Here is a 144,179-nt window from a genome sequence, read left to right on the forward strand (position 1 = left end):
CATAAAGGTATAGTTTTTGTTTGGTTTTGTTTTCTGTTTAAGTTCACAGATCCCTAAATAATATCCATAAAACCAGCCTGGGTGTTAAACTCCAGCCGTAGGTGACTGGAAATAGGACTCGTGTTGCTGGAATCGCTCATGGAGGGTGAAAGGGCTCCCAGGTATGTTCGCGACTCAGGGTTTCTCTAACAAGGCTACCTTCCTTTCAAGCTTCTTTAAATGCCCCTTAGTGAGTGTAGGAGTTCTCCAGGAGGGTCTGATGTTCACTGAACAAATTCCTCTGGATGACCAGGACACCATCACCATTTTCCTTCTTCTGCTCTGACCAACTGTAAGACACGTTCTCCTGTTGCTAAGTGACCCAGTATCCACCAAGGTCCCCGCCTTGTGACAGCCTTGCCCACATGGGACCACTGTGGCTGCTGCCTGAGAGGGTCCCCAGCATGGAAGGCTCTGCTGCTGGTGTCTGGTGGCTGGCCCTGCATTGCCAAAGCTGGGCCTTTGGAGGCAAGCCAGACATGGTACCTGGCTGGTGGTTGGCCTACTTTGATCTTTTCTGAACCGGACTGAGGTCTTGTGCTCTCACCAGACAGCAGAGATGTTGGTAAAATTCTTCTATTTTGTACATTGCTTTGATTGTAGTGTCTTGGCTAGGAAGGACTCTGATGAGATCATGGGAGAGATGGGCCGGGGGCTCTGGGGCAGTGTTATGTTCTGAATCATGCCTCCCTTGGCATCTTGGCAAACGGAGCCTGAATCAAACTGGGGAGCCCAGTCTCCTTCTGGTTCTCCAGAGATCCCTTTCCAAGGAACTCCTCAGCTCCTCATAGACACAAGCATTGGGCAGGCCAGTGTCTGGGTCCCTCTGTTTCCCCATCTTCCCATGTTGCCAGCAGATGGTACCGTCTGCTGTCTATCATGCAGAGGGCCCCTCCTCTCGCGAGCTGGTTCCCCTCACCTCTCCCCCTGTCATGGTCACTCATGAGCAAGACCAACAAAAGACCTTCAGTTGGGGAAAAATAATGCACCTAGGATGTAAGCCTGTCTTGGAAGGAGTTCAGGCACTGGCCTAGATCCCACCCCATGTGTGAGCGACAAAGTACAATCTCAGAATTGAGCCTCTAACTGTCCCAACAAAAGTGTTGATTGAGACTTTGGGGGAGATATTCATAACAGGCATGGTGGTTTCTTTAAAATAAAGAAAGGCTTGTCAATATTCTTTCCCTGGGCATGTTGTGCTAATAATAGATTATTTGGAAATGGTGTCAATGGTAAGTAATCGGCAAAGATTATTAAGACAAACCCTGTGGGGGCTGCTCATTTTCTCTTATGCCTTATAATTGCAGTTTTTCATGCCTGCCCTAAAACGAGAAGTCAAAGGAAGCAAAAACTTTCATTCTCAGCTATGGTTTTTAAGAAATTAAATAATTACTTTGAATACTGTAGGTTTTGCCGTATATGCAAATATAGAGTCAAGACTAATATAATGTTACCTGTCAGTTATGTCCCAATAAAAGTAAATAAATAGAAACTGTATCTTTCCCTGGTCACTACGTCTGCTTTACGTAAACACAACAGCAGCAACAGCGATAGAAGCTAACTGTCTTACTGTAGATGGTATTGTTTTATGTGCGTTATTAGTCCATCTAGCCATCACAATGACCCTGCAAGACGGGCCCTCTTACTTCCCTCATTTACAGATAAGAACACTGAGGCACAGACTGTTAGAAAGCCGCACGCATCCCGAGGCAAGATTTAAAGAAGGGTAGCCATGCAGATGCAAGAATAGTGCTCACTTCATTAATTCCTTCAAGACCTTAACTTAATGCCCATATTACCCTCAGCTCCCCTGGGGAGTCCTACAACTCCTCTATCAGTGATTTTCAAATTGTAGGCTTTGACCCACAGGAAGTTGGAGGAAATTGTGAAATAATGAAATGAGTTAGATTTTTTTTTTTAAGCATACAATAATGGTAATTATTGTTTCATGAAACTTTCGATTCGGTTGTACGGTGTGGGAGTGCCGTGGGGGCATGCTAGGTGATGGCATAGTGTGGAACTGGGCTACCATCAAAAGACCTTGACAGCGTCTCTAGGGCTGGCGCTCTTGCTGAGTTAACTGGAGCCTGTCTGGAAATGCCCAGCTGCTTCCCGATCCCGGTCTGGGCTAAGGCATCACGTCCCCCTGCCTCTGGAGCACAGCAACAGCCCTCTGTCTGCTTCTTTCATGGTGAGAGCAAAAGGAGCATATTATCTTCATGGCATGAGTTAGACACCGCCCCCAAGAGATGAAGCTGCACACACCCTGTGAGTCGCTTCCGATGGCAATCGCAAGGCAGCCGTGGCAACAGGGCATCCTCTCACCCTCCTCCCTCAGATGGCTGGCTCCTCCTGATCGCACTGTGTCCACCATCACCTTCGCTAACCCGGTGGGGGGGTGATGGCAGCAGCGTGGGAGCCTCTGTAGGGGTAACTTCCGGGGGGGTGTCACAGGAACAGCAGCCCTCATGGAGGCCCGACTGCACCCTCCCTTGTGCACCCAAGGACACCAACCCAGAGGTCTGAAGTCGTGGGATGGGCTGAGCCATCTTCATCCTGTATCCCTCAGGCTTCTGGCTTAGATGTCCGCAGACTTGCAGGTTATTGTGCAATTTGTGGAGCTTGCTTTTGGTGTGCGCAGACATCTTCAGACAGAACTTGAGCAGAACATTTTAAAGATAAAATTAGGAACATCTGGGTGCCTCAAGTCATGATCGTGGAGACCCAGGATCGAGCCCCATGTGGGACTCCCTGCTCAGCGGAGAGCTGCTTCTCCCTCTGCCTCAGCTCCTCCCCCCTGCCGGCGCTCTCTCTCTCTCACTCACTCTTTCAAATAAATGAATACAGTCTTTAAAAAATAAAAAATAAAAAAAAAAACAAAATTAATAATCGCTGCAAAGACGGGCATACAAAGTACCTAAGACCTAACTAGCGTGCTTTCAGACTGGGTGCATTCAAAATCAGCAGAGATCTGAGCTAAGAAATCCAAAGCAACCCTGAAGAAGACAAAACTTCTGACTTCGTAAGCCCTATCGTTTCAGGCCGCTGTTGCAATCTGACCCTCACATGCCTTCTGGACTCAGCAGTTCCTCCTGGTGTGCCGGGTGCAGCAGAAGCATGGCCTGTCCCCATCCCCAGCCCTTGGTGGGAACGGCTTTGTGACTGTGTGTTTTTGTTTCCAAGTTATCATAAAAATTGCAAGTATGAATCGTTGGCAGAAAATTTGCAAGGAAATTCCCGGCTCTTATCAGGTTGGGAGATATGAAAATGTGAGGCTTTTGGCCAGGACACCACTTTCCTGCTCACTGTCCTCTCCAGGGATGAGATGCTGCCACCCAGACGAATTCAGAGTAGGGCAAAGCTTTTTCTGGCTTTGTCGCATACCCCCTCAAACTCTCTGTGTCTTCATTCTTGTCTTTATAATAATACCAGCTTGCATTTACTTAGCCAGCATGTGGTTTCTCCTGCTCTTAGAAAGTGCTGCATCTGTATCGAATCTTTCATGTGAATGGCTCATTTGATTCCTGGAACACTTCCCGAGGTAGGAACTACCATCACACCCACCTTACGGTGAGAAAACTCAGGACAGCAGAGATTGCGGGAGCAGCCAAGGTCACCAAGAATGAAGGTTTCAGGGGCACCTGGGTGGCTCAGTGGGTTAAGCCTCTGCCTTCAGCTCAGGTCATGATCTCAGGATCCTGGGATCGAGCCCCACATCCGCATCAGGCTCTCTGCTCAGCAGGGAGCCTGCTTCCTCCTCTCTCTCTGCCTGCCTCTCTGCCTACTTGTGATCTCTCTCTGTCAAATAAATAAATAAAATCTTTAAAAAAAAAAAAAAAAAAAAAAGAATGAAGGTTTCATCTGCAATGCAGGCCAAGATCATCGAGTTCCAGTCTCTTGTCACTTTGTTTGACTGCCCATGCCCCCCTGGCACCCATCAACCCAGGACAAAGAAACAGCCCGCTACATCAAAACTTGATTATTGGGGCACCTGGGTGGCTCTGTCACTTAAGCTTCTGACTCTTGATTTCAGCTCAGGTGGTGATCTCAGGTTCCTGAGATCCTGAGCCCAGTCGGGCTCTGTGCTGAGCATAGAGCCTGCTTAAGATTCTCTCTCTCCCTCTCCCTCTGCCTCTCCTTCCTCCCTCTCTCCCCTCTTCTCTAAAACAAACACAAAACAAACAATAGGAAAAAAAAAAAACTTTCTTACTCACCGCTTCATACACTTGGACTTCCCTGCATTTTTGTAAGACTATAGAGCCAAAGTTTTCATCTGCCTGGATGACATAATCCCTTCACCAGGGTTAAAGCATCGTTGTCTAAAAATAGGTCGAATCCTCACTCTGAAACCAATATGAAAATGGGCACACGTTAAAGATTACACTTAACGCGTTAATAAGGGAACTGCTAAGAGGCAACAAACGGCTTACAAGAGAAAACAAAGGACACAATCTTACATCAGGAATATGGAATGAATGAACGTGCCAGGAAGGCAAAACCAGCCTCTTCCACAGCTGAGGAGGAAAGTCCACTGATCTCCTGCCAGAGAGAACTGATGGTCTTGTCTTTAGAGGACACTGCATTGCCATCAGTTGTCTAAGGCTTATAGAGTCGGAAACCAGTCAAAGACACAGAAAGGCGTGAATGGGTTAAGCTGAATGGTGTGCTCTACTCCAGGAGGCTGCAAATGCAGGCTCCCACCTGCTTCTGGAAAGTTTATTGGGACCCGGCCTCTCCCTCTTTGTTCCCTGACTGGTCCACAGCTACCTTCCCACGACGACAGCAGGATCGCGTGGCACAGCGGAAAGCTCACGGCCAGCAAGCCGGAAGGTTTACTATCTGGCCCTTTACAGAAAACATGTGCCAGCCCCTGCCCGAGACCTTGTCTGGTTTTCTACTGAAGCATCTTTCTTCCTCATACCGGCGAAAGTTCACAGCTTTGTATGTTGTAGAAAGCAAGTGACGAGGCGTCCAGGAATTTCTTTCAGACCAATAACTAATTACGGCAGATTTTTGGTGTACTCGCTGGCTGGAGCTGACATAACGAAACACCAGACACAGGGTGGCTAAGCAAGAGATCCATATTTTCTCACAGCTCTGGAGGCTCAAGTCTGAGGTCAAGGTGTTGGCAGGGTTGGTTCGTTTTCGAGCGCTAGGAGGGAAGGTTCTGTTCCTGGCCTCTGTCCCTGACCTGCAGATGCCCGTCTTCTCCCTGCGTCTTCACATCGTCTTCCCTTTGTGCATGTCTGTGTCCAAATTCCCTCTTGTTAGGAGGACCAGTCCTATCAGCTCAGGCACCCCCCACCCAGTGGCTTCCCTTTAACTCGATCGCCTCTGTAAGGACCCTGTTTCCAAGTACGGTGCACCTGGAGGTGCTGGGGATTAGGACTCAAAATAGGAATTTGGAACAGGACACAGGCCAGCTGACAGCATTTAGTTCCAGCAGAATTTGCACCCTCACTACATACACTGTGAAGATGGCCGGAGCCTCTGGAACCTGGGAGGATTCCACTCCTATGGTTGTGTCCGGAAGCAAACCTACCACAAAGCCGCTGATGCCGGAACTCAGTGGCTGTGGTCAACACTTCCCTCCCCCTTGTGTGCAGAAACGTTCTGTGCTCCGGCCGCAGCCCCCAGTGTGGAATGCTGGTGGAGGAGCTGGAACGTTAGCACTGAGACGCTCGATGCTCGATGTGCACCTTTTTATTGTGATAGTTCGACTCAGGGTACAAACCAAGGAAGACAAGGTCTCAGTTCGGGTCTGAATCAGTAGCACTTTAATATAAAGCATATGTTGGCTTAAATAATAGAGGCATAACCATGAGGGGCAAACAGAATTTGTTCTTTTATTATACTGGAAAAAAATGCTAATGGTTTTCTCTTTCGTTGAGACACACCTAAAGATGTTGTATGTGTGCATCGCTGTATAATGTCCATTAAGAGGTATGGGCTGAAAAAAAAAATCAGCAACAAGGATCACGTGTGGTCAAAGCAAAATCTATCACAAAGCCAAGACTTCAGATCAGCCACGTGAAATACGGAAGCACTGTGCACAGATCATTACCGAGTGCCTATTATCTTCCAGGACTATTTACGCGTGCTATTTCCACTAATCTTCACAATAGCTCTTCAAGGTGGGTGTTAATAGACCTCTTTTCATTGATGAAGAAACCGAGGTCTCAGGAGGTTAAGTGGTCTTCTCAAAAACCTTCAGGAAGAAGCGGCAGGAGCAGATTCCCACTGCCGTCCCTTTCCAATGCAAACTCGTGGGGTTCAGCTCTTTCAAAAAAGCCGTGGTGTACAATGAATTTTGGAGCACTGAAAAAAAAAGATAAATAAAGTTATATTTAAAAAGAAAGAAAGAAAAGAAAAAAAGCCAGCCATGGTGTGATGGCATGGCATTTTTTTGCAAGACCTTCTTCACATTTCAAACCCTGCGTGGTTTGGATTGAGCAGGAGGGCCTCGGCTGGCGGACTTTGCCCAGGAAGTAGCAAAGATGAGATGAGCGACGTTGCTTGGAGCTGCATTCCACCGGATTCTCAGCTCAGGGGGGGACGGCCCCGACTGGGCCAAGCCTGCTCTTCCTTGCAATTTGATCTTTTTCTAATGTGTTTTGATAATGCTCCGTGTAAGCCTCCCGTGGCTCACGTCCTCAGAACACGAACCCTGGGAGCTATTTCCCTGCCTGTGGAAATTGGCAAAAGAGAAAGGGGAGGAGCCTGAGAGAGAAGAGACAGACTCCATTTTCTCTCTTCTTGGTTCTCACCGTTGGCTACGGAGGGTGTGTGTGCTGAACTAATTAACAGCCTCACCCAGTTCTTCAATGCGTGTAAGAAAAAAATGGAAGTGTGCAGGGTATGAAAAAGAGGAACGAAGAATAGAAAAACAGATCCTGCTTGTCTTGTGCTCACTGGTCTGGGGAGCTGAGGCCCAAGCCAGCCTCATCTGGACAGGGAAGGCACAGGTTGAATGTTACAGAGAAGCTGTTATTGCCAAAAAAATAGTTCTCTATTGACTTGCTCCAAGCTGACATTTTATTGGGAAAAACAAGAAAAATGAGTATAGTCTTCAGAAGGCACGAGTTTAAATAAACCATGTGTTTCCAGAGCAAAGTCTTCCAGCCTCTAGAATCTGTTCATCAGAGCGGACAGTTGAAATGTGGCAGAGGGAAGCTGAGATACTAACCAGGTAGACCCCGGTGGGTGTGGTTCAGGCCAAAGCCGATCTGCAGTGTGGTGCTTGGAGAAAGGGGTTCAGCCAGCAGGAATGCAAGCCCAGTTCCTGGGGGAGACCCCAGGGCTCGAGGTCTGGATGGTGGGGAGGGAGGACGAAGCCAAGGGGCATGAAATCCAACCAAAACAACCAAACCCTTCTCCTAAGGGCTCATCCGTTTGCTAGCCCCTCTGCATAAAGTCCCTGGTGTGTTGGCTGCGTCTCTGTTTCTGAACCATCCTTCATATGCACAGACAAGTGAGGCCTGGACGGGCATTGAGGAAGCTGAGAAGCAGGTGTCTAACCGGGGATGCAGACCTTTGAGCCTCACGCAAGAACAGTGGACAACCACACACACAGCCTGATCTAGGGTTCCAGCTCTAAATTTGAGTTCTAGCTCTAAAGAGTTTTTAATTATTGTCCAAGAAAAAAATATACTGCGTGCAAATCTCCTCATATCCATTGCTCCTCCGTATCTGGCAGCTGGAATTACGGTAGAGCATTTACGCCTTCTCACCGAACACATGGAGCCCACGACAGAGCAAACATCAAGCTGTTATCAGCCGTGTATTCGTCAGCAATCTTGCATGCTTGTTGGGAAAAAAAGGATTCTTGGGCTCACTCAACAGTCGTCATGGAATCTGGACCTCTGGCTTGGGGTACAGGAAGTGCTGTTTTAAAATGGAAAATCATTGTTTCTGGAACTGCTTTAGTTGAGAGTCGTAATGCTTAGAACAATTCTTTGTTTTCCCCAAATTTTGTTTCTCTTAATAAACAAAATTTTTCTAAAAAAGAAGATGCTCCTCTTGAAAACCAAAGTTAAAGTTCTAGGCTGCGAATGCTCCTTCAACAGAAGGTTTATCTTTGGTGCTTTCCATTTCTCCTTCAAAGCTTCCAGCATATTTTAGGCAAATGAGGAGTCATTTGAGGGAGTCACTCAGTATATAACGCCCATATCTTGCAATGTTTCCGTAGAACCATTAACACAACCTGTTAATGACAACCTGACTGGTTCTGGATCCCTGTCCCCATGCACATAGCAAAAACAAAGAAGTAACGAAGCAATTCATGAGGGAATGACTTGCCTAAATCTTACTAGTTGAAAGTTACATTATGTCCTGGATACTTAGTAATACAAGTTTGCTTTAGAGCAAGGCATCTGCTCTACAGGAAGCGAAATAGAAGCCTGCATCATGATCTCAGCTCAAGACCACAGGTCTGGATGCACTCGCACACACTGGGTCCCACACACACTGGCCCCGTGTTAATTTCAAATACACTAACGAACATTGATGTGTAGACAACACACCCTTCTGTTCTCCATCTTCCTCATCCCATTTCCGTCGTGCAGGTTTTAAAGGACATCACAGAGTAAAAACGCAAACAAACTGGAGAAAAGAGGCAGTGGAGTGGAGCGGAAGTTATAATTTAAACTAGAAAAAAAAAGTTAAGAGAAAATCAAAGGTAATCCAGCAGTATCTATCAGAACTCCAGATGTGCATTCCCTTTTATACAGCGACGCCACTGCTAGAAGTTCAGCTTATGGAAGGATACACTTGGGAAAATACCATAAGATGTTAAGCACGTATAAATCACGGTGGGTAGGCACATGCTGTGATAGCAGATCATCCTCCCCAACTTCTGTCTCAACATGGAAATTCGAGCTCTCCCGCAAAGAGCATGGAAAGCAGCGCAGATCAGCAGGGGGCTCTGCTCCACTTCCACTTGGGACCCGGGCGACCGAGCTCCCACCGTCTTTGGGCTGCACCCTCTGGACCTAATTGCAAGTGAGGCTGAGATAAATAGGAGAGTATGCAAATTATCTGATGAGTTCTGCTCTCTCTGCCTCGAGATGTATTGTGTGTAGGAGCTTAAAAACCAAATTTTGCTAGTGGGCGACGATTTAAAAGAACCGTGGCATATTATATAGTTGTTAAAAAAAAGGGGGGGGTCTGAATGTACCAATGAAGGAAGATCTCCAAGACGCATTATTTATTTAAAAAGCATCATGTAGAATAATGTGTACCTTGTAATCTCTATAGAGATTTTTTAAATGTATATTTATTTTTGTATAAATGTGTAAATTTTATAAATGTATACATTTTTTAAAATTTATATGCAAGAATTATTTTTCTGAACGGATAAACTAGAACCTGTTTATGATGGTTATTTTGAGGGATAGAGGAGGGGCTGGGAAAGGAAACATATATATATGTTAAAATATGGAATTATATTTATATATTGATATATTTATGGAAACATATAGAAATATATATGGAAATATATATGCATATATGCACACACACACATATATATATTTTTAAATTTTTACTTTGTTATTTTAAGGAAACATCATTTTTATCAGATGTAGGTACAGTACTATTTTTGTCCAAAATAAGAAAGCTAAAGAGATAAATTTAACAGACTGATTATATCATGAAATTCTTGTTATTTTTTCATCAAGCTTGATCATGGTGTTATGGTTATATGAAGGGGATTCTTTTTTCTTAGGTGCTAAGATGTGGGTCAGGAAGTCTGTGACTACTTTCCAATGCTTAGCTAAAGAATTGTGTGTGCGAGGGAGTGTGTATGTGTGTGCCATGTGTACACAGAGCACGGGCATCGGTACAAAAGGCTAACCGTCGCATTTACATGGTAGATGGATGCCAGCTTGTTGTTTTGGTCTTTCAGCTTGCACTCTATCTCTAAATTCCCTGAGTCAAAAGCTAAGGAAAATAAAGCAAAACAAAGTGACAAAATGCATACCACTTAAGAGCAGAGAGGCTCACAGATCTCCAGTCTTTCCACCTTAGGGTTGCTGTAGATGGAGTCCAGAAGTGGCCGTATTAAAATGTCAGAAATCAGACATCAAAATCTGAAATCAAGACACATCACAGAAAACAGTGGTGACGATGGTCTGCTGTGGAACGAGTTCTCCAAAAGGATTTCTATGCAGGCCCATAAAAAGCCGGGCGACCTTATTAAGCAGAACCAGACTCTTTAAACTGCTTAATGACCGTCATAATCACAGTACCTGCTTGGCTGGTGATGTTGCTTAAAAAATTCTGTTGCCTTATTTGAAGCACTTTTCCGAAATCTGCTGTTAAAGTTGGCAACAACGAGACTCTTAAAAAACAATGCACAGGGGGATGAAAGCCCTCGGACTCAAAGCCCTTCTCTCTTGAGTCCTGGAGGTAGCGGTGACTCAGGGAGGAGGTTTGTCCCTGCACGTCGTTCTTCGCGAGGTGAGGTCCGCTGCCGTTCTGGCGAGTGCCCACCACACACAAAGATTTATGAGCCCCGCTCGCTGCTTTTTGTACAGTCTATGATTGGTTTCCCACACTCAGAATTCCCTGCAACCAAAACCCAGAGCCCTCGGTGCGGCGAGGGAGCGGTAGAGAAGGAAACACCAAGGTGTGCTTGCCACTGTCACCGCCACAGGGAGTCATCTCTTCCTCTTTGGCAATGGGGACCAGTGTTTCGACCTCGTCTGGGAGACATTCCGAATAGACCTACCCGTGACTGCAACATACAGTATGAGCCACGGACTCATACGCTCCTGGAAAATGGTGTGTTCTAGTCTTCTCTTGACCCTTGGCCAGAAGGAGGGGAGGAATAAATTCGGTGACGTTGGAGTGAGATTAACACAGTCATTATTTTTATCTAAAATATTTAAGGGGGTGGGTAGGAGGAGCTTCTTATCTTTCCTCTCCCCTTCATGAGCAGGATACTTGAAAGGCAGACACCCGGGTTTCTGCAGGAGCAACCCCGCGTCTGGTCGTCTGAAGCTCTTACGTTGCACCTAACTTGTGGGTCACTCTGGCAACCAGCCCAGATGGTCAGACTGCATTTTTTTTTTTTTCTGGCTGTTTTTGAGCTCAGTGCTAACTGCTGTTAGCAGACATAAAGCTTTCTCTCTGCAATTCTCTCCTCAGAGCTGGCTACAAGAAACCTACCAATTATAGCCAAGAAACGGCCTTTCAAATACACATACGCATTGTAATGTGGGCTAGAAACCAATGGGAAATGTTTTGATTTGCCCTTTAAGGCCAGAGACAGGCACTTAAGGCAAACTCCTAAGATGTTTGGAAGAGCAGTTACACTAAATTTAGCTTCCTAAGCAGCCCGTTGGCATATATGCAAGGAGAGATTTAAAAGGAAAGAAATTTAACCCGCAGGAACAGAAGAGGCAGGTGGATGGAAAGAAGTCTACTAACAGACTCCACTTTTTTAGACAGAATAAAACTTACAGTTTTATTTATATGGAATAAAACATACAGTCGCTAAAATCATTCTTCCTTCCTCTCCTACGCACATGGAAGATATGTCACTGTTCTCCGTGCAGGAGCAGCACTGCTGACCCGACTCGGAGCCTCCCCATAAGGAGGGATTTTGTCTTCCATGTCGCCAAGCCCCATTCTCCGCGCACAGCCCGTCACACACGCGGTGCTAACTAGATGAACGTGGGATACAAGCGTGTGTGTACTCCCTGGGCAGAAGCTTCGAGGCTTGGAGATAAGCCCGAGTCTGCCCACGTGGGCTCCTGGTTGGAATCATTGGCCCAGTGTGAACGAAGGTCCCCCGCTGAGGCTGCTGGACGCCATGGTCTTCCGGCCCCTCTGCCGTCCTCATCCTCTGCTAACCCATGCGTGCTCCCCGATGAAGAGCCAGATAGTACTTTCCGACTTGTGTTTTTATAAGCTGCACTTCAAAACCAGGCACGTGTCATTGAGTCAAAGCCTAGGAAGTCCCCACATTCCGACGGTTGGCCTTGGTGGAGGGGCAGCGGTGTGGTTGGCCTGGGGACCTGCCAGGAGCCAGGAGTCCAGACAGAGGTGTCCCTGCTGCCTTGGGCTGTAGGCTTTCTCCACATCCTCACAAGGATACAGAGGAATCCGAACTGCACTACATTACACATGTACAACATAGACCCTGGGAGTAATGGTTAGGGAGACTCTCACGTCGCACTCAGCATCTCAAGTGACACGCAGAGTCGCCAGGTGATAAAGAACCGAGAGACCAGGTACTTAGGGACCCAAGTGACGGATGTAAGAAGCCAGGACCTCCTCTTGTAGCATTTTGTTTTGTTTCACTTCGTTTTAAGTTCTCCGCTTGTTGGAGCTTAGAAGTAGACATGAACGCCTACCACTTTTTTGGGTCTTGTTGTAGGTTGTGTTGACGAAGCCACCAAGCGCAACGCTACCCCTGAAGGACGATCTTGCTGGGTCTGGCTTGAGATCTCAGTTGATTTTAAGCAATTTTCTTTGATGACATTTATCTCCCCTACTGTTCTTGGACTTTTTAAGATGGAGTCACCATGGCTTTAAAAACAAAACCCACACACACACACACACACACACACACACACACACACACATTTCTAGTCACTTTCTTAGGTATGAATGGCACTTGGGGAATAATAGCTCTATTATCAACTAAAGGACATTTCTCCAGTCATACAATTCCTTGCCCCCGACAACAGAAGCAGAAGTATAAACAATAAAGGAGGTACACATAACAAGGATGTGTTCCAGGTACCAGCGTGAAAAGAATCAAATACCAAGCAAGTGAGTCTCAAGCCTGGGAGGAAGATGAAGGGAAGGTGGGCTTCCCTAGCTGGTGCAAGAGACCACCACCCACGCCTTACCCACTGCCTGGCCTGTGGTGGCTTCCCCTGAAGTATTTCAACAGAAGCTGGGCGCCGGCTTGCAGTGACCCGAAACTATCTGTAAAGGAAGAAAAAGATCTGCTCGGCGATTAAGAAGAAAAGGCTGAAACCACAAGAGCACGGCTCCCTGTTCCGCCAGTATGTCTACACTGCTAGTTATTGGAGACTTTTTTGAATTTTCTTTCCATGCCAGGAAGGGGTGGGGGGCAGCAGGGCCCGGAGCCCCACGTGGGATCTTGTTGCAGGCCGTGAGGAGATGGTCAATTGCAGCCCAAAGGCGGCGGGGTGGGAGTGTGCACCCCCGTAACCCTTCAGAGCTCGGCCCCCAGGGGAACCCGGGATAAAGAGCTTACATCGAGGCACTTCCGTACAGCCTGTCAGCTGGCATCTTCGCTTCGAATCCAGCTGAAGTTAAAAGTGACCTTCAGTGTGTCAGAGTCCCGCCCTCTCCCTCTACAGGTGAGGCTGCACAGAACGTGACGGGACGTGCAGAAAGACCACAGAGCCATGGGCAGCAGAAAGAGCTGCAAGTGAGGTCTCACCTTCCCTGCAATGAACACATTCAGCGGCATCCGCGACTGGTCATAAGCTGGGTTGGCATGATTTCTCTTGTGCTGTGTCCTTATATATGGGGGAATTTTTTTTTTTTTTTTAATGAGGGTGTTGGTTGTTTTTAAAAACATAGTTAACTTCATGTGGAGAACTGGTTGGAAGAGAGTTCGTTAATCATCGTATCACAGCATAAACATCTTGAGATGAATGCCTCTCCAGCTTCTGGGGCAGAGTTTAATAACTAAAAAATTGATTCAACCTGGTATGCTACGTTTTATTACAGATAAATACATTATTTTAACCTCTCCCCTGTCACTGATAAATGAAACCAAGAACAGGCAAGACTCTACCTAGAAAACCGAGAATAGGCAAGACTCTTCCATAACAACATGGAAAAGTTGCCTTCAAGCACAATTAGAGGGTAAAGACTGCAGATGTCATCCCAGATCGACTGGAAACACAAAAGCAGCAGAACACGCAGTTTGGAGTCTTTTGGACAGTACCCACTGCGTGTCCTTTGAGTCTCCTAAGACCCACTTACTACCCAAGCCAATCACCCTTTTGTACACCCATTAGGGAAGTGACTTTTCCTCCTCTGGGTGGTTTTTGCCTTTGATCCATCCTTCTCTGGGTCGGGTCCCGAGACCGACAGCAAGGTGCATGACAGCCAGTACTGATACGTGTATGTATTTTTTTCTCCTTTCTACTGGGACTCTTTCTCCCAGTGTTTGAAAGGGCAACTCTTTTACCAACAAGGAAAGTGACATTACAGGGGAGTGGACAGCACATGGTGGGGAGAGCACATGACCCAGGCAGTGACTCTCCCTGCAGGAGCAGGCTGACCCTTCAGACAGAGAAAAAAGAAGCATCTGAGTGTGACCTCCTCTGTGAGAAGTTTCCGTGTTTCCTTCTCACCCATTAGAAAAGGGTAATGACTGGGGTGTGTTTTATTTCTTCATGGAGTTTAGCCGGCCCAGTTTGGAGAACTTAGTTTCAAACACTAGGTGGGAACAATGACATGGTGTCTTTGGTCATCATTTTGCAATAAAGGCCACAGTGTCAGCTGAAAATGCAACACTTGGCTGTTCTTTTGTTTCAGTCCAGACCGCCCATTAGCGACCTGGGTCTGGAGGGTGGAGCGTCCTGCTTAGTCACCCGGCTGTAAACTGGGCGCAGGAGCTTGGGTTTGCAGTGACAGGGCAGTTAGGTGCCGTGGAATGAAAAGATGGAGTAGATAGCATCACCTGAAACTGTGGGCTTTTGGAGACTTTCTTCTTTCTTTCTTTCTTTTTTTTTTTGAAGAAAAGCATTTATTCCACAAACCTTTCTTTAGGACAAGTCTGCCAGGAAGGTGCTACCCAGATCGTTGCTTCTAAAACCAGCCTTTCATGGGAACCTTCTGGGACTTGGGGGGGCTTTTGAAACCTACACATTCTTCACTTGGCTGGGGCTGTGATCTGCAGCAAGTCAGTCTGGCCTGGAGTATCTGGCTCCAGGGAGGGGGCCTTTCTCATCCCCTCCCCCCAAATACCTTTAGTACCCCCCTCCTAAGATAAGGACTAGCCCAAGGTAATGCAGCCAGAGACCTGAGCACCTTTTAGTAACCAACAGCTGTTTCCACCTGGACTGTGGTTCTACCCTGCAGGCACCTGCGGGTGAGGAAGATCTCCCTTGGGGGTGGGGGTGGGGGGGAGTCTGAAGATGGTCTCAGCCAGAGCAGGAGGAAGTCCTCACCTGCCCAGGGCACCTTCCCCGAGCAGACAGACCAGCATTGAAAATGTGGTTCCAGTCACCACTCTCTCGCTTGAGTTATCACAAAACATGATTTCACTGGTGTTAAAGTTTGACCGAGAACATCTGACTTTCTTTCTTCCTCCTGGGACTTTTCCAGGAAGAACGAGGCTGTCTATGGCAAACTGCTCTGCTTGAATTGGGAACTAGATCAATCTGGAATTAGGCACTGAGATAACAAAGTGCATCTCCTTCCCTTTCCTCTCGCCTGAATGAGATCACGGCTCAGCTGCTGTGATACAGGTGAAACTAGGGACAGTTTCTCGTGGGGATGCTTTGGACTTGATGAAAACTTACGATAAAATATTATTTGTGGGGGCGCCTGGGTGGCTCAGTTGGTTAGGCGGCTGCTTTCAGCTCAGGTCATGATCCCGGGGCCTGGGATCGAGCCCCACATGGGGCTCCTTGCTCAGCGGGGACCCTGCTTCTCTCTCTGCCTGCCACTCCCTCTGCTTGTGATTTCTCTCTCTCTCTCTGAAAAAAAAAAAATTATTTGTGAAATGCGAGTATGAGTTTTATGGGGAAACCAATGGGCTCGCGGCCCTTTGTGAGATTAATAATCGCACTACGTGCATGTCCTGATTTGAAAAATGGGCACACAAATGCCCATGGGCAGGCCAGGGGTAACTGTAATTATAAAGAAAACGGAGTAGAAAAGCAAATTAAAATAACAAGTGAAAAAGAAAGAAAAAGAAGAAAAAAGAGGGAAAGGAAAAGACTTTGAAGGCACTTTTTCCATAGGAAAAAAATATTTTATTTTTTTAAGAACAAATTCAGTTTGAAACAGACGTGGAATGTGACCTCACGGGTTTCATTTCTGGGGGCTGACTGCAATGTGGAAGTAAAGCAGACTGAAAACCTAGGACAGGCTAGTAAAATAAAACGAAGAAAGAAAAAAATATTTATAACTCAAGCATAATACTGTGTTACTTACAAATTGGACAACGAAATTTTAAATAAATATCCATGGTACATAATTACGGCACAAATATGCAGCAATTTGGCAACCTTTTATACCATTTTTTCCTCATTACAGTGCAAAGGGGAGAATGACACTGCCGTTTAACAAGCTGTAGCTAAATACATTGCAAAATTCAGATTTTATACAAAACATCTTGCTTAGACTTTATAAAAAACCAACATTGCTCTATGTACACAATCTGGGTAAGAAAAGCCATTTCTGTTTTGTTTTCATGTGTATTTTTATTAAAAAGGTGAATAAGGCTACTGTAACACCCCAAATCCATATACAGCAAAATCTGAACCTATTTACAGCATCTTCACTTAAACATTATGGTGCAAATTCCAAAGTCAGGTGACTAGGGATGATAATACAAGCAAGGCATTTACAGTAACTTTTCCAAAGCTGAACCAACTTCAAATAAAGGGACAGTTGGTAGATTGTCATATTCTGCACCAGACACAAAACAGACGCACAGAACACTTTTCAACTGGTTGCAGGTAACTCTTCATCAATTCTCTGATTTCACAGTTTAGCATATAACCAAAATGTAGCCAACTGATGAGACACACATTTGATTTCATTAAAATCAGACTATTTCCCATTTTTCCCCTTCTTGCCCCTCTCCCCCATCCTCAAGGTTAATTTTTGATGGCTTACAAGAAACTCTTGTATGGATGCACGTAAAGGAGAGGGTAGGGTGATGGAAAGAATCACATATGGACTGTGGCTGGTCGCCATGGCAACCCTGCACAGAACTCTGATAGAGATATATATAATATATATTGTAGATATATATTATACATATATGTACACACGTAAACCACTCACCCACTCAAACACACACACACGCACTTTGGACCAACATCATTTTCAGGTTCAGGAAATAGAGAAGGAATAATTTCTGTGACAACTCGTTTTTGCGGTATTCACTGGAGGTTTGAGAACCTTAAAATGCTGTTGCTACATTTTTTTTTCTCCCAATTCAGAAAGCAAAGTGTTACCATGGTAACGGGACTATGTTAAAGATGTCTATTTTGCATAGCACATAAAAAGTAGGTTTCCTGTTTACTCGTTTTGTTTCCCAGAAGGGAGGGGACCAGGGGACTGGGGAGGAGGGAGGGAGCGGGGGCTGGAGCTGAACTTGCCGCCATAGCCCCTCCACTTGACCCAGTGGGTTTCAGAGAACACTCGAGCTTGAGCCCCAAGGCAAGGGGAAACACGACACAGGGAAGAAATGCCCGGACATCTTGCCACTGTTCAAAATATGGTTCGGTCACGTCCATTTCCTGGTGTTTGGGGCCTGCATTTCCTAGTCTAGGTTCCGTGAGATGCCTTCAGAGGACTGGGTTATTTTTGTATTTACTCTTGTTATTGTTGTTTGGGGAGTGATGCTGTTTCTTCCCAGAAGTAGCTGTCCGATTTTTCTTTTTTAAGCACTGGGCGTTGGGACCACGCAATTGCCACGAGTGAATTTCACATCCTCTGGCGTGATTTGTGTGCAATCTTAAATATATATTAGTAAAAATCTTTCATTTTCTACCCCTTGTGTTCTATATACCTATTATAAATACGTGCTATCTTCCTTCTCCCCCTCCACGTCATCACCGATTTCCCGCTTAAGGACCCCAAGGGGTTCCCCGTGTGCTTCGCCCAGACACAGAGCAGCCTGGCTGTGGCCTCGCTCGGTACCCTCCCTTGGCCCACGCTGCAGACAGGACAGCACCGCCAAAAACCAACGTGTGGGGAGGCTCCGTGGCGGAGGGGGTGGGGGAGGAGCACTTGGGGGGGAGGGGCGGGGAATCTGACCTACCTTTTACATAACAGAACTCCTCAATAACATCAATGATGATGGAATTACAGCCTGTTTGACCTTTGGCTTTTCAACGTCTAGGTCAGATTTGGCTCTCTGCTATTCTCCTAAATGCTTTCCCTGTGTTTAATAAAATGTGATCAGGATAGCAGCTGAGTCCGCTCTAGACCTCATCCAAAGCAGACCGACTCTCCTACAGCTTCCAAGCTGTACATCTTACTGCCGGCACCACAACAGTCCTGCCCGAATCCGTCATCAGCGCCCACGGCTCCCTTCCCTCCCGGCCTGTTCCTCCCCCAACAATGCCCCTTTGTTCTCCCCAGCGCAGAGGACTCTGGTTTTCCTGCACGTTGCCATGCGATCAGGGCGGATTCCTTCAAAGGCACCCTCCTCCACTGTGAGTGGTGTTGTGTCTCCTACTTGCCTCTTAAAATCTCAGCCAAACCGAAGTGCTGTGCTACTCACGGGGCTCTCCCCCACCGGACTCCGCTTCGGAGGCGGCAGCCTGGAACTGCATCTGCAGACAGCCCTTGTCCCCGGCCCGCTCCCTTCCGCGAACTCCGCGGCCCACAGCCCCGCCTGGGGCGCCTTATTAGCAAACACAATTTCTAGAAGTGTATTACCCATTCCGTGGTAGCCGTGGCTGCAGGTGCGCAGAGCAGGAGACCCCCCAGACGTGAGTGTTCCAGCAGTGATGCAGAGTGCAGAGGGAGAGGGGCTCTCCCGGGAAGCACGGGCAGAGCCCCGGAGATCGGGCAGGGGCGCTGGGGGGAAGGGGTGCCATGGTGAGGACTGGAAGCTGGACCTCTCGGAAGCCTCCCCCAGCCCGAGGTCTGTGTGTCAAGTCCGGACGCTCCGCAGCAGGAGCGCCCGAGGCAGAGGACTGCATGTCCTGGTGCGGCGGCCCGGGACTCCTGCCCTGCCCGGGAGGCTCGGTCTCCCCCGGCTCCCCGCAGGCCTGAGTGCCGGCAGCGCATGGTTTGGAGGTGGAGGGGTGGGAGGCGAGCGCCGCAGTCCCAGCGGGGCCCCCTCTGCGCCCCAGGCTCCCCGTGGCCGGCGAGCATCTGTCTCCACCGCGGCCGGGGCGCTCACACTAGAGAAGCTGTCCAACTCAACAGGGCTCTTCCGAGAAGCGGCGTTCCCTCTCCCCCGCTGCGCTCCAGTCCAGGCGACGCGCAGGGGGTCATCAAACCCTCCCCGGGCGGCCGCGGGCCAGGACGTTTCCTCCGGGAAAGCCAAGGCACCGCCGAGTCTCAGACCTTGTAGTAAATGTTCGCAGGGCTCTGGGGGGGCATCTCCTGGACTATGTACACGGGGTGCCCGTAGTCCCCGCTGACCTTCTCGTAGTGGGGGCAGAACACACTGTCCGCAGTCCGCAGCGGGATGATAATGTCACTGGGCTCCGAGCCGTTGTTGCCACCGCCGCGCTTCGGGGTGGCCAGCGTGCTGAGCGACAGCGTGGCCGTGTGCTGCGGCGAGTGTTTCCGGTGTCTCCGCCGGTACTTGAGCAGGAGGACCACCAGCGTGATGATGATGACGATGAAGATGATGCATCCTGAAGCAATCCCCGCGAATAAGGCCACTTCGGAACCGAGGATATTGTTCCCGGAATGTCCGGCGCTGCTGCCGTCTGTGCTAGAACCTGACCGGCGGGGAGAGAGGGACACGGAGCAGAAGGTTACTGCCGGGTGGAGCGCGGCCGGCGGGTTGCGAAGCCACACCAGCCGTGCGGAGGACCGCCACCCCCCCCCACCTCGACCCCCCAGACCGCGCCCCTCGCGCCCCCCGCTGTCGCAGAGCCCCGCCCCAGCGGCCACAGCCACGCGGCTCTGGCATCAGCACGGGCGGCCCAGGTCTGGCCTTGCCGGCTGCTCCCAGCCACCGGCGCCAGGGGCGAGCCACGGCGGGGACACGCGCAGGAGGCAGCCCCTTGTCCCCGCAAGCGATTCCTGCCCCCGCGCGCCCTGCTCTTCGCCTTGCTCCCGGGCACCGGCTTCGTGGGAACCTCACGCTGCCCGCATTCTGGAGAGGAGCCCTGCCCCCTGGCACCGCGGCCCGGGAGCGCCCGGGGACTGCTGGGGCCCGGGAAGAGGTTCAACTCCTAACTCGTTTGTATTATTTGATTTACACCTAAAATATATTTGGAAGGCGGCAGAAACTCTCACAGGGAACAGGCTGCCAACCCAAATGTTGAGCACGAGAAGAATCGCCTGGCATCATTGTGTGATCCATTTATCAGTTTGCCACAAGGATTTGACACGTCTTGTCACTGAAGTTAGAAATAACAACGTCCCTCCTCGAGGCTTAGAAGGGGGGCATGGCCGCAGATGCCGGTTCACACAGCTACCAACCAGGCACACGCACCCGGATGCGGGACGGCTGACGCCTGTCCAGCCACCGCCGCGCACGGCTGTCATCAGCGTGCAGACAAGCACGTAGCCAGCTGCCCAAGGACTGCGGAGAAATGAAGTTCAATGACAGCCGACTTTCCCTGGTACTCTAAACTGTGGCCAGGGATCCGTTTGGTATTTTATTTTACACCGAAAACACGAAAAAAAATTCCAGCCATATAACCACCTGAAAAACACGGCATTATTCAATATTTTAATATGCTGCCACCTAAAATGTAGAAGCAGATCAATCGGGCTCTTTGTGGATTGGATGTAATTAGATGAGGGAATAGTACATTAATTACATATACATTAACATCGGCTCTAAGCTAGTGTTGCAACCGGCACAATTAAGTGTGACCAATAAAAATAACTTTGGTCGAATGAGTGGCGCTCATAATTGGTCCCCACATCTGATGAATTCTGCTCTTCTGAATGTGAACCTTTCGTGGGAATGAGTTCTTTTGTTCTGACTGTGTAATTAATAACGACTAACCGAGAGCAAAGATTACCGACTCTGGGAACTCCAAGTTCACCCCACTGGTGTCCAAGTGCTCAGACTCTATTCTACCCCTTGGGCCTGGAGGCACCTGGGACATACAGACCTATCCACACCCCCTCATGCTGCTATACCTGGATTTGGTTTGACAAAGGGACTTGTCGTTGAACTTCTTCCATTTGTACCGGCTTCTAGTTCTGGGCGTCGTGTTGGATCATTATGCCTGGTGGACCCAGCGGAATTTGCATCTATATGAGAAAGAACAGATTATTTACAGCCCGGGCGTCTAATGCGATCTAGCTCTAGGAGCTTCTGGATATATATCTCAAGAGGCATAAATAGCAACGAACGTAAGATTCTTTATGCAAAGTGCTGTGACATACAAGAATATAATTTTCCTTTTCAAACAAAACGGTTATACTAGTTATTTCAGAGGTTTCGATTCCGAGGCCATCTGTGCAAACTATAGGGATTCTTGCATTTGGCACGCAGAGCATTGCAGATGACATTTCAATTTAAACGAGCAAGTTGATTGACTACTATACCAATTTCTAATTAGAAGAATAATTCTGCACCATAGGTTATCTGTATGTGAAAAGGCTCAGGAGCTAAAGTCTTCTGTAGTCAAGAGGCAGAAATGGGCAAAATGGCAGAAACTTAGTTTTCACTCTGGGTATCTTAATTTTTGGATCAAAGAGGTGTTTCGCTTTTAAGAAGAAAAAAGAGTGTATATATAAGTATATACATTAGATGGCAATGGACATCATAGCTGGCCGACCTTAACTTTTAGAGGAATCTCCAATAAAAGAAGTGTGTGACATTGACTTGAGGCAATCTGTCAGTGGCTCAAGGTACAGAGAAAGGTTTGCTTTCAAAACTAAGCTACGAGGGAGTGAAGGCGGGCAGTAACGGCACTGGCGCCACACTCGCTGGGGGCCCAAGCAGATTACAGTGGCTTCATGAAGCAGCAGATGGTCTTTACCTTGTCCAACTTTCATGAGGATCTTCATGGCTCTTGTCTGGCACACCCCTCCCTCCTGGTTATCCAGGCCCTCCAAAGACCCATTTGATGTAGCTGATTAAAAATAAAATGGACAAAACAAAAAAATAAAGAAAAAATCAGGAAATCAATAAGCCAAGTTTACATGAACATGAAATGTCTGAAAACAATTTGAAAAATAAGAATTCACTCTTAGTCACAAGTTTTCTGAAAGTATGGAATGCTGAAAGCCAAACATAAAAAAAAAAGAAAAGAAAAGAAAGAAAAATGGAGACTGTCAACACTGGGGCACACATGCTATCTGATTTCAAGTTTACTTAAGCGCTTCCTCCTTCCTTCAGAACCAACTGATTTAGTAGTAGTCCATACATAAAAGGGATAGCATCATCCAAAAAGCTACTATTTCAGGGTCAAAGTCAAAAGAGCACGAGAGTTAATACAGTCACTTTAAAATGTGGTAATCAGCCCACAACACCTGCTTCCTCGACTACAGATTTCCTGCTTCAAGAACAATTAGCTTGATGCTCCCTGTTTGCCAAGCATCCAAGTTCGGTAAACACTAAAAGAGGAGACTCCCACCCCCGCTTTCCTTCTTTCCCAGCCTTATTCGAGATGAAGAAGGAGGCTAAGATTCAGGCCTTTCAAATTCTGAAGTTTCTCTCTATCATTCTGTACTGGATCAGTAATAGCAAGTGTGTTCTTATTACCGAAACGGACCTTGGGGAAACCTTCAACCCAGCTACTTGCTAGAGGACAACTTGACTAACAGAGGGGACCACACATGTCCTCTGCTCAGTCAGGGCCCTGGGGCAACAACCCTGGGGTGTGTGGGAAGGACGTCCTGCAGCCACTGGCCTCCTGCTGACCAGCTTGATTTGCTTCCTACTTCAAGAGGGAGGAGGAGGAGAAAGGATGGAGCATTTGACCATTTTCAGTACTTTTAAAAAAACAGCCTATGGTCTACTGAAAAACACTGCTGTTCTGTCTTCTTAGGATGGTGGGTCCTCTGATGAGCATTGTAACTAAAGCTGCGAAAAGACAGCCTGCCAGGGACTTTGCTGAGGAAGAGGATTTAAGTCACAGGTCAAGTTCCAGAAGAGAAAAGAAGGTGGAGAGTGCTAGACATTTTCATTCCTCCAAAGTTCAAGGGACAAGGAACAGAAGTGTTTCATATACATTTCTGCACTGTAAGTCATTCTCTACTTGGATTATCAAAGGCTTGTCTACTAACACTGTACTTTTCAAGGCATGGAAACAGGGACGGCATTTCTGGCAAAAATAAATCCAAAGACATTCTTTTAATGGGTTGTTTTCCAAATGGCAAACAAGGGCTACATGCACGCACAGAAATATGCACGCTACAGATAATTGTATTAGCTGCAAAATGAGACCTACTTATTTGTCCTTGTGTTCTTGAGTTACCGACTTTTACTTTCACTGTTTCCCTTAAAAACAATGGCTGCTTCTTGTGTGTATAAATATCTCTTTGCTTATCTGAGTGTTTCCTTAAAGTTTACAGTCTTACAATCATACCTCCCTCGTCTGCTGATGCTGGCACTGAGTTTCTCCTGGGCAAAATGGGCAACACTGCCATCATAATTTGGGGGGTAAAAAATAGACAATATCTTCTTGTAGATTGTGAGAAAATATCTGGCAGAAGAGTTAAAACAAGTACCTATAAAGAAACTTTATATGCCTCTGTGAATCTAATAAAATCTTTTTTTCTCCCCATTTCTCCATGGGCTTTCCCTTTCCCCTCCTCTAGGCAGGTTCCTACATTTTGAAGTGTCTTTGCCTCCTAAAGGCATGAAACAGTGTGGCTATCCATGACCAAGTACCCTTTTGAGGAGTGCTAGAATCTTCACTTAGTTCAAGTTCTCAGTTGATCTTTCTCAAAAATGAGGAAATGTTCTCCTGTAGAAAAACGCAGAAAGCTGAGGTCTTTATTTGGCCGATGGCTTCAAAAGTTTAGTTTACTTAATTCAAATGGAATCTCCATGTTTTCTAAGTCATATGCGCATAAATGTGCCCACATGCAAAAGTGCACCCAAATGCAGTGAAATGACTAACTTTTTCCAGCTAACGGCTTAACAAATATGTTAAAAATAAGATCTGAAGGGTCATGCACAGAAAAGGGAGAGACTACGGAGGTTTGTCTATTTTAATCTTGAAGTAATAAGGTCAGAGATTCAGATATAAAAGGAAAAAATAAATAAATAAAGGAATGAATACCAGAACCAGAAAGGATAAGACAAGGTAAGGAAGCTTCACCTGGGAACAGAATTCAAAAGTGCTGACTGCTTCTCCTTTGTTAGTTTGGAAGCAAGCACAGAGGAGCGCATCATTGGGTGATTTTTTTTTCTTTTGATTTTAATTTGTAGTCAACGCCCTTTCTGAATATCAGTTCTTTCATGCGGAGCTCCTTTTGGTTTACCCTAAATGTTGTCCCAATAACCCCCCACATAAAGAACTCAAGTATTCAAATTAAATTGCAATCTATAATTTAGCATCTACAGACTCTAAGACGGGAGGAGAGAAATTGTGCAGCAGGAGAATGAACCTGCTTTGCATCTTTTGCATTTGAAACTTTTTTTATTCTTTGGCGGCAGGGGTGGGGAGGGGGCTGGGAAGAAAGCCTTCTGGCCTGAGTTGCATAGAGGGAAATGGAAGTTTGTGCCTTTGCATGGTTGTTGGGGTTTCAGGACACCAGAGGCTGCTGCTATTTTGGAGGGGTGGGGGTGAAGGGGGAGGGTGGACCAGGAGGCAAAACGCTGTGATGTGCATTCCAGACTCTGCTTCATTCCCCTTTGAGTCAACTTGGGAGCAGGAAAGTTTACTGGAAGATATTGAAAAATTCATTACTAATGTTAACATACCATCCCCAATACCTGGTTGTTTAAGAAGGGGATAAACTCTATAATAGAGTGAGATGTTCTGCCATGGAAAGATTTTTGCCCTGCCCTCTGTTAGGAATGACCCGAGTGGTCACAGAAAGCCCGGTTTTCAGATGTCAGCACCCAACTGAAACTTCAGAAAGTAAACTTCTGAGCATATTTAAAATAACTTAAGAGAGACTTGAACTTATTTTATTTTTGATACCATAATGAAAATTAACCTCACTCTTCCTACCATACCACTTCATCAGGGAGTGTAAGGAGTGTGGTTCTCAGTGTTGAGGTCCCCCTGTCGCTGCCTTGACCAAGGACCCTGACAGGTGTCCCATCCTGACTGTACCTCCTTTGGGCAATGAGCTCTGAAATAAAGCCACAATTGATTTCTGATTTCTGCCATAACATCCAGTCACCAGAAGCTTTACAAGCAGGCGTAGCGGCAGCCTGCTTGAAAAACAAGAAATTGCTCATGCTTGGGGAGAAAAATCTACTTGCATTTCAGGAGACAATGTTGCAATATTTTTACTGTCGATTTTAATGTATTAGGAATTTTTAACTTAGAGAAAGAGTAAAAATAAATTGTTACCTCATTATACTTAGTTTTTCTTTGGGTCTCTCTGCCAGTATTAGCTAATGCCACCTCAATTACAGTATTACTAAATGGATGAAATTGCATTTAATCATTTAGAGACAGAAAAAAAAAAAAAAAAACCACACTGATATACCTAAGCTTTTAGTGCCCAGACAGTTTTTTCCCATGGCCTAGAGAAAAAAAAAAAAAAAGAGACTTTATAAAATTAAAAATTACTAGAAATTTTCTCCATCCAGTTAGAAAATAGGTTTAATAAAGATACATGGGCATTTTATGGCCTGCTTTTAAAAGCCTCAGCTTTGGGGATCTAATTGCATGCTGTAAGTATACTGAAATCACTAGATTGCTCCCCTGAGGCCTGATTTTCAGTGGGTGGAGATCATTGCTCAGCAAAAAAGTACCCTGAGTTCACACTGCCTGAGACGTTCTTCACATCTGAAAACTGCACTGGCCACCATCTGTGGTTTCCTGTGAATGTGCACACGGACTTCCACTTTGCTGCAGTTCTGACTCATGGGCAATCCTATGCTGGTTATCAGAGTACGGAAAAGAGAACCGGTGAATAAAACGGACTAAAGGGGCAAGAATCTTCCTGGCTGTGTTTTCTAGACTGTGCCCACGGAGAGGAAGTAATAGTGCATTTGAACATGGCTTAGTCTGATTGTTACTGCCCTGCACCCTGGGGTGCTGTTTTCGGTCTATCACATCGGGAACGCTGTGCTAATCAGATGGAGAATTCGCTGCTGGGTTTGTGCGGGTACATGGGCCTCATTCGCAAAGAGGTCAGGAATGAGGGCAGCACAAAAAAATTCTCCAGGATAATATACAGCTTCACTCCGAAGCTATGAAGGAAAATTCTTGGTTATGCTGGAGAGGATGAAAAACACACTCCTACACTCCTACTCTGGAAGGTATTTCAAACTATTTTAAAATGTAGCTTGTTGGGATGGAGCACAGCGGGGGGTGGGGGGGCGGGGGGGTGGCACAGGTGATGGACAGACACTCAAAGGCGAGTATTTTTATCCACTTCATCAAAGCCCTCAACCCAAGAAAAACAGGTAATAAGCATATCGGGTCAGTAAAGCCAGAGTTCAGTTGACTGTTAAGAATAAAAACCAAAATTATCTAAAGCTACATGGGACATTTTACTCTTTTTTGATTATGAAATAAACAGCATTTTCTGACAACTCTCTATCAGTGTCATTTTCCCTACACTACTCTCTTCTACCACGTCATGATACGCCGGCCCTCCTAATTTTGATTTCTTCGGGCCGGTCTTCCCATGCACATCAGTCTCTCCGTCAGCTCAACCCCGACTCAGAAGAACCAGAAGCCTATCACCTGACAAACTGAGAACTGAAAGAAGCAGAATCAAGAGACATGCAAAGGGAAGTCATGAGATTCAAATAAACACAGCACACAAACTAGGTTCCTGCCTTGCACCAGGGCTAGGAACCCAGAGTGTCTAAAGGAAGAAAAAAAAGAAAAAAGATGGAATGAGACCTGCAAGTTGGAAAACAGGGAGCCTGATAAAAATGCAATCAGTTATCGTGAACGTATAACCCAGGAAACTTAAGACCTAGGTCCTTAACCCCTGGACACCAACTCATATTCCCAGGGGGACTATGAAAACAGGGACTCGATCTCTAGATCTCAGGGCAGATTTTCATGCCTCGAGTATGAGTATCCTTTCAGATACTGACTGAGGAGAAAGATTCCAAACATGGAGATCATAATGTTCACTGAATGCCAAAAATAAACACCTTTTTCTGTAATTAATAAAAACTTCTGAGACAGAAACTGCTGTATCATGTGCCAAAAGGAGGAAAAATCCACTTCTTCTAACTCCTTTTTTGTGTTTTTCTTTGTGGATTTATAGTGTAAGAGATGAGGAATGTGTCATCATGAGTTTCCAAGGGCTCCGTTATTTTTGTTTGGGAGGATGTTTAAAAAAAAAAAAAATCAGCATTATTTCAAAGCACATGGCATTTCATTCCATAATATCAAATTTGCCTTATCTTTGCTGTAGAAATGCTTTTTAAAATGGCCTCAATTTGGAAAAGAAAAATACAAAGGAAGGTATTTTCAAAGTGAAATATAGATCCACAAAAAGGTTTTTTGTTTTGTTTTAATCTCTCCTCGACGAGATAGCCCTTGCTGGCATTGGATTAACTGATTTTAGTGTGTGGGGAACAGGTCACAGTTTAAACACTGTATAAGGGACTAGTGAGGTAGGATGTGTGGGTTTCTCAGCCAAGGAAACATTGTTCCAGTATGATAAGAAGAATCACTTGAATTAAAACCACATCACTATGGTTGTGTTTTGAAATTTTAAAGCAGTAAATCATGCATTAAGAATTAATAACTGGCTTAGCCCCAGTGACTTCTACACAACACAATTAATTAGTTTCTCTGCTAGACAGAATGATTTGGAAAAATGAATTTAAAAATGGAGTTCAGCCCTTCCCTGTTGCATTCTAGCATTAAAATGTGAGTAAAGATACCAGGTATCAAATATAAATGGATGCTCTTGAGGGAGATAGTGTAATTTCATTTCCTCATTTTCAAAGTTTCATCGTGAACAATGATAGGATATTCTGCTGACAGCTTGGAAATAAGAGGAGGAGTAACAACCTAGAAACAGTTTAGTCAACTGTCTTTGTGCGTTTACTAAAAGATTTAATGACATATATTACTTTGCCACTTCGTATTAATTTTGGGGGAAGGAGGAGAAGACAATGGGCTGCTCTATGGAACACCCAGTATATTCACTGTATCTCCTATTTCGTAGATCATGTAAGACTTGGGACATTGAGGGAGGCCAACCTATTGAGAGAATAGTAGCAATATAAAGTGACAGTCACCACATCTAGAGCATAAAAAATTCTATCACTGTTTACTCATAAAATCTTTGAACCATCAAGAACTGTATACAAAGATGCAGGTCGTGACCATCATTAAAGATGCTCAGAGCCACAGTTACCTTTGATAACATAGTCCTGAAGAGTCACTGATTACGTACAACCAGACTGCAAAGGATGGGGTGAGAAGCAGTGAGTGTGCGCGTGGGTGTGTGTGCGTGAGCACGCGCATGGACACACAGGGGATATCGGTCAACAAAAGACCAAGCTCCAGCAGTGCAGTGACATTTTTCGGAGAAAGATCAAACCGTCCTAGCAATAAATGACCAGTCCCTCTTTTCTTTCACTAGAGGCGTGTGAACCACATGACACTGATTACGGAGTGGTTCACTCTATTTCCCCTGAAAATATTGCTTGCAATGCCTTAGAGTCTCAATTTTTAAGGAATTCTGCTGAGGGAAAACATCTCTTTCTAGGATTTTATGGTTAAAAGTGAGGATGATTTATGCAGGTGGAATCTTTCATTAGGTAAAAAAAAAATTCAATAAGATCTCATTTAAAAAAAAGTTTTCATCTAGTATGCTTTAAGGGAATTCATCTTACTGTCACAGCAATTCAGACAAAATTAACATCCTATGTGATGGTCAACAGTGCATGAGAGTCGACCTTAATATGGGCCAAAATCTACTGAAAAGAATTACATTAAAAAAAAAAACAGGTGGCCAGATGACCACTTCGATGGAATGACCAAACTTCATGCCAAAAAGAAAGAAAAGAAATTTGGCAAGAACTATGTAAGAGTCCTAAAGATAAAACGTCATCCCCTTTTGTCTACATTAGCCTTACTTAAGCATTCAGATTTGTAAAACAGAGACTTCCCGGTCAACAGGCTGTGACAATATGTCATGGAGACATCCTGAATCATGAAGAAGCAAGTGTTTGCATGAATGGTTTCTAGCCCACAATCCACTGCCCACTCCCAGCTTTTTAACCATCTTAATCATGAAAATATCTGTGTGGAGATATGGAAATGTCTAGATAGCAAAGGGGGTCAGAGTAAAAAGTGCCTGGCGGGGAGGGCACCTGTCCCGCAACTTCTTGCTCATTCTACTGTCACTAATCGCCTGCAATGATATTAATGGCCCAGTAATTGGGCGTCTGCAGCACTGATGTGGAAAATACCCATCTGAGGCAGGGTTCATCTCTGGGTGGTAAGACTTCACTAGTGACTGAATTAATGTTTGCTGACAGTTTCGAATGTAACACTGCAGAGGAGAAAATGCGCCACTCTCCATGGCATGAGAGTTTAGATGGACGTGACGTTATTGGCTTTGACCATCCAGAGACCAGGGGTAACCCCAATAAATGCCTGGTCTGAATGTGCCCTACACATGAACCCGATCCCATTCAGGGGACACATTCTATACTCTAGGAATCCAGAGCAATTTTCCACATGTTCGCTTCAATAAAAGAATACCTTCATCTCCTGGTTGAACATCAGGAACAATGAAACTGGGCTACTTCACTTGTGCAAAAAGCCCTTTTTGAAGCAGAACTCTTGTTACTAACACACAGCCTGGTTCCCCTGTAACATCATCAAATACGCTCGTGCCTGAAGTGCTGCCTGTCCATGCATCTGTCTGTCCGTCCACCCATCCATCCCAAATGTAGCACTTGTATTTGACTAAGAAAATCGGAAGTCTCATCACCTCAGTTTGTATATTTGAGAAATTTACAATTCTTACAATTTTGCTATTTAGCAACGTTCCACTGAGGCGCCTGAAGGACTTGATAACTTTTTAAGAACACACAGTAACAGAGTCTTATGAAGACGTGGCCTCGGCGAAAAGATCTAAAAGCAAAGAGGAAATGTGGAAGACCTGACACGCTGCTGTTACAACCCCCTTGCCCCGCGGACCCCCTCTCCCTTCCTCCTGCTCCCGCAGGATCTCCTGCGTTCAGCTCCAGGGACTACGCCCTAAGTCAGCTCCAGGCCACACGCTATAAAACAGCGTGCAGGCCCGACGCGTTCGCACAAGCACAGCGATCACGAGGTGTCTGAACCATGTGAGCGTCTTCGTGCTGCTCCGTATGTGCTGCGTGTACCCGTGAGAGTCTTTACGTCACTACGCATGTGCGTGAGCGTTACACACACTCCCTCTACTGAACCACGCACGGGACGGGACATGTATGTACGTGACCTTTCATGTCACGAGGTATGCATGTGCACACTTGGTGACCCAGGGGCACCGTCACAGGCTGAAGATGCTGGTATAAGGGTTCCCACGGTCCTGGCTGGAGCCTTGACCTTTGCATTTCATGGCAGGGTGAACCGTACGCGCCATTTAGGAACTACTCAGACTTTCTACGTTCTTGTTTTCTCACAGTGATAAAAATTTCTCTACCACCTGTTTCTGAGACTGCCAGGGGACACAGAGTATGTGAGGCCATAACACTTCCCTTTTGAAGTCATCAAACACCTAGCCCGGGATCTCAGAATTTTAGGAACAAATGTGTGACTCTTAAGAACTACACAAATAAGTTTTCTCAAAGTGATCTTTTTATGTCTGTCTGTGCCTCTTGGCTATTTTTTTTTTAAGTGCTTTATTTTGCTTTTAGTTTTCATCTTCAAGGTGAATATTAAAGGCTATTAAGAAAAACTATCTCTCGCTCATTCTCTAGTATTATTCCATTATTTATAAGGCTAAGTAAACTTTAAAAAAGCTATAAATACAGGCACCAGAGATATCAGCATGAATCTTATGAAACTGTAGATGCAGTTTTACTCTGGGCAATTCATAAAGAATTCCTTTTTCCCAAGTAATCCTCATTTCTCATCTGGTCTCGCTTTGCTCTTGTTTTGCACATAGGGTTTTCAGTCTCTCCCCTCCCGTCTTCTCAGGGCTTTACGAAATCAGTCTTCTTTCCTTAGTGACTTTTGGGAATAAGGAAGAGCATCCGCAGGCCTCTCACTACTGTCCAGGTGACAACGTTAGGTGTGAACAGAGTCAGAAGCTTCTCAGTCCAATGTCCAGTTAGGCAGAAACTGAGACTGTGACTTCCGTGGAAAGAGTGTAAGTTTTATTAATAGGAAAATCAACCAGGAGACTTACTGTTACACTCGGAAAGAGCCCACAGTACCGTCAGAGGAGGATTTCACATTATGTTAAAAAAATAATAGAAACAACACTTCTAATTATCAGACTAATGAAATGTTCTTTCCCAGCTAGCCTCAGTGACAAGGCGACCCTGACATAATTTTTTTTTTCTCTGGGAAAATACACTACATTAGGAGGCTGCCGAAATTATCAATAAAAATACAGTGTTTCCTTTGTGTGCTGGGAAACTATGAAAAAGCTCTGGCAAGGTTGGTGAAAGGACAAGCGGGGAAATGATTATATGTACAGAACACTCCTCCCGGTCTGTCTCTTTCGGGTCTTACAGAGGATCTGCTAACAAGCTCGGGCAATTCCACCAACAAAAAGATATATAAATGCATGTTTCTTGGTCGAGGAAGCCCAGGGACAAAAGAACTTTTATAACACTCTAAGACAAAGAGCAGAGATCTTATAATTAAGTTATGCAGCCTTACTGAAACTTGTAAACTCTCTGGAGTTTCATTTTATGGATGGTTTGCAAATAAATTACGCTTTGTGGGTACATCTTCCCCGCCCGCTAGCTTGCAGAAAGGCATGGCTTTGCCCTTGGTCTTCTGACCTCACAAGCTCTGCTCCAAGGGGACCCCGTGGTTGTACTCATTAGGAGCCAACCCTGGAAATGAGCACTTGACATGTAACACCCACTTAATCTCATGTCGATCTGCTGAGGCAGGTCCCCACAGCTTGTCCAGTTTACAGATGAAGAGCTCGAGGCTGAGGCTGGGGAAGTTACTTGTTGAAGGACACTCAAGAACCGGTCTGTCGGACTCCGGACTCCCACCCACCATGCTTGTCTGTCACCCAAAGTGGTGTGTGTAGACAATGGTCCAGACAGCCAAGAGTCTGATGGACATTCCACTACAAAGAGGACAGTTGTAGGTTAGAAATAGAAAGGTGTTTAAATGCTGGAATTTGGCAATTCTATACAAGGTCTAAAACATAAATCCTCACCCCAAAGTCAGGGACGTAGGTAACAGGCTGATACTGTCCTTTCATTGAACTTAATGGAAATGAAGCTTTTGCTACATTTATCATATAAATTAACTCATGACAGAAAACCCATAACCATTACACAGGCCACACATTCTGATATATCTGAAGAGAAATCTACATGTGAAAGGTTATTTGAAAGCTCCTACAACTGTCTTGCTGGGGAGGTTACAGTACATCCCACATGTTTTCTGTCAGTTGTCAGACCTACCTCCTGGAATAAGCAAATCGGAAGCATGAAAGGAAAACAAACCCAAGGAAGTGAATATAAATTTAAAAAAATATACATATACACATATATAGTTAACGAAAATGCAGGAAATGAAATCTGCCGTTCCTCTGTTTTGATTCTTGAAGAATAGCGTTTTGTATGCAAGCGTTTTTATTTATTTTGCAATTTTGCTCAGAAGTGAACTTTATGCCTAAGAAACAGCAAAGCGAAGCTGACTGTGGAGGCTTCCAATTTCATATGCTCTGATTTTTAGAAAATTGCTTTGGGGAACTAAACCAATGACCTAGGAAATCATAACTCAGTCAAGCTCGTTCAGCCTTCCCACGGCAAAGAAAGGGGGGGCAGCTTGGGAAGGCCCACTGTCGGTACGGCAGGGCATACATTAAAGAACAATCTTTAATCCAACAACTGTTAGAAATAGCGTTCAGACTTATTCCACAAGTCCAAGTCTCAGCTATGGGTTTGAGGTAAAATACCATAGAACTTACAGATGGCTAAATTGGGAGGGGCCTGGTGCCCGTGGCTGCCTCTGTCACAGAGCTCAGCTGTGGCCACTGTTCACTTAAAAAGTACTGACACAACGGCACTCATTTTTCATCCATCTCTGACTCACACAATCTCGGTAGAGTGAAGACAACGTCTTTGTTAGTATTTTGCAAGGTTCCATGCTGAGGTTGCACGAGCGACCTACAGAACCTTCATAAGGTTGGAGGTCACAAAGGGCGGACAGATCAAAACTGCTGACTCAGTCGGCCCAGTGCTGTCATCTCTAAAAGAAACTGTAAGCCACGCACAGGAAGTGTCTACAGAAAAGTCACTGACACAAACAGGGACGAAGGCTGAGAACACAGGAGTACTCCCCTCCATGAACTGGAGTGTTTACCGAGCTTCCCTTGAAAATGGGCACTTAAGAACAGATAGTTATTTCATAAACTTTTTGAAATTTTAAAGACAAACATAACTGTAGGTTATATAAATGCTTACTATGCTTTTAAGGCGATTAAGAATGTGAATGTCATAAAGAACGGGGGAGGGGTGCTTTTTCAGACCAAATGGCACTAACATCCCTATTTCTGGATCATTTAAGATTAGGAGTTTGATGATGCAAATCAGGCCTAAGGCTAATTACTGAAATAGGTCACTTGAAAAAGTCAATTCTAAATATTAAGAAAACCCACATACATCATTTTGCCACATGTCAAAGCAAATAATCATCTATGAGAAGAGCTAATGAGGAAGCGCATCATTTTGTCATGTCATTGCCTAAGGGAATTTAGTGGATACTTGGTAGGTTTAAAAATATACTTGCAATTAAAAATTAATATTTACTTCCAAAACTCCAAAGCCTGATGACTATATTCTAAAAATCTGGTAACACTGTAAATCAAATTAAAGGTCTTTGAATTCACAGCAGATTCCATCCATTTTGACTGGAGAAGAGACACACTAACAAGAGATCCTACACGGGATATATATATATATATATCCAACCATAGAATGGTTTGGAACTACAGGCCTCCATCACTGGCCATAAGAAAAACGACAAAAGAACTTTCTAGAAAAGAAATAAAAATTCAAGAGATAAGGTGACTTTCTCCTTAAGTGCAGGCAAGGGACTCGACCCCAGGTCCCTAGGCTGCTGGCCCATTGCTCCTGGGATCAGTTTCCCTGGGGTGTTATCCAGCACTCGGGCTGACTATTGGCAAACTGGACTGTTCCCCTTGGGGGCTAGCGTGACCCCACACCGTCACTTCTCTGGTTCCTGCCCGCGACAAAGAGCCAGCTCACAGGGCTGATGATGTTAATACGCATACTTTTAGTGATGAAGGTGCTTAGACAACGAAGATTTGGAGTTGGGATACCAGGTGTATAGCCGCATCTCCCAACCCCACATTATTAACGGTCTCCAAGTGAACTGAGGGCCTGAGGTGTTCGAGATACATTTGTGAGTCTGAGTGCTCTCCATTATGCCATCTTGAATAGTCCTCTTTTAAGTCGAGTGTGACTCCGGGGTGTATGGTGAGTGATTGTGCGATGTGGAAATCAGAGACTTCTAAAAATCTTGGAATTCTCGCAGAAGCAATGCAAAGTCAGCATTAAGTTTTTAAGCAATTGTAAAACGTGTTCTGCTCGTCTGTCATCTCCTTTCCAGGGAAAGTTGTCTATCAGTGAGTGAGCTCTGCTGGCCGGGGCCGGGCATGAGAAGTGAGCTTCCGGCTTCTCCCCGGTACCTGCAGTGTCTTCCTATGTCTGTGGCGTGGTGGGATCGCTCAAGGGTCTGGGAAGTGTCTCCCCTGGTTGTTGGCCAGTCTTCAGCCCCGGACACTCACCTGGCTGGCAGCCTTCCAACAGCCTCTCACTGTTTCACACTCTATTTTAAGAAAGATTCTCTTATCCCAGGCTACCATGAGGTTTTACCTGGTAAATCGTCCCTCTGAGGCAAGTTCTGGTGGCCAGGGGAGCTCGGCTACGTGCCACTTAAACTCATGATGAGTTTTTACAGAAAGATAAGGAAGAGATGCCGCTACTGTATAGATTAATATTGGAACTGTAAATTAAGTCGTACCTCTAAAAACACACCTGTCACATAACGATGCCTCGTAGTTACGCAGTGCTCGCTCTGTCGCACACAAAGGTGATGCACCCCACCTCAGAAGCGTCCCAACACCCCGCCTGCACTCGGGGGGATGCACATTGTAGGAAGCCATCTTCACGAAGCCATAAATGAAAATAAGAGGACGGAATCTGCGTCTGGGGCTTATCTGCAGGGAAGAGCTGGCTCGCGCACCTGGGCGGGACACACGGTTCTTGGGATAGATGCTGGGAACTGCAGGCCTCGGGGGGGTTCTAGAGCACCACCTGCCCCAAGGCACTATGTGAGCTCTCTCCCCCCTGCCCAGGGGGCACAGCCCTCCTTGGGGATTCATCAGGTCCCTGCACTACACATCAGTGTCCTTGGCAGACAAAAGGTCTTAAAAGGTCTTTAAAATAAATAAATAAGCAAGCCACTAGGCTTCCGGTATCTTCATGGGTTTTACCCAATAACTATCTTCAATTTTCAAAGATTTCTCTACAATTTTGTACACTTTACCATCCCGCCTCCTTGTTTCATCCCTCAGAATGCTTTTATTTTCATTTTATGATAATTATTCCTTTAAATCTATAATTTCCCACTTTCCCTTTCTCTGTGGCACTGACTCTCGCTAAGCCACTCTCTCAGTGTCAAGTTGGCTCCCATCAGGTTTTCAGGTCCTGGTATTTCAGGTTTGCCACAAGGATGAGATAATTAGACAGCTATGACCATCTTTGTCTTAATAACTCATGTAGTAAAAAACAGGGTATTATTGAGTACTAAGTAAGTATCCAGTGAATTCCTGACTTTGCATTCTCAAGAGCGGCCAGAAGGCTGAGAAAGCCATTTCCACCGGATCACCAAGAGATGGGATGGGATCCCAGAACAGAGCTCTGCACCCCTGATGAACCGAAGCCGGGATTCATCACATGCGCACTCCCGCCCGGTTATGGGCATAGTTTTACACCAAAGAAAAAGAAAACCTATTTCATGGCTTGAGTGATAATAATCACGCAGATGGCACTCTGACAAAACCCTGGGCCTGGAACAACCCTCTCTCTGTGCCCACACATCGCGTGCTCCTAGCAGGCATGTGCTTGGATGCCTGTACCCTTTGCCCTCAGTGTCATGAAGGGAGCAACAGCTCAGATATGACCCGAAGGATATCTAGTACCTGTTTCCTGCAACAATGTGTCATATTATTACGCAGATGGAAGGAAAAGGTAATTCACTGAACAAACCCAAGTCTTATACTTCTAAATCTGGTTTTAACATGTCAGTGTGTAATTCTGTTTTGCCTCTAACCCCCTATCCTTTGAATCTATGGGCTCCACAAGGAAAGGGCACCATTACACCACCTTGCTCACTGTTCAGTCCCTAGCACTTACACACAGCTTCTGTCATACAGTAAATACTAAATTACTAAATGCGTGAGTGAACAGATGGACAGATGGACGGATGGATGGGTGAAGAGAAAAGTCATCGCATAAGATTTACCTATGAGATCTCACCAGTGGTCCTTAAAAATGTTTTGTCAGTAGAGATGCTGAGTATATTCATAAATATCCATTTATTTCAATACTATAAAACCTCTAGGAGGTTTTCTCCTCTTTGGGTATTTATATTATCGAATAATATTGGTACAGGGTCCTCATTCAATTAAGGTTTCTTAAAAAAAAAGGGACAATTTTCAGCAAAGATTCTCACCAGATTATTTGCCACAGAAATAATTTAAAAAATTGATACAGATTTATTCAGCTTATTTTAATTTCTATAAGACAAATGAATAAAATTATACTTACATATAATGTAATAATCTCTGTTCTTCTGAAATTCTAGGCCCCAGAGGTTAGGGCTGAACTCTTGAAACTTGATAGTGAATTTTACGTCTTGGTCTGGTCTAGCACAGTTGAGAAGAGGCGTGTTTTCCTTCTTGATAGTGCAGCGGTCCGCCTGGTCTTTATCAACCATATAAACTTTATAATACTCATACTGGCCCACAGTTTTAGAGTCCACTTTGGGGCAAATAATATCCAATTTGTCTCCTATCTGTGGATATAGTACCAGTCCTTGTCCAGGTAGAAATCTAAAAAAGCATAAACAAAAAAGCCATTGAGTTGATAAAATTAACAATTTTAATGATAATTATAATTTAGCCAATGTCAATAATTCCAAAGTACAATTTTATAAATCCACATTTGTATTTGCCAAAAGTATCTTAGTTCAGATCAGCAGGGGATGAATGTATTTAGGAATTAGGCTCTAAGAAAGAAAGAAAGAAAAAGAAAGAAGGAAAGAAAGAAAGAGAAAAGGAAAGAAAGGGAAGGGAAGGGAAGGGAAGAGAAGAGAAGAGAAGAGAAGAGAAGAGAAGAGAAGAGAAGAGAAAAAAGGAAAGAAAGGAAAGGAAAGGAAAAGAAGAGAAGAGAAAAGAAAAAAGAAAAAAACCCACTCTCTCCTTACTCTATGCAACAGGATCAGTCAACCTCCTGACACTCCTTTCTACCACCCCCTCGCTTGTAATATTTCAGTACTCCTTTGTATAACTTCACAATAACTTTTCCTAGGTGGTGAGTCACACCTTCACACCTGTTTGTTATTTTTCTAGCCCTTGGCAGCTTTGGTTTATTGGACGCGCCATAGAAAGATGGCGTCAATTCCAAAGAAGAGTGGGTGCGCTAACACTTTGTTGTCCTGTTAGTTTCCATTTGCTGTTGATGTTAATTAACAGACAAGTTTCATCAAGAATGTTCAAATTACTTATTGTAATTAGTCAGTCACTGATCAGACAATGGGTTTTTTATTACACCGAACAAAAGAAATGTCTTACAAACCCATAAAAGATAACCAGAAATAACTCCCTGTCCTATTGATTCAGCTGCAAGATGAGAAGTCCTCCCAGGGCAAGGACAGCAACCACTGTCCCTGCTCCACAAACCTTTTTTTCTGCCTTGAGATGTATTTGCTCCAATTAATTCTTAGAAGCAAATCTTTAGAACTAAGATGACGGATACAATATCCCCTTAATGCTTTCAGCTAAAAGCTTCCCTCCTCTCCTTTCTCCTTCTTGCTTGCCATGCTGCTGAAAGATCTTTCCTAATGGGGAGTTTCTCTGAGTAACTGGAACGAGAGCTTTCTAATGAACATCCATCCACAAGTGCGAACACTAACAACACACTCAGAAACCCCATCTAGTCCCTCCCTCGGTAAGCAGCCAGGCCTGCAGGCTCATTAAAATATTAAAGCCCAAGAACAAAGCATCACATCTGAATCCTTCCAATCCAGTCCTTTATTTTACCGGGGAAGCCCACCAGCCATGACAATTAATGGGTCATCGTTCAGGGAGAAAGAGAGAGCAAGGGAGCTCCTGGATGATAGGGCACCTCCAATTTCAAGCCCAGACGGAGGAAACGGGTTATGATTTATGCTAATGAATGGTATTAATTTTCTGAAAAGTACAGGAGGTTGTTATGAACCATCACAGAACATAACAAATTATAGCATAGATTTATATTAAAAACCAATACTCTTTATGGCAGGAAAAATTCATGCCGCATGGTGGTTTGTCACTTTCTTTGGGAATGTGTCATTTATAATCCCAAAGAAAGTGTGGTTCATCCCCCCTTTTCCCCCAAGCTCCTTTAGCAAGGACATAAGACATTTCATTGACAGACAGAAAGAAGGGAAGGAAAGAAAAGTGAACAAGACATATTTAACAAAGTCTTTCTCAAAATGAACATTTTAAAAATAAGAATGACACATTCCAAACAACCAAGTGTGTACCCTTGAAGTCTATTTCTAAAACTTTCGACAAATGAGGACCACCACTAATGAAAGCCTCTCTGTGACTTTCTTGGCCATCCATTCAGTTTTCTGGGGAGATGCTTTGAAAAGTCAACTCCCACCCCCCACCTCCTGAGTGCCCATGTCATCTCCATAGGCCATTCTGTCTTTCTTGCAGGTAAAACACAGCTCTGGGTTCTGGGAGAGGGACTGAAGGGCTGAACCAGCATGTTCGTGGATGAAGTTCTGTTGTCTTTACTTCTGCCCCTCACAGTGATTCTACGTGTCCTTTGGGTTAAGAAGTGGGGGCAGGTTGCCCGGAGGAGGGTATGAAGGAAGCGTGGTGACCATTACACGGCTCCCCTTCCGAACACAACTTTTTCCTCGTGTCTTATTCCTTGACATTGTCAAGAAATCTTCACTGCATCCAAGAACCAGAGGCCGATCCCTGCCGGGGACCCTCCCCACACTGCACATTTTTGATTCTCAATCTGCTCCTTTGGGAGCCGGCACAGAGCGAGCAACACGCAGTAGACTGTGTTAGAAGTGTCCCCAAACCCCAGCCGAGGTCTGCGGGCCTGTGTCTGCGTCCTCTCAAAGCTCTAGCCTTCACACCCATCCACTTTTACCCTGGGGCCACTTCTCCAGGGGCTTGCCCAGGCTTTAGAGATCAGGATCCTTGGCAGCCAGAAGGACCCATTTTCATGTGCATCCAGTTTCCTTAAGGAAGTGCATCAGACCTCCCAGCCGCTTGCGATGACCACGCATCTCAGAACTCTCCCACATCGCACCCCGTGGGCCTGACGTCTGGCTCCCCAAGCTCTTTCTTCATTCAGAATGCTCCCTCGAACCTGTTCCCTTCATGAGAGGGTTTTTTTTTTCTTTTCTTTTTTTTTTTTTTTTTTTTTTTTTCCATGCTTAACCAAAGGATCACGGGAGATTTCCAGCCAGCCATGTAAGTAACTGCTTATGGCTGTGTCTTCACTCACCAAATCTGAGTTACAGCTTTGGCTGACGGGGCTGAGGTCCAGAACCTCCGACCCCTGGGCCAGTCTGGGTAGGAGGACCACCATGTTTTAGACTGTATTTTCAGAAGGCACAAATCATGTAAAGAGTGGTAGCTGTCAGTGATGGGGGAATGATGGATGGGGAGGGTAAGTCATCCGAAAGCTTGGCAAAATGAAAGGGGAGAGGAGAAATCTCGAATTTCAATAAGCATATTTGATATGCTCATAAGAAGTAAATCTCGATGAAACCCACTATTCCAAATGCTCCACAAAGTGTCTGTTTACTTTTCAGGATACATTTTGGCAAAAGAGCAAGGCAAGGGTTTGATCCTTTTCCCTGAAAAAATAATTGTTTCAAGAATTCCTTAAAAAAAGACCCAGCACTTGAGTGCTTTAAAGTTTACTTAAGCATATGTATACACAGATACACAAGATACATATATAGAAATGTAGATATGTATATCTACATATAACCTGGTTTACATATGATTTACATAGAACATAATGTATATAAAAATATGCAAACACATATTTAAACTGGTGAGCACACCAGTCATTCGATTGATGAAATTACAGTTTTCAGCGAAGAGTGTGGCTGAGTTGAGAATCTGAATCAAGAATTTCTTGCCTACATTACTACTGTGCACAGTCAAGCCCCCCCAAAACCCCTTTGCTCCCCAGGAACCCTGTTTCTAAGGCAACATGAGAGCAAAAAGAAAGTCAAGCAAGCGTAATGATGAAAGTGATCTGTTTTGTGCTCGACGCTCCGAGTGACAGAAGCGTAAGGTGCTCGTGGTCAGGAACGTGTAGTCCAGCTCCCTGAGGGCAGGCAGAGCCCATGTGTCCGGTTCAATGTTGAATGTCTAAGGGCTGACATATAGTAAATGCTCATAAATAATGCATTCATTGAAAAAATATGAAAGAACAAATGGAAGAGAAGATATACACAAACTTAAATCAAATTATACGCCATAGACTTTGCAGATTTAGGCATGGAAGAATTCTGCAGATAGGCCCAGCTAATGTTGGGAGGACAGGGGTGTGCTGAGGGCAGAGATGGAATTTCTAGGACGTCATTCCAGGCATGATGGTTATTTCTGAAGAGCAAGGAGCAGTGCAGACAGAGCCTCTGACCCATTCTCTCTGGAAGGATCTGGGAGTGTGACAGTCTTCTACAGTCCCTTCCCATCTAAAATGCAGTGTACTTAGCCCCTCCAGAACCACTAATAATGAATACACAGCTGCTTTTGAGAACTTATTCTCAGCTAAGCACCGACAGAGGCCCCTTCCACCACATTATCTTGATTTAACCACTGCACACGTACGTAACATGCAAAACAGATGAAGCCCTGCTGTGCCAAACAGGAGACACGACAGGAAAAGCCCCCTTTCTTTGCACACTTTTCAGTTCTCACTGCATCACATTAGAGCATAAATCTGGTTTTGTGAAATGCAATTTTTTTTTCTAAATTGAGCTTTGCATAGATAAGCCATGAAGTTAAGGAAAACGAAGAGAAAGTGAATGGCCATGCAGGCTTGCAATCATTCCATGGAGTCTAACTCCATGCCAAGCATGTGCCTGCTGTGGAGGCTGCTCCAGAAGTAGTCACTTGAGAACACGGCTCACAAAGGCAGCCATCTGGTAACCCAACCTTGCCCCAGGAGGCTGAGAACCCATAGGTGGGGAAGAAACCAGCCAACTATGTAAGATCTGTGTTTTAATTACAGTGCTATGGATGGTCTTCTGACAACTTAGGAGAATCCAAAATGTAAGTGAAAATGAAACGGGGTGAATTTCTTAATAACACCACTTTCGAGTGGAAAATGATTGTGTCCCATATGTTAAAAGCAAGTCAGTAACCATAGGCTTAAAACATAGACAAAACCCTGTTTCTGAAGCGAGGTCCTTTCTATTGGGATTTTATTACCCCAAGATTGCCGAGAGATCTTAGTAAGTCAGACTACACAGTGTAACTATGCCCTGAATATTTTGTAATCGTTAGTAATTCACTTAATCCTGTTTCGACCTAGGAAGTATTCAAAACAAGATGACACAAAACAACACAGAGGGAGAATTACGGTGGTGAACACTGGCTAATTTCAGATTTCTAACCTGGCTCTCCACGGTGGAGGTCAAATACAGATTTCTTTCTGTGTGATGAAATAACATTTGTCTTCTAACCAAAAGGAGCATCGAATTACAAGCCATGCCACACAGGTGCGGTTGTTTTTGTGAAACTCTACACAAACAAAGAGTAGTGACGGGCATCAGTTCATAAAGTCTGCCGGGGTGGAATCCCAAACAAAGCCCGAAGAAGGCCTGCAGTGCTTCATGTCCTATAGAGGACAGAAAACAGAGCCAGGCCACTTTCCTTTCTGAGCCGGGCTACCAGAGGGCAGAGCAGTCACCCTGCTGCCGTCCTGGGAGAGAAGCCATACCCTCCTCTCCATCAGGAGACGTTGGCTGAGGGCTGCTTCCTGGAAGCCGGTGCTGGGCTGCAGGGCCTCCCAGAATGGCAGTAGAGGGGGCCTGCTGAGTACAAACAGGCAACTCCTATGTTTTCCCCAATGAGTCACTTTCAAGCAGGACAATGGGTGTGAGCACTCTGAATCAGATATAGAGACAATATGGAATAAAACAGTTAACCTGCCTGAAATGAAATGATCTGATACCAGAATGTTTTTATCTTCTGATTACCTATCAAATGTAATCCGAGTTTTTATTTTTGTTTTTTTTTAAGTTATTCACCACACCAGACTCTAACCCTTCCCACGGGGAATGCTCTGAATCAATCTAATAACCTAAATTAGACATTAATATTTAGTAATCTAAATTAGATCTCTAAGAATCTAAATTAGACATTTCAACTTCATATTCATTATTGTAGAAACTATTTATAATACAGTCCTTATGCGACATGATACTCTGTAATGTTTTAATCCACACTAGGAATCCACGCTTTAAAAAACAAAAAAATAAAAATAAAAATAAAAACCCTTACATGACGCATTTAAAGTATAAACCAGCTACTTGGGAGCTCAGGTCACAGCACGCAATTTTCTACGACAGACCAGAGCGTCACGCGGGCGGGCGGAGGTCTGGATTCCTTTGTTGACCAGCACTGTGTTACCGGGTCTTGCGGGTGCTTGTGAAATCAGATGGGGGCAGTGGGTGTCCCGTCTACTTCTCACCTGGGCCAGATGGAGGACAAGGGTCCACGGGAAGCCAGTGGCTGAGATTAGCCTAGGGATCACTGTGCAGGGGGAACTCACAGCTGCACTCCCAACCCGTCCACAAATGGCCCATCTTCTCCCCTACCCACTCTTGCCTTTGTCCCTGATTGGGACACCTACCCCTCAGGACAAACATTCAATGACTTCTTATGCTTTTCTTCAAAGTTGTCCAAAATGAACCTAGAAGAAAGGTCAACTCACTGAGGGGCTCCCTTGATGCTGACAGAGTCTGTAAAAATACATACGAGAAACAGGAAGCCTGGTTCCCCTGAGGGAAGGACTATATGGAGGTAAATGATGGAAAGATATGCCAGACCACCAGCTGTACCAGAGCAACTCGGTAAGCAGCACCGAGCACAAAGTACCAAGCTGACAGAGAATAAAAGAGATGAGAAGAAGACACAGACAGGAATGACCCACGTCTTTGTCTAAACAAACAACCGGGGCAGGTAAACCGCCTTTAACCAGACACGATGACAGTGTTCCCATGTTAAAAAGTGTCAGTTGAGATCCAGAGCCATTTCCATTTACTAGTTCCATAAAATCTCTTTCAGTATCTGGTATTTCTGCCTGCTGATGGCAGGCATCATCTGCCTGAGAACAGGGCCCTGGGGCTCAGTAACAGGACCACCGAAAATCCAGCCGCTATGTAACCTTGGGGGACAGGGGACCCACAGGGGATATCGCACTTCTGGAGAACCCTGCCGAGCAAAATAAGATTTGTAAACAACACAGATGCTACTTTTTTCATGGGGATTTTAATTTTTCCTTTCTTCTCAAAGTTCCATTGGAGTAAATAATTATTGTAAGTACGTGGCTAATTTCAATTGAAAACAAGCACAGAGACACAACGTGTGGTATGATTCTACTTGTTTGGCTGACAACACAGAAAACATACACAGATGATCAAACTTGGGGCCATTACCTGGGACTTTCAGATACTGGAGGTGATAGACCCAGGGCGATTTCTAGCTTTCTGTGTTTTTCAGAATTTTGTACCATAAACATTAAATGCTTTTATGATCACATGGAACATTATTTTCAGTGTACAGTTTCAAACAACGAACGATATCATGTTCTTGAGCCATCTTTCCTAATTCTGATTTTAAAAATCAGCATTTAAAACTTGTAGACATTTTAACTTTTTTGATGCATTTCCTTAGAAAGTAGCTAAATAAAGTTATTATGGTTGGAACTGTGGCCTATGTAACAAATCAGCTCTGGAGTCCACCAAACCCTAGTAATTAACGTACGACCAGTTGATCCAAATAAATGAAAACTACGAGATGGATACAGTTTAGGCTTAATCACTGCACTGGAAAATTCTGGAAGTTGGCTAACATTTCAGGGGATCTGAATGCCAACTTTAGGAGGAGGTTCACCCTAGCAGTTGGTACCAAAAATCATTGTCCTTTCACAGAATAGGTTTCTTTGCAAGCCAGAGCTCTATACTAAGTACACTTGGAGTTTACTATATTTTGAAAAACATGGACTCTTCCCACAAAACGTTTCTATTTCATTTTAATTAGATCTCAAGGGCTGCAGAGAAAAGGAGCAGTCCGTTTGTAAATTAGTCCAAAATCCTGGAGGAGCAGCACGTGGCAGCTGATTGGGCTTTCTGGTCACCTCCTGACAAAAGACGCAGGTTGCTCTGGGTAAGCCCAGACCCATGAACCAGAACCACACCGCGCACTGGGGGCCTTCCAGGTCTCTACGGGGCAAAAAGAGCATTAACACAGAAGCCCCAAGATTCCTTTCAGAAACATCCTGTGCCCCAAGGAATAGAAATAAGTCCAGAAGCTGGACTTAAGCAGGACTTACGTGAATTTCATAACTAGGCAGGAATCTCCGCTCGTACCGCGTCCGTGGAATGCTACAATGCTGCCATAGCTTAGTAAGACCGCCCCTCTCTCAGCAGCCCAAGCAGAAGTCTGTTCCAAAGGGAATAAATAAAAAGCAGGGCCCACAATAGACATAGGCAATATCAACCCTGAGAAATATTTGGAGAAAGTTTCCTTCTTGTGGATAGCACTTTACTGCCCCCTTTTGCACTTTCCCATCAGAACAAGATTCTGCACAAACCTTCTCTGAAACCAGAGAGAGACAATGGGGCAAAGCTACAGGGTGTCAGCTTCATACAGAATTAGGTCACCGATACCATTGCTTGGAGTAGCAAGGAATTACCTTAGAACTTGAAGCCAGTGTACCACTACCTTCTCAGTGGCTTTAAACCTCCAAGAAATAAGGTAGTAATTGGAGGCTTTAATTGACATTTTCTGCCTTAATTCAAAAGTGTATGGGTGCTGGAACAATCGCTGATTTTCACAGGTGCCCCTTTTTTCCACACTTTCCTCAAATAAATATCATCAGCAACATGAACCTGATTTATTCAAGGAAAAGAAAAGGGGCATAAAAGCAGGCTATACAATCTGGGACCATTAAAGTGTTATAAATCTGAGAGCTAGGGGGTGGGTGGGGGCGGTGCGTTTCAAGCTTCACGCCAATGACAAGCAAAATCTTTTCCAGAAAGATGAGAAGCACAGAAATGCGAAATGCACTGTAAGCCCATGGGTGCGCAAACCAGTCCAGCAACTTTTCAAGGTGAGGCGCGACCATATGTGTGACTCTTCGTCTGTGCACACACTTGGAAGACGTCGTAAACTTCAGTCTAGAGGATAGTTTTATTAGTAGAATCCTAATCTGCAGAGCCAGAAGCCTCACTCCGGCCGATGACCTCGCCTTGCATCCGACAGTCTGTGTGTAGCTGGGGAGCACACTCGTGTTTAAACTTAATCCATTTCCGTGTTATTCTGCAATTACTGTACGAGTCAAAATAATATTAAGTTTCACAGCCTATGGTGCTGCACAACTGAATGAAGACGGACTCCTTTTGATGTTAATCTTGTGTTTTATTTGTGACATAATCCTCAAACAGTGGTGGCTAAAGAAAGTTTCATTTTAAAACACTCCAAGGTAATACCCTGTAGTTTAAATTTTCATTGAGGAAAATAACACAAGTTATTTAAGTCTTATCTGTTCCACTGAAATAAAAACTTCCAGTCCACAGGAGAGCCTAGAACCAAGCTGAGGTTGCAAGTGTCTCCATACCCGGGTCCCGATGAGCACCGAGCCTGGCACAGAACCGCTGAACTGCTAATGTCGTACACCCGAAACCAATGACGACACTAAGTTAACTACACTAGAATTAAAATAAAAAAACTTAATTAAAAAAGAGAAGAGATCTGCACATTCCTAAGTCAGAGACTTACGGTGTGTGACATAGACACAGCACCGTTTTCTTTGCGTGGGTTCCAAAAGTCTAGTCCATCTCGGCTGTGGAATTAAAAACGAGAAGCAGCCACCCACCTCAAAACAAAACACAGAAGTTTTATTTATGAAACTGATCTAAGCACCCCCTTTCCCCCTCAAAACTTTCCCAAAAAGTGAAATTTGTAGCCAGATAAGGCCGAACTGGGGAGCTGAAAGCGTAAGGCAGGGGTGCCGGGAGGCCCAGTGGGAAACAAGAGGGAAGTGAGTCACTCCGGCCAGCTCTGTCTGTCGCGCTGGCTCATCCACGCCAGCCCCATTATCGAAACAGGGATTTCATAACCCGCGGAGGCAAGAGACGCTGCAAGCTTCTTTCCCAACTGTGATTTGTTTGCACCTGTACGGTCTTGTCCAAACCGTGCTTTTAGCAAGAGTCTGTAAAGGAAGGTGGAACTCTTGTTATTTACAGGTGAGGCACTGAGAGAAAAGTGGCTTTCATATAGGAAGAAACTGAAGGGGCACTTCCAGCGGGCTGTCCCCTTGCTGTTTCAGGTAGACGCCTGCAGATCCATTTGCTCACATGCCTGAGCGGGACATCACAGAGCTGAAAGGTGCATGTAACTCACCAAGGGAGGGGGCTGGCTGGGAAGGAATGGAGCGGGGATCTCCATGCATAGCAATGTCACAATCTAGTTTGGGCGTCTCTTCTTCTAGTGACTTCCCATTCCTTTTGTTCCTATCATCACCCTTTTTTTTTTTTTAATGCTAAAGAATCTCGCCCATTTAGAAAAACAATCCACCCGCGTTTTATGGGTGAACAAAACCTCTCCCCTTTGGTGAGGAAAGCAACACCGAGAGAAAGAGGCACACTAAAGGAGTCCAGTTCCTGCTCCTCAAGTGGGACTGGGACCCTGGGGCCGAGCCTGCTGTATTCCCTGCTGGACTCCAAGCCCTCCATCCCGTGCCTTGCACAGAACGGGTGCTCCATGGGTGTCGGTGTCATTACAGAACGAACACTTTGATAAGGACGGTTGAAGAAGAGACAGAACTTTTAGTTCTCCTCTTGATGTAAGAACAGACTCTCCCTGCCAACTGAGCACAAGCCTGCCAACCTAAGTTACAAGGCTGTGCAATCATTTTACAACAACCACCTAAATGCCTTCCTCCCGCACACTTCCTTCTTCCCAGGCTTGGGAGCAGGGTCAGGGACAAGTCTGCTCTGGGCCTATAACAAGAAACATTTTCCTGCACCTCTCGTGACTTTGGGACACAGCCCAGGGAGTAGGAGAGAGGAGAGGGAAAGAAATAAAGTGGGCATGACAACAGTCAGGTCTGCCCTGCTGACATCACAAAGACTCAAGCCTGACTTGCTGGAGACTTCCACACAGATCCCCCAAAGTGTCTAAGAAAAGTGCGTGGGGCGCCCTGTACCTGAGGACAGTTACATATAGTTCCCACTCGGTCACCACAAGCAGTCTGGATAGAGCCCCACCAGGACACAAACATGCGCAGAAATGAAATACTCCTTAGTTATTCAAACAGGCAGCTACTAAATTAAATGGAAGGAAGACCTGGCTGAGACCTCCAGCTCGCTGCTTGGTCAACAGGGAAGCGGACACTCGGTCCCAGGAAGAGGCAAGCGGAGAGGCGCATTCTGGAGGCCAGAGGACCTCAGGCTTCCCGGCTTCCTCAAACAAACTGCTCCAAACTTGCAGAACATCAAAAGCCAGATGGGATATACTGAATGAATCCACAGGCAAGAAGCCAGAAGCCCAGTTTGCTGTAGAAATAGGCCTGGACTTGATTTGAGTCTTCTCAGCTCTGACAAGCTGGAAGCTGGCACAGATCCCAAAATCCAAAATAAAATGGCATTTAATTGTGACTAGACTCTAAAAAAGATGTCATACTATTTCCTTAGCTTGACACACGCTCAGCACCTAACCAAATGCAACTGTCTTCTAAAATCTGACCTCTCTCCCAGAGAAACCATCAAATATTTAAATACTTAAAAGGAAAATGTGAATGGTCAAAGGAATAATACTCACTAAATGCATGAATATTGTATACTTTTATAACTAGTTCCCATTGGGTAGAACCTTGTTATCAAAGATTCAAAGAACCCATCGAGAATTGCATATCCATCATTGGAAAGGTTATAAATAATGACTGACAAGGGACAAATTATACCTCAAACTTTTTTCTTTTTAACCCACCTTGTATGCACGGTTTTCCGTGAATGTATGTATGCTTAATTTAGTTATTCGACTTCCAGTTACTCCGTGCCATAGCATAAGAGAGAGAGGCAGAGCATTAAGAGGATGGGTTCCAGAACCAGAGTAATCAGGTTCAAATGCAGACCGTACCACTTATTAACTATAGGACTTTGGGCAAGTTAATTAATGTGCCTTGGTTTCCCCATTGATATTATAGGAATCATAAAAGTACCTCTCTTAGATGGTTACTATGAAGACTGAATGAGTCAGTATTTCTTGAACTGTTAGAGTAGCATCTGGCATTCAGTAAATGCTCCCTAAGTGTTGTTAAATAAACTGTGTCCAGCAGGTGAGTTAGTTTCTAAATAAGAAGTAACATGTAACATTAACACAAGTGATTCTACTCTGCCCATCCCCCACACACTGCAGTCATGTTTCTGTTCAATAACACAATCTCCTCCTGTATCCAGTACTAGGCCACAGGAAGTGAATTCAGCCCAGGCTCTCCTCAGTCCATGGGGGATAAGCTGTTTTCTCTGATGTTATAAATGTTACATCACGGGTAGCATCAGGGTAGGGAGCAGAGGGGAGAGCATGGAATTTGCAGTAGAGGGGAAAATAAAAGCAGAGGAGTCTTAAAGAGGAGTAGAAGCATGAGGTGGACAAAGTATAATGCGACAAACTCTAAAAGGTGAACTTGCTACGTTGTAATCTTGATTAACATGCCATTTTTATTTATTCTGCCTTTGTACATGGTAGACAAAATGAACCATAGCCAGGCACACAAATACTCAATTTTATTAACAATAGGTGACATTTATTGCTTCATTGTGTCAAGCACAGAGCCAAGCTCTTTCAATCCTCACCACAATTTTATTACTCTTATTCAGCGCTATTAGACTATTGCCTCCATTTTAAAGATGGGATAACTGAGACATAGAGGGTACTCCCCCTGGTTACACAGTGAAAAAAAAACCAGCTACACTGGGATCAGGCTCGAACAGCCAGATTCCAAAGCAGTACTCTTTGCTAAACTGATTTCTCTGACCTTTCCATTATCATCGTGTGCATCTTAAAAACCCCTTGGTACCGCTAATTCTCATAATCAGAAAAGTAGCTGAGATCACTGGGTTAGCTATCCCACAGGGTCTATCTGCCTCCCCTGCGGGTCCTTGCGCTATGCTCAGATGTATGAAACAATGCGGATGCCTACAGACGTACACTCCGTACACACATATTGCTCTTAGCTGAAATGTTACTACTGGCTTATTACTGTGTTTTTCAGGTGACCACACTTCCACCAGGCCTGGGACTTCCCTGTCCCCCCACCCTAGGACTTAAGTCACTTGAGGGTGGAGGCTCGTCTTTCTATTATCTGAGCCTAGTAACGGGCCTCACAGTTAACCAATGCTGGATGAACAAATCAATGCTTATTCAGCTCTCAGTGACCCAGACGATCTCTTGTGGCCTCCAATAAGGCAAGTACGGAGCAGGCGGCAAGCCAAGGACCACAGATTCCTTCAGAGATTCCACAACAGCCTTAGTGGGTGACGAGCTAATGATGAGCTGTTTCCGAGGGGGGGAAAAAAGTTAATTTAGAGCAATGGTTGTCAAGGTGTGGTCTCTGTGTGGCAGAGCATCAGCTGAGAGGTCCTTGGCAATGTCAATTTCAAGTCCCACCCAGACCTCAGGAATCTGGAACTCGGGGGTGGAGCCCAGCAAAACCCTGTTTTAACAAGCCCTCCAGGTGATTCTGTGCCCTCAAATTCTAGAGCCACTGCTCTGGAAAGGGGTGGGGGATCTCTAGTAAGAGGTGACATGCTAATACACCATAGGCAGCCATAAATCCACATCTAGACTGTGTTCACTGCACTGATTCTTACTGTAGGTCATCACTAGCTAGTAGGCAGAGGTTGCCAAAATGCAACAGCTCTTGTCCCTGACTCTTTGGGACAGGGAGGGCAATGACGCGGATTAAGCCTTGCATATGAATCACGATGGTGCAGCGTATAATGTTCTTTCTATACCCTAGGTATTTAACTAAAGTGCTGTGGGATTACAGAGAAAAGATTTAAAGAAATTATGCTTGATCTATGTCATCAAGAAGGCACTCATCTAAGGTAATTTGTAAACTTTATTAGACAGCCCATTATAATGAAGATCCATTTTCCCATAGACAACTGGGGACTCAGGGCTTCCAGGAGCTTATTTGCATCTAAAATGTACCCCGAATTGAGTTCTAGTAGTTACACGAAAATTGGCCTTTTCTAACTTCTTTGGCAGGCCCATTCTGAGCCTGGCCCTGAACATGACTGGCCTGGCCCCGCTCACACGACAGTTCTGGTGCAGGGCAAATGTTTTCAGGCCACAGTGAGCCAGGAAGAGCAAGGACCAAGACTCGTGAACATTTTGTCATGCTGGGCCTCCGGTCCTCGGTGGGAACCTGGGAGGCTGAAAAGATGCTGCAAAGGGAAAGGTGCATTTGAGACCTTCTGATAGGGCAGAGGTTAGGGACCCTTAGAGCGGACAGTAGGTGTTAGACCCAAGACACACGCACACGCACCCTCTTCACATGCCCCAAACTAGCCAAAGCCTTAGGAACAACCACAATCCCGTTCCTCCAATGCAAACACATTGACTCTATTGGTTCCAAAGCTGAGAGCAGCACTCATCATTGTCCTGGTGTGATTTGGGAGGAATCAGTACATGAAAAGTACAGGGAATGCCTTGGGGGCCAGAGGGACTTGCCCAGCAAGTACTGGGAGACCCATATACAAGGACTGTAATTAAAGGAGACAGCTGAACTTAAACTGAGAAAACACACTGGATCATGTAATTGTTTTATACAGGAAACATGAAGAATCTATAGGACTGAGGGAAAAAAAGTTTTCAAAGCAAAGTTGATCACTAGTCCTTCATTCTGAACATGTCGCATGTCTGCCCGGCACTGCGTGGTTAGAACCTTCACCTATCCATGCTTTTAGAGGAACAAACAGCAGACTATAAATACTTCACTACAGCCCTTTTTTTCTTCTTCATATTCTGCGTAGGGAATCACTAAAGGCAGAAACAACTTATTTTTCTTTAATGGAGCGTTCTCCTACTATGTTTTGTTTTCAGGTTTTTTGTTTGTTTGTTTTGTTTTGTTTTGTTTTTAATCAGCAAATATGCTCCCACCAGTCACAAAATGCTTTCAACTAGAATTACACGTTTGAATTTATACAGGAAAAGGGACATTAAGAGCCGCTGCTGATTCTCTGCGGGAGCATGAGAAATAGGTTCACCTGGCATCCAGGGTGCGTGGAAAACACTTCATCTCCGATCCCCTCCTGTTTCCCCTGGTGCACCCGATCCAACCATCCTTATCTCCCGCACCTCCGCACTCTTTCTCTGCAGGTAGACCGGGAAGCTGAAGGCTCCGGGATGGTCAGTAAACTGGAGGCTGGGCTCCCCTGCGTCTTTCTCTAATCACTTTAACCCTGTTCCTAGGAGAAAGCTGGAGGCCAGGGCAATTCAGCTTCTTCTTTTGTCATTTGCCTGCCATAAATATGCACCAGTCTGCATTTGAAAAGCTGAAGGAGGCCGCAAGCTTGCTGGACATTTATCATGCTCTGTTCCCTGTTAACAAGCAAATACTTTAGCTGAATGGGCCATTAGCAATCATTGTCAAATGGAGAATGCAAGGTGCTTGGATGTGACCAGTTTGTCAATTAAGGGGGTGTCCCTTCTCCTTGGCGAATCTAGACAAGTACAACGGGTCTTTCCATAGAGATTACTGAATTAGGGGTACAGTCGCAGGCACGGGGTATGGCAAGTGTATGGGCAATCATTTTTAAATATTTTGGATCTATGAAAGCTACATAGTAATGACCAGAAAAGTAGGCGACGAAGGTGATAAATGCCCACCCCAAACAGAGGGTCAAATGATCTGCAAATGAGGAACCAAACCAAAGCCAGGGGTCTGAAAGCGAATACTGGGGATTTGATGAAGATCTCAGACACAGAACTAGTCAGTCAAGAGAGGCCCCATGTTGCTGTTCAGAGAGCAGCCCGGGGAACTCCCCGATCCACTCCATCAAGAAAGACACTGGGGGTGTTTGTAGCTTTCAGTATTGTCTGCGTCTTAAGAGTTTTCAGACTCTCCCAAAGAAATGCTGAGACTTTTCTAAAACGCCAAATAGGAGGCAGTAAAGCAAATATTTCCTTTCTGCCTTGACCCAATTGCGGATGTCACTCTGCATGGAACCCAATCATGGTTTCAATGGCTCGTTTTGTGTCATGACTAAAAGGGAGAGTGCGGAAGGCAAAAACAAAAGTCCAGTTGATTCACAAGCTTGTTCAAGACAGAAGGCAGTAAGATTCCATGGCATAGCGATGCTTTTTTTTTGTTTTTTACTTGGAAGCGAGCAGTGCTAACATTTTCTAATCCTGTCTTTACATGAAGGGCGCCCATCCCATTCAACTCCAAGGTTAAGACTCACATTAACGAGTAAAATATCATTTCGATAGAGCCCATTGGTTTGGTCATATTGGATTACTGTTGATTGGAATGAAAACAAAATACCCCTCCCTTTTATTTATTTTATTATATATTCTTTTCCAGGGCAGGAAGGACAAAACTCGGAGAAGGGCTCTCTGGCAGAGGGGGACGGACAATGGATACTGTTTACCTTTGCTTCTCTCCCACACGGTGTGAGATGGCGCTGGGTCTGAAACAGGGCTGACGTCCAAAGTTCTCTCTCTCTTTGCGGGGAGCTCCAGCCCTACCTTCCCCTCTGGTCTCTGTTCCTGCCCAGCATGGCCCTGCCTGAAGCCCAAACAGATTAAGGCGAGGACCGCCAAGTGCAGCTAATCCTACAGAATGGTTACCCCCGTCAGGCCAGGAGTTAAAAAGGAAAATCTTGCGGGCCTTAACAACTGCAGTGATCTAAAGTTTTAATCAGCCCCATATCTCAACCTCTAAAAAGGACAGCCAATGAAATCTACCTTCGCCGCATTATCCGCCACCAATGAGCAAGAACTGAGCAGCTTTTCTTTCCTGCTTTCGCAGTCCTGGGCCACAAGCAGGGCTTTCATACTTTCTAATCCGAGTTTCCAAGTCTGTGTGGTTCTCACGTAATAGCCAACAGCCTAGAGCAAGGGCCTTCGCTTCTACACCCTTTTCAGAGACGTGTCATTTCCAACATCAAGCTAATCTATATGTTGCCATGGCTTCCCCTTTATCTGCCTTTCCATCTTATGAACTGCATGGATTTACCACATTATTTTTATCTGAAAGACAGAAAATGGTGGTTTTATTGCCATACAATCAGATTACTGCTGCTAGTTTCTCTATGCCTTTTTACCGTACTTCAATCAAAAGGGATCAGTTTCTTTATACTCTGCCCTTGATTTACATTACATCTGTAAAGACCTAGTCTGGGTTGTAATCCCCTTATTAACTATGACCAGAGTTGATTTGCCTAAAAATAAAAGCAAATTGTGTCAGACCCTTTCACTTTGTTTTTGATTCGGAACTACAAAATGGATTACTAAAGAAATCTTCAGAGTTCACACGGCTAGCGTAGCACTGAATTTAAAACAAGAATTAAACAAGTTAAACAGGGGGCCATGTCAACGGTTTACATTTTCCATCATGGGAGAAGGGCTGAGTTGCTTATGTCTTTGTATTCTTTGGCTTTACAGAGACAATGAAGCCACAGGAGTTTTTCCAAGCTGTTCGAACACTGTCCCATTTGCCATCCTTCCTTCTTTGCTTTTCTTACATCCCTCTCCCAGCCCCACTCTAATCCCACCCCTTAAAAAAAAAAAAAAAAAAAAAAAAAGGTTGGGGGGGAGAGCTCTTCCCTGAAAGAGCTAATTCCTGACTAGAAGCTTATAGTTCTATGGGTTCTGCATATTTTAATCAAAATATTTTAAACAGTTGAACACTCCTATTTAAAGCTCTACTCCGCTACACAAAGGCTGAGCTCATAAGCAAATCTATGTAGATGAATGATAAGTGACCTGAAAAACAGGCTCTTTATGTCAGCAGCTAAGGAAAGCAGAGGCTAGGCAGACTGGAGTACCATTTTCATCATTATTTTCCTTACAAGAGTGCTGCTTTTTGTCTACTTTCTACTTTGGGATGGAACAGTTTAAGAATAAAGTTTTCGTAAAATCACCTTTCTAAAAAAAAAAAAAAAAAGAAAGAAAGAAATGTCCTTTTTGCTGAGGGTCTAGTCCATATTTTCTTTCCCTGCCACTCCCAATCCTATGACGCATCACTGCAGTCATGCTGGGATCTCAGACCGTCTCCCATTAGGCAAGAGCTCTGGGAAACATCACACTAAGGTAGATGTCACACTAAACCTCTTGGGAGCTACCCAGAGCACTTCAGAGGAAGGCAAGGTACCACGGGTTTAGTTGCTCCAACTGCAAAGTCCCTCCGAGGATAATTACCGCACTGATCCACCAACCAAAGGATTTCCCTCAGGAAATTTACAGACAAGAGGTTTTACAATAAGTAATCCAAATATACTGACTGTGCCGCGGCTCACTCCATCTGGAGAGGCCATTCCAGTCTGCAGTTTTTAGCTGGTCCGGGGTTGATGGTTAATTCACCTGTCCTTCTACTTTGGCCTGGGAGAGTCAGAAACTGTTCAGGAAATTTGCAGTCATTTGCATTTCTTTACATCTGTAGGACAAGTGTCAACAGCTACGCTTTGTGAAAGATTTAGAACCAAGTGCTTAACAAATCATCTTAACCTCCAGCTCCCGTTTCTGAGGCTTGAAGCTATAATTGCCGAGGTTAAAAAGTGCAGTCCCTAGACACACGATTCCCAAATAAATTCTCTTCTCGCCTGAAAAGAAGGTGACCAAGCATGTTGTGAGCTATCACTTCGGCTCCGTCTTTGTGTTCTCCCTGGCTCGGTTGTCCTGTGGAACGACAGTCCATTACCTCTAGTTTATCATCCTGACAAAATGTGAGGAATGTGGATGGGAAAGGACTAACAATTCCACCCCCGGTGCTTTGTGCTTTTTTCTCTCTATATTAAAACCGACAAGATTAACCCAAACGCAAACTGTGGAGCATAGTTCAAGGGGCTATTCAATCAGTGTTGAATGTGCATTTGTTTACCTACAAAAATAAGAATTTCAGACACAATGGAAGGCAGGCTGGCTTATATATGGTATTGAATGGACTGTTCAAACAGCACTATCCATTGTAGTTTATTTTATCAATCTCTGACAGGTCCGTATTTATTCAGAGCCTGACTGTGGTGGGGCCCACGTATTATAGGTTATCTGGATTTTATCCAGCCATTCTTTTGTATCAAGTCAATCAATATCAGGAATTCAGTATTAGGCAGGGAAAAAATGACCTGGGAAAAGCAAAATGCTTTGTTAACTAACTAGTATATGGTGCAAAGGGAACAGTACCCCAGACAGAAGGAATTACTGCTCGGCTGAAATTTCCAACAAAGTCAGTGTAATTCATTACAGAGCACCATACCAACACAGCCTTGCTCACTCGAAAGTGGGTATTTTTTAGAAAAGGCAACTATTCATTGTGCCTGGAAAAATCGTTCTACGTCAGTTAATTGGAAATGAAAGCCAGGCTTTGCTATTCTCTGCCGAGTTGAAAGGGGAGAGGGGAAAAAAGGTGGGGGGTTCAACAACCTAACAGACCACAACTGAGGCCACACTGCCGGAGCCCGTGGCTGCAGCGGGAGTAATCCACCTGGCAGGGTAGTTGATAACGTTTCAGACACAGAACTTCTTTTGATGGCTGCATAGACTCTCAGGGATGAGAGCATCAGACAGTGTGATTAAAGTAGTTATGGAGACGGAGAATTTACAAAGGATTTTCTGGACCCTGCGTCCAAACAGCTGCTCCTGCTCCCTACCGTCGACCACCTGCTAAAAAAGCTGACCTCGGAATGAAACAAACCTAATTACTCATGGCGGCTTCATTACAGATGAATTGTTCCACAGTTCGGATGAACTGGTGTGAAACCTCAGTTGCTCTGATCACCTTCCTGCCACATCATATTCGTGGACTGAAACTTTTCCCTGGAAATCAATATGCAACTTCCCCCAAGAAAACAAGCCCTTGGCACTAGGGGTTTTTATTCATTCTCCAACTTAGAAAAGGCTCTTTCATATCACTCCTCCAGGAAGAAATCTTTCTGATGTCTCAAGCTAGCCTAGCGTTCAGCTGCATACTTTTTTAAGTAGACCTTTTCCAGGGGCAAATTATCCAGTCCTCCAGGCACGCCATTATCATGAGAATTTTAAAAGAAATTCTACTCTTGAGGACGGGAGCAATCATGGCAACCGAAACCTCATCTGTGCAGGCAGGCTTCTCCAAAATGTAGGCCTCCAGCAGGTCTCCAAGTCTGCAGCGGCAGCAGAGAAAAACTGAGGAACCCTCCTCATCAGGACCGTGAGTAAAAACAGCAGTCACCTCCCCCCACCGCAAATACATTAGTTAAAGAGGATAGTAATGTCTGTGGCGGGAACAGTTACTGCTGTACCTCTTCTTCCGAGTAGGTGTTTCTAACCTTCCTCCTGATCACACACCAAGTCATAAGCGGTTAGCACAGAGTTGCACATGCTGAGTTGGCCAATGGATGGATTAATGGGAATGTCTTCAAACAAAATGCAAACGTAAATATTAAACCGGGGCGGGGGGCGAGGGGGAGGCGGGAAATCAGCCTCCCCAAACAATCCGTCGGCGAAAGTGTGAAGTGGAGCGGAGCCGACAGCCCAGGGGAGAGGTGAGGGCTGGCGCCGCGAGCATTGCGCGTGGAAGAGTGACCTCTGTAGGCGCAAAGCGAGCACTGGCTGGCCTTTTCCCGGCCCGCCCAGCCTGGGCTCCCCGCCCGCCTAGCCCGTCCGCCCGCGGCCGCACGCCGGTCCAAGCCCGGCGTTTTCCCGCACCGCCTGGTGCCCCACCATTCCCGACCCACCGTGTAAGGCCGTCACTGCAACTACTTTCTCGGCAAACACAAATCTTACATCGAGGAAAAAGAGTGGTCCATACAAGACCGGGCTGCACGGAAGAAGGCTGCATTAAGTAACTTTTAAAAATGCGAGCCGGGTTGGAAAGTGCCATCCGGCATCATGCAAGAATGTGTTTAATCCGATTTACGGCTGTGGCGTTTCTCGCCCTTATCATGAGAAATTCTTGGTAAAACATGTTGGTGAATTTGAAATTTGCCACTTTTAGAAGACTGGATATAATTCTTTAATTAAAATGTGATCTGTAAATCAATTCCCCGTCTCTGTATTCCTAAATCCATGGCCAACTTGCTTGCCTTCACTTAGGCCACTGGTTTTCCTTCTGATCTCAAACGCTTACTCCAGGAGCCAGCCAAGGTCTCCACACTTTTTCCAAGTTTCTCAAGGCTAAAATTCCATGATTCTGTAAAATATTTTTGGATCTGACTAGAAATGTGTTACAAGAAGGAGGTAAGATGCAAAACTGAATGCATAGGTAAGTAATGAGGCGTCATGGCCATACATGCTCAGGGATGAGTCGCCTTTTCTAAATTCTCAGTGCATTCTATTTTGGTAGCTCACGCTGAAAGTTAATCTCCACAAGGCCTGGCTTTCTCCTGGCTACACTGTTTGGTAAAAACAAGTCAGATTCAAGGATCCCATTCCTGCCCAGGCTCCAGGAGCTGTATTGACTGGGCAGGGACTTAAGCTTTTGAAGAAAGCGTCCTTAAAATCAAGTCAGCTATCAGGACCGCAGAGTTCGGGGCCACAGGTTTAGAAACGAAAGGGGGAGACGACGTGCAAAGGTCTCTCCAGGAGAAACCTAAGGCCGGTCACCCCGGCTGGGAGGAGAGGGCTCGCCGCCCGAGTTCTCTGGCGAAGCTGGCGAGCTCCCCGCGCACACTCGGGCAGGCGGCGCGGAGGCGCGTGGGCTCCGGGGCGCTGCGGGCGGCCGGAGACCGCAGGCTCCCTTCCCCGGGGTGCGCTCCTCTGCCCCGGGCTCACAGCCCCGGCCGGCCCGCAGGGATCGGCCCGCAGGGATCGGACCGCGCTCCGGCGCTCCTCGAGAGCGCAGCATCCCTGCCTCCCTCCGCGGCCCGCCAGCGCCTGCGCGCCGGCCAGCCCTGTTTGTGGCCATGTTCTCCGTCCTCGAAAAGAAGTAGGGGTCAGGTATCGCCATCGGACACTTTCCCGAACGTGACACCCGAGCTGCCAGGGTTTGTTTTTTGTTTTTTTGTTTTTAGCGCCCGGGAGCTCATGGGGAGAGGAAAGCGGGGAGAGCGCCCCTTAGAACCGGCGCTCCGGCTAGAAAGCCGAGGGAAGAGTTCCATCAAGTAAAATGTGGCGAGGGTTGGGGACAGGGAACTTGGGGTGAGGGGAACGGGGGTTCCAGAAACAGAATCCGAGGCCGCCGCGGCCCAGCCTTTCCTCCCGCCCGGACGGCGCGACGCGGCGGACCCCAGGCGGGGACCGAGAGGGATCGCGGACGCCACTTACTTGGAGTTCGAGGAATTCCAATAGATGGGCTCTAAAACTATCGACCTGGAAATCGCAGTTCTGCATAAAACCATCAAAACTCCCCAGCAGTACTTCCACACGGAGTCCCTCCTGGCGGCCATGGCCAAGCCGCTCCCAGCTCCGCACGCTCCGGACGACGGAGGGACTGGGCGCGGGCCGGAGCCCCAGTCCTCCGGGCAGACAAGGGGGAGACCGCAGGCAGCTCCGGGGCGCGCCGAGCGGCTCCAGCCGGCGCCGAAGTCGGGGGCGCTCCACTCGGAGCCCTCAGGGCGCGGGGCGGGAGCGCACGCGCAGGGCGCGGCGGCGCAGCGGGCTCAGGGCTCCGGGGCGCCGCGCCGGACGCAGCTCTGACGGCAGGCTCCCGTGCGGCTCCAGGGTGCCGGGCGCGGGCTGCAGGGAGGGCGCGCGGCCGGGACACAAAGGCAGAAAGACGACTCGCGCGGGCGGCGGACGCTGCGCTCCGAGCGGACCGCCTCGCACTATAGATCCAGGGGGGCGGGCAGCGGCCCGAGCGCGCGGGCGCAGCGTCGGCGCGGTTCCATGTCCCGGGGCTCGGGGCGCGGAGCGGCGAGGGGCGCCTCCAGGCGCGCGGGACCCTCCTCTATCTTCGCAGCTCCCGGCCCGCGGAGCAGGCAGGAGGGGCTCGGTCCCCGCCACGGGCGCGGACGCGCACGGGCCTTTGTGTGCGGGGAGGGCGCCGGGACCCTCTCTGCGCGCAGCTCCTAGCTCCGGCCGGCGTCGCCGTCCCCGCCGAGGAGAGTCAGCGCGACCGGCCCGCTGTCAGAGCACTATAAACGCGGGGCCCCGCCCCGCATCGCGCAGCCTATTGGCCCGCCGCCCAGCAGCCGCGCTCCGGTTGGGCGACCAGCCCGTCCGTCATCCGCCCCCGCCCGACATTGGGCGCCGCGAGGCGGGGCGCCGGCTGACAGGTGAGCCCCGCCCCCGGCCCCGGGCGGTGGCGCAAAGGGAGCTCAGCCTGGGCAGCCAAAGAGGGGAGGGGTGGCCAGCGCGTGCACCGGCGCCCCTCCAGCGGTGGGGCGGGGACACAGTTAGGGACGTCCGGGAGGGGAGCGGGAGCAGCGGGGGCCACCTGTCCCCGCGCCCAGCACGCGCCGGCATTGCCCGGCAAGTGTTCTAACTTCAGCAGAGGGACGTCGAGGGCGAAACTTTCCCTGCGGAGCGGAAGGCCGTGGGTTTCCCGCGGGTCTTCCTCCTCTCGGCGGAGCGTCTCCGTTGCAAGCCGGACTCACACCCCCGCACGCGCATCCCTTCCCTGCCCCTCGTAGGTCTCGGGGCGATGAGTTCCACACCTGATTTCGGTTCCTAACCTCAGCTGGGGCCCGACCAAAGTCAACGGGGCCTTAAGATGCGAGACGACTCCCGGCGACGTGGCTGCCGACAATGGGGCGCAGCCGTCCCGGCCCCGCACCCTCCACTCCTCGCTCCCCGGGAAGGCGGCACCTCCAGGCGTTCCCCGCGAGTGTCGCTGGCACACCCGCGCCCGCCGCGGGACCTTCTCTGGGACACACTCACGCCATCCCAAGGTGACCGGGAGTTTAGGGGTGACGGTGACAAATAGCGCCCAAGTGGAGAGGTGGCAGGAATTCCTCACTCTGGTTCTCGGCAAGTGCTTGCCCAAAAGAACGCCTTGGACGAGCGCCACCGCTTCGACGGCTTCCACGGACCCACAGCGCCCACTAGCGGCCGGCCTGACCTCCCTGCGCGCGAGCGCACCAAGGCCCGCCCACCCGCAACCAGAAACCCAGGAACACAACCGCACAGAAAGTCCAGAGCAGAAGCTCCCAAACTCACCAGCAGCACGGAGAATTCGGCGGCAGTAAGGCAGAGTACTAATGTACAATTCACAGTTTTGCGGGGGGGAAAAAAATAGCGTATACCCACAACATGCTTAAAAAATCCAGTCTACTCCAGGATTTAATGTTTCGAAAGCAACGAAGCAGACGGTATTCCTACAAACTATATTTCTTTAGCTAAATTATCTACTAAGCTAAATTAAAGAATATACATTGTAAAACATCTCATTTAGATACCAGTGTTTCTCTCACTCTTCTTTATAACGTTTCCAGATTTTTACATCTTATTAAGTATTCCTTTTTGGAAATATTAAACATAAGCTAATGTACATTTCAACTGGAGTGTTGACATTTTGTTAGGACTAGTTTGCTAGCACGCTGGAAAATACTAAGGCACGGGAGTACTGAATACATTATTCATATTATTCCAGGTAAACCTTTGAGAAGAAAACAACTTGATTTTCCCGAATTGCTATTTTAAAAAGCCTCCAACGTGAGAAAATTTTTAAGAAAGGTTCAAAGATTGCAAACCGATTTGAAGTCATGGCCAGATTCCCACGAGGACTAAAACACCAGGAAGGGGCAGGTACTATCATTTATAACTTTCTCACAAGGGTAAAAAAAAGGAGTGGTTTTTAGTAAGCCTAAACATTTAAGGAATTCGTTTGAAATGTAAGGGTAGCTTAATAATGTCCTACAAGAACTAAAACGGAGTATCTCAGTACTAGGTTTCATAGTTGGTAAACTTATTTTGTGAAGTTTAAGTTGTGACCTCTTAGCTCCTACATCCTCTCTCCAAGTAAACTAGAGGAAATAAAGGAAATTTGCATTGTCTGAAAATAACCCCGACTTCCATTTTTAGTAAATCAGATATTCACACACCCAAAAAGCATTTTGCCTTGGGGAAAATGTAAATGTACATGTAAAAACGGCCTCTCTTTTAAACAAACTGTGCATCTGACCAAAAAATAAAACCCCACACCAAGATTCCTACTTTATAACTTGAGCGTGAATATTCATGAATTTACTTTCAGCAAATAAAGATTCATTTATCTGTAAAGACTAGGTAAAAAATCAACAGTAACAACTTCAAGATGATAAATGTTCCACTACTGTTGAGATGGTCAAGTTCAGTTCTGTTAACCCATGAATGAGCTAGGGAAAGAGTTAAGAACTCCCACCCACCCCAGTCAAAAATCCCTGTTTAGGGGCACCTGGGTGGCTCAGTGGTTTAAGCCTCTGCCTTCGGCTCAGGTCATGGTCTCAGGGTCCTGGGATCGAGCCCCGCATCGGGCTCTCTGCTTAGCGGGGAGCCTGCTTCCCTTCCTCTCTCTCTCTCTGCCTGCCTCTCTGCCTACTTGTGATCTCTGTCTGTCAAATAACTAAATAAAATCTTTAAAAAAAAAAAAAAAAAATCCCTGTTTAACTTTGGACTCCCCCCAAAACTTAACTAGCCTGTTACAGAACTCTTACCAATAATGCAAAATCAACACATATTTTGCTGTTATATGTATATTCTGTATTCTTAAAGCTCAAGAAAATGTTAAGAAAATCTAAAGCAAATACACTTGCAGTACTGTATTATATTTATTGAAAAAGTAATCTGTGTGTAAATGGAACCACACAGTTCAAACCCAAGTTGTTCAAGGAGCAACTGTAATTAAAAGCATCTCAAGCCATTTGTGTCTACTACTGTACAGAGGCCAGGCAAAAACTGTTACATCAGCATGTACAAAACAAAATTGAAATTTTAATGCATGCCAAACCAGAAAGAACCTATTACATCAGTTTAATACATATTTGTATTTGGACTTCATTTTATGACTGAATAGTCAGGAGAAACGTGCTAATTTCTGAAAATCCATAATTTTACCAGCACAGCTTCACGCACACATTAAAAAAAAAAATGAAGTTTTATCTCAGCTACTTAGTTACTTCAACTGTTTCTAAAGTTAAGGAAATTTCTGAAAGTTAGTAAAAATTGGGGGAATTTCATATAGTCAATAAAAGTTGATAAAAATGTTTGAATATATAGTGAAGTAGCAAATGTAAAGCTAGGTAATTTCAGTTGAAAAAATTAAGATGGCAACCAATTTTGCCCTACTAAGTGCACCTTACTAAAGTCATTTCTGTCACCCTTTGAATTCCTACGCATGCTTTGGTCTTCATGGTTGTTTCTTGTACAGTAATCCATTAATTCTTAGATGTACTTCAAAAGACATCTTTAACATAACTTCTGTAAAAACAAAGAACCAAAAGCCTTATCTAAATGTAACATTACAGAAAAATTACTGGAATTAGATTTCATGTTGAGCAAATGTTGTCCAAGCCATGAACTTTTTATGTAGCTAATGTTTCCTGGCATCGCATGCACTTTATTTCATAAGTCACTGAAATTTTTAGAACTCTTCTGCAAATGTACTGCTCAAATTCCTCAAAGGAAAGACCTTTTAACACAAAAGTAAAGTAAATCTTTTCTCAGTAAACTTTGCCGTACACTCTGGCACCACCTACTTCTACAATTTAGCTTACACACTAACACATCTTAAATTAGCATCTACTTATATTTGTAAGTTTGGTAGGGACAGTATTAATTACGACATTGAACTCTCAGTCAAAAGAACATTTTTCCCTTTGGGAAGTTCGGTGACAACTGACCTTATCGACTGTAACAATATATTCCTTATGGAACTAAAATACCACCATTTTCCACTACAGTAGTCATTTAAATCTCTACGTCATAATCAATCATTGCTTTTATATTACTAATGCAAAAACGGCATATGTGTAAAGAGTACAGTTATGGCTCCAACTAACTTGAGCACTTGGCATGAAATCTCATTTCCTTATTTGCAAACTAACAGGTTTTAGAGAACGGGCCAAACTCCTCTCACCCTTCCAAATTGGTCTAGGTAGTTTAGAGATAAACAGGTTAACAGCTGTGCAGTTTTGGTTTTACCATTCATTACTACTAGTACTCTATAACCTCATTCTGTATAAGATTCCCACTTTCTGGAATGACAATATAGACACAGTATTATAAGTTAAATTCTGCTTCAAACATATAAGGGATACCGCTGACATAAAAGGGATATCATATAAGGGTATCACTGACAACAATCATAAGATACATACAGTAAGATATTCAACAGCACTTAGAAGAGGCTGCAATTATGTATTCCTCTGTTTAAATTCCTTGCTACTTGTTGTTTTTCACCCCATACGTTTCCATAAGCCTGGAATATGAGGAAGAAAACAATCACCCAAACATATACAAAATAATAAGCCTTTTTTATTCTAATGCCCGTAAGCCAGGTTTAGAAATCACCAGCTGTACTGACACTCTTCAAAACACAACACACACCGTGCACCCCCCCATTAGAAATTTCCTGAGTGAGAGTGAAACTGCTGGACCATTGAAAATTTTACTCTTTAACTTACTGGCTTCATAGTAATAGGTCCAAAGATATATGTAAAACACAACTATTCAAACATCCTCTGATCCAACCACTGCATGCTTTGGAAAAGAACAATCTTCTGCTTATCAGTTACTCTAATAACTACAGATATACAATGTATCATAGATCAGACAATGTGATCCCACCATCTGAAAACCATGGACAAATCTGCTTCAAAACATACTGTGCAGTGCATTAGCACATGCAAATCTCCCAGATTACTGAACCAGTAGCAACTCTGTAATTACAGACAACTGAATGTTTCAGAACAAAACAAAACAAAACAAACAGAACCAGGAGTAAACAAAAAAGCAGGAATAACAATGATGATAAAGGCATCTAGGCTAAGTGGCCAATTCAACCAATGAGAAAGCAGACCTCCTGCTTGGGCTTCAACACCCATCCTAGACTCTTAGATTGAGGCCCTTCTCCCTTTAGTGCTCCTTTCACTAATTAATAACATTTGAGTGTTCCTAAGACTCCTGGAGAGAATGGTTAAGTCTCAAACATTAAGATATCCTGTCTTCAGAAATTCTCATGGATAGTAATCCGAAACAGATGGGATGGTTCTGGGTGTAAAAGAGCAGAAAATTAAGATACCTGAAATCAGAAGCTCTAGTTAACAGTGCCAGCTTTGGAGAAATTTTAGTTAAGTGACAAATGGAGGGTGCTTGATATAAGATGAGGTATTTGAAATGATACATGGAGTTCAACAAGCCAGCACTCTATGCTTATTTTACTCTGGAAAATTATAAAGTGGTACAACATCACTGAAAAATTTTGAAATACTGGTGGCCACACAAAATAGCTGTAGACATATCCTACGCACAACTACAAGACTGGGTAGTTAACTGAAGACAGAGCCTACTTTGCTACATCTTCATAAGGGAAACTGGAGAGTAAATCTTTACCCCTTCCCCTCTTTGCAAGCATTAAAGAGTCCTCACACCAAGCTAATTTAAAGGTTTTGTTTATACAATTGATAATTCTGCAAACTCCACAATAAAAATCCAGTAACTACATATTTTAAATACTGTAATAAAAATAAACAAAAGCCATTAGTTAATTCTATAATGCATTAAGAATAACCTAAAAACCAATTTGTGAATAAAGCATATTTAATAAATTAGGGAACATCTGAACTGCTAATAAACTGGGAGAGAATTTGAACTTTTATAATATGTACACAAAGGCAGTGGAAACAAATGAAGAAAACAAATTACTACACATTGTTGCAGCACAGAAAAGATTGGGTGTATTTTATTAACAATTACATCCTCTTTCCTGTAGCCTGGCACAGGAACAATTTCATTATCTGATGCGAGTCTCCAACAGCAAAAGCAGATACTGCGATGTCACTAGGCAACTTACTGCGATTTCACACCATATGTGGCAGTAAAGAGATTCTTTAAAAATTAAAAGGCACGCATAAGCTGATTTCAGATATTAAGTCCAGGCTACTCTCTTAGATACAATGTTTATAACACTTGTAGAGCAAAACAATTTTTAAATAAACATTTCCCAAAACTTGAATACACAGCCTAAGAACAATGGATCTGCACCAAAGAAAAAGTTACATTAGGAAAAAAAAAAAATCATGAAATAGAGTTAACCTATATTTAAAGGTTAAAAAAAAGATTCATTAGCAAACTATATTCTTTAGGTAAATAAAGTGATTGTTTTAGAGTAATAGGTATTGTGTTTATAAGGCAGTTCTCACTACAGTTCATGCCTACTTAAAATTCTACCTTTAAAGATATTTAAACTGATAGTATTGTTCCTTACCACAATTAGACTTGCTGAAGAGCTCAAACTAAAGCAATAGCATTTTTCTTAGCATGCACACACAAAATAATCTACCATTAGTCATCTCATTAACTTTTGTTTCACTTGGAAAGAGTGATCAAATGGTCTTAAAAATACTGGAGAACATTCTCTCTACTTTGATGACATGTTTATGCATCTCAGGTATATCTCTCTCTTCAATAAAAGTTTTAATACCAGTAGACTTAAAACAAACATATGTAAAGATAAATGAGGCAGAGTCTAGTGTATAAGAGTCATCCATAAGGTATCACATGCAGAAACAAAACAAAAACTTGTAAGAAGTTTAAATGTGTTTGTCCTGAAAATAAACGTCCAGGCACCCTACAAAGAAGAGGATTTGACTACCTTAGCCTTTTGTGAGAGTACAAAGCTAAGTTCTTTCTGATGGCCCACTTGGAAAATAATCTAAGATTCTAAAAATTTTTAGAAGCATTTTTCTAGTCTTTTATTAAGTATAATTTGTGGTAGTAATACTTATATCCTAAAACAGAGGCACAGGATTGAGAATTTAAATCTTCTGGGTGCTTAGTCTTTCTTACAGGTAATACTGATGTCTTAATTGCCATAGCAGCATAAATTAGGTATTTGTAAAAATAGCCATTAAATACTAGTCCAGGAGTATATTTAATGTACATATAAATCCTACGTTAAAAGTATAAATGAGGAAATTGAGCATAGTTCTAGGATTTCTAAACTGTTGACCATCAAAAAGTAAACCACCCTCTTTAAGACTTAACAGAACTTTAAAAAAAATTGCTTCAACATATGAATTTAAGACTTTACTTTATTCAGCAAAATCATTTATTTACACAATGGGGAATGCTGGTTTGATTTTGTCAATGAAATAAAAACAAACTGAACAGAGACAATACTGAACTGTATATATATTTTGTACCAGAACTGACCAACTGTTTCCTTACCTGTATCAGGAACATCAAGAGCAACAGTATCACAAGGACACTGGTTTAACAATACACCACAGAGGTCCAGTAACACCCTGGGAGCGTCCAATGCAATTTCCAACTTTTTCTTTTTTTATAAATATATAAAAAAAACAAAAAGTCAGCAAAACCAGCATTATGATGTAATAGACAGAGTATAACTCTGAAGTCAATGGGTCAGTAAAAACCTTATCAGATCATCCAGTTTACCAAGTGATCTGCTCTTCTTCAGACCACTAATACAGAATCCAAACAGATGAAAAATAGATCACCTTCTAGAAGATAACAATGATCTGATAAGGATCTGACTTAATGGAAGTTAAGGGGGGATAAAAAGGAATGCAGAGCATAGCCCCTATTAGAACAAGCTAACTTTTCCAGATTTTCCAAATTAAAAAAAAAAAACCAAAAAAAAAAAAAAAACAAAAAAAAACAAAAAACCAAAAAAACAAAAACAAAAAACCAAAAAAAACAAAAACAAAACAAAAAAACCACTTCAACATGAAGCTACCATACAAAGTTTTTCCATTTTTCTTTGTAAAAAGTTCAGTTTGCAATTTAATCCTGGGTTTTTAGTGAGAAGGACAGTTTGGGCCTGGACTTCCCCTTGCCCAGGATAATTTTTTGTTCTTCTTTTTGTTGACGTTGTCGTTCTTGTTCTAGTTTCATCCTTTCCTCATGAATCTTTCTTTGTTCTTCAACAATTCTCAACTGCTCTTCAGCCTGAAAGTAAAAAGTAAACATTAGAACCTTCTGTGAATTTGTCTTCTAATAGTAATACTGGGAGACCATGTGACCACTTACAAACAACAGTATATTGAATAAAACCCTCCTAAGGTCACACAAAAAGTGATCAAGGAAAAAACAACGAGGAATTAGAAAAGAACTTCTTATTAATTCTGCCTACATTTTCCGATTTTGTTATGAAAAATGGTTTTAAAAATCGGAAAAAAAAAAAGCACTTACCTATTTTGAAAATGGCAATTTCAAAATCATGTTTTAAGATCAGCATAGATTTTCAATTATGAACAAAGGCATTGATTTACCCAAAGAGCAGGTAGGTTATCTATCAATTACTACAGACTTATCATTAGAAAGACATAAAAAAGTTTTAAGAGAAAAATCTCTACTGGGGCTACATTACATTATCAATATACAACCAAGAAATACTAAAGACCCCTTTCTCTGGAGAGAAAAAACTTCAAGACCCTTTACACCTAGGTGACTACAAAATGCTTTTTCCCTTTCAAGTGGACACTGGCATAATTAATTTCTGCAGTCTTCCACAACCAACTCTCTTCCTGTGCTGTATTGTATACACATTTCCCGTCTTCACCAAAAAAAAAAAAAAAAAAAGAAAAAAAAGTTGAGGCAATTCTCCTCCTCCCTCCTCATCAAGTCTCTTCCTGTTGCCCCCACCAAACCCCACACCCACAGCCTTATTTCTCACCCCTTCCATATCTCAAGGAACATTAGGCAACATGTGCTGGTGATTCTGGCTATCACAAACAGTGTGGGGGTGTGTGTGAGGGGGGTGGCGGGGTGGCTCCTGGCATCTAGTGGGCAGAGGACAGGCATGCTATTAAATATGTGACAATCCACAAGTCAGCCTCCCCCCCAACAAGGAATTATCTAACCCTAAATGTTAATAGGCCTAAGGTTGAGAAAAACTGCTCTAATGTGGGGTTTAAAACCTCAGGAAAATCACTATCTGACCTTCAATTTAAAAACATTCACTGCATCCTCTGAATGCTTTCCTATTCCCAAAGTCAGATTTTAAAGTCATTGCTTCCATCTCCACTATTCTACTAAAATTATTTTCTAGATGGTCAGAACTGCAATGTTTAATGACCTCTTTATTCATTCTTCTGTTCATTTGAACTTAGGTCTTTCAAAAATTTTCTCCCCTCCCACGTAAATACGAAACATTGGTGATTTAAAACATTAAGGCTCTCCACCTGTTCACTCGTGTTTGTCTCCACTGATAGGCTTTTTGTTCAGAAAAAGTAACATTCAATGTGACTGCATTACAGGCTTTATGGCAGACGACAGGAAAGGTGACGGACTCTGGTATGCAACATAAAATGTTTAAAAAAAAAATCAAAAACCTGACTTTTATATACCAACGTAACACAAAGAGGTTTGTTTTACTTTAAGATGGTGGGGATGTAGACAAAAAGGTAGACAGACAGTAAGGCAAATCCACTGTAATCAAGTAAAGGTCAAAGATAAAGATCCAAGTTTTAAAAAACTAGGAATGTGGTCAGCAGGCAAGATGGAAAACCCAACAGACAGATGAAATAGATCTTCCATCTCTCAGATCTTGTCCCTAAGCTACAGCTGGCTAAGAGGTGTAGCTACTGGACACACACCACAGAGACCTCTGGGAACCTTCAAAGTTCAACATGTCCAAGATTCAGATTCCCCAAACCTAACCATAGAATAAATTAGCCCTTTCTATGACCTTCCCTACCGCCACCCATATTCTGTAGCTTTCTTCTGTCTCCTCCCTCCTCCCTGACACGAGCAAACAGCCAACCAGTCGATTTTTACTTCCTTCATGCTCTCTTTTCTGCTGCGACGTCTCACCTGGAGCTCCATATGCACGGCCACCGCACCAGCGCGGGGCCCCACCTCCTTCAGAGACTTCATGGGATTTCTTTGTTCCAGTCTCCTCATCCACCCTACAGAATATGCTACCAGTCTCACTGTTTTGGAACATCATTTTGTTCCTACGTGCCCTCAAGCTTCCAGCGACTTCCACCATGCGCAGAATATGGCCTAACTTCCCAAACGAGCCAACTATTTAAGACTTTCTATAATCTGGCTCTCACTGTATATACACTGTTCTTTCTCAAATTATGCTCGGTTTCTATCTTGCCTCCCCTTCTCCTCTGCTCATGCCGTTCCTCCCACCTACTGAAGCCTTCCCTGTACACCCACTTCAAACCACCCCTCTGGTGCTTAGACTTCCACTGATAATTACAAGAGAAAAGAATTAACTGCCTTTGATCATCTTTAGGAATTCATACGCCAATTCCTTTATCCACTTGTAACAAATCATCAAACATTTGGGTAAGAGTTTGGCAAGTGCAATTAAATCAAGGTAAAGAATCTTAACTGTGTGTCCATGTGCCTGAGAAACTCTTATGAATATTAACACTGAGACTCACTCTTCCCTACTCTTCTAACTCAGCCCTTAGAAAAGCAGGTTAGAACCTTGAGAAGGATTTGAACATCACAACCTAACCCTTAAGAGAAATCTAAAATCACACAGTGTATTTCACCCCATCACACTGACAAATTCCAAAGATACACAATGCTCGCTCATGAAGAATACTTCGGCACTACTTACCAAAGCTCTATCTTCATAATGCTTTTACCCAGCAAATGAATTTCCCGGAATAGATCCTATAAATAACACTTGCATACATGCAAAATTGAACAACGTTTTTTTAAGGCAACGTAGCTTGCAAAAGACTGGAAACACCCAAATATTCCCCAACATGGGACTTTTAAACTATGGAAAAATCTATACAGTAGAATACTGTGTAGTTAAAACAAACACAACAAAAAATAGGAATCACTACATACTGAAATGGAAAAATCCCCAAGTTACACTGTTAAGAAAAACAAAGTCCCAAACAGTCTATATGTAGTATACTATTTCTCTGCAAAAAGGGGAGAATAAAAATACATGTATTTATATCTGCTAAAATATGCATTTTAAACTCTAAAAAAAGACAAAAAACACAATTGAATATACCCTTTAGGCATGGTAATGAAAAGTAGGTGAATGGGGGAAAAAGACATAACCACTTATTTTTCTGAAAAATAAATTTGAATGATGTGATCCCATTACCTAAATTAAAAACAAGCAAGATTTTTAAAGCAAAGTCATTTCCTTCATAGGCAGGAAATGCTAATTCTACACTGAAATTAACTTTAGGTTGGGTAAAGAAAAAGCAAGTTTCACTTTCATTGAGGTCTACAAATATAGGAGATAAAAGTGTGTGTGCGTGTGTGTGTGTGTGTAAGGGGTGCCACAATTTCTCTGGTTCTCCCTTAGTGTTACGCATATAGTGACTATTCTAAGTACCTGATAATGAAATGATTTTTAAAAATGAAGAGAGGAGGTGAATATCCTGTCTTTATGTATAAAGATTTGTAGTTTGTGCCATTATAGCTTTAAACGAAGCATAAATGCTATTCAGTTACACCACAGCAAAGACAGACTAGCTAAGCAAAACCCAAAGCCTATTTTAATATAGTGCTTCTCAAATGACGAAAATCCATCTGTGAGGTCTGAACCTACACCTTCTCTGCTAAGTATTCTTCTAAACCCTAGCCTCCCTCTGCAATTGGACATGCCATTTCTTTCCTGATGACCCCACTTGTCGAAATATCCACTACTCCTCCTCTAGCCTTCTGTTGTTGCATAAGAAAGCATATTCCAATGGGGGGGGGGTAATGTATATGTGTATTCATACAGACGAACAATACTAAGCTCTGCTACACGGATTCCATGATGGACATCTTGGACGGAGGCCCAAGAAAAAGCTAACATCCACCGTACTAGAGCCACGAAATTAGGGTAGGCCTTCCTACGCCGTTAAGTCCAGAACCCTCACAAAGGTGGCTTTCAACCTTGCACCTCATTCCGAAGGGTGACTGGTGAGATGAAATACATGAGAGCAAAATATACCATTCTAGTAGAAGGACCTATTTACTCTCCCAGTACCTTTTGCCCCACTCCCCCTTTACCCAGAGGGCCCAGTGCCTTTATTAAAATTACTCATTTCTGGGGCACCTGGGTGTCTCAGCTGGTTAAGTGTCTGTTTGCCTTTGACTCAGGGGTCATGATTCCAGGGTCCTGGCATTAAGCCCTGCATTAGGGTCCCCACTCAGAGAGGAGCCTGATTCTCCCTTTCCCCCCACTTGTGCTCTCTCTCTCACCATCTGTCTCTCTCAAAAAAATAAATTAAATCTTTAAAAAAATTACTCTTTCCCTAAGCCTTCTCCTTCTCACACGTTCTAGAATACTGTGCATCAAGGTGATCCTTAGCAGCAGTTTCTCTCAGTAAATAAGGATGCGGAAATCTACCCTCTATTCAAAATACATATGAAATTTTATAAAGTTTTAAAAATACAAAGAGAGAAGTATTTGTTATCAGAAGTGATTACAAAAACGATAGGAAAGAATGAAAAGTATTACAATTAGGAAGTCCTGCCACTACACAGAAATGGTAGTGGATTTCTACATTTTAACCTTCCCAGACACATATCCTATTCCACTCTGCCATTTATAATTCTTTGATTCACCCTCTCCTCTATAACAAATGTAATGTATATCCCACTTCAGGTAAGCAATCAAAAAATATTAAAAAGAAATTTGATATAATTAATTCTGACCCTTAGCAAACTACGGATCAGTAAAATGTTCTAAAAAGTTATTAATATACAAGGTTAAAAAAGTAACACACAAAAGAATTAAAAAAAGCAATCCCTACCCATGGCAACTTGGGTTATTCTGACAGTTAACTCTTACAGTATATACCGTCATTATAAGATATTAGCTACCATCTAAAGAGAATTCCTACCACCAGCCACTCTTCCTAGCCCCTTTCCTTCTCAATTTAATTGCCCAGTTATTAAATATATTTACAATCTTAAATATATTTTTGGAACTTCAACCGAGTATAACATCTCCTGAGATTCAGTATTACCTGAAGTGGAGACAACGGCTTCAAGAAGGAATGGACAAGGAAAGGACAACTGAGATTGACATGGGATCCTCGGTACAAGAATCCCTGTCCTCCAGAGGTCTGGAGAGACTGCTCTAGAAAACTGCCAAAAGAGCAATCTCAAACCTTCAGGATTTTATCACTTATGTCCTAAGATTTCACAAAAAATGATCTCATCCAGATGTGGCTCTTTTATTCTTCTATACCCCCAATTTTCTTTCAAGTCAGTTCTTCCGTTTATCTTGGTCGTTCTTTCCCTTTTTGTGGAAGTTTCTAAAGTGCTTGCTGACACTTGGCTATCAGCAAGATGACATCTTCTCTGGTTCCTATACCAGATTTTCTCCCCTTCCTTTTTCCTCCACTTCCTCCTTCCTCCTCCTCTCACTGTATCACTCACCAAGTTCATTCTCTCTTTAGTTCCCACAGCCACCTTACCAATCCAAGCCCCATCTTCTGATGGGTTTTTCAGTGGGTTTCTGGTTGACACTGTCCTTCAAGCCACCCTATACGATGCCAATACACTAACGTCCAGAAGTTTTAAAAAAATTGCTGCCCAAAATACATTAAGGTAACCTTAAATGAGCTTTTTATCAACTGGAAACATGCCTCTCACTGACTACACATCCTTCCATAACTTCATTTCAAATTAAAATATTTTTTAAGAGATTTTATTTATTTGAGGAGAGAAAGAGAGAGCACAGGCACACAAGCAGGGGGAGAAGCAGTGGTAGAGGGAGAAGCAGACTCCCCACTGAGCAGGAAGCCTGACACAGGGTTCGGTTCCATGAACCCAGAATCATGATCTGAGTTAGAGGCAGAAGCTTAACCGACTGAGCCACCACCCTCAAATTATTTATCTTTTTTAAAAAAGATTTCATTTATTTATTCGACAGTCAGAGATCACAAGTAGGCAGAGAGGCAGGCAGAGAGAAAGGGGGAAGCAGGCTCCCTGCTGAGTAGAGAGTCCGACGTGGGGCTCGATCCCAAGACCCTGAGATCATGACATGAGCGGAAGGCAGAGGCTTAACCCACTGAGCCACCCAGGTGCCCAAATTATAATATTTGATTGACATTTACATTTGATGCCATGCCATATTTGCCTGTTTCTTACAATGTGTAAATACATCAATATTAACTATCCTAAATACTGTGCTTTTAACTTCTATATGCTCACTGTAGTAAAGAAGGCCCATTTTCTTTCCGATTATATTAGTTTCCTGTAGCCGCAGTAACAAAGCTGCACAAACTGGATACCTTAAGAGAACAGAAATTTATTCCAGAGGCAAATAAGTCCCAACTATTACTGGAACAAATAAGTCCCATTATTACTGGAACAAAATCAGGGTGTTGACAGGGCCACCTTCCTTCTGCAGGTTCTCGGAGGGAATGTGCTCCTTGCCTCTTTGAACTTCTGATGGCTGCCAGGACTTCCTGGCTTTACATGTATTGCTCCAATCTTCAAGACCAGCATCTTCACATCTCTCTCTGTTCTGTGCTCATGTCACTTTTCCTATATGGAAGTCGACTGGGAGTCTTAAGAGTCTTTTCATCATTGTGTCCTCCTCTGTCCTTTGCAGTCCATGTTGGCAGGGTTTCTGCTGATACAGCAACCTTGAAAACACTGTGGGTCTCCCACATCTGGCAGGACATTAGACAAGAGGCTCCTCAACGGATCTTTCCTGGATAATCTCATTTACTCCTGGCATTTGCTCAAGTGGCTGAGGGAACCTATGAGTCACATGCATAATCTCTTCAGCCCTTGCAAATGGTTGTCCAGTCATAATCTTGGTCTTCTTTCCAGTTTTTCTAACAGTAATAACCAACTTTAGCAGCTTTTGTAATCTAGATAGGCTGAAATTTCCTCCAAACATCAAGTGCTCATTCCTTTTTAGTTATCAGTTTATTTATCTATTTATATTTACCGATTTATCTATTTATCTCCTTGAATTTTACTATAAACTACCAGAGGAAAGCAGGCTGTATGCAACACTTCAGAGTATACTTAGAGTATATATGTAAGTATATATATATTTACTTAGAAATACCTTCAGTTCAATATCCAAGTTCAACCCTTACAAGCTTCACCTTCCACACAGCCGTAGGGCACAGTTCACCTGGGTTTTCTACCACTAGACAATGAGGACCTCCTTTTCCTTCTAGCTTCCAGTAACATCTTCATTTGTTGTCTAAGCCTTACCAGAGGCACCTTGGGAGTCTGCATTTCTAACAACAGTCTTTTTTTAAAGCAGTCCAGGCATTTTCTGTCATATGCCTCAGAACTCTGCCAACCTCTGTCCAACTTCGAAACCACTTCCAGATTTTTAGGCAACGGATTTCCACAAACTATGTAGCTCAAAACATAAAATTATTCTGGAGGCCAGAAATTCCAAACACTGAAGTGTCAACAGGGCTATGCCCCCTCAGGGGCTGAGGGGAAAGTCTAGTGCTTGCCTCTTCCAGCTCCTGGTTGCAGCCTGGATTCCTTGGCTTCTGACCGCATCATTCCAATCCTCACGGCCAGAATCTCTACATCTCTCTCTGCTCTGTCTTTAGCCTTCTCCTTTGTATGCACGGTGTGGTATAAAAATCTCCTTCTGCCTTCTTCCCGTAACGATACATACAATGGCATTGAGAGCGTGGTGGATAATGTGGGATTAACTCAAGATCTTTAACTTAATCATAACTGCAAAGACCCTTTTTGGGGGCCACATTAGGTAACATTCACAGATTTCAGGGATCAGGACATATAACACATAGGGGTTTTTTTGTTGGTGGGGGGGTATTTTCCAGAGAAATTTCTAAATTGCAAAGTGAGATCTACCTTAAGTTTGTGGAACACACTTCACATATAATCAACTTCCACACATGGTCCTATTTTTTTCATTTCTCAAAGGAATGATGAACATGGTAAATCCCCTATTTGGCAAGTGGGTAAGGAGAAAACTACTTTCATTATTAAGGAGCAAAAATACACTATAGACTTATGATTTGCATATATTTTAAAACTTCGAGGGCATGTGGATGGCTCAGTCAGTTAAGTGTCCAACTCTTGGTTTCAGATCAAGTCATGCTCTCAGGGTCACCAAATCGAGCCCCCATTAGGCTCTGTGCTCAGCACGGAGTCTGCTTGGGATTCTCTCTCCCTCTGTCCCTCCAGCCTGTGCACTCATGCTCTCTCTCTCTCTCCCTCAAATAAATAAATCTTAAAAAAAAAATCAAAAGTTTCCCAGTTAAAATTAATTTTACCATAACATCATAATGTAATAATTTTGTAATTGTATTAGAAATTGTCAGTCTCTTATTATAGTTCAAGTATTTACATGCAAATTAACCAGGTTCCATTTTACTACCATCTTCCTTCACCAGTGAATAATCTGAAGGCCATTTTCCTACTGATATAGCCTCCTGAAATGACGTTTAATTCCAAGCAACTCCTATCACTTTTCTTAGTCTGTTTCCCTCTCTGGATAAGAAAGATTCTTACACATTTCAGAATACCTGGGCTTTTCCCAGACACATCACAAAAAATCTGTACAGAAAAGAGAAGCAAAAAAAATTTTTAGGTATCATTTTTAACATTTCCTTAAAAAGTTAAAATTCTCCATTGTATTAACAAGAGCCTTTCAAATATGCGAGGACAGTTGTGTACCGCCAATACTAAGCCAGAACTAGAAACCAATCTGCCAAAGGCCAAATCCGGTCCAGCCAAACCACACGTGAATTAATTCTTGTTTGATGTTATGAATAAAACGTGTCTGTTGAGTAATATTCTTTTGCCTCCTACTGAACCAATAAAATCAAGCATCCTGACAAACAATTTGGAATGTGCACAAAAACTACCCTTGGTCAGCAGCACCTCATAAAAATTTTACATATGGGGGGCACCTGGGTGGCTCAGTAGGTTAAACGTCAGCCTTCGGCTCAGGTCATGATCCCAGGGTCCTGGGATTCAGTCCTACACTGGGCTCCCTGCTCACAAGGATCCTGCTTCTCTATCTCCTCCCCATCATGCTCTTTCTCAAATAAGTAAAATTAAAAAAAAAAAAAAAAAAAAAAAAGAAAGAAAAAGAAGAAGAATTTCACATACAAGAGAGCCCACGTGGCTAAGCTAATGCAGTCCTCATTAGAGTCATTACTGCAATCAATGTGAACATTTGTCACAAGGACCTACTTATAAGTCCATCAAAGAGTGGTTTATATTTTCTTTCTTTCGTAATTATTTTTATGTGGTCATGAAAGTGATGTATGTTAGTTGTATAAAATATAGGAACTGGAGAAAAGTATACAGTTACATATAAGTCTCCCAATTAGAGATAACTATACTTAGCATTTTGGCGTATTTTTCCATCTACTAAACTGTGCAAGTATACTTTTCAAATTAGCAAGATAATGTATACATAAGTTTTGTTTTTAGCTATTTGCCCTGTATTACCAAATACTTTTAGACTACAGAAAAACCACTGTAAGCACAGGTTATACTTCATCTAAAAACCTGCAAAATTTTCACTATTCTAAATAACATGGTGAGAATTTTTTTCTGTATTACCTTATTTGTATCTGATGCAGTTTTCACAAGCTAAATTCTCAGAAACAGATTTAAGGTTACTGATATTTACTGATTCAGTGCTATTTTCTAAAATGGTTATGGGCCATTACACACTCCCTCCATCACCATAGAAAAGATCTCTTTATACCTTATTCTTGCCAACACTTGGTGCTAATGAGGAAAAAAAAAAAGTCTTTTCTATTGGTATTTATTACTACAGAAAAAGAAAAGGGTGTGTGTGTGGTGGGGGGAGTCATGTCTTAGTTTTCCTACAGAAGCTGGGATACTGGTATATATTTTCAAGAATTGATTACAGCACTCTTCATTCTACTTGTATAAATTCTCATGTATATCTTTCACTTTTTCTATTAGGGAGTCAGTCTTCTTTACTGACTTGTAAGAAATTGTTGCATTATTCTTCCATGGTTACGATGTTTAGGAAATCTCCCGCAGGGTACTCTCTTTTCCAACCTGTCCCTAATCTGCTTTCAGACTACGTCTACCAGTACTTACCCCACCAACTTCTCACCACACAGAAAGCTGGTTTACCGCCATAGCTATCACTGCGCCTCGCCCACCATCCTCAGAGAGCCCACACACTCTTGCCTTTCATTAAATCCCGAAAAGGCCTCTGCCAGGCTTAACTTCCTCACACTCCTGCTCCCACTGTAAATTCAATTCCTCACTGGCCACTGAGGTTGGGCTCGTGGGTGTTTTTTCCAGGAAGGTTCCCAGGCCACCCTGGGGCAATTATGCCAATTACCACACATCCCACTACCAAATACTTTCCTATTACTTTTAACTTTTCTTGGGATTGTCCCTGTCTCCACCATTAATACATTAAATACTTCAAGAGAACTTAAGTTCTTGTCCATTTTTATTTCCAAATTGCTTTTTAGACATAATAACTTCTCATTATAAGATTATGTGAACAGTTAAGCTTGGCTACTGCCTCTTCCTCCCTTGCCCTCTAGAAGTAAGAACGCATCACTTTCTTCTCATCATACAATGAAGCGGTCCCCATTTCTAGCATATTTATGATGTCAGAAAGCAAACAGAACTGCTGGTGCAACAAGATAAACGACCACTACTGACATAACCAGGGCAAGTCCCATACTATCTACAACACTAGCATACTCTCCTTCCTTTCTTAAATATCTATTCTTCTAATGGGACATTCAATATAGTCCATGTAATATTTCCTAATAAATAGGTAAAAAGATAAAAACGAACTCGCTTGAAATCGAGAGGATAAGGAATGAACAGAAATTAAAGAAATCTCCATATGTGCCCGGCATCTTTATGCAGCAACATTTCCTTGTCTTTTCTAACACAAAGGATGCTCCACTTTCCCTGCAAGCCTATGACTCACTGCCAACAGAACCAAGTAAAAATTAATTTTCTCCAACGTGGACAATAATTTCTTAAACTTCAACTTTATTATATATAGGAAATAAATGAGTTCTGTCCAAATCCTTACCAAATATTCTCAAATTCAAACTTCGTTTCTCCAAGATATCTTTTCACTAAAGTCTATTGATAACACGCAGTCAAAACAATGTCACTATGTAACCTATTCTATCAAGCTCAAATGTTCCAGAACACCGCTAGTCTCAGTATGGCTCATGAATCAGCAACAGTCTGCAAACTGTAATGGATCTATAACAAGATATGTAGAAACCAGAAGTGTTTTAGAAGCTTTTATAGCCACTTGACCTCATTTTTCTAGTAACTCATCTTAATTATATTTTGCAAAGTAGAGGTCTGAGACAAATTAGGATTAAAAGACAAGAACAAAAATTGGCCAATTACTAGCACTTGCGAAGAAGCACTGCTCTAGAGTAAGCTTGCTAATCTTTTCCCAGTAATGACACAAAGAAGTCAGATTTCTAATTTTAAGGTCCATGTTGGTAAACAAAGAAAGCTGTCAAAACGAATATAAAGAGCCCAACCAAGCTCCCCTAGGCACCAGACAGTTAGCCCAGGATCAGAAGGGATCTTGGCAGGACCTAACAAGCTGAGGAGCTCTGCTCTGTAGGTCACTGGCATTCCAGGAGACCCAAAAACTGAACTCACCATGCTAACGAAGTTTTTATCACGTTCTAAGAGGAATTCTATTCCACCTGCTTCGCAATTCTGATTCACCATGTTAAGTACCAACTATACTGTTCCTCCTTTCTGGAAATATCCGTGCCTTAAAAACCGCTCTGTATTTACCTTTCAAAGTTCAACCTTCCAAACTCAAATTAAGGTTCCTACTTTCCATCTTCCTTCCTTCCTACCTACACTGAGATTTTCTTCTCATACAGCATTACTAAAAAAGGTATTATCACATACTAACGGATGATCATGTAGTGATATGTCTTAGAATTACTCCTCATCCATTCACAGTGCATCATCATTCACAGGGCTTTTTCTACCCTAAGAGGTTTTAAGGTATTTTCACGCCAGCCTTTGCAACAGCCGGGACAGCAGTATTAGCAAAGAACCCGTAGTGTCACCATGAAGTTGCTCTGGGCGTTTCTAGTACTGGCCTGTCTCTGGGGTATGCTACCTTTAAAACCTCATGCTTTAGAATTAACTGCCCTGTAGTTTTAAGTTTATGTAAAAAGTTACCGTATCAACTATAGGACACATTACTTATGGTCCTCCTCCTTCACCCCTACTCTCCTTGGGATTAGTGTCAATTAATTACGTAGCCCAACTCAGATCTTTTTCTGTGCCTTTATGAACAGTCAATAGAATTTCTTTTTTCTAAATCATTCACCTGGTGCTTACAACTTGCCCCCCCTCCCCAAGTCAACAGTATGACTTGGCAGCAAATGTCTTCTTACAACTGTATTAGTCTCAACACATTTCTAACTAGACAAAACTTCTGAAGATGTCTAGAACCAAGACTACCTCCTGGGCCATGTCTTTAGTCCTGGGCACTCAATAGCACTCATCCCCTATTCACCCTAAGTAAATTCCTTCCATCTCTGACTTATATTCTTACTGTGAAATAGAATTCCTATATGCTACCGTCAAGGGAAAAAGAAAGTTTTTCCTTCCAAAGCCTATTCTCCTTTTGTTTTTTGGCTTCCTTATATCCACAGTCCTTTAATTCTAGCTTACTTTATCATACAGAGACTGCTTCAAAATATATACTCTTAAATGGAAAAACCTATGACATCAAAATTCTTGTTCTACTTTTTCACTCCACTTTAAATGCTAGTCTATGCTAAACAAATTAACAAACCAAAAACTCAGAAAGCACTAAAAAACAGAACTGAGAGGAAAAAACAGATTAGTTCTTTTTCTATTTTTTAAAAAACTACCACAATATTCTCGTACTGGCTTCTTTATTAAAATGTTTAAATTGCTCTGAATCACCTTTTATATTCCCAGGTTATAATTATTTCAGTCTCCATATTCCTTGCTAGATTATAACTTGGAATAGGAAAAAAGAGCTTATTAGTCTGATATGCTTACTACCAAACATATGCTACCTACTTTACCTAGTAAACAGGGTAACTAATGTGAAGTGAAATGCTGCATTTTAGTTTAAATACTTCCAAAACCTTTGTTGTTATTGTTTAGGCGTAAATATAAAAGAAAAACTTTGGAGTGGGGTTAGTCCAAATCTCCCAGAAAACCGGTCTTAAACCACTGCAAATTTTAGAATTTTCTCCATATATATAAGATTTCTTGATAGCCCCAGTAAGATTCCTCTGGAAGACACTTACTAAAATCTAGTCAACCATTCCTGCTCTTGCCTCAAATCCCTGAAAAGGGCCCTGAAAACTCCAAGAAATATGTCGGTCATAGAGCACAAAATCATCCCATAAAATCTGAAAAAACAAAGCAAATATAAAATACTTTTCACGTATGCTTCATACATACCAGTTTGGCTTGTGCTTCTGCAATTTTTCGATTATTCTCTTCCAGTATTCGCTCTAGCTCCTCACGTTTTGCACGTTCTTCCTCCTAAAGGGGAGGACATGTTAAGATGTTAGAAAAACAAAATGTTTATTTTTACTGATAAATATTTACTAATCTTCCTCTGAACTTTTTTGATCTGACTTAGAGGGTAGCTACATAGCCACCTTCTGTCTGACAAATGATAAACTGTGCAGCCACTAAAATTTGTTGCCAGCACGAAATTTAAATCACCCTCCCAGTCCAAACAGCAACCGGCTAAACCCTCCCTAATGACAGTTTCCTGGCAATTATTACTAATACTTTAATATCACACAAATCAACAAGGACAACTACAAAACTGGATAGTATTTACCAAATTAAAAAAATAATATATAAAATATAAATAAAGTGAATATTTGTCTCACCAATTATGTATACCTACGTATTCTTTACCTATACTCCTTTAATCAGCATTAAAAGTTGAATATTTACTGTCTTGTCCAGTGTCCTGCAGAGTGTGCTCCTCGGCTGCCATACGCGCCAGCTTCCTCTTTAAAATGATTTGTACTGTTAGCTTGGCAATACCTGCATCAGCAGCTCAACCATTTATAAAGAAACAACATACAAGGAAGGCTGAGCTGAGGAATGCAGATGTTTATGGTAAGAAGGAACAAAAAATGTAATTCATCATTCCTAAGGCAAACAATTAATAAGAAAAATACATTTACTGTTAGTGAAAAATACAAATGGTAATCCATACTTCATGGAACTAAGGGCTCTTCCATGGGGAAAATGGACTTAACATTCAGATGTTGACAATTTCTAAAGGCAGCTTATCTTGTCATCTACAGTCTGAACTGAAATTCAGGAATCCAGGGGGTGCATGGTCCGGAAATAAAATTCTGTAATTTATTTTTTATTGGAGAATTTAATGAGATTTTATAATGCAAACTATATGAAGACTGCTTGATGGTTTGGGCAGTGTTCAGATCACAGCATACATATTCAAATGATTTTAATATTTGGAAAGACTGTCAGAGGGTTGTGTCCGTGTAAAAAAATATTGTTAATATGAAACAAAAAGCAAACGAAGAGAAAAAAATCTTCCTATGATTAATAACTCGCTACAAGACAGCACCATTACTCCAAAATTATCATTATCAAAAGCACTGATATAAATAAGATTTCATACATTCAATTGCACAGTCTGTGATAGCTACCAAGTACAGACACATGTATCTACTTAAAGACAGCACAAGGGAAAATGCATTTGAAAAGCTAAGTTTACTGGAAAATGAGAGAGATTTAATACGATGCCAACTTGTCCACAATAAGGCCAAGATTAACAATGATATGAGACACATATTTTGAGTCAAACATTTAAGTTCAAGAAAATATAACTACAGGATTTTCTATGGCATACACCAATGGAATTCATATTCATTATGCAAACTACGTCAAGGGACACTCAGGGCCATGAAGTAATTTGCCTTTAAGTGTTTCAGTGACTTTCAACAAGTTTTAGGAACCTGGAGTAATCAGTGCAAATAAGCCATAAAGCTTCAGTAGCAAATTACTGTCTCACAGAAAGACATTTTCAACTTCTGCTCCAGCTGCTGATAAAACAAATCATGTGTTTAGCTTGACTCCAGACAAGGACAACCTGTTCCTTCATAACTCTCTAGAGAAAAAAAGGAGTTGTTAGTAGATACTAAAAAAGTGGATGAATAATCTGGACATTTTTCCTAAAAAGATTCTTTGAAACACATTAGGAAAATGGAGGGCCTTATGATCAGAGTGCTAGAATTAGTCCATTGTGTTGAAGCAGCATTTGGGGTAAGGGGTGAGGGATAAAAGGACAAAAGGAGAGCAAGGAAACCTATGTTTCACAAGCAGGTGCTGTCACTCAACGTCAGACCCTGCTCTCCGTAATCTGACTGAAGGCAAACGGCCTCTCACAGTCTAGGCAGTAAGAATGATACACAGAGAAGAAGAGTACATATCCACAGGCGGATTTTAACCTTTTCCCTTTCCCACTCCCTGTCTCCCTCCACCCTCCCAAAAAAGAATGTAAGTCCTGCAGCCATGGCAAAAGTTTCAAACACTTCTCAAATATGTAAGCCAGTTTCATTAAATCAAAAAGTATCCTTGAATACGTTTTATGAAAATAACTTTTAAATATCAGTCAGCACTTCTGAATAAGGCTAAAAAATTAACTTTCGCAGCAATGTTAAGTTGAGATGAGAAAGGAATTAGTCTGTATTCCATCTCTTTCTGAACTGAGCAGGAGGCACACCCAACACTGAAAGTTTTGCCATGGACTGTCTCTACTTTCCAAACGACCGAGCGTTACCTCTCTGGCTTTTTGGGCTGCAAGCTCAGCTTGTCTCTGTCGCTCGAGTTCTTCGAGCAACTGCTTTTCCATGATGCGCTTGGCTTCCTCCACCCTTCGGAGAACTTCTCGCTCAATTTCATCCTTCCTTTTCTCCAATTCTTCCTCTACCCTTTTTGCCACTAATTCTTCCACTCTTCGTGCTGTTTCTTCCTCGATGAGTTTTTCTTCTATTTCCTGCTGCCGACTAGCAAACAAAGGAAAAAACAATGACTTAGATAATAGAAGTAAAACTAACAAAACAAAACAAGATATAAATCTGTCAAACACATAGCCTAACTTTAAAATTTCATAATTCATTTTCATGCAACATTCAAGGAAATAGGAGATACCAAAATTAAGGGATACAGAAATTCAAATAAGTATCAAGTATTTCTGTTTTCTACCACTAAGTACAAAATGACTTGTATGTATATAAAAGGAGCTTAATTCATTAGTTTTAATTTAGGAACTTACAGTAAATCTGAAACAAGAAATCTACTTTTTTGGTATTAACTTCATAATGAAAAGACAAGCTGTTCTTTAGTGTACAGACTTGCTCATTTTGCCAATGCACTCAGTCTAAGGGTTAAACTAAAGAAATCAAAAGAAAGTATTATGTAGCAAGCAATTCAGACAAAGTTCACCCCTCTCCCCCACTCCCACTAGGAAAATAAAAATAAATACAGACTGAAAAAGATTCAGACTGCTAAGGCAATGTAGTGTAACTTTTACTGAAAATACAGACCAACTTAATTCAGGTTCTGAACCTAACACCTTTTACTGTACCTTTTCTTTCTTTGGTTAATTGATTTTCAATTAAAAGCTCTTCACGAGATAGGAAAGTGGATGAAAATATATTGTCAGTTCTAATAAAAAGTTCAATGAAGCATGATACTGTTTTAATTATTTTAATCACATTTAGAGATTATAAAAACAACTTAATTACTCAAAACGAAATTCTGCACTGAAAATACTGACATTTACCAAGGCACTATATAGTGTAAACCATGCACATTTTATACCACTGATACCCAATATGATAGCTTCTTGGTCACATGTGCCTAGTCTGAACTGAAGATCAGTATGAAGAAAATGTATAAGAAATCTAATAGCTATTTTTATTTGGCTACATATTAAAATAACAACATCTTAAAAACTGAGACTATATTAAAATTAATTTCACTGGTTTCTTTTTAATGTGGCTACTGGAAATTTTTAAATTACAGAGGTAGCTCACATTGTATTTTCTATTAAACTGCACTAGTTGAGACAATAATTTGTGTTAAATTAATAAATTCAGAGGCTCTGGAAGTATATCTAAATCCCAAGAAGACAATTTGTTATTAGTAATACTTTCAACTTTCTCACAACCCACAAAATTAAATACAACTGTAACCTTTGTATCTTTTGATGACTCATAAATATGTAAGAGCCAGTCATTCAATTTACGTGTTTAGTAAAGACTTTATAGCGTCTAAGTGACCTTTAAACACCCAAATCCACTTCAACTAAACTCTATTTTGGGGGGTTGATGCCAATTTGACTCAAGTGCTTTCATTCTTCTGTTAACTTATTCTCAGTGATACCGTACTAATACCAGTGTATCTCTAATATTCTGATTCATTTCAGTTCCTGCATTTATAATCTGTTTTTCTGTCAAGGAGATAGTAGCTACTTGAAAGAACACAATTTTAAGTTCTAGATATATGCAATACCCATTCTGAAGACTCTGTTGCTTGTTTCTTAAATATTTCCTCCCAACACTAAATTACTGATTTTATCTAAAAAGATATCTAAAAAGATACGAAAGCCTAATATGTAGTTATGCTCCTTTTCCTTTTGAACTTCCAAAAAATTACAGTTTAAGGTAGTTTCAAGGAGCCTTTATCTATAGCAGCTCAATAAAAGAGAAAGCTAGCTACTCCCAACACTAAAATGAATCGCCAGAAATATCTAAAGGAAATTAGGCAGTGATTTCAGAAGAAATTAAACTATATTTCAAATAAAAAGATTCTGCTTCTCTACTTCATCCAAAGAGAGAAATATGAGCTGAAATAAGTAAACCTGATAACTGCTGAACAGGAATGATGGGTACACTGGGGTTATAATAGTCTCTCTAACTTTTGCATATATCTCTAAGTTTACATAATACAAAGTTTTAGATGTATATAGCACTCCCACAAACATACTTTCTTTTTTCTTTTTTGGTTCTTATGGTATTAGTAAATGTAAAGAAGCCTAAGAAGAAATTTTATTTTAAAATGTCGAAAATGGTAGAATTCAACTCTTAAGGACAATGTAAAACAGTGTCAACTAAAACTTTCAATATAAGGTAAGAGGAGAGCGAAGAACAGGAGAAGGCTTTAGGTTAGCTTATCATTAGAAAAACTGCCCAACAACTTAGGAATCTGGTAAAGATGGAAGACACTTGATACATATTTAGGGTTTTGCAATCAGTCCCTAGGTAACAGCAGGAGCACAATGGCTAATGGGGCCACATTTCCAGAGCTGGTCAGTAAGGAAAAAAAAGCCTAAATAAATTAATTCAGTTTATTACTTACTGCAAAAGCCAGATCAGCATGGTGTGAGCTCTCTCTCTGGTCCCACTCATGGACACCAAACCCGAGGGGCCAGATGACCGCAAAAGAGGCACAGGCAGTGGGGAGCTCTGCTGCTAGGGAGTCACTGTAAGGACAGCGCAGTAGCTTTATAGCCTGAGGGGAGGGCAAGTGGAAAGTCCCAACCTCGAATGAAACTGGGAGGATGAGAAATGGCCTAGTGGAGTTTCTCACAAGGCTGCTTATCTCCCTTTGTTCCTAGAGGAACCACAGGACATACCACCATGACTATAATTAAGCCTTTCTGCTGGGTTCCACGTGGAGACAGGCAAGGTCAGGGCGCCACAGCAGAACTGCCCCCCTGCAAGTTTATCCAGAATGGGGTTTTCTGTTGTTGCTCTTATTCTCAGTACAGTTAAAATTACTATTTCAGTAATCAGGAAAAAAAAATTTTACAGGAATTTTTCAGTTTCTGCCCTGAAAAGTATTGCTTCAATTCCCCTCTCCCCTCACTTAAGTAAAAAAACAAAAACAAAAAAAAACATGTACAACTGAATTAAAAATGAGCCTGTCTTTTTTTTTTTTTTTTTTTTTTAGTCACTGATAATGTTTTCTTATTAAAAGAGAATATAGTTAATACAACTTTATAGCAAAATAACATAAAAAAACTAGAGGAGATAGTGGTGCCTAGCTGGCTCAGTCAGTAGAGCATCTGACTCTTAATCTTGGGGCCCACACTGGGTACAGAGCTTACTTAATCATAAATACACCCATACATACAGACATGGAAGAAAACAAACTGTAATTGACATAAAAATATGTCTAGCCCATTACCATAGAAATCAAAGATCCCTAAGAGTCAGCAGGCACAGATGATTTTACAGGAACTTTTACTAAACATTTAAGTAATAGTATCTGTAATAATAGATAATGTGTATTGAGCTGTTTGTATGTCCCAGACTATATGAAGTGCTTTACATATGGAAGCAAATTTAGTTTTCAGAGCAAAAAATCCCAAGTGGCTAGTCAACAGCTTCTATGTGAAAACTTTCAATGAGGGCAAACTTTCTACTTTGTAGCATAGCTTATTCCTTTGTTGAATAGTTTTAATTGTCAATATTCTGATTTACACAGATGGAAATCTGCTCCTCTTTTGCTCCTTCCCTTTAGTCCTAGTACTGCCTGCTAAGCTGTATGACAGAAGTAAACCTCCTCTTTCCCATGGCAGTCCTTAATATACTGGGAAGCTACTATCAGATCTGCTTTTCTCTAGCTTACCTGTCCAGTGTCAAGATGGCACTACATCTGTGTCATTTCCCTCATGTTCTGTATCAAAATGGACATGAGGTTATTTTGGAATTAACTTTTCCTTCTGATCCCTGATTGACTCTTAGTGTTTCCCCCTTTGTAAAGAATTTATACAAACTATTTTATATCCATAAAAAATGAGCCTGTCTTTACTGATGAAAAATTTATTATCATAATCAATGATAAAGTAGCTAGGAGACTAACTCTCATAAGAGATACTGAAACTTTCTTGGAAAAAAACACTTGGTCATGAGCACTTCATAAAAGTGTATCACTTAATGTCACTGCCTATCCACTCCTGCAAACTTTCCCCACAGGAACTGTCACTTTCTTGATGGTTAGGGTCCCTAATCTTTTCCTCAGACTCCTCTGCTGAATATATTCCCTGACTAAGAATTTGTGCCACTGATGAAGCTTCCGTTTTCAATGGAACTAGTATATAAAACATTAGGCCCCCATTTTCTCCATGCTTTCAGAAATTTAAACACACCAGCCACAATCAATTTAAAATGTCAACTATTAAAACAGCAAGGGCCAGGCAATATAGTACGGAGTATGACTTTGTATACAGCAACTGGCCATATTATTATTTTAAATATAATATACATAGAAATATTTTTCAACACAAACTCAACCCTAGGAGCTTACTTCTAGGAAGTGCTTCATAACATCAGCAAACGGCAGTAATTCGGTATTGACATGGTACCAAATACTGTGCCAACAGCTTTATACACCAATGTCATCAATTACATCTCTGATGGTTCCTCAGGCATAGAACAATTTCTTAGCTGGGCTCCAGCTCACAGCATTGTGCTGAGATGACTCCCAACCTAGGCGGACTCTAAAGCTCGTCATCTCAAGCACCACACTACCCTACACTGTTTCTCCAGGACAAAAGTGAAAGGCAAAAGCATACCGGAAGATGTAACTACCAAATTGGTTATTTAAAAAATTCATAAAAAATTTTTATCAACATCAACTAGATCTTACGCCCTAATACTTTGTCTTAAAGCCCTAACTTCCCGGAAACGCACAGTTCCACATACTGAATTTGCACATAAAAGCTGCTCTTTGCTCTCAAGATGAGCTCTTCAAGTATTCTGAGAATCACTCGTATAGATCCCAGTTCAGTTTAGATCCTTTAATTTAGAAGGCTCTTAATCTGTCATGCAGTTGAACATTAAGCATAATCAAACATAGATTATCACAGGCTACAGTAAATTATTATACCATTAACATTTACTGATTTGCTTCAAGTCATTTACAGCTACCCATGTTTTTCAACATGCACAGTTAATACAACATTCATAAAGCATCTCAAAAGAATACATAAGAAATGGCTGGTACACAGAAGAGAGGTGGAACTTTTGAACTCAATTTTGAAACATGTGAATTAGCTATTCAAAAATGAGGGGAAAAAAAAGGTTTAATGCTTAAGATCTACCTTTCACAGTATTAATGTAACTCATAAGATAACTTCCTAAATTTACCAGGCTCAATTTGGTTCCATGTACATAAATTATATGACCCAACATTATTTACTGATATCCACTGCACGCCAAGTACGTCTAGATACTGCAAATGCACTATTTTTCTGATCTTCATAATAAGCAAGACCTGTATCCCCATTTCAGGAAAAAGAAATCAAGTTCACAGATGATTTATTCAAGGCCTCACGACTATAAAGAACAAAGCAATTTGGTTTCCAGTATTACCACAAACTTTCTAATTGGTTAAGCCCAAAAGAATAATCTAATTTTGCTGTCTCGCAGTCTCTCATCTTACACCGCATCGCTTCAAGCACACGGACGCTATGCATTCTCCTGACATCCCTTCTCTGCTTCCAGGAAGCACTTGTCTTCCTCCAACAAACATTCCCTAAAGTTCTTTCAGTCTTGTGAACCAGCTGCTCTTTTGCCTCCATGCTCTTCCTGGGTCATTTTATCTCCTCCCCAACATTTCTCGCAGGCCTCAGTCTCCCATATCAACCTGAGATAACCTCACCATATCCAAATGTAAGTGCCCACAGTGGAAGTGACAAATGGAAGCTCCCCTTGATTTTTCCTTGTCTTCCATCCACCAGGTTTCTGACATTTTAACCGTCTGCCACACAGTTACTTAAACATTTGGTAGCTGAGGTGCAACAGCCACAATATAAACATGAGAGCCAACATTCATGTTTTATTTCCCTTATGTTCCAATCCAGTTTTATTTGCAGTAAATGTTTCTTAAATCTGTCCCTCTTTTCCATTCCAATAACCACCACCTCACTACACCTATGTGGCTTTACTGCAACTAGTTATCGCTCCTACAGCATTTCAAGCAGTTTTTTGGGGGGAGAAAAAAAAGCCCACACTCTTCACCTCCTGAAAACTTTTCAGGTTTCTAGGATGAAATCCAAGCTCCTTAATAAGGCACACAAGACACTTCTTGTAATTCCCAGCCACTATGTACCTCCCCAGTCACTCCATGATTTCAGTACTTACATACCTTGTTCCACTCAACATTAACTGTTTAACCTCTCTTTAGGGCCATTCCCCTCTCTCCCTTCCTTTACTCTGCCACGAGTGGAGGGGACTCTGCTTTGGTCCACAGGAACCTTCCTGTGCCTCGCCTGACAGTCTCTTATTTTCTCTTTATCTACCACCCACATTGCTTAGAAGGTGCCTCTCTATCCACCATCTTTCTTTTTATGATCACATGATGATCACTGAATTTACCACACTGTATTATAATGTAGCTACTTCTAAGTCTTGAAAGCTTGTTGGACAGGGATCAATTATCTTTATACTAACAACACCTAGGATAGTATCTGGCACTTATTAAATGCTCAATAAATTATTAGCTGAATAATGAGTTAATCTACAGAGACTTATACACCTACAACTACTTATGCCCATTTTCATGGCTCCAAAACCTAGGTCTTTCCATTGTCCCCTCTGTGATTTCCAAGACATTACACCAAATTAAGGAGTGCCTACTGCATGGCACAGAGGAATTCAGTGTATAGATGTCTGCTAACTCTGCCCCCTCCCCCCTTCATAAATGCTAATGGCAGTTCGTTGCTTCTGTCAACTTGGAACTATACAGCTGCCCAATTTTCTCATGTAATCCCTGTATTTTGTCTCTACTATTCATGTGTAGCTTGCTAAACACTTCTAATTATTCTTTGCATACCAGGTTTCTTTCATTTTTCCCACAAGTCTTAGCTTTCTAGTGAATGGCAAATCATTTCTCTTTGGACATCTGTTTTCAAATGGAAAAATTAGCTCAGAGATGTCTTCAGTAATCTTTCAAATGTTCATCTGCTGACATTTGAGAGCTGCATTTTTACAGCAAAGGATCTTGTTCCAGACCAAAAAACCTGGATTCTATATAATCAAGGTTGTGAAACAATTACTTGTATTTGGTTTTCATATACAGATACATATATCAACAGTTCTACATAAAAAGAAAATAAAGGTATGCAGCAAAATAACTCTCCTGGTACTGCTTGCTCTGTAATACTGTTAGTGTTCCAGTTCTATGCCTCTTAACTTTGCTTCTCAGAAACTCTGCTGGGGACACCTGGGTGGCTCAGTGGGTTAAGCCGCTACCTTCGGCTCAGGTCATGATCCCGGGGTCCTGGGATTGAGTCCCGAATTGGGCTCCTTGCTCTGAGGGGAGCCTGCCTCTCTCTCCATCTCCGCCTGCCTCTCTGCCTGCCTGTGTGCTTTCTCTCTCTCCTTCTGACAAATAAATAAATAAAATCTTAAAAGAAAGAAACACTCTGCTGGAAAATTTACATACTACAAACCCAAACACATAAAAATTTAAAATCCCTAGAGGCGCCTGGGTGGCTCAGTGGGTTAAAGCCTCTGCCTTCCGCTCAGGTCATGATCCCAGGGTCCTGGGATGGAGCCCCGCATCCATCTCTCTGCTCGGCAGGGAGCCTGCTTCTTCCTCTCTTTCTCTGCCTGCCTCTCTGCCTACTTGTGATCCCTGTCTGTCAAATAAATAAAATCTTAAAAAAAAAATTCCCAAATTTAAAATGCCTAGACAATTCGGTACACATGTATCTGTCCCAGGAAGATCCTAAATTCAGTTAACTCCTGCTTCATGTGCACTTTCTTCACATGAATTCAAGAACTGAGGAAGACGGTTGGTTAAAGAGGGAGAGTTTGCAAACTAACTTTGGGAAATGAATACCCAGAGAATCACAGGACCAAGGTCTTAAGCCAAAACAAAACCCCACATTTTAAAACCAAAAGATCAGTTTGGAATTATTTGCACCTACTCTTGGATCTAAAAATACCTGAGAGATGACTCTTTCAAAAATGCTTTTACCCAAACAGCATTTCAAGCTGGGAACCTTACCGTGACGCTGACTTTCCCTAAATTAAGTTCTACATGTGAGCAATGTGAAAGTAAAAGCAAATACTCAAGTGCCTTTTAAACAAAAGTATACTAAAAAGGAAGACGAACAGCAGGATTGCACTTACGTTTGCCACAAAGGATTATAAAGCAACATAAATAAGAATAAAGATGGGAGTGAGTTTTGATTGGGATGGTGGCTAACCAGGTGCATTCAAGTGTCAAAACTCATCGTCCTCATGTTTCGAGTGTGTGCATTTTGTTTTTACAGCTCACAAAATAACAGAAACCGAGCAGGTTCGAAAAAAAAAAAAGAAACGCAACCGCGACCATCTTGAACAAAAGGAATGCACTACCAGAAAAGGCATCTGGGGGTGTCCCGCGGGACCACCTAGTGTCTTATTCCCGAGGAAGCCCTGTCCCAAACTGAAGCTTCGGTACAAGAATGCTCGGGCAGCGGCGACCTGCTTCCCGAGGGTTCCCTCGGGTCGGCTCTCCACCCGCCCGCCCGCAAGCGCCCCGCACGCGCGTCTCAGGCTCGTGCACCCCTCGCCCTGACTGGCCCGAGCCGCCCTCCCACCTTACTCTCAGCTCCACCCCCTACTTCCGGCACTCGGCTCCTCTCGCGCCAAAATCGCGCTCCCCGCTCCAAGCCTTCCCTGCGCAAGCCCCACTGTGTTCCGCCCCAGCCGACTCGTGGGTCTGAGCCGCCCGCGGCCTTCCACTCGGCCGGGGTGCACCCTCCCCGGTGGGCTCCTGCCCCCCCCTCCACCCCGCCGGCCCAGCCGGCGCCGCCAGCTCCCACCCCCCGGCCTCCCCGCCCCTCCCCCCGCGGGCGCTCACATTTTTCGCTGCCGCTCGAACTCCGCTTTCTTCTCCTCCTCCTCCCGCTTCTGCTTTTCGTCCAGGCTGCTGCGCTTGCTCACCGTGCGCCCAAAGATGTCGATGCGGTCGGGCGGGGACGAGGCGCGCTCCCGGTCCCGCTCGCGCCGGGACACGGCCGTGTTGGTGGAGCGCGAGCGGGACCGCGACTCCCGCCGCCGGTTTCGTTTGCTCTCCCGGGATTTGGAGCGCTTCCGCACGCGCTCCTTGTCCCGGGACCGCGACCGCGAGCGGCTCCGCTTCTTGTTGTGTTTGCTGCTCTTCGTGTGTTTGGAGCGGGACGAGCTCCGGCTCCGAGACCGGCCCATCCTTCCGGGCGACGCTGTGACTAACCGCTGGCCTCGGGCCCCGCACGCGTCCCACTGCCCTCGCTTCCGCCTCCGGACGCCGGCTGGCCGTGCTGTCGAGACCGGGGGAAGGAAAACTGTCAGCCGGCTCACTTTATATCGCTCGCTTAGGTCGACGGCCGCCACGAAGGCCGCCTCCAACGACAAGGCCGCAACGCCAGGAGTTGCAAAGATGGCAGCCGCGGCAGCACCGGCCGCCCTTCCCACAATGCCCCGCGCGGAACGCGCCGCTACGCGAGCTCCGCCCCCTGACGATGGTCGCCGAAGGCCAAGCGAGCGCTTCCGAGCGCACTCGGCTCCTGTCGCCAGCCCTCGCCAGCCTGGCGGTCGGGAGCGGGAGTCCAGCACCTTAGCTTTAGAGCACGTCTGCTTTCCGGTGAGATGCCGACGTCGTGAGCATGAGCCCGTCACGTTTCGGTGGGAATGAACTCGTGCTTCAGCAGGAAATGGCTGACTGCATTATTTTCTAGGAGCTGGATTTGTCTCAGGCAGCCCCAGATTGTGTCACATTGACCCTGAGCGGCTGCCTGGCTTCGGTGCGCTCGGCTTCCTCGTGGGCGCCGTGAAGACAAGCGCGCTCCAGGCCGCGGACGCGGGGCTCGCAGAGATGACGTCGGCGCCGATGAGGGGAAGCCGACGCTCCGTCCAGGGCTCCGCGGGCCTGGGCTTGCCCTAAAGGCTTGGCGGTTATTGACCGGTCCTCCGTTCTCGTTTTAGGGGTGGGACGCTGAGGTCCCGCAGGGGAAGAAGTTAGTGGCCCGCGTCGCGCCACTAGCAGGTGGCCGCGGGGCTGCGTGTCTGTGGTGCAGCGCGGGGCACATCCCCGGGGAGACCGCCCAGTCCTCGCGGGGACTCTCGGTCCCTGCGTGCTGCCCCGGACTGCCAGGCCCCGGAGGAGGAGGAGGAGACCTGGCTAGCCAGAGAGGACAGGAAGCCTAGAAAATCGGTGCCCCCGTTTTAAAGCAGTGCAGTGAAAGGCCTAACTCCAGAGGGAAGAAGAAAATTGGACATTCCCCTTTTGATCAAGTAACGGCCTATTAAAAATGAAATAATAAAAAAGACTTTATCCACGATGGCCACCAAAAATATGAAGTACTTGGAATAAACACTAACAAGTTACAAGCTCCTCGCGGTGAAATCCCTCAACCTTTGCTGAAAGGCAGAAGCAAGACCTGAGTAAATGAAAAATGCGTGCCACGTGTTTGGATGACAAGGCAGTATCAAAATTATGCCCGTTCTCTCCCAGTTAAATCACAGAATTGGCGCAGTTCCCATCAGAGCCCCAAGTTCTCTTAGGGATGGGTTGGAACTAACTAAATGATTTAAAATTTTGTAGAGAAGATCGCATGGTTGTGTGTTATCAGGAAATCCTTTAAGAAAGGGTAGTAAGCATTTGCCTTACAAAAACTGAGCACCAAGATACTGACACAGCAATAGGAAAATAATCAAAGGAATAGGAGGACACATCTATTAGTTTTCTTCAGGTACATTCAAGTAAAAAGAAAAAAAAAACCTTAATTATGGAGATTGTATAGCACTGTCCCTATGACAACGTAAATAATTTTTGTCAGTGTAATATTTATACACACACACACCCCTATGGGATGCCCATCTAATGTTAAAGATAGTTATTTCTGATTAGTTGAGATATTGGTTTCCTAGAGCACCACGAACTGGTGGCATAAAACAAGAAAAACTTACTCACTTATGGGGTCCAGAAGTCCTGAATCCAGATGTTGGCAAGCTTGGGTCTTTTAAGGTCTTTGGGGCTGTGTGGCAGGGGGCGGATCTGTTCATGCTTCTCACTTATGGTGGTTGCCTCCAATCTCTGTCACGTTCATCGCATAGCATTGACTGTGTGTCTGTTCTCTTATAAGGACACTAGTTATTGAATTAGGACCCAACCTAATCCAATATGACCTCACCTTAACTTAATTATCTGCGAAGACCCTATTTCCAAATAAGACCACATGTCCAAGGTGGACATGAATTTGGGGGGACACTAGTCAACCTACTACAGGTTGGGTTTTTAAAAAAAAAACTCTTTACTGTCTTTCTACATGCTATGAATTCTTTATAAATATATAATATTTTAGAAAAAAAATGAGGCATGTTTCTTCTGAAAGCTACAGGAATATGAGAAACTCTAAATGATAAAGAATATTCTTTAGTGGGAAAAATGGTTTATTAAATACTGTTGTTATAATTAAAGAGATTAAAAATAAAATGCAGTTAATTTAAAAATTTTGCATCCTAACAGGAGCAAAAGTAAATTTAAGATGGATTGAAATCTAAATGTGTTCAAAAGCATATGCTTTTTTTAATAAACATGAAAGACATAAAAATAAGGCAATGGAGCAATGGATATACAACTTGGAGATTTGATAAGATACACAAAATTCTGTGTATTATCCCAAAACTTCTCATACAGTGATTGGGCCCTCGAATCTCCATTTTTAACAAGCACACCGCATGATTCTCCCATAGGTACTCTACCAGCAACAGTTTGAGAAACACTGGTGTAAATGAATAGGTTAATATATTTGTCTATATAAATAAAATTTGAGACTTTAGGAGAACATATTTGTAATATTTAGCAAGCAAAGCATTAATATCTCTACTATATAAAGAGTTTTTTTAAAAAGAGTTTCTAATAATAAGAGAAAGACAACTCAATAGAAAAATGACCAAAGAATGTACACCTGCAATTCACAAAGGAAATACAACCAATTAAAAAAAAAAAACTGATAAAAGAATCTAAACCTCACTAAAAACCAAGGAAATGCAAATTTAAATAACAATTATTTGTGTGTATGTATGTTTTCCTTTAAGACTGACAATTATTTTTAAAAATTACTAATAAAGTAGCGTGACAAAGGGTTGATTTAACCATGCCTATCAGCATTTTAAGCTTTTACATCCCATAAGCTGGCAGTCTAACTTCCAAGGATTTGTCTCACAGATACAATAACACAATATGTATGACATACTGATGGGTAAGTATTTTCATTAGGGCATTGTTTGGATGTCAGACAATTGCAAAGAAACGTGGAAGGATGAGAAGTCTGCCGTACATCCACAAATGTAGTACAATGCAGATTTATATGGACTGATTTGCAAATATGTTCACAGTATAATTATAGCCAGTAGGTGAAAAAGGAAAGTTGTAGAAGGATGTGCAGGTTGCAATCTCATTTTTGTTTCTCAAAATATGTGTGGTTATATTTCTATGTGTGAATGATACCTCCATATTACATAAAAGGATGTAGAATTGGAGGAGTAGTCTGGAGATTTAGTCTGATTGCTTGCAAAGCATGTTATCTATTTAGATGACAGGTATTCTGGGGTTGGCTTAAAGATCATTTTTAGAACTTTTTTAAACTCAAATTTTGTTAGTTAACATACAGTGCAATATTGGTTTCAGGAGTAGAATTCAGTGATTCATCACTTGCAGACAACACCCAGTGCTCATAATAACAAGTGCCCTCCCTAATCCCCATCACCCATCCAGCCTATCCCCGTCCCACCTCCCTTAATCAACCCTCAGTTTATTCTCTATAATTCAGAGTCAGTTATAGCTTGTTTCTCTCTGTCCTTTTTTTCTTTTCCCTCTTGCCATATGTTCATATGTGTTCTTAAATTGCCCATGAGTGAGATCATATGGTATTTGTCTTTCTCTGACTGATTTAATTCACTTAGCATAATACACTAGCTCCATCCATGTTGTTGCAAAGGGTCAGATTTCATTCTTTTTAATGGCTGAGTAATAGTTCATAGTATATGTAATTACCATATCTTCTTTATCCATTCATCAGTTGATGGACTTTTGGTCTCTCTCAATAGTTTGGCTATTGTTGACAATGCTACTAATTTATGGAACTTTTAAAGAAGATGATATATATCTCACTCAAACCATGTCTTTTTGTTGCCCCTGGGCCGGGGGGACCTACCAAAAAAAAAAAAAAAAAAGTGCATCAAGCCCCCTGCCCCCCAGCCAAATTACTAGGGGTTTTCTCTGAGGGTGCAGGGAAGGCATGGGGGAGGGGCATACCTATTTCATGCCCCGCTTTATAATATGATCATTAAAGTCTCATCATTCACACTCCCTGAACTACCTTGTTTCCTTATATATTTACTTATTTATGGATTCCCTTCACCACTGGAATCCGAATTCTAGAGCCCTTTGCTGCTTTGTGTTCACTGACACCCCTAGATTAGTATGCTAACCTTGGTAATGTACACTGAAAACAATGTGGATTTGAGTGCATTTTACTTTGAGTGTGATTTTGGTTTTATTTGTTTAGCTTGTGGCTTCTGTTTAAATTTCCCACCTCCTCCAATCCTTCCCTCTCTTCATTTTTGAGTAATCACGATAGCCAAATGTAAATAACAGATCCTTTAGAAGCAGATCATTCTGAAGCACAATCTCCTAATATAAAAAAAAATGCCAAAGAGCTGCCTAAATATATCTTTCATCCTAATTCTTAGATTAGTAATTCTCAACTCCTTTTGCCAGCTTTTCAAAATCTGAGGTGTGTCCTGTAACATGTTGATGAAGCCGCATTTATTCCGGTCGTGAATATTGAGTACCTAGTTTGTGCAAAATACTGTGTGAATTGTTTATAGAGTCATACCTACACTTCCAAGTATAGGCAGAGTCATGGGCACCAGGTGCGAATCTCCCCATAGGTCACATAACAACCAATTAGTTTTCGTTGCTGTTTCTTAGAAGATCTTCTGCCTAACTTTGCCCTGAGCTGACACCCTCCCATACTCATCCCTCCCTGTCCCCCTCAACTGTTTACCCCTTGGCAGGTTAGTTCACCTTAACAGAACTATACATATTTGTAATTTAAAAAGAAGAAGAGTTGTTTAGCAAGCTTCTCAAGGTGGGAGGACCACGTATGATTTGTTTGCTGCTGTTTTCCCATCATGCCATGGCACTTTCACAGGGGAGGCATTTAACAAATCAATCTGATGAGTAAATAATCATGGGATGCATTGTCTGGTTTCTCCTAGCAACCCTAAAACAAGCTTCTTTTTAAACTGCTTTTGACAATTGAAAATTACAGAATGTTACATACTTTGAATATAGAGTAAACTGATTTAATCACAGTTCTGTTAATAAAATCAGCAAAACTGTAGCTTCCAACAACTATCTTCTGATTCGATTAAAAATGTTCTGTTCTATACAAAACATACCACCTTTTTTTTTTCCTTAGACAAATGTTACTCTAATCTCCACCTAAAAGTCTTGTCAGAAGGCCCTATGCTAGGCAAGGTTAATTGTAAAATTGTAAGTGCACCTCTATGAAAAACAAAACAAAACAAAAAAAAAACAACAAAAAAACCAATGTTTGCCTAAGAAATAGATAGGGAATTTTTTATTCAGAAAGAAAGAAAAAAAACCTTCAGACTAAGAGAACACATACAGCAACAGATGCAGAGATTGCCTTTCTGCTCAAATGCCTGAAGAGGAACGCCATAAAAAGTCTTGGTGTTGTGAGCACAGAAGGGCCAAGAAAGCCCCTCCAGAAATTTGCCCAGACTGGATAGTGACTAGATCCCATCTCTGAGAGATGAGAGCATGAGATTGACAAGCTCTAACATGGAGCCAATGCAGAGCAGAGACCAAATTCCATGTCATAAAAGAAGTCTGAACTTAAAAAGGAGAGACTTTATTCAAAATAATTATTGCAAAGGGTGGGGTGTGGCATGTGGGGGATGAAGCCTATTGCAATAGGGGGATGTGGGGACCATGGAGATGGGGAGAATGTCATGACCATAACATCTGCAGGTGTCTCCAGAGTTAGGCAAATAGGGGTTTCTTTGATAAAGAGGGATAAACAAGGATAGAAGGACGTTTTTGTGGGGAGTGGGTGAAAGGGGAGCATGATTGGATTGTACATCAGAAAATATTTTAGTCTGAGGTCAACCTAGTCTCAGAAGGGGTTGCCATCTGGCTCAGGCTGAGGGTGGACCAAAGGATGATGAACAAGCATTTTGCTCCCATTGATCAGTGAAGAAAAAATAGTTCAGATCATGTATGAGGCAAAGAATGGGAATTTGGAGGGTCTATGTCTGGTCTTGTCCTAGATAATTAAGGCGGGGAGGGGGTTGCTGCTCCTGTGAGTCTTATCTAAGTTATATGTGGAGGAGGTTATTTTTGTTGTGTTGTTTTTGTTTGTTTGTTTTTTGTTTTTTTGCAATATGCCATTTCCTAGAAGGCAAAATCTGGGTGGGATATCTCTTATTCTTTGCTGTTTTCCAGGAGCATGGGGTTCAGTTCAAATTCAATGGCTATTGGCAGTAAGAGCTTCCTCAGAGTCTTCCTTTATTCCTTCTCTGAGTCCTTCTTTCTTTACATAGATCTGAATTCCTGACTCCTTTATCTATTTCCTTCTCTTTGAAGAAACTTTAACATTTCTTGCAGTGCAGTTCTACCAATGACAAAAGCCTTCAGGTTTTATCTGAGAAAGTCTTTATTTCTCCTTTACCTTTGAAGGATAATTTTGCTGGGTACAAAATTCTGAGTTGGTGTTTTTGTTTCATTTTGTTTTGTTTATTCCTTTTAAAAATCTGAGTATTTCTGTCCACTCTCTTGCTTACATGGTATCTGATGAGAGGTCTGATATAATGCTTGTCCTTGTTTCTCTATATATGAGATGTCTTTTTCTCCAATGGGCTTCTTTCTAGATTTTGTCTTTGTCTTTGGTTTTCTGCAGTTTCAGTACAATATGCCTAGGTATAGATTTTTTGGTATTTATCATACTTCTTTTTTTGTTTTTGGTTTTTTGGTTTTTGGTTTTTGGTTTTTTTTTTTGAGCTTCTAGAATCCATGGTTTAATTTCTGTCAATAATATTGGAAAATTGTCAGCCTATATTATTTCAAATATTTCTTCTGTTTCTTTATCTCACTTCTTTTTCTAGATTTCCCATTAGCTTATGTTATACCTTTTGTAATTGTCCCACAGTTCTTGGATATTTTGTTCAAATTTTTTTTCTGTTCTTTTTTCTCTTTGCATTTCAATGAGAAGTTTCTATTGACATGTCTTCAAGCTCACTGATTCTTTATTCATCTGTGTCCAGTCTACTAATGAGACTATTAAAAGCATTTTGATTTCTATGATTACCTTTGAGTTTGAGTCTCCATCTCTCTGCTTACATTACCCGTCAGTTTTTGCATGTTATCTACTCTTCTTAGTGTGTTAGCTTCTTCATTTATGATTGTTTTAAATCCTCAATCTGATCATCGCCAGATCTCTGCCATATCTGGGTCTGGTTCTGAAGTTTGCTTTGTCTCTTCAGATTTTGGTTTTTTCTTGACTTTTGGCGGGACTTGTAACTTTTTGTTAAAAACTAGATGTGATGTATTGGGTAATAGGAATTGAGTAGATAGGCCTTTGATGTGAATTTTATTTTTATCTAGCTAGGAATCAGGCAGTGTTTACTGTGGCTATAGGTTATCAGAGACTTCAGTTTTCTCTAGTGTCCTGGTTTTTGTCTCTCCATTGTATTTGGGTTTCCCTAAGAACTCCTCCTTAGGTAGAGTCAGCCTTAGAGTTCATTTACCTGTAACCCCCTGTTATTATATGGGGAGCTTATTGATTTGGTCCTGGGGGGGGAGGGGAATCATTGTAGAATCCTATAATTAGGTCTCACTGTTTTGCTGAGTCTGTATCCCTGGCTGTGATCTTCATAAGAGTTTCTCAGTTAATTTTCCTTCCCCTGAAGTGAGATGGGGAGGCTAGAGGGGGCTGGCTGGAATGGACTAACATTCCTTTCTCCAAGAAGGCTCTAGGGAAGTCTTTTCTCTTGATAGGTAGGCATTTATTGTGGTGTGTTTCAGAATGGCTACTCCCCTGCTCCACACACAACCAGACATGAGGGGATTTTTCTCCTGTCTTCACCATTAGAACCCGCTTGAGGGTGCAGAAGTAGAACTCTGTAAAAATGTGGGGGATCCTCACTTAAACTGGCCCTCCAGGATCTTTTAACTCATAAGTTAGTCCACCCTCAGCTTCTAGCAATTTCTGAAGCATATATGTGTTCCTGCCTGTTCTGACTCCAGCAGCTTCTACTTTAGGTCAGCTGGTCTATGGTCTCTGCATTCACCTGTCTCTCCAGTTTTCAGGGTGCTGGTTTATGTCATGACCTCATTTCTCTGGTAAATATAAGAAAAGTCATTGATTTTCAGTTTGCTCAGCTTCTTTGTTGTTCTGAGGGAGAGAGACATGACTTCCAAGCTTTGGGGGGGGTGTTTATACAGTTAAATAATTTTCAAAATTCTAACAAAAATTACACACCAGTAATCTCCAAATTAACTATTTCATTCAGATACACAGTGGGTTTTTTTTGTTGTTTTTGTTTTTTTTAAGATTCTATTTACAAGAGAGAGAGCATGTGCAAGCAGGGGGAGGAGTAGAGGGAAAGGAAGCAGACTCCCCACTGAGCAGGAAGACTGACACAGGGCTTGATCCCAGGACTCTAGGATCATGACTTGAGCTAAACACAGATGCTTAACTGACTGAGCCACCCGGGCACACCTCAGATAACACAGTCTGAAAAATGTATCTGAACCCTCTCCCTTTTCTGGATTTCATTTTCCCATTTAGTGTGACCAATATTTTCTTAAATTTAAAAAAAATATATATTTTTTTAATTTTCAGAGTCCTAATAGTATATCACTACCAGCCTATTATTGCTAGTCAACCAATTTCTTTTTGGGCAATTTAAAAATGGCCTACCCTTGTTCTTTCTCTCTCTCTAATATTTTAGTCCACAGTTACTAAATTAAATATTAATTCAATTAATTTTAATATTTTTATTATTTTTAATTTAAATTCAGTTAATTAACATATATTATAGTATTAGTTTCAGAGGTAGAGTTCAGTGATGCATCAGTCTTACACAACACGCAGTGCCCATTATATCACATGCCCTCCCTAAGGTCTATCACCCAGTTACCCCATCCCCCCACACCTTTCCCCTCCAGCAGCCCTCAGTTTGTTTCCTATGATTAAGAGTCTCTTATAGTTTGTCTCCCTCTCTGATTTCATCTTGTTTCATTTTTCTCTCCCTTCCCCTATGCACCTCTTGTTTTTTAACTCAACTGTTTTATTGAAGTGCTTTTATAGTGTTTTGGGGTTGGGGTAACATTTATTGGCAAACTATTATGTCCCAAGGACTGTGTTAAGTGCTCCTCAAACTTCACTGTGCTTCTGAGTCACCTAGAGATTTGGTTTAAATGCAAACTCCAGCTCAGTTGGTCTAGGCTGGTATCTGACTTTAGCATTTCTCACGAGGTGATGCCCAGGCTGCTGGTCTGGGACCACAGTTGTCTCAGTTAATCCCCACTTGCATATAAGTCCTCTGAGACTGTGGGGAGACATAGCTATCACACAGCTTCTTGGTTGGTCAGGATTTGAATCCAAGTTCTAGCCATGGAAAGTCTTGCAGTTAATTATCCTGCCATCCCCACAGCCACAGCCCTCTATTTAGTTCTTTGTTTAGGACACTGCTATGATTTGAACAGTGTTTCCCAAAAACATGCGTTCAAGTCCTGAGCTCTGGGAACCACCAATGTGACCTCATTTGGAAATAGGATCTTTATAGATACAATCAGGTTAAGATGGGGTCATCATGGAGTAGAGGCCCTAAATGCAATGTGATGGGTGTTCCAATAAGCAATGGGAAGGAAACGCAGACACGTGCACAGAGAAAGATGCCATGTGAAGAGAGAGGCAGAGAGAGAAGTAAGGCTACCACGTCTCAAGGGATGCAGAGGATTGCCAGCCAGACACCACCAGAAGCTAGAAAGGCAGGGGAGGCTTCTCTGCTTGGGACTTCCGGGAGAATGTGGCTCTGCCTACACCTCCACTGGGGATGCTAGTCTCCAAAACCATGAGCAAATAGCATTCTGTGATCTTAAGCTTCCAAGTTGAGGTAATTTGCCAGAGTGGTAGAAACATTTAATACAGTTCTTTGGTTTTCCCTGTTTCTGGATGGATTGTCATCAGGCAGGTTCAGGGGCTGCTGAGAAAACTTCAGACCCACTCAGGGCCTTGCCCCACTTCACTGTTTATTTTGCTTGTGAGAATCAGGAAAAAGTAAGCGTGTTTACATAATGAAACTAAATCGGCCATATTGGACTTTAGAGCAGAGAAGCCCCTCGTTTGTTTTTCTTTTCAAATACATTTCAAAGCAAAGCTGTATTTTCCAACAACAACAAAATTTTCTCCACAGGAAAAATCTTGTCTACCTGTGATTAATTGCCTGGGTATTTGCTTGGGAATTGGATTGCTAATCAAGTGTTTATCATCTGAAAATCTCCTGGCCTTTAAAAAAGACCAACCTCCTGGGATTGCCTTCTATTTGTTCCCCGAAGGCCCTGTGCTACCAAAAGTTAAAATTCAAAACCAGGCTTTATTTCATTATGTTCCCAAAGCAAAAACAGTATTTTGGCTTTCGTTGGCCTCAAGTGAAGGTAAAGGAGATCAGGAATGAGTTTTTCTTCTTCACTTCCCATCTAATAGTTGTTAGCAGTAGGGAAAAAACATTAATGCTGGTGCTTGCTTGGAGGTGGTCAGCTGTCTTACCTACACGTGGCCTCCTGTGGTCTGGGCTTCCTCACAACATGGCAGCCTCGTGGTAGCTCAGTGCTCCAAGGTGAGCAACCCAAGAATGAAGGTGGCAGAAGCCAGCCAGCCTTTTCTCACCTGCATTGCTCACCTGTGAAGCCGTGTCACTCACTTCTGCTCCATGTTATTGCTTACAAGGGAGTCACTAAGGTCGGCCCAGATGTAAGGTGAGGAGTCTAGACTCCACCTCTTGATGAGAGTCTGAGGAGTGTGTAGACATGTGTATAAACCATCCCAACACCTTTTACGAATAATAAATGTTTCACATGGCATGCAAGGATGATGGGGAGGCATTGAGCTAAGGACATTCAGCAGTTTCTGTCTGAGTTGAGCAAGACACCTACCCTGCCTGGCACTCAAGTTCCTTAATCCTTAACTGCAGAAGAAGAGGCCACAGGAGGTCCACTGCAGAGCTCCTCGCAGAGCTCTGATTTTTTTTTTTTGTTTGTTTGGTCATCTTACCAGCCAAAACCTTAGAGGTTCTTGTTTGAATTGTGCAGCTGATGTTTATCTGAGAGGAAGCTATCATGAAGCAGAAACGGGTCTGATCTCAGTCCTTCAACTCTCCTTCCTATGATGGTTACTAGCAGACATGGCCACCATGTATCGCAAGTGCCGGAGGCCACTTCTTGGTCTCACTGGCTGTCTGTACTCACAGCAGGCCCAGCCTCAGTGCTTCCTGAGGGGTGGGTTTGCTCAGGCCCATCCCTCACTGTGGGGACCTCCACTCCACCAGAGACCCTGAAGTACAGTTGGTGTGGTTATCAACCCCGAAAGCGGTCAGGGGTGAGAGGGCGGACCTATCCTGACTAACCAAAGTCCTGTGTCAAGTGCCTTGCCACAGACTTCTAACCAGGGGTACTGGGAGTATGTCACAAATACTGTAGGGGACCTCCTTATTGTAGGGGACATCTGTATACTAAAATAATGCATTGTTTATCTGAGATTCAGATTTAATGGGATGACCTATATTTTTATTCGCTGAATTTCGTCACACTAACAGTGCTTCCTGGTTTTCTTTCTGTCAAGGCAGTTCCTGCTGCACCCGTGAACTGTGGGGGCCTTCTGATCACACTTCACAGACATGACAGAAATCCCTCTGGATTTGCCAGCGTGGCTGCCTCCACCGGGAGCATTGTGATTGTCCCACCAGCTCTGTAAGAGAATCACTTTCCCACACAGTGTATTTTGAAAGTTGAGAAGCTACTTCCTGTTTGGTGAGAAACTGTGCATCTCAGTGTAATTTGTAGAACTAGTTTTCTTCTCATGGCTGAGGTTGGACATTTCATATGCATAAGGGTTATTGGCATTGGTGTTGCTGTGAGCAGTCCAGATCCTTCGCATGGTTTTTTTTTCCCCTCTTTTTTAAATTTTTTGTTTTGTTCCTCAATTTCTCAGAATTCTTTCATATCAGGAAGCTCAGTCCTTTGTCTCAGACATGACTGAAAATATTTCCCCCCAGTTTATTGATATATTGGGTCTTGATTATTGGTGCCTATTGTTGTCCCGTGAATCTGACACACAGTTATAGTTGAATTAAAATCTCTCCCTGCTGGTGGATTGTGTCTGTTTCCCCTTCGGTCTCCCACCTTTTCTTTGTGAATGTTGCTGCTAGGAATTTAGTTCATTACAAAGCTCCCTTCTTGTCATTTCTGATGATTTGGGAACAGAATTCCACCCTGTCTGACTTCCCATCAGGAGCACAGTTTCCTTTTTATTTGAATATACTTGGCTGTACTTTGCTCATCTCTTTAACTGAACTGAATCACCTTTATGGGGTGTGTCTCTCGTGCACAGTGTCGAGTTGGATTTTGCTTTGTGATAAAACCTGAAGATCTTTCGCTTTTAGTAAGCGATTTAATCCTATTTTCATTAACAATTAACACATACATTTGGTATCAGTGCTGTCCCATTATTTTATGTTATATTTCAGTTTCTAGGGCTTTTTTTTTTTTAAGTCTCTATATGGTTTGTTTTCTTTGCTTTTGGTATAGAGTCTTTATATTTAAGGTATCTAGTCTCATTTTATTGGCTACTTGTGCAAATATATTTTTTTGAAAGATTTATTATTTGAGAGAGAGAGAGTGGAGGGAAGGGGCAGAGAGAGAGAATCGTCAAGGGAACTCCCTGCTGAGCATGGACCCCCCCCACCCCCAGAGGTGGGGCTCTATGCAGGGCTCCATCCCAGGACCCTGAGATCATGACCCCAGCCGAAACCAAGAGTCAGATGCTTAACTCTTATATAAATATAATATTACCCACACTTTCGGTCCTTCCATTTTTCAGACGGCATCGATGACATTTGAATCTTCCCCCTCCCTCTTTTCGTCTATAACCTGATTTTGTTAGTCGTTATATATTTTTCAGTATTTACATTTGAGCAGTAGACTCTGCTCATGCAGACCCCCAGGCACCACCAAGGGATTGCCTGTCCCTCCCATTCTCATCCCCCACCTGGTCCTTGGTCGAGTGACCTCCACATCAGCACGTGTGGCTTGCACGTTGCTCTCCTCGCCCTTTATCACCCCCTTCAGAACCAGTCCCGAAGCAGTGCTTCCGGGGAACTGAAATTCCTCCTCGGAGAGTTCCTCGGGAATGTCTCCTGGGAGTCACAGTCTCTGAATGTGGACAACTTCAAAGGTGCCTGTCGCCTGTGTTTGAAGGACAGCTTAGTTGGAAATAAAATCCTTGTGTCCTGCGCTTTTTTGTTGTTGTTACTGTTTTTAATCTTCTCCTTCGTGCTCCATTGTCTTCAGATTTACTGCCGCATTGTCCTCAGGCGTCGGTCATTGCCCTGAAATAACCAGAAGCCAGACGATCCTTTTGCCCACCCTCCCAAAGCTGTCTGTCTTTATCTTCACGGCTGAGGAACCTCACTAGGATGCACATGTTCCTTGAAGATTCTCATCAGTTTCTCACAGTGTGTGATTTTCCTATTTAAAATCATACATTCTTTTACATCGGGAAATTTTTTAAATTATGTATTTAAATATATGTCCCATTTTACTGTGACTGTGATTAGTGTCATTACAAATAGGGAGAGTCTAGCCACGCAGACGTTGTTTTCTGTTGTAGTCTTCGACCTCTTATCTTCTCTCTGATCTTTCTAAACTTCCAATTTCCATTATTCACTTTCCTCATTTCTTACCTCCTGTTTCTCTCCGTTTTTTTTGAGTATCTCATATCCTTTTTTCACCTTCTAATTGATGTTCATTTCTGTTTGATTTTCCCATTTACTTATTTGTTTGTTTGTTTATTTAATCGCGCCATTTCTTACTTACGGTCCTTTGTTTCTCTTAGGGAGTCTTTCTCCATTTACTCATAGAGACTTTTTCTTTAGAATTATTTTTTTAAGAATGAGAATGTTCCTTAGTTACTGGTATTAAATAATCTCTGGTCTATATTAAGTAAAGAAAGCAACAGGCAGACCTCTGTGTCACTGATTATATAATAAGGAAAAAGAAAGAAGAAATATAAGTGTGTGTACAGGCATAAAATATTTCTGATGTAATATTCAAGAGATGGTGACATTGTGGGCCTCCAGGTGGGGGGAAATGCATATTAGGGAGACACTGACAAAAGGGAGAGTTTTTTCATTTCTATGCCTCTTGTAACTTCAGAATTTTGGACCATATGAATATATGATCACTTCAAGTGAAATGAACTTGATACAAGTAAAAATAAAAGCAAAAACAGGTCAGTTGGAAATACATATGTTAATTTTTAAAATGAGGACTAAAAATAATGTTAACAAGATTTCTCCTGCTTTATCAGACATTAAAATGTTCCACAGATTTATGGAGCTAAGTGGGTTTAGGCCAGTGTTTGAGCCACAGAAAAATGGGATGGAACAGAAAGGAAAGAAACGTCCTTGCCCTGAACACAGCTCAACCCCGTGATGGGTACAAACCCCATCCTCCCTTGTTCCTGCCTTTGCCCCTCTCATCTGCATGGTTAACTTCTTCTTTCTCCTGATTAGTTCATGAATGTACAAAAATGATGAGTTAGCTCCCATTAAAAAAGCAAAACAAAACAAAACAAAGCTCCATGACTACGTGCTTCTCTGTACACGCCTCCAGATGCCTGTTTCTATCTTCCCTATGTCTGTGTCTTCACGCCTGCTCTCTCCAGCTGGGAGCCCTGTTCCTCCACTGCAGCAACTCTGGCCATGCCAATGACCAAACCCAAGGGTCCTTTTGCAGCCCATTTCACTCCTCAGCAGCTTGCAAGGAGCAGATCTCCCCTCCTTCGTAAAGCACTTTACTTTCTGGGCTTCGGGGAGCCATCCCCTGGCCTCCCGCACTGGCTGTTCCTCTGTGTTCTCCTTCCCTTCCCAACCCTCTGAGCCTCATGTTTACACTTTGTGTTCAGAAGACCCTGGGTCCCTGCAGACTCCGGAATGCTACTGACCCTCCCAAACTTGTATTTCTAGCTGGAACGTTCCTCCTGAGGGAGGTCCTACCACCTGCTCTATGCCACCACTTGACGGGGAGAAAGAATTCCAACCCTAGCATATGTAACACAAAGCTCTGGATGTTCCTGCCTGGAACTTTGATGTAGCTCAGTCTTCAGCACCTCAGTTACCGTATCCAATTGCCCTTCTTTTACATCTAGCAAATCACCCAGTCCCGTAAGCTTGAACGTAACTACGTTTGAGTTTGATCACTCCCAACTGTCCTCGGAACTGCTGCCTCTGTCCCTCTTGGATGACCCCAGGTGCTTCCTAACTGGCCTCCCAGCCCTGCTCCTGCACGCCTGTCCTCCATGGAGTGCTCCACGAGGGTGCTCTTTTCAGCCATGGAAATCCAACCACACTCCGTAGCAACAGACTCTTCATCCCATGGCCTGCAAAGACCCCCATCTAAATCTCTGAACTTCTGCTCAGTGATTTCCATCTAGCTGTTTCAGCCTTTTTGCTCCCGCTCCCCCCCCATACCAAACCTGATCCTGCCCCAGTGTCTTTGCACTTGCCATTCCTCTGCCCCCAGACTTTCATTTTTTTTTCTGTACTACATGGGGGACTCCCTTGCGTTTTTCATGTTCCTTTTGCTTCTCTCAGGCGTCTGCTCAGTTACCATTCTTCACAGAGGCCTGTTCTGACCACTTTTGCTAAAATAGCCATCTTCCTTTCCTGTCCACACCGTTGCTCTACTGCATTACTTGTCTTTGTTTCTCTTCTTCCTGTTTATCCCCATTAGTTCATTGCCTGTGATACTTGTTGAACAGAAATCAGAGAAGGCCAGGGTCTCATCCATTTCATTCAGCGCTGCTGAATCACGTGTCCCTAGAACATAATATTTCTTCAATAAAAATTGGTTGAGCGAATAAAGGAAGGAAGGAAGGAAGGAGCATTCAGAAATGAACTCAAGTTTATGTAAAAAAATTAGCATATACTGAAAATGGTATCACAAAACAATAGATAAGTAAATGATATTTATTTACTGGTATCAGGATAATTAACCACATAGGAAAAAATAAATTTCATTTCCTACCGGTATGCATATAAATTAAGTAAGTAAGTAAGTAAGTGATTCCAGGAGATTTAAAGTTTTTAATTTGTTTTAAATTCATGTTTTTATGTTTTTTGCACCCTGGTGTATTTTTTTATTTATACTTTAAGTGCTTAAAGTATAAATTTTGATTAAAAATCAAAACTATGCCAGTGCTTTGAGAAATTATATTTTCTTACATGTGTATCCTGGGTGATTGTTTAAACATGATCCTAAGGAAAAACCAATAAGGGAACATATTACTTAATTTTAATAAATAAGAACTTAAAGCTTCTTATGACAAAAAAAATTGGAGATAATGTTTAAAGTTATACAACTTGGTAAAAAAGATTTCGGTATATGTTGCAAAGACCTAATAACCTTAGTATAAAAAGAGAGCTTATAAATCAATAGGAAAAATGAAAATCCGGTAGGTAAAATGAATACCCATGAACGGGTACTTCTCTAAAGAATTAGACAAATATTAACATTTTTTTACTTATAGTTAAAGAATGATACATTAAAACAACATGATTCTATTTCCCTCTTACCATATAACAAAGATTTTTTTTTTAAATGCTAAACTAATTTCCTTGTATTGAAAGGGGAACATGAATTCCTGTATACTACAAATTTAAATTAGTGCAACTTTTCTGGATAGTAACTGGCACTACTATAGCTTTTTAAAAAACATAAACTAATCAAATCCATACTTATATTTCTTAAAATTGTTATTTTTAAAATTAGAATACAATATAAATATCTAAAAATAGGGCACTGTAGGAATTTAATACATCTATGCAAAGGAATAGGATAAAGTCATTATGAATCCTGACATAAAACTATGATACTTACATGGAAAAATCTAATATGTAATTAAAAAGTATGCAGATTGAAAATAGTATAGTTCAGTTTTTGTTAAGTGTGTGTTTATTACATGAGATCAAAGCAAAAAAATAGGCATGTTACTTGTTACAGTAAAAATATGTTATCAAGGGCAAATGGGAATTACTAAAAATTAATTTTTAAAACGTAGAGTAAGAAAAATGAAAAGCAAAGAGGAAATTAAAAAGATGAATAAAAATGTGGAAACTAACCACAAGTACTAAAACAAAAATATCAGTTGGTAACTGGAATCATTTGCTTTATTTTTTATCTACCCAAGTAATTTGTGAAGGCACTCTTATTAAAAATATTCAAATAATATGGTTGAAACATGGTCTCCTTGGCCTTTCTGTTTCCAGAGATAACATCTATTATATCTGGCACACAAGCCTCTAGAATTTTTCTTATATTTATCAAATATATTTTTTTCTTCAACTTTTTGCCTTAACCATATGTCTTAGAGTTTCTGCCTGTCAGTGCATATAGATTTAAGTCATTTTTTAAATGTTACATAATATTTCAGAGTACATACACAGGCTTATTACTGAGCTATTTTCCCTTTACTGGTTCTATTTATTCACCCAACCAAAATGCATCCTGGGTTCTGCAGACGAAGCAATGACAAGAAGGACAAGGCTCCTGACCTCAGTCATTCTGCTCGCAGAGTCCATGATGGGGCTAGAGTTGAAGAAGCCCAGAGTCCTTATTTAAGTCCATCATCTTTTATTTTTTTTAAGATTTTATTTATTTATTTGAGAGAGAGAGAGAGCACAAGCAGGGGAGGAAGGACAGGGGGAAAGGCAGGGGGAGAGGGAGAGGAAGAAACAGACTCCCCACTGAGCAGACCTGGGACTCAGGATCATGGCATCCCTGGGATCATGACCTGAGCTGAAGGCAGACACTTAACTGACTGAGCCACCCATGTACCCCTAAGTCCATCATCTTTAAAACAAAACAAAACAAAACAAAAAAACTGAAGTTTTGTTGTTGTTGTTGTTGTCTCCAACTTCCTGGAAACTCTCTACCCCTTCTCACACCAATTCTGCTTTTTTTAAAAGGCCTTTGCATTTCCTATCAGCAGCACCACTAAAACCAATGACATTGGCTCACCAGCACCTTCCTTCTGGTGTTGCTGAATGGGTGTGTGTTTGCAGAGGGAGCGGAGGGTAGTGGGTAAGGGAGGAAGGCGTGAAATAGCTGAGTAGGAGTGGTAGCCTCAGCAGCTTTGGAAAGCCGACAATCACTTCACCCTTGGAAAGCCTGGCATATGGCAGAAAATGTCGCTTTCAAGATTCATCTGCAGGAAACACTGCTTTACAGATTCACCTGCGTGGTGTCCGATGGCTGCAGCAAAACCAGATGCTATCAGAAATTTAAGTCTATGATTTTCTTATTTGTTTGGATGAGTAGGGACACCAGCTCATTTTTAAATAACTGACTTTTCTTTCCACTGCTTAAGTTTGTCTAATAAAAGTTGGTTCCACCCGATAGTGACGGGATTAAAATGCAAAGTCATGCATGCTTAGAGTCAATTTATATCTGTGTGGAAAGTTATTATTATTTCTGCCTAAACAGACTGTATATCATGCTGGGCACTCCTACTGCCAAGAGTCTGAGATCATTTTATTTGAAATATGTTTCTTCTTGGTTGGTCTCAGCAGCTCTGCAGCGCACGGGGGGATTGGGTGGATATGCAAGTCAATGCTTTTGTGTGCATTTATTGGGAAAAACTTAGAGGTTGGAATAAAGGTAAAAGTTTATTCAGATGAGAAGGAATAGGTTTCATCATTACTGTTACCTGGACTCCTTTAACATTTCCACATTTAGACTTTATTTTAGAGACTGTTCAAGTACAGAGGAGTCAGCATAGGTAATTACCATCTCCCACCCACCTAAACTCCAATAGAATGACAACAAAGTCATTTTAATGCAAAGGTATAAAGAATAAATACAAAAACAAAAAGACTAGTAGAAGGGACAATATCAGGTGAGTGATAAGAGCATTTTTAGAAGTAAGAAAATCCATGCCAAACGGTAACTAGGCGAGTTAGGAGAAAGGCAGAATCTGGAATCTTCATATTTCAAGAAGGGGACCTCAGAAGAAACGAACCAATGGAAGCGGCAGGTGAGACAGGTCTGGGCTGAGAGGGGAGGAAGGGCTGACAGTAAGCACAGTCACTCTGCTGGTTTCTTCCCTTGTCACAGACTCTGCAGGAGGCCCAGCCCAGCAGAGACTGGGGGGGGGGGCGTGACAGATGGAGACAAATATCTTATGACAGAAATATGAATAAATTAAGTTATATTCCAACCAAATGTAATTTGTCCGTAATATAACTTACTTTGGATCAGAGAATTAGGTGTTTACTTTTACTTTATGCCTATGATTTGTGTTGTGTGTGATGTGTGTGTGTTTTGTATGTGTGGTATGGTGTGTGGTGTATGTGAGTGTGTGTGTTGTGCATGTTATATGTATTGTGTGTGTTGTGTGTATGCAGGCTGTATGCAGGTTGTATGTGTTGTGTCTATTGTGTATACTTAGGGTGTATCTTATGTTTGCTGTGTGTTGTATGTGGTATATGTGTTGTGGTGTGTTTGTGTGTGTATTGTGTGTGGGGTGAGTGGGTTGTGTGTGTTATGTTGTATATGGTATGTGTGGTGTACGTATTGTGTCTGTTGTGTGTTGTGTGTGTGGTGTGTATGTTGTGTAGTATGTGTTCTGTGTGTGGTGTGTATGTTGTGTGTACCATGTCTATTGTGAGTGGTGTGTGTATGGTGTGTGTGCTATGTCTGTTGTGTGTGGTGTGTATAGTGTGTATATTGTATCTGCTGTGTGTTGTATTTATAGTGTGTGTCATGTGTCTGCTGTGAGTGGTATATGTGTGTTGTTGTGCCTGCTGTGTGTGGTGTGTGTGTGGTGTGTATAGTGTGTATTGTGTCTGTTGTATGTGGTGTGTATAGTGTGTGTATTGTGTCTTTTGTGAGTAGTGTGTGTGTGCTGTTGTGTCTATTGTATGGTGTGTGTGTGTGGTGTGTATAGTGTGTGTATTGTGTGTGCTGTGTCTGTTGTGTGTGGTATGTATAGTGTATATGTTGTATGTGCGTGTGTACGTTGTGTATATTGTGCGAGGTCGTGTGTGTAGCATGTAAACCTTGCCACCCTTACTTCTCACAGCATTTCTACAAGAGCATTCTTTTCATTTCTTCTTAGTTTTCCCAAACAGAACATCCACACTTCCATTCGTTCTTCCTCCAACTTCCCCGTCATTTCAGTCAGGCTCGGGCTGCCCTCCTGCCACATCTGCCTTGACCTTACCAGGGCTTTGCCCTCTGCACCTGTAGCCTGTCTTCCCTGGCCCTCAGTGTGTGTGTCCTTGGGCTGTCATTTTCCTTTAAGTTAATGTGTTTTCTGTTCAACTAGAACTGGTGTCCTACCATTAAAGTTTTATTTTATCTCACTTCCATGTCGAAGCCTATTTATTTTACCTGATTTTATAACAGCGTGGTTATAGGAGTGGGGGGGGGCAGTTACCTCTGTGTTTTAACGGGCAGAGCTGGACCCCAAATCTAGGGATTCCTATGCGACGCGTGTCCTCGCTTTGGTGGACTCAGAGTTTACCCCCACATATTCACGTGCTGATCCAAGATTTAACTTTGCAGAGTTCATATGCTTTCTTTTAGCAAAGAAGCCCTCAACAGATCAGGGTTTTTTTCCTTTAGCAGTTTTATTTTAAAATAATTTCAGACTTACCTAGGAGTTGCACAGATTGTACTAGGGTATCTTTTTTTCTGTTTAGATAATACATAAATGTATTTTTTTATACAAGGTCAATAAATTTTTATTTAAAAGGAATTTTTCCTGTAATTCCTTCCACTGCCAACCACCTTAGTTCCACCAAAGTCAGTCTCATAATCTTCAAAATAGCCCTTTAAAAAAGAATTTTTGTTCAATTCACAGTTTTCACTGTCAGCCCACAATTCTTTTAGTTGGACTTGTTTGAGTGAGTAAAGGAAACCATGTGTAGAGGAGGCATTCCCAGAGATATAAGTCTGCAGAAAAAGCCCTGTCGGGATAGACCTCAACAGTACATAAATATAATTATAACTAAAAATAGAAAAAGTGTATATTGTTTTGTGACTCTTCTTTATTCTAAAATATATGTGAGTATTATTTGTGTCAATAAATACACACCTGTATGATTATACTTAACAGCTGCAAAGAAATTACTGGTGGACCGTAAGTCATTTAACAAATCTCTTAATTTGTTTAGGCATTGATGCTACTTATAATCTTTTACTATTAAAAAAAAATGTAGTGAAGGTAATGTTGTTAAATATTTATGTATTTCCCAGTGTATTTTCTTGGCGACAATTTCTAGAAGTTACTGAGTTAAAGGGAAGCATTTTTGAAGACTTCTGGCGCTCTTGCCAGATAGCCCCGCAAAGCTTTTGTCTTCCCACCAGCTGCACATGAAAGTGTTTGTTTCATTTGATTCCTAACCACATTGGTCATTATCTGTTTCATGTTTTCTAGCTGGTTGCCAAACATTGTGTTTTCCCTTTTCCATTGATTTGTCTGTTTTTGGTGACTAGTGAGAGTGAATGCTTTTTTTTTTTTTCCTTAATCTTCAGTAACTTAGTATGAGATGTTAAGTGAAACCCTTACGCCTTGGTGAGTGACACAATGCTCGGCGTAGAAAGCATCCTAATGACCTTCAAGGGCACTGGGGAGATTGGGGCTCCCTGGTAGTTGGGCTCTCAGGGAACAATAACAGGCAAATGCATGAGTGGACTTTGGGAAACATTACAAAATGAAGAGCCTGAGCTTGACCCAGCTTACGCCACAGACCCAGCCCTCCAGCTCTTCTGCAGCTCCACCTGCCACAAGTTACAAGTGATTTGGGAAAATTACACACCAGGGGGTTTCAGTGAACATTCATGACCCCAAGCCCCGTGTGGGCACTCAACACTCCCTCATGCTTCTGCTACGCTCTCAAAAATGTTTCCCACTTTCTCATCTCTTCTCGAAATCTTCTATCCCCTCCTCTCTGCTTGCTTCCCTTTTAGCCTCCAGTCTGGACCTCCAAGAAGTTAGATGGACAACCCCTCATCTTTCCTTCCTTTCTTTCCTTCCTTTCAAAGCCCCACACCAGTCTGGCCCTCCCACCTGTTGTAAAAGCCAGACAGCAGTGCCTTCTTCAAGGGCAAGCTCCTCCCCTTCCCATCTACACTGCCTGTAGCGTAGACGCTCCACCTGCTGGAGGCTTGTACTTCCAAGCTCGTCTGCCTCTGCTACGCACTGTCCAGAGCTTCTGCTCTGCGGGCTCATTCCCACGGGCACCTGAGCAGGCTGTCTGCTTTCCAGCTTCAGCACCGGGGTGGCTCAGTTGGTTAAGCCTCTGCCTTCAGCTCAGGTCATGATCCCAGGGACCTGGGATCGAGTCTCACGCAGGGCTCCCTGCTGAGTGGGGAGTCTGCTTCTCCCTCTCCCTCTGACCCCTCCAGCCCCACTTCTGTGCATGTGCTCTGTCTCTCTCTTAAATAAATAAGTAAAATCTTTAAAATCTCAGATAATACAATAATAATACAAATATAAAAAAATAATACAAATACAATCTTCAAGGACCTATCGTACTTGTCTAGCCACAACACCATTTCTCTGCTGTCTCATAGCAAAACTTTCTGAAAAAGTCTACATGTGCTTCTGTAGCTATTCAACTTAGCTGATCCCCTGTATGGTGTTCCTGAGTCATATAATCCTTGCCCCCATGGAAAGAACCACTTTTTCTAGACTTTGTGATAATCATTTTCTTTACAGTTTTCCCCACTTTGTATGTCCCCCTACACTACATTTTCTACTTTGTCTGGTTTATAGGACATATTATTGTATATATCCTAAACTAGTTTTCTTTTTTTGTTTTTTTTTGGGGGGATTTTTTTTTCTCAACATTATTGAATTTCTATTGTGTTGATGTGGGTAGCTGAATTATGTTCCAAGTCTAGTATGGCATTACATGAATATATTCAAGCGATTTATCTTTTGTGCAGTTGAAAGATATGTGTGTTGTTTCCAGTTTTTCCCTCTTTTATTGCTAATACAAAACATGATGCTGTGAATATTATTGTATGTAACTTACTGTAAGAGATTCTCTAGAAATTTAAGTGGTGGGTAATAAACTTGTCCATTCCCGGGCTAACTAGATACTGCCAGTTTTTCCTGAAGGTAGTTCTACATGTTAGGTCCCTTATTAAACGAAACGAGACTGAGACAAAGTGAAAGTTATTTAAAGCTTTATTTTATGATAAGTATTAGAAGTTAGACTGATCGGCCAGGGGAACGAGACTGAGACAAAGCTCTATTCTATGCTAAGCATTAGAAGTCAGACTGACCGGTCACGGTCGCCTCCGAAGAGAACGACCCCTCCCCATCTTACAGATTACCTTTTATAGAGCAAAAGCCTGGCCACACACAGGTGGCCAATGAGATTGTAATACACAGAGAAAGTTTCATAGTCATGTTAGGTCACGCGCAGGTGGCCAATTGAATTACAATTTACCCTATAGTAGCTGTTTGAACTAACCTATTACTCTGGTCAGAATTGGCGCTCAAGTTTGGCGCCCAAAAGGCGGAGTTTACATTCTTTGGTGGTTAGGGAGACAGTATGTGTACTTTTACTGATTGGATGTCTCCACCTGGCCTGACTCGTCCTTGTATTCTGGGCTCTGTTATCAGGAACTGGCCAACCTGGCCTTGTGTTCTGGGCTCTGTTATTAGGAACTGGCCGAACATATTTTACTGGTTTCCCAGACTTGCTTCTAAGTAAGTTTCTCGGGGTTGGGGGGGGGCAGGGTCAGTTTCATTTTTACTGCACAAACAACAAAATGGCTTTTAACCAAGATGGAGTCGCTCTGGCTAAATAGGTCCTTATGGTACAGAGTCCATTACCCAAAACACTCCAGGAGCGTTTCCCCTGTTCTGTACTTTTGACAACCTTAGTATCATCAGACTTCTTCCTTCTCCAGCTGTTGGATATGGAATGCTGGTTCCTTACGGCCCTGATTGGCACTTCCCATATTGCTAATAAGGTTATTCGTCTTTTCAAATGTTTATTGACATTTCAAATGTCAATAAAATTTATAAACATTTCAAATGTTTATTGAGTTTGTTCTTTTGTAAAATTCCTTGTTTACATTTTTTTGGTTATCTTTTCTTATTGAATGGTGGGAGTCTTTTTATCCTGTAATATCCGTGATATTATATGTATTGTATAGATACCTTCAGCCACTATATGTTTTATATTTTCACCTTCTTTATGTCATCTTTTTATGAACAAATGTCTTCAATTTTAATATGGTCCAATTTATCAATCTTGTATTTTATGATAAATGGTCTTTGTGTCTTGTTTTAAAAAAAAATGCTTGCTTATTTTGAGGTTATAAGTATCTTCCACAGTTCCTTTCGTGTTTCACAATTCTGCCTTTTCCAGCTAAGCTTTAATTTAGCAATCGCATGTAGGTGAGGCAGGTGGTCCAGCTGAAATACAAAGATTGGAATTTTAAAAGTCCAGTCACATGCCTATATTGTCAGAGTCTAACATTAATCAATGGCTTCCTCCTACAGCCCGACAGCAAGAAGACACAGAGGATTCCATCTCTTTCCAGCGGTGCCACTGCTGTCCCCCCACGTTGCCAGCTCTGTGCTACCGTTTTGCTCCTGATGTTTTCTTTCCCCTTAACCTTCCATCCGGATCACCTTTTCTGCCTTTAGGCTGCCAGTGGCAGCTTCCCAGTCCTCGAAAATGTTCTCACCGTCTCCCTTGCTCTTAAAAGATGCTTCCACTGGTCTACAATTTGTGTGTGGGGGGCGTGGTTATTTCTTGATGGTGCCACTTTCTGTCCTCTGGCCTCCATTGTTGCTTTTGAGGAATCATCTGAAACTCCAACTGCCACTTTATTAAAGATAATCTGTCTTTTTTCTTCCGGTTCCTCTTTTTTTTTTAAACATATTTTTCTCTTTGTTATTGCTGTTCTTCGGTTTTTCTATAACGTGTCCAGGTATGGGTTTCTTTTTATTTATGGGGTTTGTATGTATTGGGTACGTGTGTGTGTGTGTGTAGAGGCGGGGGAGATGTCTTTATGGCAAGTTCTCAGTAAATATGTCTCCAAATATTCTTGTCCCTCACTCTTTCTCTCCCCATGACTTCTGGAGCCCCAATTAAACATACATTACTTGTCCCAATGTAACTTCCACTTCTCGTTACTTCTCTTTCATACTTTACAAGAAATGCAAGCAGGTGTCAACAGAGCGACGTGGGCAGGTGTAAGGGTGTTTCAGAGGGAAGAGTATGTGGTTTCTTGAGCAAAGCCGAGAGGAAGCTCGCATGCTCACGGAGTGAAGGGACAGGTGTGACAGAATGAAGGGATAGGTGTGACATGAAGCAGACATGGCGGGGCAGGCTGTGGGGGGTCTGCCACCAAAGAGCAGTGGGGACCATTGCAGGGTTTCGAGTGACGGCAGCAGGATCAGATCTGTGTGTGGAGAAGCTCCCTCAGCTCTTGGAAGAGAGCACGGACTGGATGAAGGCCAGGCAGGACATCAGGAGACTAACCACGAGGCTGTTGGGGTGTCGAGGCGAGAAACACCAGCTTGTCCTAAGGTGCTGGGAGTGGAGATGATGAGAACCAGGTAGAATGAGATATTTAGGAGACAAAACCCAACGTGAGTCCGGGTCTTGGGAGAATGAGAACGTAGCAGAAATAAAGGTGGGGCTGTGGCACAAGTGTGAGAAGTCGTTACTTTCAGACCGTGTCCCCAGGGAATCTCACATCAACTAAAAACCTACTTGCGTGGAGCCAGTTATTTATGAACTGAGTTTTTCTCGTTCTCCACACTCTCTAGGTGCCTGTTGCCCCTGTTCTCTCCTCAGACCTCCCCTGCCGGTTCTCTTTTCGTCAAGCTCCCGCCAGCCTCACTGTCTGCTCAGGAGCACGCTTTCTGGTCCGGAGAAGGGCTTGTGGCAGCCTGGAGGGTATTTGCATGCGCCCCATGGCCATACCCGCCCGCTCGTAGTCGTAGGCCGTCCTTCCCGTTCCACCAGGCGCGCTGTCCTCGCCAGGGTCACGCCTGCCACCCGGGCAGTGGCTTCTGTTCCCTTGGCCCCTCAACCCTCTCCTTTCTCTCGGCATCACCACTTTCCCCTCTATTAGATTCTCCCTACCAGTGGAGAGATACAATGTCACTGTTTTCATTTAGAGACCCTCGGGGCGCAGGTGCCTACCCAGCCACAGCCCCGCTGCCTGCAGGTTCTCACTTCTGTTGTCTCTTGAATGCGCTCGGAGGCTTGTGCTCCCGCCCAGCACTGGACCTGCTGTCATTAAGGTCCTAAGTGATAGCCTGGTTGCTAAATCCACGTGGCCAGTGACTGAGTGAACGGCCCAGGGGTATAAATCACACCCTTTGCCTCCGGCTAGGGCAAACTCTGAGCGCAGGCTCCACTCCCAGGCCTCCCTGTGGCGCCAGACTGGAGCCCGTCTCCAGGAAACCACATTCTTGTCTTGCCTTCCTCCTGCCCTGTCCCGCTGCCCGTGCTCCCCTTCCCCCAAGATCACCAAGTAAACGTCCTGAACCAAGATCCTCTCTCGGGCTCTGCTTCTAGCAGCCCGAGGTAAGACCGTTCCTCTGTCCCATCATGGGATGTCCAGGGAAAACTTTCCACATCTGGGTCAAATATTAAATGTTCCTACTATCGTAATTAACCTTGACCAAGACGTCGGTCTATTGTGTGTCTGAAATTTTTAGTTACTTAAGAAGTTCTGCCTGGGTCCTTCTGTCTCCCTCACCTAGTTTCACACAAGTGAGCATATCTTGCTGTTAAAATTTTAACTAGCTTCCAGCACAGATCTGGTACAGGGAAGGTATTCAATAAATATTTTGAATGAAGGAATTCTTTAACTCAGCCCTCTCATGGGCCGTACGCATTTGCCTCATATTCTCTTTGTTTTAGTTCGTGCCTCTGCTTCCTGGGATCTATAAGTGTGGGGAGATGCTGACTTCTGCCTCCACATAAGTGGGATGGGAGCGAAAAAGACAAAGCTTCTCCTGTTCTGAAAGACAAGCTCCTATAGAATGCAAAAAGCACTTAGTGCAGATGCCTTCTTACAAGGATCTCCTGTGGTTGGGAGGAGGCTTAATGGCCCTTTATTCCAACCACTTCTAGTTCTCATCTTCCCATCACCTGACGAGGCAGCACAGGCGGGGCCCGGTGCAGACACGCAGGGAGGTGATCAATGTTATTCTAAGCCACGGAATTTGAGGTAATGAGTTCCCCGGCAGAGACACTAACCATCCACGATGAACTGGCAAGACGCTTGCCTGTGCATCTAGGGAAGCATCTGCATGCAAGAGATGGGAGATCCGGTCAATCAGGACGGAAAGTTCAGGAGCAGGGAAGAGCAGAGATCCAAGCGGACACTGATTAAAAACCACTGTCAGAGTAGAAACTAGCTTTAGGAAAACCAGAGGTACTCCAAGGATACTTAAAAAAAAAAAAAGAAAAAAAAAATCAGTCCCTTGATGGGCCCGCGATCTTCATGCTCTGTACTCTAAGTTAAAGAACTAACAATGAGGGTACCTGGGTGGTTAAGCAGCTGCCTTCAGCTCAGGTCATGATCCCTGAGTCCTGGGATCGAGTTCCACATCGGGCTCCTGGGTCCGCGGAGAGCCTGCTTCTCCCTCTGACCTTCTCCCCTCTCATGCTCTCTCTCACTGTCTCTCTCTCAAATAAATAAATAAAATCTTAAAAACAAAAAACTGACAAAGAAATCCTGGGATTTCGCTTCCCTGGACAAGCACGGTGATTTATTTTTAGAACCTAAAGGTTTTCCTGAATAGATACTGTAATCTTCTGAAAATGCGTATTTCCGATACTCTTTTAAATACCTTTCTTCCCCCTCAAACGTGTGCTAACTTTTCACAGCAGCTGCGGCTTTTCCTCTCTGCTGAGCCATCAGGATGTCCCCTCTTCCCTGTGGACTGTGTGAGGCCCCTCCTTCTTTGATGACCACGGGGGGATTTCTTGCAGGGGCCTCAGAGTCTGTCATCTGTCCCCCACAAGGGCATAAAATACAAGGATGGGGGAAATACCCTTAATTGGAGTGGGTCCATTGATAACATGTCAGGACACATTACAGACGGTGACTCCCGAAGTGAAAAATGAGGAAGTATGGTAATCTTGTAAATGAGCTCAGCTTTCTTATTTGTAAGTGTAGGGACAAAACTATTTTCTTCGTTATGATACGGGTCACGGTGGCGACAGCATCACGGAAAACAAATCTCTTTGCCACCCGTCTTGTTGTAGAGCCTATATTCAGGCTTAATTCTGGATGACATGTATGGAAATTGTGCAGGTCGCCAGCCTATCTTCTCTTTGCAAGCTGCCCTGTATCAGGCAGGATATCCGGCGTCCCCCGCTCTGCCCACTAAATGCCAGTCATTCCCCTCTAATAATCGTAGCAATCAGAAATACTCCCACAGACTTTCGAAACTGCCTTCCGAGTGGCGGTGCCATCATTGGAAATCACCGCTCTATTCTTTAAAATTCATCATCAAGTCCTGAGGACTCTACTGTGAAAACAAATCCTGCCATTCCTAGTGGGTGGTTAGTCCTTGAGCCAGACCCCCCCTCAGCTCAGGAAAGGAGCACAAAACTTAGCCTCAGTCAATCTGTGTATTGTATCCTCTGGTGACAATGGTTGGTTTAGGGTACATGACTCATAAAGGAATTTTAGTCTACCATCTTGGGAGAGAGACTCTGGTCTGCCCCGGGCAACTTGAATGGCACACATTGTAGGGTGTGGGACTGCTATAGTCATGTTACCTCTTTTAGAGCCCATAGGGAAAACCACCCAGTGGAATGCAGAGTTGGCTCTGGATGACCTCTAGATGGTTCTTTCTGTGCTATAACTCCTGCTGGCTTTGAGATGGAGGAGACTGTATTTCTACTTTATTCTACCCCCGGGTTGGGGGCTGCCTACCAGCCCGGTCCAGGAAGAACTTGTATATGCAATCTGTGGTCCTGGTACTCTCCTAGAATATTTTTCTAGTCCTGCCTCAATCCCTGAACCAGTCATGTGTCACCAGGCCTCCATCCGTACTCTTCAGGAGGGAGGGGAAGGCAGGGTCAACACAGAAGGGCACAAAGCCGCTTTCCCAGTTCTAATTATTTTCATTATTCTCTGTCTACCCCCCAGTAGAATCTAATTTTCATAAAGGACAAGAATATTCACCCGTTTTGTTCACAGCTGTATTCCCGGTGCCCAGGACAGTTCTTCAGAGAGATGAGGAAAAGGTAAGTCTTGGTTTCTTGGTTTTCTTTCTTTCATTTTTTTTTTTTAAAGATTTTAAAAATTTATTTTAGAGACAGAGCATGTGCGCAAACAAGGGGGAGGGGCTGGGAAAGGGACAAGCAGATTCTGAGCTGAGCATGGAGCCAACTTGGGGCTCGATCTCACAACCCTGAGATCATGACCCGAGCTGAAATCTAAAATTGGACACTTAGCCCCCTGAGCCTCCTAGGTGCCCTGGTTTTCTGGTTTTCTGTATTTGCCACCCAGATGGCATTGACAGTCACTCAAATTCACTCCCTTTCTGTTTTTTCACTTTTTACTATGACATATTTCAAATATATATCAAGTAGAGGGAATATAAATGAAACTCCTTATGGCCGTCACCCAGCTTCAAAACTGCAGAAGCCAGTCCAGTTCCTGTTTACCTGCTTCCATGTGCCCTCTCTGCCCCTCTAACTACATTCTATTAAATAAAACCCCAGAGACTTGCACACTCTCCTTTTAGCAATTTCTCTCATTTCTGGGATCCTACTTCCTTGTTTATTGTATCTTTTCTTTCTAACCCCTCTTCCTTAGTCTCTGATCCCATGGGGCGCTCTGGAATTGGATGGTGTTTTGGAGTTGCCTCACCCCGAGGTCGGGGTGGGTCTTTACTATTCCTCTACACTCCTGGACCGGTCATGGAGTCCGGGCTCCCTGTCCCCCACCCCGGGCGGGCCATGCACTTGGGCGCCGCTCTCTTCAGTTGATGGACGGTGGCTCTGCGTGGCTCCCGGCACCTGTGACAGTCCACTCCTTATGCTCTTGTATCCATTACCTTCACAGAGTGGTTCTGGGCACAGCTTCCTCAAGACTCTGCTTTGTTTCTTTTCTTAGACATTGTAAGAGGAAGGTTGGTGAGATGTGTCTTAGCCCATCTGGGTTGCTGGAGCAGAATCCCATAGACCAGGAGCCTTATAAACAACAGAGATCGACTTCTCACTGTCCTGGAGGCTGGAGGTCCAGGATCAAGCCTCCCGCAGATCCAGTGTCTGGTGAGAGTGTCATGGTTCACAGTAGGCCGTCTTCTCACTGTGTCCTCATAGGAGGGGAGGGCCCAGGGAGCTCTGTGGGGTCTCTCTTCTAAGGCACTAATCCTATTCATGGGGTCTCTCTTCTAAGGCACTAATTCTATTCATGAGGGCTCCACCCTCGGGGCTTAATAATCACCTCCCAAAGGCCTCACCTCCCAGCACCACCACACTGAAGGTTAGGTTTCGACTTGTGAATTTGGGGGGACACAGATCTTCGGCCCACGGCAGGATCAAATACAGATGCTACAGCTTACCTTGAGACTATGAGGGACAGTCATCGTCTCCTCCTCTGTTACCAGTTCCGGGGGGCCTGCCCCCTTCGTCGGCCCCCTGCTGGGACGAGTAGCTTACCTGGTAAAGTGACCTCCATTTCCGAGAGTGTTATGTGTTTGCTCACAACACCCTTCTTCAGCTATGATGGCTTCGTTTGTCGGCTTTCCTGTAGCACCGGTCATGAGGACGCAAAGACCCACCAGTGGATTACCTGGGAATCGAATATATTCTTCTTGGTCCCCACGGTATCAAAGCAGGGCACTGCCTGATCATGATCACGGTCAAGGCTCAACCACTCTGCCAGGACAGTCTCTCCTTTTCTTGCCAGATGGACTTACGTACAGCATGAGGAGACTAAAGTGCCCAGGCACCTCCATTCTTGAGCAGTCCACTTCCCCAGTACATGATTTCCTAAATAAATGACCGGAGATCTCTTTGGCAAAGGACTATGGGACTCATTACTGTATTCGCTTGCCATTGGGACTCCTGAGGACCCGACCTCCCTGTCTTTAGTGGGTTCTGGGGCAGAAAACTGGCCCAAGGATTGAGATTGATTTGATCACTTCTTACACTATCTGTGCCAACCGTCCTGGCATTTCAGCCTTACTTAGTGTGGACCATAATTTTCTCCAGTGTTCCAAGAGTCCAAGGGTTCCAGTGTGGAGACCTCCCTGCCTCGTGCTCTAAAGAGGGACGAGCGCAGCCTCAACAGGGAGGATGGGACCCACGTGGCTCTGCATGGCGTTTCCAGACTTCAGCCATCAGCACTAACTCTGAGGTCCCCATCCGGATCGTAGGGTCACACTCATCCCAGCCTGCGGCACGGAGGAGGAGCAGCTCTGCCAGGGTCCGAGTCTCAGAGTGCCGCTGTCCTCGTACGTGGGCCCTGCTCACTATCCTCGGCCTTCCCGGGCCGACTGCGTAGAAGCTCGTCAGGTGCTCTCCATGAGGCTTTGTAAATTTCACGCCTCCTTCCGGCGCTGATTCACAGCCCTGGGCCCCACATGTCATTCTCTACTGTGTCAGTGACTCAGCAAAAGCCACCAGCTCCCTCATTCTCATGAGTGGCAGCATTTTACAGTCTCTCAAAGCCCTGGGCACTGCACCTCCCAGCCATCCAGCGCATCCCCACTCCTCGCACCCCTCGCAGCCCGTCCCGGTGAAGGCTTGGACAATCATGCTTCTCCGGGAGCCAGGGGTGGGGGCGTGTCAGGGTTTCGCTTACACCAGGGATGGGTCTTCATTTCCTGGTGGCAGGTGGGTGATCCAGCTCTGTAATTCAGTCTGAGAGTCTAGTCCTCGGGTCCCTCCTGGCACCAACTGTCTTAGGTCGGGCTCTCCGGGAAACAGAGGTAGAGATGAAGGTCTGTGTGACACAAGCTTATGGAAGAGTGACCTTGGTATCTATGTAAAGGAAGGACGGAAGTAACCCTGGGCGGAAGGAGGATCTGAATTTCGTTGTTGAGGTCATAAGGAGGGCCTCAACCCATCCCAGTGGGAGACTGCAGTGGGGTGGCCCTTCCGATTGTCCTACCATAAGAGAGGGGCCAGCCCCCTGTCAGCCACCCCTTTCGTCGACCAGTCATTGGATGCAGCTGCTGTGAACTTGGGCAGGGTGGCTCTCTCGGCCGAGAGAAGTTCCCAGAGGGGCCCAGTGGGGAACCCAGAGCCACCAACACCCCCAGCAGCTGGGGGACAATACATGGGACCTGGGCACACGAGAGCAGCCACCATGTCTTTGTGAGCTCCTCTTGATCCCAAACACCACTCCCTATTTGTCCCTCAGCCATCTGCCCTGCCCCCCTTGCCATGGACTCTGGCTTGTGGCTTCCATGTCCTCCCAGCTCTGATATCACAACCCATCTGGGAGTGGAAATGGGATGCATTACTGCGAGTGTTCTACTTTTGGTTTCAGGATCCAGTTTTTCCTCTCTCCTCCAAAACCATAGGCCATCATCCACGCTGCTGCTGGAGGACACTTTTGCAGGTACAAATGTTTTTCATGCAGGAGTCCTTACTGAGCGCTGGCAGTATCCTGCCTAGGTTATTTGCTGGGATACGCTGGTGAACAAAACAGATGAAGTGGGCATCTGGGTGGCTCAGTGGGTTGGGCCGCTGCCTTCGGCTCGGGTCCTGATCCTGGGGTCCTGGGATCGGGTTCTGCATCAGGCTCTCTGCTTCGGCAGGGAGCCTGCCTCCCCCCCACCTCTCTGCCTGCTTCTCTGCCTACTGGTGCTCTCTGTCTGTCAAATAAATGAAAAAATCTTAAAAAAAAATAGATGAAGTCCCTCCCACCATGGAACTTACATTTTATCGAGAGAGACAATGACAATGAAGACGTGAGCGCACAAGTAGATAATTAAGTATTAGGTCGTGATGGCTGCTATGCCAAGGATTAGAACGATCTGACTGAGTGCTGATGGAGCTGGTTTCTAGTAATATCCCAACTGAACACCACCACGGGCTTCCCACTGTCTTTGGGGTACAGTTCAGGCTCTGCTTTGGCACAAGAGACTCCCATGGAGACAAGTTCTGGGCCTCGGGGAGGATTGAATTGGGGGTCCTTATGGCCCCTGGATCCGTGCATTTGGGGGGTAGGCTCTCCCTGGAGGGCGAGGCTGTCTGCCCTGTGCACCTCCTTCCCCGTCTCCTCTTCTTTCCCTTCTCCTCTCGGGATCCCCAGCACTGGAACAATATTGCTTATGAGCCAAAGCCAGAGATGCCAGCTGCCTGAGCAGGTTTATCTTATCAATGACTGAACCCAGACCAGTAACAATCCATTTCAGCAGTGGCTTTTGCCATACTTGTTGGGAATTGCTGAATGGGACATGGTTTCTGGGAGGAGAGATTCTTTTTCAGACACGGAGACTCAATGCTCATTTCCACCGAGTCTGTCACTGGGGCTTGGTCTGTAGGCCCCATGTTTCACACTGTCCCCTCCTAGCCCAGCACCCGGTCTCTAATCTGGGTCACTGAGATTACGGAAGGAGCTTGTGTTGAGTACAAAAACTGAACAGAACTGAGGTGTGACCAAGCTGGTGTCAGTAGTGGGTTCCATGTCCTGGCTGATCACTCTTCCATGATCCGCATTCTTATCAGGGACCGAGAGTTCATTCCCTGCACTCCTGGGTGGTGAGCACCGATGAAGGAGGGAGCAGAAACCCCCCTTCCCTGGGAAACAGAAGCTCCTGGCCACCCAGCTTCGGCAGGCTCCCAACTTTATCAGGGCTCCTAATGACTCATCTGAAGAACTCGGTGAATGTTACCTAAATATCCCTTATTCCAAGCCGGAGCTCTTCTTCCTCTTCCTCCAGCCTTCTCTTCTCCCCTTACAGGCGCAGTGGCCAGTCACTACCTTTCCCGCACTTCCCCTTCTCCCCTCCGCAGACCTGGGTCACTGTTTAGCTTCACCTCCCCCTAGCGGCAAGTCAGATAAATCACCTGCTGGAACGTGGCTTCCAGAAGCTAGGCTCCCCTGCTCCATCTAATCCAAAAATAGAAAACCAAAAAAACAAAACCAAAAAAAAAAAAAACAAAGATAGTGCAGCAGATGAAGCTGAGCATTTATCACTCCAAGGAGGTCCCACTTTCATCTCAACCACCACACACAGTCCTGTCATAAATACTGAGACAGTTATCCTCTGTTGGTTGACTTACATAGACACACGAAAAAGTACAACTCTGTGAATCAGACTGTATCTTACACAATCAAGCCTGAGGTATGTTTTCCTCATTAGACGTAAATTATAATTGATGAAAAGCAAAAAGCTCTCATCTGAGCATTTGTATCTGAAACACACCGTAAATGAAGTAGATTCTGTGAGCTCGTTCTTGGCCATATGGACTGTCCTTTGAGTGAAGTCAATGGGCTTTACTGAAAAGAACCATGTAACAGCCGGTGATGTCTGCATATCCGAGGCCGAGAAAAGTCTTAAGGAGGATGGGCTGAGCCGCGTAATACCAGAAAGACTAGGAGGACCCTTGCTGTGCCTTAAAGTTTCACCCTGTGTCACTCCCCCCAAGGTGACAGGATTAACCGGGACTCAAGTCACATGTTCATATTGGTAGGCAGCTGTCCTCAGAGTCCATTAATGATCAGCTTTCTGTCCTTTCCATGGTTACACCTCTGAAGGCCTAACCCTGGGCCCCCGGAAAGTTGGGGCAAGACAGTACTGTAAGGAGCTGGGTCAAGGGTCACGCTACAGCCAGATGAGCTGCGGGGACAGAGGACGGGGCACATTCTAGGAGGTGGAAAATGAGTGTGATAGCTTTATCCCCAGCTCTCCTTGGGCACAGCTTATGAGAATTGATGTTTTATGAGTCCTTAGGAAAATTTCTGCCCCAGAAATGTCAGCAGTCTAGTTCAGGAGCTGAAAGACCTTTGTTTCTTATTTTAGCTCCCTGTTACCTCCTTCGCGCCCCCAACAGCCTGGGGAGTGAGGTGCTGTTGGACTCTTCGCCGCACGGGTAAACTGAGGCATAGAGAAGTTCAGGGACTTGCTTATTAGAGTCACTTAACCAGTGAGCAAGGGGGCCGATGTCAGCCCTGGAGACTGGCCTTCCAGCTGCAGGAGCTTTTCTGACAGCGGGACGTGGAGCCAGACGACGACTCAATCCTGTTACAGTGGGCCCTCCAAGATATTTGGGTGACTCTGTCAGTGCTATTGGGTCTGAAAGAAGACAGTTTCGCACCGAAGCTTCACTTGGTGCACGGAACTAAGTCTTATCCTTCAGGATTCTCAGCTGACGACTATACTGATGGGTTGGAATCCAGCCGGCCTTAATTTCTGTGGGTTTGCATGGTTCCTGCCCCACCCCATGGACGACAATTCCATTCATTGCTTTATGTCAAACAAAGACAATAAGATTTCTTTTCAAAAGGTCTTCTTGTGGTGGGTTAAGAGTTTTTTAAAAAATGATCAGTTTAAAAATTTCACGGCAGCAGAAGCCAAGAGAACACAGAGTTCGTGGCCTTGACCGTATTTCAGTATGCGGCATACTATGCCGAAGAAAGATGGAGGAAAAAACCCAATTCTGATGCTGAAACCCAAACTTACTTTGCACGTGCAAAGAACAATTAAAGAGAGCTCCAGCTCACTCTTGGTATAGTGATTTTTTAATGCCTTTTTCCCCCTCTCCAACTGTGATTTTATCTACTACGTTAGCATAAGCTCATGTGGTTAGATTGTTACCAAGGGTGGGAGATCTCATTCCAGATCAACCAGTGAAAGCTGGATAGTTTCAACCACTGACATCTGCAAAGCTAAGTAAGACCCACGGTCGCTTGCAATATGCACCTCATTTCTGAAAATGCGTTCAATTGTCACATAGTAAAAGTAAACATTGGGTTGGTTCCCAGAGATGTTGGTTCTCTTGGAAGAAGTAACCCCAGCTCCTATGTTCTTTACAAACAACTTAAGTAAACATACGAAACAAGATTCCAATCCTTTCACCTCTGATGACTGGTCCCTCTAAGATTTCATGCCTTGGGAATGGATGAGGAGACGAATGATATCTTTGCAAAGATTGTAAGTCTAGACTAGGGGGCAGGTCAGTTTTATGTCTTTGCATAGGAAAAAACCTTTGCTCATGGAGCCAGATGGTAGACAGAATTGCTCTACTTAATTCTGGAAGCTGCTCATGAAGGAGCGTGCACTGGGTGCGCTGACAGAGATGAATGCTTTGGAAAGAGCGTTCACCGAAAACAGAAACTTGATTTGCAGTTGAGGAGGGTTTGAGTGTTTCCTCTGTGGCTCATAATTTTCAAGGATGGCTTTAAGAAAGGTGTGAATTGAAAATTAAATCTGAAATCATGAGATAAGTAACATCATCTTGGATTCTTACACGTTTGGGCATATGATTAATTTTTGGCCATTTAGCTGGATTTTTAAAACAAATCACAGTCAGAAATAAACTTCTCATACTTGTGTGCTATGATGCATTTGCTTTTAGCACCCAAGGATTTGATTTTTGCCAGAGTTTGAAACAAGGAATAGCTAAGATTTGCTTTGCAAAGAGGAAATTAAGGGAGCTGGTATGTCACCTTTGTGAACAATCCAGAATAATATTATGCTTCATATTGGGGAAGATTAGCATTTTGTATTATGTGTTCACATACAGAAATTCACGTATGTAACCTTTCTCTTTCCAGAAGTAATTGGGGCATTCAGGTAAAAACCAATTTTTGTGTGTATGTGTGTGTGAACAGTTTATTATATAAAAGAGTTCTCTGTGTAGAACCACACACTGGGAGATGGTAAATCAGTGGTTCCTTCCAGGGTGTGCTATGTTTGATTACACTTAGATTCCATAATTTTTTACCCTTTTCATTTTGTGCCCATATTTTCAGTGGTTTATGAAGTAACAGACTCTAGATTTCATTCCAAATGGAAAGTTGGCATGAAAACTCTCAATCCAATTATTCCTGTACACATTTTGAAACAAATCATTTTGGCTTTTTTGAAGAATTTACAGGAGGTGATAAAAATAGGAAATTTCAGGTTTTGGATGTTTTATTGCATTCTTGTAGCATAATAACAGCTTCATTAAAAATAATTTTGCAATACAATGTGAACTTTGTGAGATGTCTAAAACACATTGGCCGGCTCTCTTTTTAAAGCTTTGTTTGCAAGAGAGTTGTCTTATTTTACATTTTGTATTTCGTTTTTATTTTGCTAAGGTTTTGTGTGAGATATCGAATGACTACCCTCCCCCCCACAACGCATGACTGTAAGGATTAAAGCATCTGGAATGGGGTACGACCTTTGAGGGGGAGGGCTTGCTTACCAGCTGGGGTCCCATGCAGGCAAAGATGCTAATATTGGTCTCAGGGCTCATTGCGATCTCCTGACCTCAGAGCCCTTCAGCTTGTGGGATGGAGTGGAGGTGGTCATGGGAAGCTCTTCCCTAGAGTACTTGCTCTCTGCACAGCTTTTTGCTCAGTCTTTACAGAACCAGGAAGGGGGAAGCAAAACCATCCCCCTCTCTCCTCCGATATGATTGTTTCACAAACTGAACGAATTTTAGGAGGGTGGAAAGAAATCTAAACGCTCACTTAACACAGATGTACTTTTGTGACTCTTAACACAGATGTACTTTTGTGACTCGATTCTCCTCTCCAATATCCCTCTTCCCAACAATGCTCAAATATCTCCAGCGATGGGAAATTCAGTCTCCAAAGGCAGGCAGCGCCTCCCGCCTGTGAACAACCCCCGTGTTATGGAGTTCTTCCTGCTATCGACCTGAAATCTGTCTTCCTGTCATTTCCACCTATTGTTCCTGGTTCTGTGCCTCAGACCCCGAAAGAAACAGGCCTGTTTTCCTTTCTGTGACAGCAGTTCAGCTCTCAGAAGGGAGGTTAGGGCTAGAGTGAGAAGGGTTTGTGGGCTGGCAGGGTCCTGTTCTCTCTGACCCTCAGTCTCCTCTTCTGCACAACAACGATTCTAAAACCTGACTTACAGCAAGGTCGTGAAGGTTTGAGAAAAAGTGACAGGGTTCCTGAACGATAGTAGCTAATCAGTAACAGATTATCAGTATCCTTAGTCTTGAAGGTGCCTAGTAAATTCCTCTAGGGATTCCTTTTCTTTGGGTTGCAGACTCTGTTTTCCTTTTGTTTTCCCTGTTTGCAGCCTGGGGTCTCTGCATCTTCTCCGTCATTCTGGATTTGCCCAGGACATTTCCATCCTTGATTAGACATGGTGCTTGCCAGGGAATAGAATGGAAATGCTGCCCAGGAGCCTTGCCACTGGCCGTTGGTGCTGCACACACGTGCTTTGTTCTTATCCTTTCATTCAGAGACCAAGTAGCAGCAAACGTCCACTAGAGAATCGTAGGCATTTCGTGGGATAAGAACAATAAAGAATCGGTCACTGAGATTCACACTCTGCAGTATTCTCATAAAGTAGATCATACTTCTCGTGTGTGTCTTTCTGCCAGACACCTGCAGATTTCTTATCCGACTCATTCCTCACACCAACCCAGTGAAGCTGATACTGTCTTTGCCTTCCTACGGAGGACACCAGCAGATCAGACCCTTCCCTTCCCCACACCACCCCAAACTTCTGCTTTGCATCTGTCCTCACTGTTTATATCTGATTCCCTTGACTGTTTGCCAAGTACAGCTCAGAGCTCCTAGTCCCGAAAGGGTATTTCATAAAGCAAACAGAACTACCACGTCTTGGTTCAGAGTACTGTAATTACAGTATCTGTGGACCCTTTTAACATTGCTCTAAGTGGGCACTTTCAAATCATCTGAGAAATATTAAAATTTAAAAATGCAATAGAACCTCAATGTAGGATTAAATGCTTAATAATATATAAAAAGCAAGTGGTTACAATGGGGGTAAAAATGCCTATAGCCAATGTTCCCTGTAAAATAGACTCCCAGGCGAGTTCCAGAGGTTAGCTTAGGGAGGCCAGCATTGAGGCATCCAGCTTATAATAAATTCCCTCTTCTCGGGTTGCTTCTTTTCCAGGTCCTACAAAAACAAGTATAATAATGTATTGTGCCTTTAGGTGCCAAGACTTGTATTGTTCACTTCCAGACACTTTTCTTTATTATGTTTGGAAACAAAAGCCTGGCTCTCGTGTGGGGGAGAGAGTGTTGGGTGGAGACAAGAGAAGAGAGAAGAACCGGACGTGGGACACTGCCTCACAGAAGTGTGAGACATTCTGTGGCTTTGCCAACTCCCAGGAGACCCTCCCTTTGCTCCAACGTGCGCCATATGGCCCTTGTCTTGGAGAAGCCCCGTGTCCACCGGCATCCCACCGGAAAACCACTGGCATTTCAAATCAAGATGGTCCGGGGAGGGCGGATAAGAGACTCTTTTCATAGGTGTGGGCAGACTGTTGGAAAGTCCCAAAGAGCAGTGCAGTAACCAGAGTTCAAGAAACAGAGCTGCCCGCCCCTGGGCCCACTGGGACATGGGGTGGGGTTGTTGCTGGGATGTGGGAGAATCACATGGCGAGGACCACCTCTGGAGAATGGGGGGGGAGGGCACAGTCAGCTCCAGGAGACTCCACAGGGAGGGAGCCTCTTCCCCGTGAGGATCCCTATCTGGCCAAGCCTGGCTGCAGGCCAAGGGCGCCCCCTGTACTCCAGACAGGCCTGCCTTCCCCGGGTGGGGAGCACAGTGAGGGGGAGGGGCTGTGGGTCTGGAGGGCGAATGGGTGCCATGGGGCACAGCCCTGAAGCCCACAGCACACTCTGCAGCCAGATGTGTCCTGCTGGGCTGGTCGGTGTTTGGCAGAGCCACGTGGTCTTTACCAAAGGGCTGTTCTTGCTGAATCATATACAATGTTCGTTCACCCCGAGTCATGATGTCAAGTGCTCTATGCCCGAAAATTGCTGCTTGTTTTGAGAGTGTGTGTGTGTGTGTGTGTGTGTGTGTGAGAGAGAGAGAGAGAGAGAGAACTCTTGCCTAAGCCCTTACGTGGCACATTGGAAAACTGGACCATGGCATGAGGGACAAGCAGGCCTGCTGTTTTCTTTCCCTGTGTGGGGAGAAGGCGGTGAAACGGGGCTCAGCACAGAGTTTCTGGAATCGGACCGGAGCATTCCCACACATGGTGTTATTTAAAACTGAATAAGTCAGACTTGGGGTATTGCTGTGTGAATTATTGTCGCTGTTTGGTTCAGGCTTTCCAAGTTAGACACAGGAGGGTGGGACGTGGGATACACCCTCAGGAAAATAGCTGTGACTGCTGACCTTGAGATGAGCCTGGGACTGGGAGATGGACTCTCTCTGGGATCAGGAGGAAGTTAAGTCTGGTAGCAGAGGGTTGGAGCCACCAAGATTCCCACGAAAAGGAGTAGTGGTGGCCCTCCCCAGATGGGTGTCCTGGGCCGGGGAGGCTTGGTGGGGATGCTGAGGTCTGGTTTGGATCTCAGCGCGCCCCTTCCAGTAGCATCTGTGACATACGGTGCTCTCTTCCTGTGGGCCATCAGCCTCCGGCATACCCTGAGAGCAAGTCACAGTTACTGGCATTGTGCTGGAGAGATTGGAGAGCTGAATCTCATCTCCAAGATGGTGGAGGATATCGACAGCATCATCTTTGAGAGATGTGTCGTCCAGAGGAGCAGAAGCAGCAGCCTGGCTGCGGGGAGAAGTCAGGATGGAGGAGTCATGCCCACTGGGCGTGTAGGCCTGGAGGCGTCACCATCATTTCTTGCATGTTAGAAAAAACCATGGTTTCATTTTATGGTCACAAGCTACAGAAGCCACTATATGGGTGACTATAGATGAACAGAACACAGCTGCTGCTTCTCTAGTCTCAAGAACTTCTTGGTCCCACCAAGTACTTGCTCTACTTCGTAGATACTCTTCACACATGGACAAGTCAGCTTGGTGTAAAAAACACCTCAGCAGACAAACTGTCTTTCCACTGGGGTGACAATGCGGCATGCCAGGCTCATCTACCCTAAGCCTAGAAATTTAGGAAGACCTGTACAGATGAGTTACAACATGGCAGGGAGACTTGACCTGAAACCAACCGTAGTTTGTCATGGGAAGTGTGGGCATGCAGGGAGAGGGCGGGGCGGTGGCTTCATGGTCTGGCCAAGTGAGGGTTAAGCCTATCCTGAGACGTGACTCACTGTCCAGCTTGGTGGCCTTGCATCAGTGACGGTCCCTGTCCAGTTTCTTCATTGGGAAGGCATCACGAGAGTCACCACGCTATAGGCATGAAATGAGCTGCTATATGTAAAGTAGTTAGAAAGCTGTCGGCAACTTACCAAGTTTTCAGTGCATTCACTCACTCAACCATTCAAGAAATATGTATTGAGTTATGGGACAGGAATGGTTTTAGGCCACGGATAACACGGGCGAAAGTCTTCCCCAGCGTGGAGCTTTCTCTTGGGGACATGGGACCATGAAGATCTGTATACTTTCATCCTTTTCTTCACATCCCAAACGTCTCATATGTTGAAAACGTGGGCGGGTTATGGGCTGTGTGGGCCTCACTAGCTTTGCTGATGTCAGGCATTTCTGATTCCTCACTGAGACTGAAGGCGGAAACGCATTCCTTCTGAAACTGTTCATTCTCTCTGAATTGCTAATGCTTCCTTGAAGACTTATGGGTTCATCACTGCTGAACCGGGCATGAGAAGTTTGACTCAATGGCTGGTCTATTTAGCCACCATATTGGGACAAAAAGCTCATGATGGAAATGAATTAGGAGTTAAGAAGACGACCTTCTAACTTTAGAACTTTGCAGTAGAAAAGGGTTGAAATTGAGAGTCAGTTTAAATGTGGACATTTTCTAGAGGTTTCATAACATTTTTATTTTGGGAGGTCTGGGAAGGGCCTTACAGCAAGGGCCTGCAACCCCAACTCAATTAAAAACCGTAAAGAATCTCACCGCAGCTCCATGCCACGTGGCCACAAGCCAGTCCAGCATATGCTCTCTGGCATCGCGTCCTGGGTTAAATGTTTACAAATGCTGCACTTTGTCTGGGGCTGTCTCCCAGAGTTCAGCTGTCATATACTTTAGTTGGAGTCACCGATTCCAGGAAGAGAGACTGGGAACAAGACCGACAAGAAGCAAAGAAGGAAAACCAGCAACAGTTTCTCGTCCAGAATCATGGCACTTGGCTTGGGGGACCCTCTGCTTTTTCATGTTTATCATACAAGATGTATTAACTCATTGACTCAACAAATTGGGTCGGAGAGTCTGATCTGTGCCAGGTGTTGATGTTGGAGATAACACGGTGGGTGAGATGGTAACGACAGTACAAGAAATTGTGCTTCCGGCTCGTGCAGAGCTTATACATGGTTTAGTGGAAAAGACAGAGAGGAGTAGACTCTACCGTGGTGATAAAGGGAAAGATAGCAACTGCAGTGTTTCTAAGAAGAGGTTCATGTGTTGTATAAGAATGAATAGTAGGAGAAAATGCTGCAGTCGGGGTAGGCTTTCCGGAGGAGGCTCCTCAGAGCTGTGCTTGGAAGGAGTTAAGTTTGCCTTGGTGAGGAGGGCATGAAGAGAAACAGCGGCGTCCAGGAGGGAGAGCTGCGTGTGCAAACCTCGCCTCGTGGAGAGATGGAAAGAGAGAGAGAGAAGGAGAGGAAGGAGGTCTCCTGTCTTCGTTTTAAAGGGACACCAATCCCATCTTGGAAGCACCACCCTCATGACCTCATCTACAGCTAATGACTTCTCAAAGACCCCGCCTCCAAATACTATCACCTTGAGGGTTAGGCCTTCAATATCTGAATTTGGGAAGGACACAAACAATCAGGGCAAATGCCTGCTGTGTGTCAGGAACTGCACTCCTGCTGTGAAAAGACATGAATAAAACTTACTGTTTTCACGGAGTTCACAAACAGAGGTAAGAAAGCCATGAAAACATGTGACTAAGTCTGGAATCCTGGAGCAAAGACTTCTCTCTAGCGGAGTCCCGTATTGGGCAGAGACAGCCAGGCCCTGGGACCCCTCGTTGTGCTTGCCCACTGGCTGGGGGCCCCCGTTACAGTGGGGTGCTGGTCAGAGGGTGCTGCAGCCCTACCCCGCTGACCACACTCCCGCTCGCTTACCTGGCAGGTGTCTCTGGAAGAGGCGGTGGGCGGGACACCTGCAGGTCACCACCCAGGACTCCCAAATCTGATACAACAGAAAATTTCAGCGATAAATGTAATGTAATAATTTGAGTAATAGATGTGACGTTGGAAGTGATATTTGCCAAACTTAGCGTGATGATAATCAGGTGATCTTTGCTTATTTATTCTATAATTTAGTTGTTTTCTAATACATAGAGTCATTTGTGTATTTGTAATAATGGTGGAAAGAAATGAAATTTGAAATGCCCATAGAAAAAAGTGAAAGACAAGGGTTGTTACAACTTCTCTTTGCTGTGTCATTTAATAGAACTTAATTTATGGGAGTAAAATCATTAATAAAACAATAAAGCACAAACTATACGTTTTCTGCTGTGGTGTCTAAAGTAGATGACCTCGTTTACACCCTAAGATAAGGTCTTTGGATGCACGTACAGACCACGTATTTCACACTCACTGGTGAATAATATTTTAAGAAGGTGATTAACAAATTAATATAAAATTCAGAGTTAATTACTTTGTACTTTTCCAGACAATTTATGGACAGTTGGTGTTTGAAACTCATACTAAGAAGTACCGATACTGTATCATATTATTCTAAAGCAAAAACACAGATTGAAATTTTCTAATTGATTGCCCGGTTAATGAGATAAAGGCTAACAGAAATGAGTCCCTAAGACGGCTACAAAATCAGTCCACTCTCTGGTGTAGCCCCCTTTCCCGAGCCCCAAATTAGAGGACTTGGCCCGTGTCTGTGAAAGACCTGTCGCACACAAGTTCTTAGAAGCCTGTCAGGTTGCACCCGTCTGGCCTGTTCTCCCCATCACCCACCATCCGTTGACTTAAATATTTGTGCCAATCAACCCAACTCAGAAGCCAGGGAGCCAGGAGGTACTTCAGGCTCCTTCCCACCTCGGCATATGCCACCGGTCACCAGACTGCCTTTCCATGCATCTCGGACCCAGTGGTGCCTCTGACCACCCCCTACCCCACAACTGCCCCTGCCCTAGCTCCAGGCCTGACCTGGGCGCCTCTCCTCTGGCCTCCCCACCTGCAGACTCCTGTCTTGGCTTTCAGAGGGACCTTGTGAGACCAGCAGCAGCAGCTGGAAATTGATTAGAAATGCAAATGCTCGGGCAGCGCCCCGCACCTACTGAGTTAGAAACTCTAGGCGTGGGCCCCGTGGTCGGTGTTTGAACAAACCTTCCTGATTAAATTCTTCTGATGATAAAGATTGAGAACCACTGCCCTAGTCCATCCTCCGTGGTGGGTGGTTCTTCGGATCCAAATCTGATTTTGACTCCTCATTTAAAACACGTATGTGCCTCCTGTTACTCACAAGAGAATGTTCACATCAGCCACGAAACAGTTCTGAGCCCTTGGTCTCTGGCCTCTGCCCAAGGACTGCTAGGGTTCTATTCCCACAGACGGCCGGGATTCTATTCCCACAGATGGCCGGGGCTCCATTCCCACAGACAGCCGGGGTTCCATTCCCACAGACAGCTGGGGCTCCATTCCCACAGACAGCCGGGGTTCCATTCCCACACTGCCCTTGCCCACTTCTCACTGGTTAGTAGAAACAAGTGGTTTTCAAGCTTCTGTGGCTCTTCCCTCGGCCTGCAGAGGCTGACCACACCGCTATCTCCATTTCCCCTTCCACTTTCTGCCTGGAAACTCTTTCATTCCTCCTATTTCTTCCAACCTGCCAATGGTCCCCGTGTGGTTCGCCCTGGACCCCTTGACTGGGTGGGCCACCCCTCCTGGGACTTCCACTGAACCATGCGCCCACTTCCCTCCTGCAGTGTCCACGTGCCTGCTCCCCTCTTACTGTGAGAGCTCAGGGAGCACAGACACGCTCATCTCCATGTCTACTTCTAGGCCCTTGTTTTTTTAGGACTGGCTCTAGCGATTCCTTGATTCTCAGCAAATGTTTGCTGAGCCAATTAAACTGACCTGTGTGGTGCCCCTGAGCCCCATTCTGCTGGTGTTTGTAGTCATACCATCTTTGACGTTGGCCCTTGCATCTGGATGGGCACATAAGACCTCATATTCTCAGTTGAAAATCTCAGTATCTAGTTTGCCAGTTTCATATCTGGTTTGCCGGTTTCATAATTTTCATTTGAGTATCAAGTGAAAATATGCAGCTGAATTATACGTCTTTGGATACAGACACTGGCTCGAGTCCAGGCTGAGTTTTCTCTGCCTTTCTGGACCCTGGAATCTGTACAACTTGCCACCATGACCAGCTGTTGGTTGCTCAGCTCTGCCCATGCCCAGATCTGCTTTTGCCCTGTTCCACAAAGACCAGTTCCCGGGAAAAGGCTGGTTCCCATTAATGGTAAAAAGGGAGGGGCAGGATGGTAAGGCAGTGCTGTGGGAAATCCAGGCCTGAGATCCCGGGCAGGGACCCATCCAGGGGCAAACTCCGGAATGGCCCACGGAAGAGGTCAGTGAAGGACATGAGCAGAGTGGGCCAGGGACGGAGGAGGGAGACAGCAGTAGCTACGAACGTGGCTGGCACCTTCGGAGCCCTTATGGGCCCTAAGCTCTATGTGGGCTCACACACCTCACTCTCCCACTGCCCTAGGAGATGGAGACTGTATTTATTTCTCAAGAGGAGACAGAGGCTCAACTCAGAAGTTGAAATCTTTCCCCAAAGTCCCAGAATGAAGATGTGTCAGAGCCAGGATCCGATGCCAACGGTCTGCGCCCATACCCTCTGGGTGTGGTGGCCGGATCTGCTGGTTTTGCACGAGCTCAGACTGCAAAGTGCTTCAGAGCTGGTGACTTGTGGCAGGAAGGACAGTCGCTCGCCCTCATTTAGTCGTTCAGGTTTCGTGTATGAGCGCCAGCGCGGTGTCGTGCTTGGTACGGGTTGGACGGTGAAGTTCAGATGCGGCTCTCGCCTCACCCAGCAGAGCGGGTGCTTGTCTGAAGGCCAGGGATTTACAGAGGTCAAGGTCCCATGAGGTCCTCGGGGCAGACTGTCGTTCAAGATGACTGGTGTCCTTGTCAAAAGGGGAATTTGGACACACAGACACATGAGAGGGAAGACCATGTGAAGAGACGGGAGAAGATGGGCCCCTGAAGGACCCAACCACTGCCGCCTTCATTTCAGACCTCCGGCCTCCCGAGCCGTGAGGCGGTGAGTTTCTGTTGCACGCCCATGTGTCACACCACCACGTGGGCAGCCACGGAAAACTGACGTCGTGACTATAGCGTGTACTCCATAGTCAGGAGGGCCGGACACACCCCCTGTCCCCACTCTGGCTTTGTGACTGTGAGCACGTGACTCAAGCTCTCCGTGCACCCTTCTTCTCTTCTATAAGACAGGGCTGGATGTGCATCCAAAACTGGTTACGGAGGTTACAGGTGCTTGTGAGTGGGGAGCATGGGGACAGTGTCCGGCACAGAGGCGACGGGGCCATTTGTGCCCATAATGGGCAGCAGGCATCACAGTGGCCTCTCTTTCCCTGCAGGACCTCACTAAGGTGCGATGGGGCTCCTGTGCACTGTGGGGATGCCCGGGGACAATGGCGGGGGTGATGCAGGTGATTTCCCCTCTTTCCCACAAGCGGGGCACGCAGCAGGTTGTCGGCTAGAGAGCTCTGTCCTAGTTCCACAGACACGGGGGCCTCCCCGAGGGGGGCAAAGGAGAACGAGAGAGGACAGAAGCCACCCTTCCTGAGAATTGAGCAGGTGTATTCGTTTCCGTGGGCTGTCCTAAACTAAAGTAAACCGGGAAATTTATTCTCTGCTTGTGCTGCAGGCTAGAAGTCCAAGGTCAGGGGGTCCGCAGGGCTCAGTTCCTGATGAAGGCTGCAGGGGGCAATCCGCTCGTCATCTCATGCAGCCTCTGGGGGCCCCAGTTCTCCTGGGCTTGGGGCTGCATCGCTCAGATCTCTGCCTCTCCTCCCAGTCTGTGTCTTCTCTCCCGCCTCTCTGCCTCCATTAAGGACATTTGTCTTTGGATTTAGGGCCTGCCCCGGGAAATCCAGGATGAGCTCATCTCAAGATCTTTAACTTAATTACATCTGTGAAGGCCCTTTTTCCAAACAAGGTCACAGTCACGGATTCCAGGGGTCAGAAGTAGACATAGAATGGGGGAGGGAGGGTAACCATTCAGTCAAGGATGGCAAGCATTTTACACAAAATATCTAATTTAGTCTTAACAACAGCTGGGTGATATGTTCACTTCATGGCTACGGGTGCAGAGGAGAAGAAACTGACTTTCCTTACACCAGGGGCACAGTGAGGCCTCAAACGCTCATGTTGACGACCTGCCCGCCCGTCCCCTGCCTGCCCGCCCGCCTCGCTTGGAGTTGAGCAAACTGTTTAAAAGTTTCTAGAGAGTATCGTCTTGCTTGAGGCCAAAGGCACCTCGACACAAGGGTCGCAGATGAGTACGAAGGAAAGAATGGTGCTCGCGCTTCTTTCTGAACATACCAGCTGCACGAGAAACACCACCTTCTTTGAAACCGACAGTTTTATGTTCCCACATTTGTGTTTGTATCCACAATGAGGACATTCACTTCTAATATTTAACTTACAGCTGGTGGGAAATATCTTTGAACTATTGTGAAGGTTTGTGCCAAATATTTTAAGATTCAAAGGCAGACCAAAAAAAAAAAAAAAAAAAAAAAGAAAGAAAGAAACATGTTGTCATTTTCCTTAGCAGACTTCTCCCTCTGGCATTATTGCCTGCATTATTCACACGTGCCTTAGGACGAAGACATTCCAGCAGAACTCAATTTTCTGGTTTTTGCTGGGAAGCTCTCGTTTCTCATCATCCATATTAAAAGAAGAAGAAGAAAGAAACAACCCCACACCAGTGCATACAGTCTTCATTTTAATTCCTTTGCGTATTCCTCTCATGCACTGATAGGCTTTAATCGGGATGCCAAAATTCCTCTCTTCTGGCCTCAGCTGGGGAATTCTGGGGGAAAAAAAAAAAACTAGAAACAAAAAAAAAACAACCAAAACACTAAATCTTCAGCTAGGAGTTTGAAGTAGGGATCTTTTACTCCTCAGTTCTGTGACTTGCACAAATGTGTGTGTGCTTTCTCGTCTGTGGAACGAAGTCTGTCATATCTGCTGGGCTTCTCCTGGGCTGCGGGAGGACCCAGCACCAAGACACTTAGATCCGCTTAGATGTTGCCAGACGTTGTGCACACTGAATCCCTGCAGGCCTCCTCCCTACCCCCTTCCTGCATTTCTTCATTTGGTTAGGGTTTGCCTCTCTTCTGTCTCTCCAGTGAGTTTTCCATCGTTGGCAAAGAAGCTACCTTCCAAGCTGTTTTGAATTCTAGAACAATTATTGTTACTTGGTCTTAGTTTCTGTATTTTTTAGAAAAGTCAGCCCTTTTCTTTTGACTTTCTGCCCTCTAAGTTTTCTGTCTTGGCTTCCTTACAGCTTTACTAACTCCGCAATGTGTTTCTGGGATGAAGCTTGTGTGTAAACACCAGGCAGTTTAGATCAGAGTCTGTTTCAGGGCCCAAGCGGGAGGGGCTGGGGACGGTGAGTTTCTTCCAGTTGCTTTTCAAATGTTTGAGTCAAACGTTTCTCTTTCTGGTCTCAAATGATGTGAAAAGTTACAAGCCTGAGATTGGCCCCATGTTACCCGTTTGGAAAATGCTTAACTGACTTTTATCCCACTCTGAATGGGAGCAGCTAGGGACAAGAGCAAACCCGTGGCCCCAGGGTGGGTGAGGGGAGCCCCCGGAAGGTGGGGTGACTTCCAGATTTGACTGCCTGACGGAGGGAACCCTGTGCATCCTTACAGAGTCTCTGTAAACCCCATCCTTGAAGTCATCCAGACACACAGCGAGCTGGGTTTGCTCCAGAACTGCGCTGGACACGGTGTTCATGTCCTAGGGCTTCTGGAATCAAGTGCGAGGAATTGGGGGCTGTCTTAGGAGTCTCAGCACAGCCCTGTCCCAGCTTCTGGGGGTGGCCGGCAGTCCTCGGTGGCCTTAGGGGGCAGCTGCATCACCCCGACCTCTGCCTTTATTACGAGTGTGGGTCTTCACGTGGCCGGCTCCCCGCTGTGTTGTCTCCGTGTCTCTTCTCTTGCTGTAAGGACACCAATCATGTAGGATGAACTGTCCAGTTCTACGGAGACGTCATCCTATTTACATCTGCAAAGACTGTCTTTCCAAACAAGGTCACATTCACAGGAACCAAGAGCTATATCTGCAACAAGTCTTTCTGGGGGGATTCACTTCACCCCGCAACAGCCATGGGCAGAGTTGAATTTACCAGAATAAGCAGCACCGAAGGTCACCTGCGTGGCCAGTCCATGTGATGAGGGGAGGCTGCTGGAGATGGGGGGACCGGGGGAGGGGTGTCTGGATCTGAGGCACACACCTGCCGCTCAGTAGCCGTGTGCTCTGGCCTCTCAGGTTCCCTGTCTGTTAAAGGGAAGGGGTTGTGTCTCTTCCATTTAGATGAGGTGTTTGCTGTGTGGGTCAAATCACATTTCTTTATATTGTATTCAAGTCTCCCTAATTTGGCACCAAACCGCCTTTATCATGCCATCCTGACTAACAGGATGCATGTGCACAGGCTGCTTCCCCGGATACATCACGTGCCTGACATGCACCTCTCAGTCCCTTCAGGTTTCAATGCCCTTGACCCCATGCTCTCCCCGTGGGACATTTCCTCTCGTCTCCCCACACTTTGCCCCAGTCTGAAGGAACTGCTTCCTCAGCCACAGATCCACAGCTAAAACATGTGTATTTTCATTCAGCCGCGTGGTCCCAGCCACAGACCTGGGTCCTCTGCAGGACTGTCAGGTATGGGATCTGCCTCCTCTCCCCGCTCGGGGTTGCTTGAGGAAGACCAGCTACGTTAACACTGGCTTGTAGGAAGCGGCATGTGTATCAGTGCATCGTAAGCGACAAAGCAGAACAGAAAATGATGGTGATGGTGATTACCAGACAGTAGAGATGGAGGGGACGCTGAAAAGGCCACCTGATGATAACGATCTGTCACTAGTCTGCCCCAGCACCCTAAAGTTCTGCTGTGGGTGCCACTCTCATGAACCTTCTGGAGACATAGCTTTTCCGTAGATTGTCCACAAACTTCCCAGGAAGGACAGAATCTTATTCATTGTCCCCGGAGGAGAGCTGTCTCTGGGAGAAGGAGAGTAAGGAAGGTCAAGTGTGACAGAAGGAATAAATCAGAAAGTTTCCCAACGAAGGGGGCCAGGGGGGCGGGGGGTGCTGTGACGGAGGAGGCATGTTTCTATTTGGGACTGCATCCCCACTCTGTAGTTATTTTGGGATCTCACCTGTGTGTGTGCTCTGTCGGGACACAAGGGCACATTCCAGGAAGTTGAAAAGACTGATGTCCTGTGCTCACCATCCTCCTCCTTCATGTCCAGCCCTTTCTTGGGGATCCCCACGGAGCTGCCTTGTTACTATGACGATTTGGGTCCTGGTGGTGCGACTGCCTCACAAGCTTTTACATATGCTGAATATTTAGGATCCCATCAAAGGAAAACCTTGTGGGGCTGCAGTGGCTCAGGCTGAGCCCTCCATGCCCCCCTCCTCCGGCCTCACATGGGGACCTTCATCTCCAGCCCCACTGCACTGGGTGGGAGTGAACTGAGGACCCCACTGCAGGATGCCTTTCATCCCAACCAGGATG

General features: G+C 44.0%; 2 protein-coding genes across 2 annotated transcripts; both read right to left on the reverse strand.

Moving 5' to 3' along the window:
• Window positions 1-19,173: 19,173 nt before the first annotated feature.
• Window positions 19,174-59,530, reverse strand: LOC111147124 (ephrin B2). The gene is made up of 5 exons (XM_022503027.1): window positions 59,206-59,530; window positions 37,025-37,308; window positions 21,909-22,001; window positions 21,061-21,174; window positions 19,174-19,679 (listed from the first exon to the last, which is right to left on the reverse strand). The coding sequence occupies exons 1-5, from the start codon at window positions 59,325-59,327 to the stop codon at window positions 19,291-19,293; spliced, it is 1,002 nt and encodes a 333-aa protein (XP_022358735.1). The 5' UTR covers window positions 59,328-59,530; the 3' UTR covers window positions 19,174-19,290.
• A 7,561-nt stretch (window positions 59,531-67,091) lies between these two features.
• On the reverse strand, window positions 67,092-93,632 carry LOC111147070 (arginine and glutamate rich 1). The gene is made up of 4 exons (XM_022502945.1): window positions 92,893-93,632; window positions 83,810-84,035; window positions 81,439-81,522; window positions 67,092-67,989 (listed from the first exon to the last, which is right to left on the reverse strand). The coding sequence occupies exons 1-4, from the start codon at window positions 93,237-93,239 to the stop codon at window positions 67,825-67,827; spliced, it is 822 nt and encodes a 273-aa protein (XP_022358653.1). The 5' UTR covers window positions 93,240-93,632; the 3' UTR covers window positions 67,092-67,824.
• Window positions 93,633-144,179: the final 50,547 nt, after the last annotated feature.

This window comes from Enhydra lutris, unplaced genomic scaffold (genome assembly GCF_002288905.1).
Source record: "Enhydra lutris kenyoni isolate GAN:26980312 unplaced genomic scaffold, ASM228890v2 scaffoldscaffold15, whole genome shotgun sequence".
Classification (NCBI taxonomy): domain Eukaryota; kingdom Metazoa; phylum Chordata; class Mammalia; order Carnivora; family Mustelidae; genus Enhydra; species Enhydra lutris.

Bases quoted from the DNA above. Each gene is read 5' to 3' on its own strand.
- LOC111147124 (XM_022503027.1), bottom strand. From the start codon at position 59,327: ATGGCCGCCAGGAGGGACTCCGTGTGGAAGTACTGCTGGGGAGTTTTG. The intron at 37,309-59,205 runs GTAAGTGGCGTC...ATGCTTTTTTAG, and splicing joins TGGAATTCCTCGAACTCCAA to ATTTCTACCTGGACAAGGAC. The intron at 22,002-37,024 runs GTAAGTATAATT...ATTTTTAATCAG, and splicing joins CAGAGATTATTACATTATAT to CTACATCAAATGGGTCTTTG.
- LOC111147070 (XM_022502945.1), bottom strand. From the start codon at position 93,239: ATGGGCCGGTCTCGGAGCCGGAGCTCGTCCCGCTCCAAACACACGAAG. The intron at 84,036-92,892 runs GTGAGCGCCCGC...TTTGTTTGCTAG, and splicing joins TTCGAGCGGCAGCGAAAAAT to TCGGCAGCAGGAAATAGAAG. The intron at 81,523-83,809 runs GTAACGCTCGGT...CCTCCCCTTTAG, and splicing joins CAGCCCAAAAAGCCAGAGAG to GAGGAAGAACGTGCAAAACG.